The sequence below is a fragment of the Chiloscyllium punctatum genome, chromosome 9 (assembly GCF_047496795.1).
Source record: "Chiloscyllium punctatum isolate Juve2018m chromosome 9, sChiPun1.3, whole genome shotgun sequence".
Lineage (NCBI taxonomy): Eukaryota > Metazoa > Chordata > Chondrichthyes > Orectolobiformes > Hemiscylliidae > Chiloscyllium > Chiloscyllium punctatum.
In genome coordinates this window covers 125,879,496-126,023,543 of record NC_092747.1, presented here as the reverse complement: position 1 = coordinate 126,023,543, position 144,048 = coordinate 125,879,496, and the positions used below count along the sequence as shown (strand labels likewise).

At 40.1% G+C, this 144,048-nt stretch overlaps 2 protein-coding genes across 8 annotated transcripts; one reads left to right on the top strand and one right to left on the bottom strand.

Moving 5' to 3' along the window:
• Positions 1–6,697: 6,697 nt before the first annotated feature.
• Positions 6,698–27,926, top strand: LOC140481659 (protein-lysine methyltransferase METTL21C-like). 3 transcript variants are annotated; one of them, XM_072578202.1, is made up of 6 exons: positions 6,698–7,003; positions 7,121–7,177; positions 15,848–15,960; positions 19,903–20,060; positions 24,846–24,963; positions 27,341–27,926. In XM_072578202.1, the coding sequence occupies exons 3-6, from the start codon at positions 15,855–15,857 to the stop codon at positions 27,748–27,750; spliced, it is 792 nt and encodes a 263-aa protein (XP_072434303.1). In that variant the 5' UTR covers positions 6,698–7,003; positions 7,121–7,177; positions 15,848–15,854; the 3' UTR covers positions 27,751–27,926. The 3 variants fall into 3 exon arrangements, with proteins under 3 accessions (XP_072434303.1, XP_072434304.1, XP_072434305.1); XM_072578203.1 differs by lacking the exon at positions 7,121–7,177; XM_072578204.1 differs by lacking the exons at positions 6,698–7,003; positions 7,121–7,177 and adding an exon at positions 8,573–9,016.
• Positions 27,927–36,248: 8,322 nt separating this feature from the next.
• On the bottom strand, positions 36,249–138,396 carry tpp2 (tripeptidyl peptidase 2). 5 transcript variants are annotated; one of them, XM_072578197.1, is made up of 30 exons: positions 137,865–138,387; positions 127,465–127,593; positions 116,683–116,778; positions 116,467–116,571; positions 112,691–112,815; positions 112,209–112,372; positions 110,618–110,772; positions 108,199–108,275; positions 106,157–106,284; positions 104,593–104,692; positions 102,295–102,443; positions 96,413–96,528; positions 95,322–95,493; positions 92,728–92,885; positions 91,424–91,500; positions 85,882–85,988; positions 85,165–85,319; positions 84,947–85,063; positions 77,640–77,740; positions 74,352–74,448; positions 72,695–72,832; positions 71,314–71,558; positions 69,986–70,064; positions 68,849–68,887; positions 50,744–50,889; positions 47,748–47,844; positions 42,160–42,290; positions 40,802–41,009; positions 39,298–39,417; positions 36,249–37,792 (listed from the first exon to the last, which is right to left on the bottom strand). In XM_072578197.1, the coding sequence occupies exons 1-30, from the start codon at positions 138,024–138,026 to the stop codon at positions 37,703–37,705; spliced, it is 3,783 nt and encodes a 1,260-aa protein (XP_072434298.1). In that variant the 5' UTR covers positions 138,027–138,387; the 3' UTR covers positions 36,249–37,702. The 5 variants fall into 5 exon arrangements, 4 of the variants coding, with proteins under 4 accessions (XP_072434298.1, XP_072434299.1, XP_072434301.1 ...); XM_072578198.1 differs by lacking the exon at positions 68,849–68,887 and having other exon boundaries at positions 137,865–138,388; XR_011961582.1 differs by lacking the exons at positions 36,249–37,792; positions 39,298–39,417; positions 40,802–41,009 and having other exon boundaries at positions 42,227–42,290; positions 68,849–68,979; positions 137,865–138,395.
• Between the last annotated feature and the right edge of the window lie 5,652 nt (positions 138,397–144,048).

Below are 144,048 nucleotides of genomic sequence, written 5' to 3'. Positions count from 1 at the left end.
CTGGCAAGCTATTGAGAACTTGTTTAATAAAAGAAACTGGAATCCAAATAGTTATTTGGTAGTACAGAATTTGAGTATGGCTAAAAATATATTCATTTACTTGAAGGTTTTCATCCTATAATGTTCATGACAAGTAATAAGGGACAAAGAGAAACAATTTGTATTGTCTTAGAGGAGAGCTGATTGGTTGGGAAGTGAACTCTGAATAGTTAAGGCACTGCCATGAAGAATGCACCAGTTAATGATGGTTGACAGTTCATTGTCAAGCTTTGTTTAAATTTTAAACAGGCTGTTTGATTCTCAGTGGTCAAGGCACTACCTGAGAAATGAACCAGAGAGTGGCTGCCACCTATTCTGTTAAGTTGAAACAGGCAAATTGTGTATATGTATTTTTTTCTCTGTGCAAAGAATAGTTCCCTGTGCATTAATATATGTAGTTCCTATACATGAAAGTGCACTTTACTATGGGTCTGACTGACATTCTGAAATCGGTTGTCAGCAGAATTCAATATACAGTCAGTATTATGGTGCAAACCTTGTCTAATTGTGGGTGGTTGGTTACAGTCATTAAGCTGCTTCTTGTAAACAATCAAAGGGATGCACTGTTGGAAACATCTTTAAATGGGCTAAGACTAGACAACATGTTCATTGCATTAGACGTGAGAAATGGATTCTGAGCCATCCCTTTTCACCCAAAATCATACAAGGAACTTGTATTTACCTCACGGGAAAAGTGATACACATGGAATTCCCTCCCATGAGAGTTCCACACTAGTCTGGGGATGAACAAGGACCTGAACTTGCTAAACCAGCATCCTATAAAAATGTTGCCATACAGTTTGTAGGCAACTGTCTGACAGCACTTAAGACTGAAGCTAGGCCTTGCAGAGTATTGACATCATAATATTGACAAAATAACGACATCCATCATCATCAAGAGGTCAGTAATGGCACTCATCAACACCAGGCTCCCAGCTTTGCCCACCTGTCGCAAGAGGTCCATGGCAGGTGCCATTTCTTTAGCCCTACATTCATCCCTGGATCATCTGGATAACAAGGACACCTATGTCAGACTCCTATTTATTGATTTTAACTCCATCTTCAACACCGTAATTCCAAACAAACTCATCTTCAAACTCCGAGACCTCGGACTCTGTTGCCCCTCCAGAACTGGATCCTTGACTTCCTGACCCGCAGACCGCAATCAGTGAAGAGAGGTGACAGCACCTCTTCCACAATAATCCTCAACACCGTTACCCTGCAAGGCTGCATACTCAGCCCCTTACGATATTCCTTATATGCTCATGACTGTATGGCCAAATTCAGCTCTAACTCCATTTACAAATTTGCTGATGACATCACTGTAATTGGTTGGATCTCAAACAACGACAAAACAGAGTTCAGTAAAGAGTTAGAGAGCTTAGTAGCACATGTAAAGACAACAATCTCTTCCTCAATGTCAGCAAAATGAAGGAGCTGGTCATCAACTTCAGAAAGCAGAATAGAGGACACACTCCTGTCTATATCAATGGTGTTATGGTGGAGATGGTTGAGAGCTAAAGTTTCTATGAGTAAATGTCACCAACAATCTATCCTGGTCCACCCACTTTTACATGACAGTTAAGAATACATACCAAAGCTTCAACTTGCTCAGAAGGCTTTGGAAATTTGGTGTGTCCACAATGACTCTTATCAATTTTCACTGATGCTACATAGAAAGCATCTTATCCAGATGTGTCACAATTTGGTATTGCAACTGCTCTGTCCAAGACGGCATGGGATTACAGAGACTTGTGAATACAGCCCAATCCGTTACACCAATCAGTCTTCCATCCATTGACTCCATCTATACTTCACGCATCCTTGGGAAAGCAGCCAACATAATCAAAGACCCCTCCCACCCCAGTTATACTCTCTTCCATCCTCTTCCATCAGGCAGAAGATACAGAAGTCTGAAAACACTCACCAACAGATTTAAGAATAGCTTTTTCCTGGTTGTTATCAGACTTATGAATGGAGTTGATCTTTCACTGCACTTTCTCTGTAGCTGCAACACTATATCTTGGATTCAGTTCTATTACATTGATGTACTTATGTAAGGTGTGACTTGTTTGATTAGCACAAAACAATGCTTTTCACCATATCTCAATACATGTGATAATAATAAATCAAATCAAATCATATCATATCATATCATATCATATCATATCATATCATATCATATCATATCATATCATATCATATCATATCATATCATATCATATCATATCATATCATATCATATCCAAAATGTATTGGCCTGTATCTTAGGGATTGCTCTAAAGTTAATCCTAAGAAGGTATGGATGGGGTAGTAGACAGCCCAGTGCCAAGGTTATGCCCTTCTGGCAAAAGCACCAGTCAACACCAGGTTATCGAGGTGCCACTCACATTTAAATGAGAGAGGAATTTGGAAAACCTTGGGGCTCTTGTATTAAAGGTTTTTAACATTGTAATATGGGAATTTAGGTTTCAAAGTATAAGTGAACAGGTTTTTGCTTTTAATTCTGTGAAAGTGGATTATTGAGCTGTTTCAGCTGTTTAAGTGAACTGGGTTTATCTTAGAGTTCAACTCAGACAAAAATCAGTGAATTAGCTGGTGACTGTGTATCTTGGGGAAAGACAGTCACAGGGATAGTCACATCCAGTGAGTGTATAGACAGTTACAGAAAGGAAATGCTTATAATCTTGTCACTTGAATATGAAATTAATTAGTTAAGAACAGAGTGAAATTTCACTGGGATTGAGTGTCTGTAAAAGACATTTCTGGGAAAAAGATCAATTTATTTGCCATTCATGTAAATATTTTTTAAACTGTCACAATTTTCTAGTTTTGTTTTTATTTTCTTTTATGTTTTCAACTGAAGTTTTGTTAAAAGAACATTATCAGCTCAAGAATATGTTCAGTAATGGAACACAATAGGAACCAAACTACAGAATTAAAACTAATGATCTAAGGAGACAAGTTTTACTCTGATGGGCCCAGTATTACCATCAGCTGGCATCATAATTATTGCCCAAATTTTACCCTTGTCTTTACATCACTGTCCAGGCCATACAGTGTCTGCTCAGGGAGGACCCATCTCCAGAGGATCAAGAAAAAAGCATATGCAGAGATGAAATAGGCACGAATCATGAGGGGTATGGATAGGATGAATAGCCTTTTCCCCAGGGTAGGGGAGCCCAAAACAAGAGGGCATAGCTTTAAGGTAAGAGGTGGAAGATTTAAAAGGGACTTGAGGGGTAACCTTTTCACACAGAAGGTGGTGTGTGTATGGAATGAGCTGCCAGAGGAAGTGGTGGAGGCTTGTCCAATTACATCATTTAAAAGGAATCTGGATGAGTATGTGATTAGGAAGGGTTTAGAGCGATATGGGCCAAATGTTGGCAAATGGGACTGGATCAGTGTGACATGTTGGCTCAGGCCTTCTCTGATTTTGACAACATGAGGTTTGGTAAAGCACGTTGGCTTCTACAGCAGGCAGTGAAAAGCTGCATCTTATTAATTTACAGGAAGGGAGTCAGGAGCTGGTTGCTACACAGTCCAGAACAGGAGGAATACAGCACATGATGATATTCCTGATGACTGTGCCGTAAAAACACACCGCTGGAACTTATTCAGAAGAAATCAGTTTGAATCCCTGTGAGTGGAGAGAGATGCCTTAAAGAATCAGGGAAAATTCTACAAAGATACTGCGCCAGGTCTGAAGGTGCTCTTTAATGTTAACAAGGGACTGAGTGATGGCATTTCTACACAGAAAGGCTGGGAGAGGTTCGGAACTCTCTTCCACAAATGGCCAGGGATGCTGGATCCATTGTTCGTTAAATCTGGGAATAGATACATTTTTGCTAAACAAAGGTATGAAGGGATATGGGCCAAAGACAGGCATATGGAGATAGGCCACAGATCATCCACAGTATCATTGAATGGTGGAACAGGGTCGAGGGGCTGAATGGCCTCCTCCTGTGCTGATGTACCTGTTTAGGGGACACAGGTGAAATCAGGGAACTGCTCACAGACCATCCGCGGCAAATATTTAAAAAAGCAATTCTAGGTTTGGATTAGACATGACGAATCCCGTAAAGTTGAAGAGATTATTGTAAACATTTCAGGAAGTTTCTATTTTGAGAGAAAAGTGATGCATGGAAACCAGGATGAATTACCAGTTTATCCCAGAAAGCCTGTTGATCCCAACAGAATCATCATTCCAAGTCTCAATTACCTACCTCAGGGATTCACTGTGTTCTTTCATATTTAACTGGTCTTAACTGCATTTATCCATGAGCATTCTATCGGAAAAGAAGGTTACAGACACGGAGCTGTGTTTGAAGGGCTGGCGTCAGATCCAGGAATGTGGATTGCTATACATGTTACCAGTCCTTTTAAATCTTATTCAATAGGGATGCACCACAATGCAGTTTCATCATCCAGCCCAATCCACCAGATACAGACACCCTGAGGTTTCGCAGTGGTTCAGTACGCACTGTGACATTGCTGGTGCCTTTGAAATTACTGCTGGACTGGATACAAACAGAATACCAATCAAAATGAAATGTCACTGTATTCCTCCCATACATAGAATCATTCGGTGGTTTGCCTGGGGTGGATATCAGTAAAAGTGAAACAAAATCAAAAATCGCTGGAAAAGCTCAGCAGGTCTGGCATCACCTTTGGAGAGAAATCAGGGTTAATATTTTGGGTTCAATACTGCAGAAAGGTCACTGGACCTGAAATATTAACTCTGATTTCTCTCCACAGATATTACCAGATCTGCATAGTTTTCCCAGCAATTTCTGATTTTGTTTCCAATCTCCAGAACCCGCACTTCTTTAGATTTCAGTTAATTAAATTGGATTTTTTTTTGTGTATGTCAATGACACAATATTGTTAAGTAGATTGGCAATAGACTCAACAAGAGGATAATGGGGACTGCAGATGCTGGCGATCAGAGTCAAAGATTGTGGTGCTGGAAAAGCACATCCGGTCAGGCAGCACCCGAGGAGCAGGAGAATCAACATTTCGGGTTTAAGCTCTTCATCAGGAATGTGGACATTGCTGATGAAGAGCTTATGTGCAAAACATCAATTTTCCTGCTCTTCGGATGCTGCCTGACCGGATGTGCTTTTCCAGCACCACACTTTCTGACAGTAGCCTCAACAAGGAGAAAGTTTGATGTGCAGCTGTTAGGCATGAACACAAAAACTTACTTCTCGTGTTGGTCCCACGCTACTTAATTTTAGCTGCTGCTTAATTTCTGTAATTAGTTCATGATTATTATTATAGCTCACTTTGACATTGTTTTTAGTGCAGGTTATTTCTCTACACACTATCTAACTTTCATGGCTCTCTGGTTTGACTGGGTAAATAGTAGGTGGAGAGAGTTTTTTGACTTGATTTGATTTATTATTGTCACAGGTACCGAGGTACAGTGAAATACTGGCAGATCATACCATACAGAGTGCATTAGGGTAACAGACCAGAGCGAGGACTGCAATGTTACAGCTGCAGAGAACGTATACAAAGAGAGAGGTCAATATTACATTTAAAATTTGGGAGATACATTCGCAAGTTTAATAACAGTGGGGAAGACGCTGTTCTTGAATTTATCCACAAAAGATTATCCCTTTGATTCCATGAACCCCCCCCTCACAATATTAAGTCCTAAAAATAATTTCTATGATGCTGCAGTCGATTATTGCAAACATTGATCACTCCCTGAGTACAGCTTTAAAATTCTTTTAAATTGACTTCCCATCACTCATTGAAGAAATGCACCTTTTGAGAAATTTTAATCCTTTTTTTCTTGCTACTCTCTGAAATTAGATTCAGCGTTCATTCCATCTGGATTACCCTGATTTGGAGATGCTGGTGTTGGACTGGGGTGGACAAAGTTAAAAATCACACAACACCAGGTTATAGTCCAACAGGTTTAATTGGAAGCACTAGCTTTCAGAGCGCTGCTCTTTCCATTACCCAGCACATCCCTAGGTGTGAGCCCCGGGGCAGCAGCTTATCCCCTGAAATTCATTCTCCTTGTAGCGGAAATACAGACCCCATTGTGAAGCTAACCTTTAAAACCTGCCCAGTTTATAAGTGGGAATGATTTAAATTTAATGCTCCGCTTTTTCAAAACAAGGAACTGCTGTCATAAAACATTGGAATTCTTGGTTGCAGAAGTCTGTGTGCAGTTTGTTCTGAGCACAGATTAGCTTTAATCAGAGATTCCCCAGTCAGCTCTCGTTTAGATTCGGTTGGAACATCCTTCAGTGATCGCCTTGCAGCGTTTGGCATATCGTGTGACGCTCCAATTCAGGGACATTGGCGAGATGGTACAGGCTCGGGTTTCATGAGGGTTCCTCCGGGTTGGAAATGCATCCTCCGCGAAATAATCCTCTTTTTGCCATTTCTCCAAGATTTCCACTTGGTGGATAAACTGCAATTTATTTGGTTTTATTCTGGGTAATCTCTGCCAGCGCTCAGTTCCTGGTCAGCAGCTCCAGTGTGGAGATCAATTACTAACTCGCCCCTTCTGCCCTGCTCAGGCAAACCAGAGACGAATGAATTATGGCTGAGCCCATTCAGGACGGAGGAATGTGGAGTCGAATTTTTCTCTCACATGTCCCTCCCCACCCCACCCACTCTCCTGTCCTTCTGCAGGAATGGTCAGAGATCAGCACTCCAGCCTGTCCCACTGTTAGCTTGAACCCACACTTGGAGAAGGTTACAGTAAATCTGTCCAAATCCAGCGAAGAGCTCTTTATGACAGGAGCATGTGTTTGGATCCTGTGGTCATTCTATCATAGACTGTGTTGGTATTGGCTGGTGGGACTGGCTCATCGACAAATACACAAAACCATTAGGACTTTTCCCGGAGGGAAGGCGGGTCTGACAGAGCTGCCTTTAATATCTGCAAACATAATCCTCATGCTGCTGAAGGTACATCCGCTCTCAGCCTTCAAATAAGGTACATGTTTTTTATGCGCGATTTCGGGTAATTTGTTTGTTTGCTTACTCAGTTTTTGAATGGTTACGTTCACTTATCCATAACTGCTCTCTTTTTGTATCTCACTCCTGGCTCTAGGTTTGCTGAAATCTTTGCCTTCAATTTGATTTAAAATTGGTTTTGCATAAATTAAGGGTAAGTGATTGTATGGTGGCATTATCAGTAGAATTTTCCTAACCCAGAGACCGGGGTAATGTTCCAGAGACCCATGCTCGAACCCTTGGCACAGCACAGGGCCAAATTCGAATTCAATAAACATCTGAAATGAAGAGACTAATGATGATCGTGAAACCATTGTTGATTTGTGAAAAAAAAATCAATCGTGGGACATGAGCGTTGCTGACTGGGTCAACATTTATTGGCTGTCCCGAACTGCCTTTGAACTGATTATTGTAAACACTCATATCTGCTCCTCCACGTGACTCCAGACCCACAGCGATGTGGTTGACTCTGGGCAATGAGGGATAGACAATAAATGCGGGTCTGACCAGTGATGCCTACTTTCTGTTAATGAATTACAAAAAAACTGGGCAATAAGTTAGGACTCTTATGGATTTTTTGGAAACTAAGAATGAGAATTTCAAAATGGAATGACCACATTGTGCAGACCCGGAGCAGTAATTGAACGGAAACGTGTATTGTACATGACTACACTCCCAGAGAACTGCTTTCTTGTTAGCGAGAGAAGGGCTAGTGTTGAGTTTAACCTGTGTCTCAGATGAGGTTGGGAAAATCAGAGTGATCTTAGCCAGTACTGACATTGAACCCGAGCTGTTCCCATTGCAGACCAGCCATCCAACCAACTGAGCAAACCGAACCACTGAAGGTTTGGTACCCAAAGTGAACATACAGCCCTGTCTGATGTTCAGGGATGAGAATGGCTGGAGATAAAAGAGGTCTGGAAGGTTTCGTGATAATGGATTGGGCCGAAGGGTCTGTTTCCATGCTGTACATCTCTATGACTCCATGTACATATTATCCCATAAAATGGCAAAGTCATTGCAAAGTGTGACGTGGGAAAGTTGCAGAATTTTTTTATCACGTTTGTTGAAGCCTAAATATTTCTAGACGATGGAATAGGTGGAACTGTGAAAATAACCATCAGACAAACTCTCACAGCCAGCTCCCACAGGATCCAGTTATCACTGGGATGTTGAGAAGGTGAGGTATTTTTTTGCTTGTATTGAGTTTTCAGTAACAAAATGTTATATTCACGCGTGATATCATTTACTGAAAAGCTGTTCAGTCTACATTCAGAGGTTGTAAAAGTTCAAAGGGGGGAGGGTAGGAAAAAGGAAAAATATAAAAAAGATGTAATGCAACTGCAGAAAAAAATGCTCCGGTTACACCCAGCGATCAGTTTTTAAATTCAACTCCGATTCCAAATAAATGTCCTTAATGAATACCGAGAATTATAGGGAGGCATGTTTACTTATTCAACAATATACTTGGACTTGCAACATCCAAACTGTAATTATAGTGAGGGACAAAGGTTTCTAACAGAGGGCTTTTCTCACCCAACAGCAGCATTTCAGCGTGTTACCCCAGGAAGGTACAAGCTGAAGATGTGATGACACTGATGTCAGCAAACCTTGCTTTAACCAGCCCACGCACAGACACAGGTGGAGTGCAGGTTTCCAGGTCCCAAGGAACATACCGATTGCTTATTCTCCACACCATCCCAGAATTATTCAGTGGTCAGGGTAACAGCTGCCATTCACCAACTCAGGCCGTTAAACGTGATCTGTTCTCAGTCAGTGAAGGGTTTAAACTCAAGGTAAAAACAATGACTGCAGATGCTGAAAATCAAATTCTGGATTAGTGGCGCTGGAAGAGGACAGCAGTTCAGGCAGCATCCAACGAGCAGCGAAATCAACGTTTCGGGCAAAAGCCCTTCATCAGGAATAAAAGCATAAGGGTTTAAACTCACCCGAGGCTGATAACTGCCTTCCTGGCAGTGACTGGGAACCCGAGGTAATCCACCAGCGACACTGGGGCAGGGTCTATGGCTCCTCACCTTCCAGCAGCTTCGTGGTTTTTCAGACGGGGCTTTTAAAAAAAAACAAACGGATTTTTTAAATGTCTTTTTTTTTTGCGAGGTCCCAGATTTTGACAAACGGGACGACTCGGAGATGTTGGAGATCAGAGTCGAGAGTGTGGTGCTGGAAAGCACAGCAGGTCAGGCAGCATCTGAGGAGCAGAGAGTCATCATGTCTGACCAAACGTTCTTTTCCAGCACCACACGGTTGGGCCATGGGCCTGGTTTACTGAGCGGTTACCCAGGCTGGAGGTTTGGGAGGGGTCAGGGAGGCCAAGGTGTAGCATTGGAACCATCTCAGAACATGGAACAGGCTCTTCAGCCCACTATGTCTGTGCTGACCACGATGCCATTCTAGACTAATCCCATCTGACTGCACATGGAACATTTCCCTTTATTCCCTGTCTGTTCATTTGTCTGTCTAAACGCCTCGTAAATATTACTATCATCATATGGTATGCAATGGGGCATGCATATAATGTGTGTGTCTGTGCATGTGTATGTGTTTGTGCATTTGTGCATGTGTTTGTGCATGCATGTATCTGTGTCAGTGTGTGTATGTGAGTCCATGTGTATGTATACCTGTATGTGGGTGCATGTGTGCCTGTGGGTATGTGTCTGTGTATGTGTGTAGGAATGTGTGGGTGTGTGTATATGTGTCTCTGTGTGCGTGCATGTGCCTGTGTGTGTGTCAGTGTGCACGTCTGTGTGTGTATGTGTGCGTGCATGTATGTGTGTGTATGCACATGTGTGTGTGCATGTACGCATGGTGTGTACGTGTGTGCATGCGTGTCTGTGTGTGTTTCTGTGTGTCTGTGTATATGTGTGCATACGTGTGAATCTGTGTGCGTGTCTGTGTATGTCTGTATATGTGTGCGTGTGTGCATGTGTCTGGGTCAGCAGCTTGGAGAAAGGGTCTCAGCAGGAGGCAACCCCATTCAAGATGGTCAGGGAGCAGGTTCCCATCTGACCCTTCATGATCGAAGATGTTTATGGGCTCTGAGCTTCAATGCAATCCTCTATCTGTTGCAACCACAAGTCAATGTTGAAGCAGGGCAGAGACAGATCTGTCAGTGGCTGAGGGGACAGCTGCCCTAATGAATGCTGAGTAGACTGCAGCTGGAGACATTTGCAGCATCTCTCAGTTTCCCATCCACTGTTGCATAAAGTGAGGGAACGAGGTGGGAGGCGGGGGGAGCAAATAGATGGCAACAGATGAACCCTGTTCAATGGGACCCAACTGCTCTGGTCAACATGTACTTCCTCTATCTCGAGCATGCTTGTGGGTTATAAGTGGTTCTGGCAAGTTATGGTTTGCAACCCCCTCTGATGTGTAAAACAAATGAACAGCTCATTCTACTGCTCAGCCAACGACTGGTTTTGTGTCTCTGTCCACATTTTATTGGAGGATGAATAAGAGTGACAAACAGAACATGCGTTGTATATACGGTGGCTCAGTGGTTAGCACTGCTACCTCACAGCGCCAGGGACATGTGTTTGATCCCAGCCTCAGGCAACTCTGTGTGGAGCTTGGACATTCTCTGCATGGGTGTGCAGACTCTGGTTTCCTCCCACAGTCCAAATATGTGCAGGGTTATGCAGATGCGGTAGGAGGGTGGTCTTGGTGGGGTGCTCTTCAGAAGGTCAGTGTGGATTTGATGGGCGGAATGGTCTGCTTCCACACCATAGGGATTCTTTGATCCTAAGTTTAGATTGAGCTCAAAGGAGCGACTGCATTACCCACATTTGTTGGACTGGATGAGAAGGCGGTGGATATCTAGGTGTATGGCCCCTGACATCTCTGTCATAATGGATTTATTTTCCAATCAATTACACACCTCTGGAGCAGTGGGACTCAAACCCAGGTCTCCTGGCTCAGACATGGGAAACCCCTACCACTGGGCCACATAATGCAGGATGGATTGACTCTTCGCCAGTCAACTGGCAGTTACAGACGTCGGTTATAGTCACCCAAAATTATTTTTGTATCTAACTCATTCTGGGAATCTGCTACTCACCTGTTCAGCATTTTATAATGGAGAGCCCACCACTAGCAAACCCATGGGCTGACTGTTTTATTTGGGTGAGAGGTAGACCTCATCACTGTCCCCCCACAGACACCATATCCCAGGGACTGATGGAAATGGGCGCGGCTGTGAAATCTGACTACCCCCAGGCACAAGGAGCAATTGGCTGCAGACAGATGTTATGAGGGCATCACAGACTGACTGAGAGAATTATAAACTGGAAACTGTTCCATTCTGTCACAATCTCTGCAGACATAATATGGAGGAACCAGGGTTGGGCTGGAATGGACAAAGATTAAAAATCACACAACACCAGGTTAGAGCCCAACAGGTTTATTTGGAAGCACTAGCTTTTGCGACACTGTGAACCACCTGATGAAGAGGCAGCTTCTCGAAACATAGTGCTTCCAAATAAACCTGTTGGATTATAACCTGGTTTTGTGTGATTTTTAATCTTTGCAGAGTTTAGTTACATGATATACAGCAGATACAAGTGCGGGTATTCAATCAGGGACTGTCAAATGAGAAGTGGAGACAGCCAACAAGCAATTGGTCACTTCAGCAGGATATGATCAGGCCAACATTGCCATGGTTAAAAACCTGGTGCCGATCATGTCCTGTCAAGAAATGTTCATTACTCACATGACAAGGGTCAGGGATAGTTTTACAGCACGTGGTCACGTCAGTTTCATCTCCGGGCAATGGAGTCAGAGGCAGCAGGTTATATCGGGGTCACAATGCAATTCGCTCATCGCCTCATCTGAGTCAAAAATCATACAACACCAGGTTATAGTCGAACAGGTTTAATTGGAAGCACACTAGCTTTCGGAGCGACGCTCCTTCATCAGACAATCACCTGATGGAGGAGCGTCGCTCCAAAAGCTAGTGTGCTTCCAATTAAACCTGTTGGACTATAACCTGGTGTTGTGTGATTTTTAACTTTGTATACCCCAGTCCAACACCGACATCTCCAAATCATCCGAGTCAGTTTCTGACTCTGGGCAGTCTCCATTACCAACCTGCTTCCCAGTACAAAAACAAGCAACTTCACAGTGGATCAGGAAGACAGGGTCAGGGAGATCCTACACTCCTAATAACTGACTTGGAGAATCAAGAAAAAACAAACGTTAAATGAGTGGTGGCCACATCTTGGCATGTGGCCTGCATTTCATTGAACAGGCAAGTGACTATTCCCAGACTCGTTGGCAAGAGCTACCCAGTTTATCCCCCAATTATTTGTAAGAAATCAAATCTTCATATTCACAAATAACTAAAGGATTTATGTGGTCATCTACATTCCCAGAATTAACTGTCAAAGAATCTACTAAAAGTTGATTAAGTGTCCAAGCTAAGAATATTGAAGCACACCAGAGAGATGATGATGCACTTACCACGAGGAAATGGGTCCAAGAAACATGATCAGTGCAAGTCCTTCTAGATAGGTTGTAAACAAATGTGCCATGGATGTGATCAAACTGGTTAGCAAATCAGAAGTCAAACCTCGCTGCTTTGAAAGATTCGTTGGACTGGGGTGGACAAGGTCAGAAGTCTCACAACACCAGGTTATAGTCCAGCAGGTTTATTTAAGATCAGAAATTCTTGGAGCTGTCGACTATAATCTGGGATCGTGTGACTTCTGACCTCAAAACAGATAGACTATATCACAAATAAAGCGTTGTGGAAATCCCTGCTTTGAGTGAGTTTGCACCGTTGAAATCACACCCTCATGGTACAGTAAGATGTAGCTGCAGGTGGCCATTCACTCTACTTCTGATGAAAATGAAAGTGATAAAACCGAAAAGAAACAAACAGCAAAATACTGCAGATGTTGAAATAAAAATACAAAGTGCTAGAAATGCTGGTCAGGTAGAGAAGGCTTTGCACATTGAGCTGAATGTTGCCACAAGTGCTGGGACCAGTTGTGGGCTGTCAGCTGGCGTTTTTCAGTCGTGCAGCTTTTGGTTTAGTTTTGCAGCCTGGAGTTTAACCCAGTCTTCACCAACCGGCTTGGGATGATGGGTGGAATTTGGAGCTGGAGCACTAATCAGGAAACACACATGAGCGAGCCTGACAGCATATACTGTGGATGAGGTGCAAGACAGGAGCAGCAAAGATCCAGAATGATCTTCTTAATCACCAGCACTCTCAGGTTCCGTTACAATGGCAGAAATCCACTTCCATTTGACTGCTGACTTGCTGACCTTCTGATTATTATTTACATTGCACATCTCATGTAAAACTGGAGTTGCTGGGTCTTTTGGTTGTTCATGCTCCTTCTACAGGCTGAAGATTTGTGCAGACACTGAGGATCTGGTCTGCCTCTCGAAAAATTGCAATACTGCAGCAAAATGTAGTCAATCTCTGACATTAATTGTCCTTCATTCAAAAGGGAGAGAGAAAAATTACTGGCCAGTCAAAGTAATATCTCTGAGTGGGAAAATGTTTGAGTCTGTTATAGAGAATGTAAGAGCAAAACATTTAGAAAAATATAATATAACCAAGTGGAATCAGCGTGGCTTCATGAAGCAGAAATCATGCCTGGCAAATTATTAAGAGTTTTAAGACCATAAGGTGTAGCAGCAGAGTTAGGCCATTTAGCCCATCGAGATTAGAGTGGTGCTGGAAAAGCACAGCAGGTCAGGCAGGAAGGGCTCCGGCCCGAAACGTCGATTTTCCTGCTTCTCGGAACCTGCCTGACCCGCTCTGCTTTGCCAGCACCACTCTAAACTTAACTCTGACCTCCAGCCCTCACATTCACTATCTGGCCCATCGAGTCTGTTCTGCCATTTGATCGAGGCTGATGTGTTTCTCAAGCTCATTCTCCTGCCCTTTCCCTGTAGCCTTTGATCCAGTTACTAATCAAGAACCGAACTGTATCTGTCTTAAAGACAATGACTTGGCCTCAATAGCTGTCTGTGGCAATGAGTTCACAGATTAATCCGCTGTTAAACATATTAGTTCTAAAGAGTTGTCCTTCCCCTCTGAGGCTGTGCCTTCGGGTTCTGTCTCTAGTACAAGTTGAACTATCCTCCCCACACCTTCTGTATCCAGGCCTCTCAGTATTCGGTAAGTTTCAATCAACCAGATACCCCCCTCATCCTTCTAAACTCTGTCGCACACAAACGCAGAGACCTCAACTGCTCCTCATACACGTCCTTCAGCTCTGGGATCATTCTTGTGAATTTCCTCTATAGCCTCTCCAATGCCAGCACATCTTTCCTGAGATATAGGACCTAAAACTGCACAGAATATTCAATACGAAGTCTGACCAGAGCCTTACACAGCCTCAGCAGTATATCTCTTGCTCTTGTATTCTAGTCCTCTTGAAATTAATGCTAACATTGCAGCTTCCTTCCACACTGCCAACTGAACTTACATGTTAACCTTAAGAGAATCCTGAACTAAGACTCCCAAGTTCCTTTGTGCTTCAGATTTGCAAAGCCATTCCCTTTTTAGAAAATAGTCTATATCTCTGTTCTTCCTACCAATGTGCAGAACTTCACAATTCTAACAGACTTGTCAGACATGAGCTCCTCTTGAAGAAGTGGAGCTGACTCAGCCCTATTTCACTGTGCGTTTCCAAATACTCTGCAATCTTCTCCTCAGTGATGGACTACCAAAGACTGAGGTCAGGTTTATTCATGGATTATTTCCTGCCTTCTGTCTCCATCCCTTTTTAAACAGGGCTGTTACATTAACCATTCACCAGTCCTCTGGGATCCTCCCAGACTCTGGTGATCCCTGAAAGATCATGACCAATGTCCCTACAATCTCCTCAGCTATCCCATTCCAAACTCTGGGATGTAGTCCGTCTGATCTGGATGATTTATCCACCTCCAGACTTTTCAATTTCCTCAGCACCTTCTCCTTCATGGGGATTGCTCCACTCACATTTGACCCCTGCATCTCTTGAAGTTCTGGTATGTTGCTGGTGCCTTCCACTGTGAAGATTGATGTAAAGTACCTATTAGAGTAGGTTTTTAATCCTCTTACTTTTCCAGTTTACTGTTAAGCTTTAAACAGTTGGAACCCTCCAGACTCTGCAACTTTAATGGACTGCTTTGGAGGGTTCTAGGTGTAGGGGATTGGCCATCAGGGACTTGGTTAACTCCATGAAGTCAGCTGTCTTGAGTGACTGTGCATTGTCCTGACATACAATTACAGACTTAGCTACTCCACAGCTGTGACCGTTGGAATATCTGCGTCATTATTGCTTTCATGAATTGTTGGCTTCTATAAGTCATAGTCAACAGACTTGAAGTAAATTAAGCCAACATTGCGATTGAGCAAAAACACCAATACCCGGAACTGGATTACATGACATAGCAAAGAGCAAATGGAGCAAGAAGAAAAATACCAGGAACAGGGTCCTCCATGGCTGTCTTAGCCTCCATCTTTTTCACTCTCCCAAACAAAAACCAATTGAGAGACTTTTCCAAACATAGGGAAAAGGAATGTTCCTCAGTCATCCCCAACTGAAATCTTCTTCGAAGCGATTCATACAGCACAGGAATAGGCCCTTTGGCCCAACATGTCTGTGCCAACCATAATGTTATTCTAAATCCATCTGCCTGCATATAGTCCATCTCCCTCTTATTCCCTGCCTGTTCACAGGTCTGTTCTTGCTGTTGAAGTGGGGCCAACACCCTGTTTGTTATCCCTCATCCCCACTCACTAAACACCAATCAACTGGCATCTACAAGGTGTTACTCATCAGTAATCTGATTTGTAACTTTGTAGTGTTGCAATGGAGACGATCTCTACATTAGAAATATCTGCAGAGGATGAAGAGGAATGTGAAATTCAGAACCAGGAAGAACATTCAGAAACGGAATCTTCTGATGAAAATGAAGGTAGAGTAACATTTAAACAATATATTTCACTATATTTGTTGAATATCCTTGTACTGTATTTACCATTCTTTTGGAGCACAGGTGTGTGTACTGTAATGGGAGAAAAGATCTGAACATAGAAATTACCAGCAGGAATACAATTAGGTGCTCCCTGTATTTAATAAGCTCACACGTTCCCACCTCGTGCTGGTAATGTTTCACCCTTTGCTTGTCAATAATCAATTGTAAAGATTCCATTTCTACAGCCTTTTGAGGAAGAGGGTTCCAAACATTCACCACTGTCTGTGTGAAACTAGTCTCCTCAGCTTCATTTTAAATGGACAATGACCCTTTAAACAGTGACCCCCTAGTTCTAGATTCTCACACTAAGAAATATCTTTGCATCTTTACCATGTCAAGAAGCCTCCGGATCTTCTGTCACCTCTTGCTATTCCAAAACTCACTGAATACAAGGTGAACCTGTGCAGCTTTTCCTCATGAGAGACTCCCACAGCCCTCCCCAATTAGATATTACTCTGGTAAACCTTCTCTGAACTGCTTCCAATACATTTACATCCTTTCTGAAATAAGGAGACTAATTCTGTACAGACTACTTCAGATGTGATCTCACCAGTACTTTGTATAAGTAAAGCAAAATCTCCCTATGCTTGTATTCACTTCACCTGAAATGTACAACATCATTCTGTTACTGCTAAAAATGACTTGCTGTATCTGAAAACTAACTTACTGTGATTCATGCACATAGACACTCAGCTCCCTTTGAATCTCAGAGCTCTGCAGTCTCTCACCTTTTAGACAATATGCTTGAGTACAATTAATAAATATAAAGAATGTGTTTAGTTTCTAATATAAAGTATCATCAAGTTGAATCAGTGACTATAAAGTGGATGTGGGCTTTGCTGGCAAGGCCAGCATTTATTGTCCAGAGGGCAGTTAAAAGTCAACCTCATCGCTGTGGGTCTGGAGTCACATGTAGGCCACACCAGGTAAGGATGGCAGTTTCCTTCCCTGAAGGACATCAGTCAGCCAATTCCTGACAATTGACAATGGATTCATGATCATCAGTATGACTCTTCATTCCAGATTTTTATTTTCACTCAATGGTGGGATTCAGACTCAGGTCCCCAGACTATTATCTGGGTCTCTAGATTGACAGTCCAGTGATAATACCACTAGGCCATCACCTACCCTATAATCTAGAACAGACAACATTACAGCGCAGAACAGGCCATTCGGCCCTCGATGTTGTGCCAACCTGTGAAACCAATCTGAAGCCCATCTAACCTACACTATTCCATTCTTGTCCATATTCCTGTCCAATAACCATTTAAATGCCCATAAAGTTGGCAAGTCTGCAACTGTTACAGGCAGTGCATTCCAAGCCTCTCCTACTACTACTGAGTAAAGAAACTACCTCTGACATCTGTCCTATATCTATCGCCCCCTCAATTTAAAGCTATGTCCCCTCATGCTAGCCATCGCTATCTGAGGAAAAAGGCTCTCACTGTCCACCCTATCTAACCCTCTGATTATCTTATGTGTCTCAATTAAGTCACCTCAACATTATTCTCCCTAACAAAAACAGCCTCAAGTCCCTCAACCTTTCCTCGTAAGACCTTCCCTCCATACCTGGCAATATCCTAGTAAATGTCCTCTGAACCCTTTCCAAAGCTCTACATCCTTCCTATAATGCAGTGACCAGAACTGCACACAAAACTCTAGGTATGGCCGCACCAGATTTTTGGACGTCTGCAGCATGACCTCATGGCTCCAAAATTCGATCCCTCTACTAGTAAAGCTCACACACTGTATGCCTCCTTAACAATCCTATCAATCTGGGTGGCAACTTTCAGGGATCTATGTACATGGAATGATTACTTGAAGATCACTGTGCAGAACTATTATAACCAAAAACAGGCTAGATGGAAAATAGAGGAAGATGTAACAACAGTAGTAAGACAAATGTAACTAGAATTATGGCCTGGATATTTGGTAGCAATGAGGGCACTCAAGCCCATTACTCCATTGAAAGTGACAGCAATGTCAAGAGTTAGTCTATGTGCAGTTCAGCACGGAACTCCTTGCATTGCTGCTTATCCTTCTCCACTGTTCTCCATTTTTATATTCCACCACCTCCATCAGACTGTAGTATGAGTTTCTAATAACATACTAAATTCATAATTCCTGCTGAAAGATCTCTTGGTACATAAAAGTTAATTTTGTACATGCTAAATGACAAATGTAATTATTAAACAAGATTTTAAAGAAAGTTTATGATGTTTTGGATTCCAGCTTAAGCCCAGAACCATGTTCCAATGATTTATTTTGCTCTCTGTAAAATTTACATGATGTGAAGGATTTTACTTTCTGATTTGCTGACAGTGAGCAGACTTCAATTTGATTGGATGCCTACACTGATGACATAATCAATCTAGCCACCTTGGCATCCGTTCGATGGAGAGTCAGATTTAAGGAGATCTCTGCAAACAGGAAAGCAATGACATTTGATTCAGTGATCAGATTTTTTTGAGGCCATCAGCAAGTACCATAATTTTCCGTGGACAATAAAATTTGGGCCCATATTCCATTTGGAAAAGACATAGATTTATATGGTTATAATAGCTAGCTCATGATTTATGTTTCTAAAGGTATTCCTTTGCTAGATTTGTGAAAAATTTGTGAATGCAGTCTTTAACATCAACTATGGATAGCGATACATGTCATTGTCATGTACACATCATATCTGCAATTAAATTTCTCAAACCTTAGGGCTTCTATATTTATTTTAACATTTTAATAACCTGTAATTCTCCTTCATGCTGTTTATTATAAAAAAACCTCCCAGTTTCGACCTCAATTTCCTTCACGTTGTTTGAAGGAGGCAGTGATTTTTTTTTAACAAAAGTCATGTTTGAAATTTATCTTTTAGCAAACGTTTTGTTGCCTTTTTCTACAAATAGATTTTGCAAGTATATTTTAATGAGGAAGTAAATTATTTATCATGTTATGAGTGGAGTAGATTTCAGACAGCAATGGCAAGGAATCTGGGTTCAAAGATCATTAAACATTCATGACATCAAGAGTTTATGAGAATAACACAGGAAAACATCTTTGAAGGAGATAATCAGCCAAGGTCTCAAACTGTGGAGCAGACCTCAGAGACTGACTACTCCTGCTTCCTTGTTCCAAAAATTACGTATTAGCAATTTGTGTCAATAATTTTGGAACGTAGTCATTTCATATCAAAGCTGCAAGGAAGGAATTCCAGCCTCTGTACATTTCACGCTCTTATGGAGATTGTTGGCGTTACTAAGGTATTGACATATCTCCCTTTGAAAGTGAATGTTGCTTTTCCTGAATTCTGCCCTGTACAAATGATCTGCAGCAAAGAGATCAAGTGACTATCTGAACCCAGGCCTATCCCATTGCTACCCTAAAACTACTTCATCCCCAGTGTACAATTCTTGGTTAAACTATATCTTGAAGACCAACTTCCTTTTACAGTGAAAGCCAGACTTGGATGGTTTACAGATGCTGAATCTGGAAGGGATGTAGTGGGTGGAGATGGGAATTCTGGAAGATTGGGTTGAGGTAGATCAAGCTCAGGGATGAAGGGCAGCGGCAAATAAGATATCGAGTGGGAGAGATAGGGAATTCAGGCTTGGGAAAGGCCTGGAGTTATTAACAATGAGACAGAGGACTCTGCTTTCTGTACCTTGTAGCAATTTAAAATCTCCTTTAGGAGGTAATGGAGTCTGAAAATGGAAGGCAGATGTTATTAAGTGTTTTATTTTTAATTCTGAATGCATGTGCAAGAACAACAAACCGGGGCTAACATAAGAGTAATGTTCATGAATGGATGAATCATTGGTAACTTATTATCATTTTAACTCAATTGATATTTTCCTTATTAACTGTAGATTTATGGTTTCTTTCTACTAGAAATTCTCACCGATGTCAAAAGACCTTCAGATGCAGTGAATAGGATTTGGTCCCCTTCAATTTACAGTTTGGTTCCAAAGGAAAGCTACAACTTTGCAGGTTACGAAATCACCATCCACCAATCCATCGATCACTTTGGAGCTATTACCTGGCCAGCGGTACGTTTTACTTAAGCAGAAAAAACATGTGGAACTTAGACTTGGGCAGAAGGAAAATCATGGGAGACAGAATAAAACAAAATGAACAAACACATTTTCTCTGGTTCACAGGAGCTGGTATACATTTGCTACCATTTATCAATTTATAATAACTGTAACAATGGAATTTGCATAGCATCCTAGAGTTCTGAGGTGCTGACTGTGCCAATGGAGGACACATGGAGAAGAATCCACTAGTTCGTGCATCCTGTAAAGCCACGGTTGTGAATGTTTTCGGTTCAGTTGAATGACTGCAGTTCACCACAAGGCAGACTTTGTGAGACTCCACCTGGTGGGAACTCTGCCTGCACTCTGCCCTTTGGGACATAATCTAAACTCTGCCCTGACCAAACCTGGGTGACTTCACGAGTTGGGAAGGCTGCACTTGAGAGATCACAGCCTGAACTCACTCCCATCCCCTTGTGGGAAGGCTTTTAAATGGGATCACAACACAGCGTGCACTCAGCCCTCTGATAAACTCTGCCCTGACCGATGAGACCACAAGAACAGAAAAAGTGTAAATGTGTTCAACAGAGAGTTAAAATTAAAATAGGTTCCTTTTACATTATCACCATATTTTAGATTAGATAATCTAATGTAGCATCTGAAATTGTAAATGAATTCCTATGATTAGTGATGAGGTAGAATGTGCTAGATTAGTTAAGACCCTAAGACCATAAGACATAGGAGCAGAAATTAGGCCATTCAGCCCATTGAGTCTGCTCTGCCATTCAATCATAGCTAATAAGTTTCTCCCCATAACCCTTGATCCCCTTACAATCAAGAACCTATCGATCTCAGTCTTAAATATACTCAATGACCTGGCCTCCACAGCCTTCTGTGATAATGCATTCTATAAATTCACCACTCTCTGGCTGAAGGAGTTTATCCTTATTTCTGTTCTCTAAGATCTTCCCTTTACTCTAAGGCTGTGCCCTCGGGTCTCAGTCTCTCCTACCAATGGAAACATCTTCCCAACATCTACTCTGTCCGGGCCATTCAGTATTCTGTAAGTTTCAATTAGATCCCCCCTTTTCCTTCTAAACTCCATCAAGTATAGACCCAGAGTCCTCAAACATTCCTCTTATGTTAACCTTTTCATTCCTGGGGCCAAATTAACTCTATATTAAAAGTTACTCTATTCATTTTGAAATTAAACTTTTAAATAATTACAAAAACATTGGGTTTTGCCTAAACATGTTGAGTTTTTTGATTATTAGTTGGAATGTGTTGTACAGCCATTTGTGAATGGGGCTGAACTAAATGTAAAACAATACACAAAGGGAGCATTTAACATCATCTGTGTTCACAAATTTCTCTAAAAGCAGGCACTGTCAAAATCAGCAAATAGGTGCCATCAGCACTCAACATTTATATAACAATCATGGAGTAGTCAGAAGGAGGGGCAATTATTTGTAAGTAAATATAAGACCATAAGAACTAGGAGTAGGCCTTCTGGCTCTTCGAACCTGCTCCACCGTTCAATAAAATCATGGCTCTTCTTTTCATGGACTCAGCTCCACTTACCCACTCTCTCACCGTATCCCTTAATTCCTTTACTGTTTAAAAAAAACTCTTAGCTTTAAAAGCATGTACTGAGGTAGCCTTGACCACTTCACTGGGCAGGGAATCCCATAGATTCACAACCCTCTGGGTGAAGAAGTCCTTTCTCAATTCAGTCCTAAATCTGCTCCCTCTAACCTTGAGACTATTCCCTCTTGTCCTAGTTTCACCTGCCAGTGTAAACATCCTCTCTACTTCTATCTTATCTATTCCCTTCATAATCCTGTATGTTTCTATAAGATCCTCCCCTCATTCTTCTGAATTCCAATGAATATAATCCCAGTCTAATCAGTCTCTCCTCATAAGCCAACCCCCTCAACTCCAGAATCAACCCAGTGAACCTCCTCTGCACCCCCTCCAGAGCCAGGACATCCTTTCTCAAGTAAGGAGACCAAAACTGTACCCAGTACTCGAGGTGTGGCCTCACCAGCACCCTGTACAGCTACGACATAACCTCCCTGCTTTTAAACTGAACCCCTTTAGCAATGAAGGACAAAGTTCCGTTTGCCTTCCTAATTACTTGTTGCACCTGCAGACCAACCCTCTGTGATTCATGCACAAGGACACCCAGGTCCCTCTGCACAGCAGCACGCTGCAACCTTTTACCATTCAAATAATAGTCCTTTTTACTATTATTCCTACCAAAATTAAAAATCACAAAACACAGGTCATGGTTCAACAGGTTTATTTGGAAGCACTGGCTTTTGGAGCACGGTTTGTTCATCAGGTGGTTGTGAAGTATAAGATCATAGTACACATCCTAGCAAAATAGGTGACTTTGTATTTATTAACATTGTACTCCATCTGCCAGACCTTTGCCACTCATCTATGTTCATCTGCAAAGTTTCACAGTCCTCTGCACACTTTGCTCTGCCACTCATCTTAGTGTCATCTGCAAACTTTGACAAACTGCAGATGGTCTCCAACTCCAAATAATCTATATAAATTGTGAATTTATGTAGCAAAACCAATGTAGTGTACAAAATCCCATGCAAGGACTGTACAAAACACTACATAGGACAAAGAGGAAGACAGCTAACGATCCGCATCCATGAACACCAACTAGCCACGAAACGACACGACCAGCTATCCTTAGTAACCACACACGCAGATGACAAGCAACATGAATTCGACTGGGACAACACTACTATTATAGGACAAGCCAAACAGAGAACAGCCAGGGAATTCCTAGAGACATGGCACTCATCCACAGATTCAATCAATAAGCACATCGACCTGGACCCAATATACCGATCACTGCAAAGGACAGCTGGAACTGACAACCAGAAGTGGCAGATTCAAACCACTACAAATGCCAAAGGAAAGATTACAGAAGCGCTTCACAGGAGGCTCCCAAGCACTGAGGATGGCACCTAGACAGGGGACGAAACGTCTGCAACACAAATTCCCAGCTCGGCGAACAGAACCACAACGAGCACCTGAGCTACAAATCTTCTCACAAACTTTGAACTGTATATATATTTCAGATTCAATGCTGGATATTTCATTTGATTTATATATTGTCACGTACTGAAGTACAGTGAAAAGCTTTGTTTACGAGCAGTACACACAGATCATAGTAAGCAAGGATGTACAGATCAAAAATACTTAGAGGCATACAGGTTATATTGCACAGGGCGTGTGTTAGGTAAGATCAGTGTTAGCAAGATCAGCATTATGGGAGGCTGGATAGTCTTTTTATCAGTGGTGCTGGAAGAGCACAGCAGTTCAGGCAGCATCCAACGAGCAGCGAAATCAACGTTTCGGGCAAAAGCCCTTCATCAGGAATAAAGGCAGTGAGCCTGAAGCGTGGAGAGATAAGCTAGAGGAGGGTGGGGGTGGGGAGAGAGTAGCATAGAGTACAATGGGTGAGTGGGGGAGGAGTTCACAACATGGTTGAAGAGCTTCAGAGCAGAGGAAATGACCTGGGAGTTGCAGTGGGCCCACTAATCCAGTATTTGATTTTCAGCATCTGCAGTCTGCCTGAACTGCTGTGCTCTTCCAGCACCACTAATCCAGTATTTGATTTTCAGCATCTGCAGTCATTGTTTTTACCCTGTTGTTTTAACCCTACTGCGAATCCTCTTGCAAGGATGCCTGCCTTGAAGAAGTTTTCCTCCTCTCTCTACAAGAATCTCAGGGAGTCCCTCTCCCACTGCAACTCCCAGGTCATTTCCTCTGCTCTGAAGCTCTTCAACCATGTTGTGAACTCCTCCCCCACTCACCCATTGGTGGGGAATGGTGGGGGGTGTGGGAGACAAGACAAGACAAGGGACTACAGGGTGGGATAAAACTAAAGGGGAGGTCTGTGGTAGAGTGGACAGCATGCCTGACAAATGACACAATATTTCATGGTGTAAGAGCCAAAGAAAATTGTAATGTGTCTAATAAAGAAACTTCAGTCTAGACCTTTCCACCAGAGCAAAAAAGGTACGAGTGGCCTGAAGCTGAAAGCCCTGCTCAAGCATGACACCACCCAGTTGGTGCTTTGTATTTTCATGGGGATACTCAGGTCGCCAGCCTATCTATATCCTCCTGTATCCTCTGGCAATCCTCCTTACTATCTGCAGCTCTCCCAAACTTTGTGTCATCAGCTAACTTACTAAACAGGCCAACTCCACTCTCCGCCTAATCATTCATATATGTTACAAACAACAGGGGCCCCAACACCGATCCCTGCAGAACATCACTGATCCCCAGTCAGAGAAACACCCTTCCACCATTATTCTCTGTCGTCTGTGACCAAGCCAGTTTTGTATCCATCCAACTAGGTCACCACAGATCCCATGTGACGTCACTTTCCATATCAGCTTGCCATGAGGGACCTTGTCAAAGGTCTTGCTAAAGCCCATATGGACAACATTCACCACCCTTCCCTCATCAATCATCTTCGTCCCTTCCTCAAAAAACTGAATCAAGTTTGTGAGACATGACCTCCCTGTACAAAGTTATCCTGCCTATTGCTAATAAGATCATATTTTTCCAAAAGTAAGTAAATCCTGTCCCTGTACAAACTGTCCTAGTGTAGTTTAAGATTCAGGATAGGATCTTGCTCAAGTTTCCTCTGCCTCTGAATTCCAATAAATATGTTTCTTGGGGGTGAATACTTCCATTTGAGTAACCTTCATTGATATCACTGATATTTTAGATATTAATAAGGTTTATAATTGTTTCTTTTGATAGGCAGTTGAGCTGTGCCATTTTCTGGAATGCAACTGGAACAAATTCAACCTTGATGATAAGAAAATAATCGAACTGGGTGCTGGAACAGGACTGGCATCTACTTTTGCTGTCTTACTAGGTAATTACACATTTCTCCCCGTTTTCAACCTTGTAATAACAATTTGCATTGAAATAGCTTCTTAAATATTATAAGGTATCCCGAGGTGTTTCAATTAAATAATAAAAACTTGGACATTCAATTTTAGAGAGCTTGGATCCCCTGGAATTGTTGGCTGGAAGCCTAGAGCTAGAACAAACAAGGTTCTTATCTCTGATTTGTTGTCCGTGCCACGTACTAGTGAGGCAAGGAATAGGGAGAGAGAGGAGTTGATTATGTGGCTACAGGGATGGTGCAGGAGAGAGGGTTTTGGATTCCAGGATAATTGGGGCTCTTTCTGGGGTAGGTGGGACCTCTACAAGATGGTCTTCACCTGAACCAGAGGGGTACCAATAAACTGGGAGGGGGTGGCGGGGTTGAATTTGCTATTGCTCTTCAGGTAGGTTTAAACTAATACAGAAGGGGGATGGGAACCTAAGTTGTAGTTTGAGTATACGGGAGGATGAGAGCTAAGATTTCAAGATCGCAAGAAGGCACCGGCAGGCAAGAAGTTGGTTTGAAGTGTGCCTACTTCAACACCAGGAGCATCCAGAATAAGGTGGGTGAACTTGCAGCATGGGTTAGTACCTGGGACTTTGACATTGTGGCTATTTCAGAGACATGGATAGAGCAGGGACAGGAATGGTTACTGCAAGTTCCTGGATTTAGAATACTTTTTTGTCAGTATTCACACTAGAAAAAGATAATATAGTTGAAGAAAATATTGAGAATATTGATGGGATTGAGGTGTGTAAGGAGGAGCTGTTAGCAATTCTGGAAAGAGTAAAAATAGATAAATCCCCTGTGCTGGATGAGACTTATCCTAGAATTCTCTGGGAAGCCAGGGAGGAAATTGCCGAGACTTTGGCTTTGATCTTTATGTTATCATTGTCTATAGGAATAGTGCCAGAAGACTGGAGGATAGCAAATGTTCCCTTGTTCAAGAAGGGGAGTAGAGACAACCCTGGAAATTATAGACCTGTGAGCCTTACTTTGGCTGTGGGTAAAGTTGAAAAAGGTTATAAGAGATAATCATCTAGAGTGGAGTAAGTTGATTAGGGATAGTCAACATGGCTATCACAAACCTTATTGAGTTCTTTGAGAACTTTAAGGGCATTTAAATAGTCATTGGACAGACATATGGATGAGAATGGAATAGTGTAGATTAGATGGGCTCCTGATTGTTGCACCGAACTGTGGAACCATCGAGGGCTGAAGGACCTGTACTGCGCTGTAATATTCTATGTTCTAAGTACGGGTCAACATGGGCAAAGGGGAGGCGATGGTTTTGTGATATTATTGCTGGACTATTAATCCAGAGAAAGTGAGGACTGCATATGCTGGAGATCAGAGTTGAGAGTGTGGTGCTGGAAAAGCACAGGTCAGGCAGCATCCTAATGAAGGGCTTTTGCCTGAAACGTCAACTCTCCTGCTCCTTGGGTGCTGCCTGACTTGCTGTGCTTTTCCAGCACCACACTCTCGACTACTAATCCAGAGAGCCAGGTAATGTCCCAGGAAAAGATGGCAGATGATGGAATCTGAATTGAATAAAAATCTGGAATTCAGACTAATGACGACCAAAAAACCATTGTCGATTATTGGGAAAAAACCTGTCTGGTTCACTAATATCCTTCAGGGAAGGAAACTGCCATCTTTACCTGGTTTGGCCTACATCTGATGCCACAGCCACAGCAATGTGGTTGACGTGTGGACAATTAGGAATGGACAATAAATGTCAGCCTAGATAGTGACACACCCACATCCTGAGAATGAATAAAATAAAGGGTGAAGTCATATGAGCACACAATTTGGCAGCACGACAGTGGAAAAGACTCGGCAGATAGGGTCTTCAAACAAGCAGTTCTGGAAAGGCACTTACCTACTCTCCCAAACTGTACTTGCTTCTCAGTTGCCAGACTTTCCAAGGCGTGAGTAACCAGGTTCACCTTTAGTGAAATATTACAATTGCCGGTCAGTCTCCTGGAAATGGAAAAGCTGCTAATCCTTTGTTCACCTCCCTTATGTCCAAACATTGGGTTAGGACTGGCTGTCAGATTCTTTTAAAGAAATGAAACATTGATGCAACCCTAATCAATTTTTTTTTAAGCTTCGCAGTTTCTCTCCCAGATCAATTGCAAAGTAATCGGTCAGTTAATCAAGAATTTTGATGGAAATAACTCATTAAATTTTATGTTTACACAATCCCTCCATCTAATGTGAAGTCACATGCAAACTAATTTCAATCCGTCTAATTAATTTACAAATATTGAAAAATATTTTTAGTGTTTTCTGAAAATAGAAGAATAATAATGTTGACAATTTTCTGTACTTCTATATGATTATTTGTCTTTTCTCTCAGGTGCTTATGTCACTAGTACTGATCTCCCTTGTGCAATTGGAAATTTGCGTAGTAATCTTATGAGAAATACACGATGGAGAAGCAAGCATCAACCTCAAGTTAAGGAGTTGGTTTGGAATGTAGATTTAGATAAAAACTTTCCTCAATCTGTTCATCACTACGATTATATTTTGGCAGCTGATGTTGTTTATCATCATAATTGCCTGGATGATTTAATGGCCACATTTGAGTATTTCTGTCAACCAGACAGTGTGATTTTATGGGCAAACAAATTGAGATTTAATTCAGACTGTGAATTTTTGGAAAAATTCAAGGCAAAATTTGATACTGTTATGCTGGCAAATATCCCTCATGCAGAAGTTATAATAATTAAAGGGACAACAAAGTCACAATTAATGAAGAATACTTAGTGGGAAAAACATGAGTTACATTCAAAACAATGCACTTGTCAAAAAGAATGGTCACAATACATCTATTTTAAATAATTCCTGTATATTGATGCTTTAGAAATTTTAGCACTGAATATTATTCTTTTGATGAATTATTCAATAGTTTCAGAAGTCAGTTTATATCATAGACCAGCTTCTATGACAACATGAAGCACTCTGAAATATATTACAAATTCATCAATAGTTTGCACTGTTTGCTATTTATTTTAATTTTGAATTGGTAGTAAATCTGCTATATTTAAAAAATGAAGGCGATGGGGCAGGGGAAAAAATTCTGGCATCAACTGAATTTTCACTTTGGACCCAAGAGAGCAGAGTTGGGACAATTCCTGAATCTGCAAACCCTCCGCAGGAAAATGTGCCCCAGTAGTTTGGACTGCTGTCGCCGGGTTGGAGAAGGGGTGTGGGTGATTACAGCAGCTGAAGCTATCATGTTCACACCCACTGAGTTCTGAGGCTGCTGGATACAAGAGTGTGGTCTGGGCACAAGGTGAGCATTGGTGTCACTACACTTTGTCAAAGCTGTGAAGAAATGCAGAAAAAACCAGCGTTCAAACCTCATGGTCTGTTAAGCCTGAGGGAGTGAAAATCAGATTGCCATGCTTTAGGGCCTTGACCTGTCAGCTGTCACTACTATAAAAGTCAAATGACTTTGCAGTCGACATGTGACAATGCACTGTGACAAAAATGGACTCCACTCCCACAACTGTCCAGTTAGTGTGTGTGGGCCAGATACAATGAATCATGCATAACCTGAACTATCAGTATTTGAACAGAGTGACAAACCAATGGGTTAGGAGCTGAAGACAGACGAACATAAGAAACAGGAACAGAAGAACATGCTCCACCATTCAATAAGTGTATGGCTACCTCTAGTGCACCTTTCCAAATGTTCCTGGTTCAACCACTCAAAAAGAGGGTCAATACTGATGGCATGCTGCAGCCACAAGTTGGGGTACGGCTTGCATACTCTTTGATAATTCCATCAAGTGTCCAGGGACTATCTGGAGTAGTAGCACAAGTGTAAGGGTGGGATTGAGCTGGTGTTATCAGGCAATGTTCAAGACCAGCGGGGGACTGAGAACCCAGGTCTAGGGAGACCTAATGTTTTCCTTTGGATTTGGACATGTCTGACTGAGGCTTTTGATCATCCATGTCCGATCTGTGTACTTAACATTTCTCATTCACTTTGGGTGGTCTCCTTAACCTTGAAACCTATTAGAAAAATTACTATTGGCCTGATGGGAGTAGAGATTGAGGTCCATTTTAACTGTCCCCCATCTGATATCCACCTGTCAGTGGGGACCAGAATGTAGACACAATGATCTGTGGTAGCCACTAATCAATTAGATCCCAAAATGAATAATCTACAAAAGCTCTGTTTTGATAACATCGTCAGGATGATAATTATGACTCATGCACATTAAGGAGTTTCGCCTAACAGATTGCAGTTCTACAGAAGGGAAAAGCTATTAAAATTTCACTTTCTCAATCCTGGAAGATCATTGTAAATTTATAAGGTGTGAACTCTGGAGAGTACTCAAACTCCACAGAGGTACGAGACATTGGACTAGATCTTGTGACCACATGCAAGGCAACAGTGCTACCCACTGATCGTGACTGACGTTGCCTACATGGGTCTAGTCATTTCTGTGATGCTGCTTTCTCTCTTCCTGATTGCAGTTTGAACCTAGCACCTAGCCAAGGAATGTGCAGCAGCTGTAATGACAGCAAGCAGCCAATCACACTGACATATCCAGATACAGAAAACCAGCATGTTAAGAAAACTTAAAATTCTTCACTTTGAATTGAGATTTTCAGATTGAATTAATATAGAAGCTAAAATAATGGTAACTTCTCTAATTAAAAATGATGTATTTTGGAGAAGATTTACTTTTGCGACAAATGTACAATTACCCCCTTAGTGCCAGTGAAACTGTTTTGCAATGTTTATGAGGTTCATGAAGTTTTAAATAAAGCATAGTTTGTTTTTGAAAGAGGTTTAAAGCGAGATTAAGTGCATGAGCTGACATTCTGCCAGTACAATGGATTTCCATCATTTGCAGGGGAACATACAACAGTGCATCTGTCTGGGGAAGACAGAATCACTTAAAGCAGCTTGTGACTTCCATGTTATTCTGTGCGTGCGCACACTCCAGGTGTTGTTGTGAGTATCAGCAGAGAAACGAGGACAGGTATAGACAGGTCTGCCACTGCCACAGTACAAACAGTCTGCATTAACAGTTCCTATGTACACAGGGGCACTAATTTCTGTGGACACTCTGAAACTCAATGCTCATTCGTTACATTGTCCTCAACTTCATCTTCTGGTTCCACTTTAGGGTATTTTTCTGATTTAGGTTAATTGCTGTCAATTATCAAACATATTGTCAATTTAACATTGCTTAATGGCTTGCCATTTATAACAGCACTGACTCTACACAAATTATATAGTACTGAACAGTGCATTCTCATTCACATTTATTTTTATTGATCAACATTTAGTTTTCTCCAAATCGGAATATACCTAGTAGTTGCATAAAATCATGTTTCAGATAAAGACAAAGACCACATTGCTTGTGTGACCATGGCCAGACTTCACATGCATTTTGTCACCAGTATAAGCATGAAGATGACTGGATTTGACCTAGCAACCTAGGGTTGGTCAGAGTTCCATCATGCATCAACTTGAACTGTAAACTGGCATTAGCATAGAAGCTTCTTTAAAATAACCTGCCAGGTTTAAATGTGGATGGTAAATTTATTTTTGCAACGTCAAACGCGTTATACAACAGTACAAAAATACAAAAACAAATTTTCAACTCTGTGCCATCATTTTCAACTTGTTATAATTATTAATTGATGTTAGCATTTCTAATATCACAGTCTTCTTCATTAGTAATTGAAATTCTAAATTAGCACAATTAAAATAATTAGGCTTATGATAATTTATTTAATAAAGGATATATCATCATGGTAGCACAAGATAGCAGTGATCTGTAGTGGCAAAAGACCAGTCTGTAAGTATGATTTCTTAGTTTCCTTATGTTACTGTAGAGTACAGTTCCACGGAGAAAGTGAGGACTGCAGATGCTGGAGATCAGAGCTTAAAAATGTGCTGCTGGAAAAGCACAGCAGGTCAGGCAGCATCAAAGGAGCAGGAGAATCGACGTTTCAGGCATAAGCCCTTCTTCAGAATGAGGAGTGTGCCAAGCAGGTTACGATAAAAGGTAGGGAGGAGAGACTTGGGGGAGGGGCGTTGGGAATACGATAGGTGGAAGGAGGTTAAGGTGAAGGTGATAGGCCGGAGAGGGGGTGGGGGCGGAGAGGTCAGGAAGAAGATTGCAGGTCAAGAAGGCGGTGCTGAATCTGAGGGTTGGGACTGAGAAAAGGTGGGGGGAGGGGAAATGAGAAAGCTGGAGAAATCTGCATTCATCCCTTGTGGTTGGAGGGTTCCTAGGCGGAAGATGAGGCGCTCTTCCTCCAGGCATAGTGTTGCCATGGTGTGGCGATGGAGGAGGCCAAGGACCTGCATGTCCTTGACGGAGTGGGAGGGGGAGTTAAAGTGTTCAGCCATGAGGCGGTTGGGTTGGTTGGTGCGGGTGTCCCAGAGGTGTTCTCTGAAATGTTCAGCAAATAGGCGGCATGTCTCCCCAACGTATAGGAGGCCACATCGGGTGCAGCGGATGCAGAAAATGATGTGTGTGGAGGTGCAAGTGAATTTCTGACAGAAATGGAAGGATCCCTTGGGGCATTGGAGGGAAATGAGGGGGAGGTGTGGGCGCAAGTTTTGCATTTCTTGCGGTTGCAGGGGAAGGTGCTGGGAGTGGAGGTTGGGTTGGTGGGGGGGGTGTGGATCTGACGAGGGAGTTGCGGAGGGAGTGGTCTTTCCGGAATGCTGATAGGGGTGGGGAGGGAAATATATCTTTGTGGTGGGGTCTGTTTGGAGGTGGCAGAAATGGCGAAGGATGATACGATATATCTGGAGGTTGGTGGGGTGGTAGGTGAGGACCCACTTTAACTCCCCCTCCCACTCTGCCAAGGACATGCAGGTTCTTGGCCTCCTCCATCGCCAGACCATGGCAACACGATGCCTGGAGGAAGAGCGCCTCATCTTTGACCTAGGAACCCTCCAACCACAAGGGATGAATGCAGATTTCTCCAGCCTTCTCATTTCCCCTCCCCCCACCTTTTCTCAGTCCCAACCCTCAGACTCAAAACTGCCTTCTTGACCTGCAATCTTCTTCCCGATCTCTCCGCCCCCCACCCCCCTCTCCGGCCTATCACCTTCACCTTAACCTCCTTCCACCTATCGTATTCCCAACGCCCCTCCCCCAAGTCCCTCCTCCCTACCTTTTATCGTAACCTGCTTGGCATACCCTCCTCATTCCCGAAGAAGGGCTTGTGCCCGAAACGTCAATTCTCCTGCTCCTTTGATGCTGCCTGACCTGCTGCGCTTTTCCAGCAACACATTTTTAAGCACAGTTCCACGGAGGCAAGAAATCCTACATAGCACCTTAGATCAGTGATGGTTAATCATTTAAGAATCTAGGTCTTAAGGTTTAGTTAATTGATTAACCAGAGTGGAACAGAGCAGTACAGATACTTTTTTCCCCTACAGCAGCTAATAATGATCACAGAGCAGAATTAACAGAAGATTTTACAGCGGTCACTTAGAAGCTTGGGGATACACGAAAATAGATAGAAGTTACAAAATGTAAACAAGCTATTTGGCTCAATCTGTTCATGTTGGTGTTTGGTGTTTTTGTTTCGAAAACGCCACACAAAATCTATTTTAGATTGCTGTTCTTGTTAAACATTTAATATTTATTTGTTTAAATATTGTCATGTGCCTGTGACCATGATGACTTACTTACATTATATCTGTGGTACTTCACTATAAGAACTTAAAGCAACTACAATGTATATGCATGAAACAAGAAAAAAAAAATGTTTTGCTCTATAATTTGTGGCCATTAGAGTATTTATGAAAAAGGATGTCAACTAAATGTCTACATAATTGATGTGTATAAAATTATCAGCAGCATTTCTGGAAAGGCTGGCTATGGATAAGTGCACACATCTGTAAGGTTTGTATCCCAGGTTAGTAAGGGAAGTGGGGTTGCAGAAATATCAAAAGGCTTTGCCATAAGATTTCAAATTTGCTTAGATACAGGACTCACCCCTTCATTGGAAAGTTGTTTAAAAAAGCATGCTAGAATATTTCAGTAAGTAAAAGCCACTCAATCAGTTTAATGTTGGTGGTAGGTAAGCCTTTAGAAAAGGAGAAAAAAGACATCTGGTAATGTTTAAAATACTTAAGGAGAGCCAGCATAGATTAATAAAAGACAGATCTTGTTTGACTAATAAAATTGATTTCTCAAATTTAATTTACTTTTTTGATGAAGTGACAAAAAGTTGAAGAGGGAAATCTGGTGAAAGTCATCCACATTGATTTGAAGAAAGCTTCTGACAAAGTACCACATAAAGGCTGGTTGATAAAATTGAGTGCCATGGAACAGGAGAGTCTGTATCAGTTTAGACAAAACAACTGCCTCAAGGACAAAAAATAGCATGTTTTAGTACCTACTATTTTAGATTATAGTAAGATTTTCCAAGGGTCAGTGCTCGGACCACACATTCTTTGATCAACAAAAATGACATGGATAATGGAATTGAGAAATGTGGAGCTACAGCTGACAGGCTAACTCAAACTGGCTGCAGCAAAACAGATAGGGCAGTGGAATGGGTAGACATGAGGCACAGGGAATACAGAGATATGTGAGCTGATCTGTTTTAGAAAATGGAAATAGGGAGAAGATTTTTAAATTTTAAAGTTAATTTTCAAATATTAACAAATACAGCTTTCCCTTGATTTCCAGTCTTTAACTATTTTATAATCACAGCTGCAAAGTTTGGGTTGATGTTAAACACATACGCAGAGAAATTCAGGAATTGAAATCCACAATGAGCCACATTACGTGCTTGACTGAATACCTTAAGTTGGGAATTTGTGTCAAATTTCGTTTTGCATGATTGAGATTACTAATGAAACTCATTCAATGTAAAACTAATCATAATGTGATAGAATTTTAGACTGCATTTGAGAGTGAAACACAAGTCAAAAACTAGAATACTGAAATTAACTAAATGCAGTTACATATTTATGGGTATGAAGGATGAATTGGATGAGGTAGATTGGTAAGTTTGATTGAAAGAAGTAATGGTGGGCACTTATTTTTTAATTCTCAATATACTCACACCGCTTTGAAAATAAAAGCTGCACATGAAAAGGAAATCATAATGTGGCTAACTAAAGAATTTAAAGATAATATTAGGTTAAAAGAAGAGTATTATTACCAAAACATTAGGTCTGAAAGAATGTTAGATATTACCAAAAGATGACCAAAATATTGACAGTTATAAAATAGGTAAGTGTAGACTAGCCATACTGTATAAATATATTGTAAAAGAAACATTTTGTGCCCAATAAGTGTGTCCTGCTGGTAGGTGGGACTAGATTGGATTGGGATATCTGGTCGGCATGGACAAGTTGGACCAAAGGATCTGTTCCCATGCTGTACATCTCTATGACTCTAATACAGACAATTGCAAAGAGTGCACAGGGGCAGTAACATTGTCGATGACAGGACAGACTCAGAGATTAGTAAGTATTGATTAAAGCATACAGAATTTTGGGAAACATTGAGAGACAGTAAATAGAGACAGACATTCAGTAGAAAAGTCATGATGAAAGTTTATAAAACTAGAGTATTGTGTCCAGTTCCAGTCACTACACTTTTGATAGGATTGAGAGTCAGTAAGAGGTGGAAAGTAAATTTACTAGAATGGCTCCAGGACTGGAATATTTCAGCAACAAGCAGTTTCTGGTTGGAGAAGCTGGGGCCATTCTCCTTAGCACAAAGGAAGTTGAAGAGAAATTTGATAAGATATAAAGTTGAGAAGTTTTGATAAAGTAAACAAAAAAGCCACTCCCATGAGCTGATGGAGAGCTCAGGGCCACAAATGTAAGATTTTAGGGAAGAGATGCAATGAGTGATAATGGTCATGCTGCCTCCGAGCTGGGTGGAGTGGAGATGATCTCTGATTTCAAAAGGAAACTGGATAGGGTCTTGAGGAAATCAGCTTATGACGTTATGAAAATAAAGCACAGAATGAGGCTGTGTGCACTTCCTTACAGAGAGCTGCATTGTTTTAATGGGCTGAATGGCCTGCTGTGCCATAATTACTCTCCAAGTAAATAAAACATGCAGCAAATCACAAATCAGGAATCTAGTATATCCAACTGGGAAGTTGGAGAAACAAGTATTAGAACTACAACTTTTTCTTTGGTCTGTCAAATTTATAATCCACTGTTACAGCAGATAGCACCCAATGGAAATTAGTTATTTTTTAAAAGTATTGTGCATTTTTTGTATAAAATTGCACCAATAATGATGTAAAACTATACAAGCAGATGAACAAATCCTGTAAACACCATATTAACTATTTCAATATATTTTGTGCATCACAGACTAGGTTAATAACTGGATGTAAATAACTGGTGTTAAGAATGTGCTTGTTACCAGCAAATAGCTGACATACAAATTACTCAGGAATCAAAAATAAGAAGCCCAAAAACAAACTGAAAAATATTACAGATACAGAATGAAATCAATCCTCTCATTTAAATGGCTTGTTTTTGTAACTTAAGTTCCTTAAATAAATTCTAACCTACTTCCAGGGGTCATATTTCTTGATTTCACATGTAACACACAGACTTGGACAGTTATTTCTACTTAGGTCCAAAGACATTCCCCTTTCCCAGATTTGGGCACACTGAACTGAAAGCTTAAACAGAAACTTACGTATATCATATAACATTTTAACTGTGGCATACCAAAACTATTTTCTGCATGAGTTAGTAGTCTGATTTCTGTTTGTTGAGGTGAGCTAAAGGTGGGGAATTTGCAACAAAGCACCCAGGCTTGTAGTGCAAAACTTTTAGAACTGCATAAAAGTGTAAAAGACCTCTTACCAAGTGGTGAAACAATTCCACCATTGTATAAAGTTGAAGGGATTACGGTCATTCATGAATTTTGGTTGTATGGATAGCAACCAAATGCATGGTTTAGAACTGGTTATTAACAAATTGTGCAGGCCTTGCACTTCTATCATATAAAAGATTCAACTTATTTAAGTAATTGTACAAGAAATGTAGTTATGTGGCAAAGAGCAATATGTCCAAACATCATAAGGTAATGGAAAAAATCCCTGACTGTGCTACACAACATTAAAATGTTATATTTCAATGTCTTTGGGTTATAAATTGAACAATATTAACTCCAAGTACTTTCTGGCATACCAAGATTTCATTTCAAAATTGAAAATAAAAGTTTGGAAATATTATAGAAAAGATCATTAAGTATATTTAAAATAGAAACTTAGTCATACAAGTCTTTGTTTTATGCATCATGGTTTGGCATTTTAATATTGGATTTTTTTTACTTAAAAAGAACTACAATACACATGTTTATACATTAAATTGAAGTTGGGTAATCATGTTTTCATGGTCTTTGAACAATAAATGGTATACCACACATCTTAAAATGATAAAATGGTTGAACCGATTGCAAGAAGCTTTTGAACGTTTCCCCATCCACAGAAATCTTCCAACCACAGATTTATGGATACCAGTACCCATCTTCACAAGTCTCCTAACCTACCCAATGTAGCCTTTACATGCACCTTGGGTATTCAGATTCAAGACAAGAATATTGGACCTTAATTTAAAATGTAGCAATACCATGGCACTGCACCCATGCAACCTGCATTATGAACACAATTCTTCTTGTTTGGCGAAGCTTTATTCAGATTATTCCTTTAAAAGACCTTACGTATGACTTGCTTAATAAATGCATTACATTAAACCATTCCTATATCAGTCACAACTTTGCCTGTACTCTCAGGTTTAATCAAGATGAGAGTTATAAATTTTCAAAGTTTAATTTTCTGATTAACCCAATTGGAAATTAGAGTTGCTTAGCAAAATTTGTTAAATGCCACTGTACTTTACTCATTTTTGTACAGACTGGAATCATATTGTTCAAGGTAATAATAATTTTAAAGCATTGAATATCCATTTGTATCCCCTTCAATAGTATACTTGGGCCAATTGGGGGTAGGCAAAGTACAAATGCACTAAAGGTCGTTAAATATATGCATTTTTTTCATATGAAAATGTAAGGCATTGGAAAACTACCCAAGACGACAATCAAAATATCAACTGCATTAATTTCACTAAACAATTATGATAATGCATTGATAACTTGCCTGTTCCATATTGTCACAAGTTTAATTTGAGCACCACAGGCCTACTGAAATTGATGTATGATGCCAATATTTTTCAGTTTCAGTCTGGGTATTTCATTGCAGGTAAAGAAAGTGCCCAGGAATAGTTTGGTATTAGAATTAGACTCATTTCCTTATGTCTTGGGATAAAATGACAAATATTACAAACAAGTTGGGCCCAGTAGAGGGCAAAAAAGGTTGTAACTGATAAATATGCATAAATTTTAAATGTAAATAAATGAATACCAGACTATTCAATAAATAAATATCTATTTTAAAACAGTAACAATTAAACCTAAAGAACACCTAGTATCATACCTAGGAGGCCTAAGCACCTTGTTTGCTTAAGCTTCGAAAGAAAATTGAACAATGCACAATTTATTTTTAAATCAAGTATTATACCATGGCAAACAGCAGTAACTGAAATGTCATACAATTATTATATCCATTAATGAATGAAAACATACTGTATAAAAGTCCAAAATACTTAGAAAATAAGACAAAAGTATAAAAATTATTAAATTTAATTTCTTGAATCAATTTGATGCCTGTGACAATCATCCTAAAAAGGAGTATAGTCATGTGGATACATTACTGGAAGCCAGCTCTCTGTAAATGATGCACAATGGCTCCATCCAAGAGACTTCATTATCTAAGTGAAACAAACACATGAATATTACAGGAAACATCTAAGACAGAGCAACAAACCAGTAACATACATATTTTGCATGATATAGGAAGTGTGTGGTGAACAACACCATAGTTTTAATTCACTACCACACAAAGCTGGAGGCCAGGTCATTGACTATATTTAAGACGGAGATAGATAGGTTCTTGATTGTCAAAGGGATCAAGGGTTATGGGGAGAAGTGGGAAAATGGGGTTGAGAAATTGATTAACTAGGAGAAAGTGAAGACTGCAGATGCTGGAGTATCAGAGCTGAAAAATGTGTTGCTGGAAAAGTGCAGCAGGTCAGGCAGCATCAAAGGAGCAGGAGAAATTTCTGCTCATTCCTGAAGAAGGGCTTATGCCCGAAACGTTGATTCTCCTGCTCCTTTGATGCTGCCTGATCTGCTGCACTTTTCCAGCAACACATTTTTCAGCTTTGAGAAATTTATCAGCCATGATTGAATGGCAGAGCAGACACAAAGGGCTGAATGGCCTAATTTCTGCTCCTATGTCTTATGGTATAGTGACCATCTAATTTTGATGTAATTACTAATAAAACACTACCGACTAATTTAATTTTCACAACCTTGTTGTCCAATTGGAGGGAGAGATTTTGATAATCACGCTTATCAATTTCGATGACCCCCTGCCTCCATATTAAAACAATTAAAAATAGTACTATTTAGTTCTCCATTGGTGACCTCCAAAGATCTTTTTCAGGATAGTTAGTCAGGTCATGTAGCAACATAGAAACTAAGAGCAGGAGTAGGCCCTTCCAGCTTGCTCGACCATTCAATATGATCATGGCTGATCATCCAACTCAGTAACCTGTTCCTGCTTTCTCCCCATATGCTTTGATCCTTTTAGTCCCAAAAACTATAGCTAACTCCTTGAAAACATTAAAACTTTTGAATGTAATTGAATATTGTCACAATCGAAATGGAAAAGTCAAGTGGACCACTTTATGCTGGACATGACAATCACATCCTAAAGCAGCTGTTAGGACTTGATTACCATAGTCAAGCAGTCCAATAATGTTTTAGATGAATGTTCATGTCACTTCAAAGTTGTCAGTTACCAAACTGGCAATCACCACACACTGGGACAATCGGGCAAGTGAGCAAAAAGGGCTTGACTCCATCCTCTTTCTTGGTGGGACTGCTCACCATTTTCTCTTGGAATATCTTCAAACACACTGAACTGACACTGATTTTTCTTCAAGCAATGGATTCCAATTCATATTTGATAAATCACACAGTTCAGAAACATATGCCTTGCTTAATTGAGAGTAGCAAGGCTTTTCCATAACTACATTGAATTTAACTCAATTATGATCACTCCCACCAAAATGCTCTACCAAGGGAAGAATTTATACTGGATTCAATATTTACACATGCATAAATCTCTCCTCACTGCTACTGATTCTTGCTCTTTTACATGTGCATATGTTGTCATCTATTGCAACAAATTAATACAAATAAGTCTTACCTGAATGCAATTTTTCCAGTTTTCCTTACTTGGCTTATCCTCCAGAAGTTTAATTGCAAATTTGAGCGCCCGGCCATACATTTTGTTCACGAGTGCATGTTTGTATGCAAAAGTTAAAACCTATCAAGACCAACAGGAATTAAAGCATTTAGATGTATTGCAATACAGGAAACAGAATGAAACAAGAAACATTTCAGCTTGCCACAATTTTCCAATTTTAACCAACTTTTGATACAAGGATTCTCATTTTATCACTGCACTATTAATATTAATGACCTGGATGAGGGAAGTGAATGCACTGTTGACATGTTTGCTGATAATCCAAAAAAAAGGTGTGAAAGCAAGTGGTGAGGATAATACAGACTCTACAGAGAGATGCAGACAGGATAAGCGAGTGGCCAAAACCTGGTAAATGGAAAATAATGTGGGGAGAATGACAGATCTACCTTTTTGTAGGACGAATAAAAGAGCTGAAATTATTTAAATGGAGACAGACTTTTGTGCCACAGGATCTGCACATCCTCGTGCATAAATCACAAGCTAGCACACAGGTTCAGCAGGTGCTATGGAAGGCAAACAGAGTGTCAGCCCTTTTTCAAAAGGGAAAGGAGAATAAAATTAGGCAAACCTTGCTAAAACTAATTAGGCCAGACCTAAAACATCACAAAGAATTCTGTTCCTTTTATTTAAATAAAGTGGTATCGGAGACAATCTCAGCAACTTAATGAAAGGTGAAACTTAGTGAAATCCAAAATACTTAAAGCAATAAATAGAATAAATGCAAGTATGATCTTTCCTCCGATCGAGGAGTATAGATGTATGGGTAGAACTTTAAAATAAAGGGGATGGCATTTAGGACCAAAATTGTGAGAATGTTTTTTACTCAGATGGTTCAGATTTTTTGGAATTTTCTAGCCTAGAGGACTGTGGAATCTCAGTCATTGAGGATACTTAAAGGAGCAGTCATTAATCTTTTGATTATATTGCATAAACTAGTTAGTTTGGGTTTTCCTGATGTGATTCATGCCTTAATCCTTGCTCCTTAGCACTGAAGATTTGATCGATTAAAAATGGGGAGGACCACCTCTCGATCGGAGTCCTGGTTGCCACGTTTAAAGTAGATCACAGCTCAACTTAAATTTGGTCTGTTTCAGGTCAGCACTCTCTGCTGGAACTAATGTATGGTCTTAGATACAGAATCAGAGTTCTGACATCAGCATTCCAGTAGTACTTTTCTTTTGTATTAGCACAATGACAAATTGTTTTTGATGAAGGGACCAGGATATTTCAAACAGCAATAACAATCTTTATGGGTGAAAAACTAAATAATTTGAGCACTCTGAAGCATAACTGTGTTGGAAAGTGAGGGATTCGTAAAATCTTAACTTGCTGGTCCAAGTTAAAATCACTTTGGGTAACCACTAGGCAATTTTAAACATTGAATCCACAACAAGGTATATGAGTTGCACCTTCAGAAATAACAAAATGAAGAAAACAACTTTACCTTAGCATCAGTGAGTTCTGCCCATTTAATTATTTCTGAGAAAGTTTCAGTCAAGCTTTTGAAGCTGCCTTTGGTATCATCTTCTGTATTGTCTGCCTCTTCTGAGGCAGCACCATCCTGTGAATGGAGCTGCAGAAGTCTATCTGCCAGTGCACAGCCCTTTCGGCACAAAGCATCAATCAGGGAGGATTTTTGTTTCTCCATATCACTAAGCATCGAATGACAATGAAGACAATAAAACAAAACAGTTCAGCACTTTACAGATATATCTTCCTGGAAAACAACATTTGTCTAAGCAAATTAATTAGTTGAAGCTGAACAAAATCTTTAAGACCTTACTAAGAAAAATCAGAACGTAGTTTGTGTCTGTGCAATACTTAGCAAAACCTTTGATGGATGGTTTCAGAAAACAAAGGTATATTTCTTTGATGAGTGGGTGGGGCCTTTGATAATGTTAATTGCTTTTCTGAGGCAGTGGCAAGCAGAGATGGAGTCAATGCATGGGGGGCTGGTATAGATGGAGTCAATGGATGGGGGGGCTGGCATAGGTGGGGTCAATGGGTGGGGGGCTGGTTTAGGTGGAGTTAATGCGTGGGGGACTGGTATAGACGGAGTCAATGGATGGGGGGCTGATATGGATGGAGTCAATGGGTGGGGGGCTGGCATAGATGGAGTCAATGGATGGGGGGCTGGTATAGGGCTGGTATAAATGGAGACAACGGATGGGAGGCTGGTATAGATGGAGTCAATGGATGGGGGCTGATATAGATGGAGTCAATGGATGGGAGGCTGGTATAGATGGAGTCAATGGATGTGGGTCTGGTATAGGGCTGGTATAAATGGAGTCAACGGATGGGAGGCTGGTATAGATGGAGTCAATGGATGGGGGCTGATATAGATGGAGTCAATGGATGGGAGGCTGGTATAGATGGAGTCAATGGATGGGGGGCTGGTATAGATGGAGCCAATGGTTGGCAGGCTGGTTTTTACCTGGTATAGATGGAGTCAATGGGTGGGAGCCTGGTTTAGCGATGGACTGGACAATGCAATGTTTCTAACTATGGAGACATTCTGTTTCGAATTTTACTTTCTCTTTTATTTTACCATTGGATTTTCACAAAAATGAGAACGGAGTTCAAGGTTTGGAGTTATGGATCAATTTCACATCCAACATCCCAGATCAGAAAATACAATAATAAAGTTTCTTATAATTGTGAGTAATTTCTTGAGATCATGTTCAGTACTACAATGAACAGACATAAAACACTTAGGTTAACGAGACATCAATTATTAATTTCCAGAAATTTCTTCTATAAGTCAACAATGGAAATCCAAACTAAATCTTAGTTATTATGCACCTCTTGACAGCAGCAGCTTCAGGTCTGGAGTCTGTCTTCGTGGCGAGATGAACGGCTAAGGCAGTTTGATCAATATGAGATATGATATCGTCTGCTGCTTCCACAATTCCATCTATTCTTTTGATTCGGTCCTATATGACAGAAAGGTCAGAATCCTTGAATTGGTTGTATTAACAGAGAACAGGTATTTATATATTACTATAAGTGGAGAGAAGGCTACATGTTTCATTATGAGGGAGGCACTGGGGAAAGAGAGGGTAAGGTCAGTTAAAAGGAATAGAGACTGAGCCAAATTAGAGGAAATAGAGGTGGTTGTAAATTGAGTTGAAAAGATGGCTGAGGAAGTCTTTTTAAGATGGAAAAAATGTTGAGAGATTACCAGGGAGAGGAGCAAAGCCAAGTCAACTGAAGGCTCTCAAATGAAGGGCAGCAGCAGGATGCATGGGAGAACAGGGAATGATGTTAGAAGACAGGGAACCAATATTCATCACCATGGCTGAAGAAATTAGTGAGCAGGACTTGGTGAGCAAGATGTGGAGGCTGCAAGATTATCAAGGAGGATATCAGATAGAGGGGAGAAATTGGATCACCCCAAAAATGGGCATGAAGTGCATTATAATTAACTTTAGCCCATTCATTGCCTTGGTGCAGAAAATGCTCTCTATAAATGATCAGTAAAGTTCCAGCCATTACTGATGACTGGGGCTACTTAAAGGCAGCTGTTCCTCAGAAATGGGTGATATACTGGGGAGTGCACAAAGTGTGGAACACTAGACAAGTCAATGTGAGCTGTGACATATCAAGGATTGTCTATACGTACTCCACTGCATTGTATGAAAATCTTTCACAAGAGTAATCAAGGAGGAAGGACATCTTGTATCTACTGAAAGGAATTAAGACACCGACCAGACCAATGCTAAACCATGCTAAAGGAACAGTGAGAATCATTAGCAGCAGATGTCAATACCAGAAGCTTTGCTGCAAGATAATAGATGGAAAAAGCATTAAGTTCAACAATCTGCCTTGTGTCATTAAGGTGTGTCAATTCAATTTCAAATGGCAAATCCTACCAGTTCTTTCCCTACCCTCATCTACTAGTCAATCGCTACAGCTCCCTTCACTCATCCCACTCAGAGATACCAATAATTTCTGCTCATCAGTGATTAACCTTTAACTCATAGGTTTTATTCTCACACACTTAGCATTATTGCAAACCTCATCCCACAGCCTGCCACACAGTGACAGGTGTGATTCCTTCCTACAGGACAAGATGGTGCATTATAGCAAGCAACCATGAAGAATGGGGAGCAGAGCAGAGTGCCTGAATATTTAAACTTCCATGGGCAGAAACATGGCTGGCTATCATGGGAGGGGCATTACTGAAGCAGGCTGAAGGATCAATGATGAGTATATCAGCATTCTGAATCCATTTTCACTCATATCATTTCTCCCTCAATACACAACCTCAGACATACTTGCTGCAGATAACATAAGTATACACGTCTACTTTCTAGTCTCTCCTCACCACGAGCTAATCCTTGTATTTCATTTCAGCCAGCCAAAACATGCAGCCTTTTCAGTCAGCACAGGAAGAGGAAAATGACAGTGAACATAAAGAGGCAAACTCATTCTATCTCACTGCTGCAGTCACAATGCACGTTCTAGATGTTAGATACAGGAGGGGTCTGAACATGATGAAACACAAGGAACACCAATACAGGACCCCCAACCCAGGGCAGTGGGAAAGAAGAGTGAAGGTACAACTGCTCCAGCTGGCAAGGTCACACATTAATTCATTTGAAGAGAGAGTGAGATGTGGACTTTGATGGGCCAGGCTACAGAGGAAAGTTGATTGGTGCACATAATCAAATATTTGGTGCATTAGAAAACCAGGGTTCATATCAAAGAACATGGAAGCACCCAGCACCACCTTGGTGCAGGGATTTTCCCAGAGACTGGAGCCTATCCTTGCCAGCATTGAACAGGTAAACAGTTTAATAGAATAGCTGTGGAACCCAAATGCAATGTCTTACAGTGGGTAGCACAGTTTCCATAACACAACAAATTATTTGCTTCAAAGGTTGGAATGCTCTCTTAAAACCTTAGAACGCTGCTATCATAATTCTGCTCACCGCTATTCAAAGGGGTTTCCATGGCATCCCAGGAATCTGATGAAGGGCTTATGTCTGAAACAGCAAGTCTCCTGCTCCTGAGATGCCAGATCTGCTGTGCTTTTCCAGCACACTTTTTGACTCATCCCAGAAATCTGTCAATTTGATTTCAGCCAGATCAGAAGGACTTGATAAAGCACCATTTGGTGAAAGTGACAGTGGCTCTGTAAAATGGCTCTCTATCCTGTAAAAATGCTAGCAGGCTAGGTTCCAATCTCTGCCAACTAATCAGATGGCTGATACTTTAAACTGCACACCTTGTTACTGGGTATGATCTCGCAGGATTAGAGGTGCTCCAAGTTGTCTTTCACGTCCGTCTGCATTCTCTTCACTTGGAGATTAACCCCCCAGAACCAAAGACAATGATGGGCACAAAGGGGAGACTGTTTTTTTTTTCAGCATCACTTCAGGACTGAATTTACAAAATTGGATTGGAACTTTTTTGTCAGGAAGAAAATTATATTATAATCAGTATTGGAAAATAGACAGAGACATGGGACTGTCAGTAAATGGTGTGGTTGAGGTGACTGATATTGCCCCTGATTTTTTTCATCACGTTGAGTCTGAGCAAAAGAGACTATCTGCATTGTATCACATGCTTTTGAAATCCTCCTTCCCCTTATTGGCATTTGAAAGGTATGGCCAGGACATTTTCCTGATAATGTCCACTAAGTGCAGCAGGGTATGACAAATCTTGATGCCCACTCAGATGGGTATTGCAGATCTGCTCAGTCTGGAACAGCGTAGGCAGTGGAAGCATGGCCCAAGAAAACTGATCATGTATTCTCATACTGTTTCACTTGGCAGAATGCCTCTCATTGCTAACCTGCTGTACATATGGATGAGAGTTCTGGACCAGAATTTTGAACCATGTCATGAATGATAATCAAAAAAAAAATTGAAGATAAACTAGCAAGCAATTTGAAAACAGACAGCAAGAGCTTTTTCAAATATATAAAAAAATTCAAGCTCCCAACTGAACATAGGGCCATTGAAGCATTAGGGAGGAGAAATAATAATGGGGAACTAGGAAATGGTGGAAGAGTTCAATTAATATTTTGCATCTGTCTTTACAATAGAAGACACAACTATATTCCAAAAATACTAAGTAATCAAGGGGCAAAAGGGGAGCCGACTCGACGGACCAAATGGCATAATTCTGCTTCTACATCAGGGCAGGGAGTGGGATTGAAAATAAGTACAATAATTATCACTGGAGAGCAAAGTACGAGGTAAAGTAATGGGGCTAAAGCCTGGTAAGTCCCTAGACCTAATGAGTATCAACCATGTATTTTAAGAAAGTCGCTACAGAGATAGTACACTGCTTGTGATCTTCCAAGAATCCTTAGATTCTGGAAAAGAGCTGGAACCAAATTCAGAAAAGGAGGGAAACAAAAATAAGCAACTATAGGCTGGTTAGCTTAACATCTGTTATTGGAAACACGTTATGGGCCCATTATGAAGGACGCAATAGAAGAACATTTATAAATATATAACACGATCAAGCAGAGTCAGCACAATTTCATAAAAAGGACAATTATTTTTAGAATTCTTTGAAGATGATAGGTAAAGGGGAAGCAGTAGATATAATATATTTGGATTTCCAAAGATGTTCAATAAGATATTGCTTGTTGGCAACTGAATAAGATAAGAATTCAATGTGCTCAGAGCAGCACCATAGAACACCTACAGTGTGGAAACATGTCCTTCAGCCCAACAAGTCTACATCAACCCCTTCGAAGAGTAATCTACCCAGACCCATTCCCCTTCCCTATTATCCTATATTTACCCCTGACTAATGTACCTAACCTACACATCCCTAAACACTACGGGACAATTTAGTATGGCAGTTCAGCCAACCTGTACATCTTTGGATTGTGGGAGGAAACCCACACAGACACGGGGGAGAATGTGTGCACTCCACATAGACTGGGGCCCGAGGCTGGAATCAAATCCAGGTCCCTGGTGCTGTGAGGCAGCAGTGGTAACCACTAAGCCACCATGCCACCCCAGTACATTGGCATAGATGAAGGATTGACTAACTAAAAACACAACAGAGTTGGGATTGGGATAACATTTTCAAGATGGCAATCTGTAACAGGTAGACTGCCAATGGGATCAGTAGTGGAGCAGCAATTATTTATAACATATGTTAGTAACTGGGATGATGGAAGGGAATGGACTATCACTGGGTTTGTGTTAAATAGGTGGGAAGGAAAGTGATGAGGATGATACAAAGAATCTACAGAGGGATACAGACATTTAAATGAATGGACAGAAACTTCTGCAGATTGAATATAATCTGGAAAATGCGAGATTATGCACTCTCTCAGCAAGAATAAAGGAATTGAATATTATTTAAATGGTGACAGCCAAAAATACAGAATTCTTGCTTAAATTGTACATGGCTCTAATCAGACTACAGGTGGAATACTGTGAAGAGTTTTGGGTCACTTATCTAAGGAAAGGTATATTGGCACTGGAGGCAGTTCAGAGAATGTTCATCAGGCTGTTCATCAGGTTATGACTAAGAGGTGGAGCCAGATGATATCAGTATACAGTATATCATACATCTGAAATCTCTTTGCTGAGGAGAATACATGCGACCACTCTTCAGTTTCCCACATGCTAAACTTGCAAAGAAAACTACATACGACAAATAATGTCTGGAAGCAATTTGTTGCAGCACAACATTTTAAATGAACCACAAAGTCATTCAGCAACAGCCAAATCACTTCCTTTCAACTACAAGTTTTAGCCAAATATAGGACAAGTATAAAAACATGTCCATTGATAACATACTTAATCAAAGTTTGGAAAATCAAGAGGTCTGTAGCCCCCAAAATAAAGAAAAGTGCATAATCCAATGTTTCCTTCAATAGAGCAGGATGTAACAAGGATTTCAGCAGTGGTGGTGGTTAGCTTGTGCTGCAAGTTACATGGAAATAATTATTTTTGGTAATTAATAACAACATGTGGGACTGGAGTTCATCCCTGGGTCAAACAGAATGCCAAGGTTTCACTTATTATAAAGATGTAGCTAGGGAGGTAGGACCGAAAAAGCATTCTTCCATATGGCCATCTGGAGAAATGTTTGGCACATTGATGACTGTCAGGTAGTCTAAGTGCACAGACTTAATTAGAGGTCAAGGGTTATGACTAAGAGGTGGAGCCAGATGATAACAGTATACAGTATATCATACATCTGAAATTTGACCTTGTGCCTTCAGATAATGTCTTTACAAAAAGAGGGGTCAAAGACAGATCTCTGGGCAACTTCAGAGAAGCCTCGGCAGTAGTTACACAGTTTGGAGCAGCACAAGGTCACATCACTCACTGGCATTGAGGCAAGTTAAATTTTCTTCACTTTTGCATGTTTCTGTGCATTTCTAAAACAACTTTCAAATGTATTTTAACCTTTTCATTGTCCAAATGATGCAATCGTGCAACATATAGAGGAAGATGCGTAGGATAAGACTCTTTCAATTCTTCATACAGCGTATTCATGTCCAATCTAAAGAAAAACAAACAAATCTGGTGAACCATCATTGCGCTCCCTCTAAGGTAATAATATCCTTCCTAAGGCAAGGAGACCAAAACTGCACACAGTGCTCTAACTGGAATCTAACTAAGCTTTTATACAATTCAAGCATGACTTTGTTATTCCTGCCCTCAAAACCTCATGTAATAAATGCTAACATTCCATTCGCCTGTCTGATGTCTGTCTTTCTAACTTTGCTACTAGTTTCTCTGACCTATCGTTATACTGTGTGTAGGTGGAATGTAACTTTTCTTCATTTCTCTATTCTGTTACTAAGGATTGTACGCAGGTGCTCTGTACCTAAGATAATGCCATGTTGCCGACATTATTACACTGTAACTAATCTGTAACTGAAGAAACTGTACTTGGGTACCTTTGTCTCTAAGATGGCACATAAGTGGAGACTTATAAATGTTTCACTGTACTCATTTGAGAACATGCAACGATAAATCTAATTCAATTCATTAATAGTTTATGTATTTACATGTTAACCTTCAGTGACTTATTCATGAGAACACCCAGGTTCACATGCAAATCTACAGTGTCTAATCTTTTACGATTTAAAGAAACACTGCATATATGTTCTTTCTACCAAAGTGAATAATCTCTTATTTGTCTACATTATATTCCATATATTATATTCTTGCCCACTCACAAAATTTGTCTCTTTAGAGATACTCTGAAATTGCCTCACGTCGCACATTTCTAGCATTGTGTTATTGGGAAACTTAGTGTATTACCTTTAGCATTCACATTCAAATAGTTCATTTATATGATGGACAGCTGGGGCCCAAGTGTTGATCTTTGCAGTAGCCCATAGGTACAGTCTGCCAGTGCAAGAATGACCCATATTTTTTCCTGATAATCAATTCTTAATCCATGCCAAATTATTACGTCATATGCCATGTGCTTTAATTCTGCTAGCCGACTTTCTTTAAGGGACTTCATCAAAAGCCTTCTGAAAGTCCACGAACTCACCAACTCTCCTTTCTCAATTTTGATAGTAACATCCTCAAAATATTCCAGCAGACACAGTGGCTCAGTGGTTAGCACTGCTGCCTCACAGCACCAGGGTCTCAGGTTCGATTCCAACCTCAGGCAACTGTCTGTATGGAGCTTGCACATTCTCCCCGTGTCTGTATGGATTTCCTCCCACAGTCCAAAGATGTTAAATGGCCCATAGCGTTAGTTGTGTTAGTCACAGGGAAATGGGTCTGGGTGGGTTACTCTTCAGAGTGGACTTGTTGGGGTGGCACAGTGGTTAGCACTGCTGCCTCACAATGCCAGAGACCTGGGTTCAATTCCCGCCTCAGGCGACTCTGTGTGGAGTTTGCACATTCTCCCCTTGTCTTTGTGGGTTTCCTCCCAAAATCCAAAAATGTGCAGGTTAGGTGAATTGGCCATGCTAAATTGCCTGTAGTGTTAGGTGAAGGGGTAAATGTAGGGGAATGGGTCTGGGTGGGTTGCGCTTCGGTGGGTCAGTGTGGACTTGTTGGGCCGAAGGGCCTGTTTCCACATTGTAAGTAATCTAATCTAAATTCCATCCACCAATCCATGCTGACTAAGCTGAATCAGATTCATTATTTTCCAAAAGTCCATTTATTGCACCCTTTACAATATTTTAGCATTCTCCCTTCTAGTGAAAAGGCTACAGGTCTGTACTTACCAGTGTACTGTCCCTCCTTTCTTAAATAGTCAGGTAACACATATTAACTTCCAATCTTCAGGAGTCATTCCAGAATCTCTATAATTTTGGTCTACCTACAGTACATGGCCAAGCAATAAACAGTGGCCCAGCCAGTGAATCTCACACTTTGGAATGGAGAATATCACAGTCCTAGGATTTAATCTGCAATCCCATTAATTTCTCCAAACAACTTTCTTACTGATACTGATTTTCTTCAATTCCTAATTTTACCCTGTCTTCAGATCTCTAATTCAGGGAGATTTATAGTACTTTCCTCGTGAAGACAGACACAAAATAAACATTTAAGCCCTCAGTGTGGTGGCACAGTGGTTAGCACTGCTGCCTCACAGCGCCAGAGACCCGGGTTCAATTCCCGTCTCAGGCGACTGTCTGTGTGGAGTTTGCACGTTCTCCCCGTGTCTGCGTGGGTTTCCTCCGGGTGCTCCAGTTTCCTCCCACAGTCCAAAGATGTGCAGATCAGGTGAATTGGCTATGCTAAATTGCCCGTAGTGTTAGGTAAGGGGTAAATGTAGGGGTATGGGTGGGTTGCGCTTCGGCGGGGCGGTGTGGACTTGTTGGGCCGAAGGGCCTGTTTCCACACTGTAAGTAATCTAATCTAATCTAATCTATACTTCTCTGTCCCCCATTATAAATTCTCCTGACTTGTCTGCAATGGACTCACATTAACTTAGCAAAATGTTCCCTTTATATGCACTTGTGTAAACTTTTACACCAGTTTGTTACGTGTTCTTTGTTAGTTTACATTCATATTCTATTCTATTCTATTCCCCCTTACTTTGTCGTTTCTTAGTGCTCCCTTGGTATTCTCTAAAATCCTCCTGAAATTCAGACATATTACTATATCTAGCAATTTTACAGTCCACTTTTAATCTTACACAAACCTCAATTTTCTCTGTTAGTCACAGCCAACTAACCTTTTTGAGCGTTTGTGTCTTTAAAGAATGTATAGTTACTGCAAATTATGTCATAATTTTTACAAACTATTTATGATGTACCATTACATCTTAGCTAATTTGCACTTCATGCTTTCCTCTATTCAAATTTAACACACTGGTTTTACATTGAGCTACCTCAAACATACTTTCAAACATAACGTAAAATTCTATCATATTATGGCCACTCATCCCTAAAGGTAGGCGTGTTCTGGAACAAACAAATACATACTTGGCCATCCAATGTATCTTCAGGTCTCTGAGAGCATCAGCAAACTCATCTTTTGCATCTTTCTCTTTATCCACATCTTTCTCTTTGGTTCCATTCTTCTGCTTATTTGGAGACGGTATAAGATGATATTGCACAGACACCATGTCCTGTCATGTAACAGAGAGAAAAAGATTAAAAATCCAAATATTATGACTCCATTAATTTTAACAAAAAGAAATATTTATTCCCAGCATTCACACTGCTTATAACTTAATAATATTTACAAAGCTGAGGTGTTTATAAAACTTAATTGAAAAAATACATTTTTTACTTGACCCAATCTCAGCGCTTGCATCAATTTAAATGTGATGCTACTGTGCATTCACTCCCAGTTTGCCCAGTGATGGTAACCTCCAAAGATATAGACAGATAATTTTCAAGTGAAATCGATTTATTTATTGAGGAATCAAGATGTCCAATGATATTAAATAAGGAACTGTGAAGAAAAACACTAGGAGTTAAAAGCTAGGATTCAAACAAAAAAAAAGGAAGCACCAGCTGTTGTGCTGTTTGCCTTACTACTCTTTAGATTGTAAAGAATCCCTTTGCCAAATAATGTTCTCAAATTTGGAATGCTTCTCCAAGTGTTTCAATGTCTCCATGGCTTGGTGCTTTCCAATAGTGTTCAGCTCTACAAGAGTTCCTAAACTCTCCATTCCGAAGACTCTGACCTTTTGTGCGTTTCCCTCCATCACTAATCATGTTCATTCATCACCATTAAATTCGCTGTATAGTTCCCCGCTTAAATATCTGCACTAGCCTTTCTTTCTTGAACCCATACTTAAAATCTAGCCCATTGATTAAACTTTGGTCAGCTTTCCACTAGCTGCATCCTTTGCTTGGCAACGGCAAAGCTCATATGATGTACTTTTTTTTGGTTAAAGACACTTCAGAACTGCAGGTTATGATACTTGGTTATGATTTTATGATTAGGACTCCAAGTAATGCTTCCAGTACTCTTCTGATCTCCAAGGGTCAACAGATCTTTCAAGGGACACTGGACACGAAATGTTCACTCTGCTTTCTCTCCACAGATGGTGCCAGACCTACTGAGTTTTTCAGTAATTTCTGTTTCTGCTTCTGATTTCTAGCACCCGCAGTTCTTTTGGTTTTTGATAGAAATTTTGAACTCTGCAAATGGCAAGTGATACTGGGTTTATTCTTAAGTTGAAACCCAGGATTTGAACTTCTGTTAACCAATGGCACTAACAGTATATATTTGGAATCTGGTCACAGATTAGCAATGATTTCATTCAATACCAGAAGGGGCTGACTGGCCTGCTCTTGTTTCGGACTTTATTTGAGACTGGGCTTTCCTTTACATTGAGCAGGGGATTGTGGTTTGCATATGGGTTGAGAAACCATTTCACTGAAGAAGCCTGTTGGCTGGTAATGGGATAGTTTACAATGTTCTGCATCAAATTTCAACAGGCAAGACCTTCTCTATATGTAGGGGTGAAAGGATTGGCTGTTAAGTCCTTACAGTAAATGAGACTTATGTGGTGCAATTTACAGAAGGACAGCAGGAATTCATTTTATGAAGATCGATCAGCAAAGGGAAAAATGGCATGCTATTGGTACCATGAGGAAGTATTAAATTGGAGTTGTCAACAATACTGACGACTAAATGTTTTAACATTTGTTTTGGGCGGCACGGTGGCACTGCTGCCTCACAGCGCCAGAGACCCGGGTTCAATTCCCACCTTAGGCGACTGACTGTGTGGAGTTTGCACATTCTCCCCGTGTCTGCGTGGGTTTCCTCCGGGTGCTCCGGTTTCCTCCCACAGTCCAAAGATGTGCAGGTCAGGTGAATTGGCCATGTTAAATTGCCCAATGTGTTAGTAAAGGGGTAAATGTAGGGGTATGGGTGGGTTACGCTTTGGCGGGGCGGTGTGGACTTGTTGGGCCGAAGGGCCTGTTTCCACACTGTAAGTAATCTAATCTAATCTAATTACTTGTGATTTTCACATTCAAATTTTCATATTTCAATTGTAAAGGTGAAACCACCGTAACAAATATATTTTTCATTAATTCATGGATATGGGTATCTCTGGCAATCCCAGCATTCATTGTTCATACCTAATTGCTCTTCAGAAGGTCATGGTGAGCTGCCTTCTTGGACCATTACAGCCCTTGGGGTACAGGATACCCACAGTGTAGTTAAGGAGGAAGTTTGAGGGTTTTGATCCAGTGACAGCGAAGAATTCGTGATACAGTTCCAAGGCAAGATTGTGTGCGGTTTAGCAGGAAGCTGAAGGTAGTGGTATTCCCACGTATCTACTATCCTTGCCATTCTAGATGTGCATAGATCCTAGTGCTGACAAGGGAACCTTGGCCAATAGTCAGCATGTATAGAACCTCTAAGCAGCTAAGCAACTTGTAGGACACTTTGCTGCAGTCTATCTTGAACATGGTATACACTGCTCCCCAGTGAGTCATGAGTGAAGTGAGTGAATGTAGAATATGGGGGATAGGGTGAACTTCTTTGTCTTGGATAGTATCAGGCTTAAGTTTTTAATGGAGCTGCATGCATCCAGGCAACTGCAGAGTATTCTATTGCACTCCAACTTTGTCCTGTGAACAACAAGCAATGGAGAGACAGGAGGTGATTCACACATCACAGAATTCCTAGTCTTTGACCTGGTCCTGTAGCCACAGTATTGATAAGGCTGTTCAGTTCAGTTTCTGGTCAATGATAACCCACGATTTTTATCAATGTGGATTCAGTTATTGTATCGCTATTGTACGTTAATGGACGATGGTTAGATTCTCTCTTGTTTCAGACAGTAATTGCCTGGCACTGTGTAGCATGGATGGTACTTACCAATTATCAGTCCAAGCCTGGATGCCATCCAGGTCTTAGGCATTTAAACACAAGCTATTTCAATGTATGTTGAGTTGCAAATAGTGCTGAACATTTGTACAATCATCAGCGAATATCCCTACTTTAAGGATGGAGGAAATGTAATTGATAAAACAGCTGAAGATGGTTGGGCCTAGGACACTGTTTTTAGGAACTCCTGCAGAGATGTCCTAAGGTTGAGATGAATGACCTGGAACAACCACAACCATCTTCCTTTGTACCAAGTATGACCACAACCACCCAATAATGTTTGCCTCATGATTCCCCCCAGTGACACTAGTATTTTTTAAAGGGATCTTTAATGCTACATAACAATCAAGTGCTGCTTTGATATTATAACACTCACTCTGTCCCCATTAAAGAGCTTGTCAAATGGTTTTACAAACAAGCTGGTTGAGTCAATTGTTCATGTTTTTGCTCCAAATAATTCACATGGTGTGCCAGTACTCAACATCCTCAACAATGACAATCAATCAATCAATCAAGTGGTGCTTTTGGGTAGCTCTGCCAATAGATCACATAACACCAGCAGTACTACCTGCCCTGATAATGCACACAGACAAGTCAACCAGGAGTCCTGTGACACAGTGCTAGTGCTGAAAATGTGTTGCTGGAAAAGCGCAGCAGGTCAGGCAGCATCCAAGGAACAGGAGAATCGACGTTTCGGGTAGAAGCCCTTCTTCAGGCTTATGCCCGAAACATCGATTCTCCTGTTCCTTGGATACTGCCTGACCTGCTGCGCTTTTCCAGCAACACATTTTCAGCTCTGATCTCCAGCATCTGCAGTCCTCACTTTCTCTACATAGTGCTAGTGGTCTTACACCAGGTACTGTAGATCTGGCTTCAAGGCTCACCTGCCATGTAAGTGTGTGATAACTTATATTATAATTTACCTGTTCAAGTTTCACAACCATGGTAGATCTTTGAATTATCAGACCGTACTTGCTTAGTTATTATTGTTTGGGTGGTTACTATTCTTAGTTCCTCGACTGTAATCCTGTTTTGTTATCAAGCAATCCCACACAATTCCTGAAGTCAATCTTTTGGTTTTATATTGACAGTATTTAAATCTCTTGTTGAAAATGTTAAAAAAATGAGTTTAGTAATTGATAGGCAGACAATAAAGAGGCAAAGTGAAATAAAAAGGCAATGAAGATCATTGTCAGTTCAGAGAAAGACTTTCGTTGAGTTATAAAATTTACTTCCCGAGTTCTGTTTGATTAATTAAAAATTCTAATGAAAACTGGGCAAACAATTTTGGTCACTATTTGTCATAATATATTCTCTTATCATTTACACAACTGTAGCCAAGTCACACTGTATATTTGGACTTTAATAATATTTTGTAAGTCCAATGTACATCATTAGTAAACATGCATATTAAACACAAATAGATACTACATTTTTGAAAGTGGTTAGGACAAATATGCAGATTAATATCTAATGCCAATAGTGACATTATATTCAGATTAACAGACTTAAACCAAAAAAAGGAATAACTTTCCATTTACAAATTTAGGAAATTGTACACAATTCAAAATTACACAACATAAATGTTTATATTTATCTGGATCCAAGTGAACTAAATTAAAGCCAGCAAGTGCTCCGAGCACATCAGGTAATCTTTTAAGGATACAACTGGATTTCTGTGCTACAGTAACATCACAATGGTCTTTGAAGAGAAATTCCTGAAATAAAGTATAGTTTTGCGACTATTTCCAATTACTCTGACAAACCAATTTGACATTTTATGATTAAATGTAATGATCTTCAATGTTTTATGCAGCATGTTCTTATAAGCTGACATATGCTATGTGAAAGAGTGGCGGAAGCAGATCAATGCATTCAATTGAAAGGGGAAATAATTATAAGCCAGCTAAGAAAGTCGAGTAGCAGGAATGGAATTAATTTAATTCAAAAGCTGTTCCAAAGACAGCCACAGGACACGTTAGATTAAATGGCCTCCTTTGCTGTTTCCATGATACCCCATCCTGAGACAATCAAGTGAATAACCACAACTGGGCCGAAAGTAACAGTCAGTCACTGATTAATGAAGTGGACAGAAACATAGTTGGTAAAAAGAAAACAAAATCACACTGTTCTGATCATTTTCTGGACTGCAGAAGGCAATTGCTGCACCCTAAACCACCACTGGAATGGAACCCACTATCATTAATATATTTCATGTCCTGTATATTGTATAACTGGAAAATTTACAACTGTTAGTAAAATCAATCATGAGAAGAAATTGAATAATTTTATTAGTAATTCCTCATTCTCAGCAATAACCTTCAAGACTTGCCAGGGGTTCTTTGGTAGCACCTCTAAGAACAGAGAGTCAAGTGCATCAGAACACCAATTAAACAACATCCTGATTTGGAAATGTATCAGTGTTTCTTCAACATTATTGGTTCAAAATCCTGTAATAGGAATACCTTTACTTTAACAAACAGGCTGCAGCAACTTTAGGATTGGCAATAAATACTTGGCTTCTCAATCACAGCCACATCACTGGAAGAAATTAAAACCCACAAAAGTCTGCTATCAACAGTAATTAAGATATAGATTTTTTTCACAATTACAAAATGCTTGCTTGAGGATGATCACTGCTCTGTCCTTTGAGTTTTGTTCGGTCATATTTTTTATCCCTTCCTTTTTTCCTTATTCTCCTGTTCTTCCCCCATTTAAAATGTTCAGATTCCATATTTGCCTCAGTTCAAAACATCTGAGTCACTTTGTGTTGATGTTATTGAAGCAGTTTTGCTTTGGAATCAGCCTCTAGAACATCAGTCCCTATCTGCTCCCTACAAACCTTTTCGGGCTGTGAAAGTTTATAAAATTAAAGCACAGTACAAGAAAAAAAAATGCAGACCAACTGTATTTCACGATAAGTATAAAATGCAGCTAGCTTGCATAGAAGCATAAAGTTAAAACACACATAGTAGGTTCGTGAATTGTGAATGACAAGCTATTTAGGAACATAGAACATAGGACGTTACAGCACAGTCCAGGCCCTTTGGCCCACGATGTTGTGCCGACCTTCAAAATTAATCAGATGCCCATCTCACCTACTATTATTATCCGTATGTATAACCACTGCTCATTTAAATGCCCTTAACGTCAGCAAGTCTACTACTGTTGCAGGCAAGCCGTTCCACGCCCCTACTACTCTGAGTAAAGAAACTACCCCTGATATCTGTCCTAAATCTATCACCTCTCAATTTAAAGCTATGTCCCCTTGTGTTAACCATCACCATCCGAGGAAAAAGGCTCTCACTATCCATTCTATTTAATCCTCTTGATTATCTTATACGTCTCAATTAAGTCACCTGTCAACATTCTTCTCTCCAAAGAAAACAGCCTCAGTTCCCTCAGCCTCTCTCATAAGACTTTCCCTTCATACTAGGCAACATCCTAGTAAATCTCCTCTGAACCCTTTCCAATGCTTCCACATCCTTCCTATAATGCGGTGACCAGAACTGTACACAGTACTCCAGGTGCGGCCTTACAAGTGCCTTGTACAGCTGAAGCATGACCTCGTGGCTCTGAAACTCAATCCCCCTACCAATAAATGCCAACACACCATATGCCTTCTTAACAACTCTATCAACCTGGGTGGCAACTTTCAAGGATCTATGCACCTCTGGACACAGATCTCTCTGCTCACCTACACGGTCAAGAATTTTATCATTAGTCCTGTACTCTGCATTCCTGATACTTCTTCCGAAGTGAACCATCTCACACGTTTCCGCATTTCCATTTGCCATTTCTCAGCCCAGCTCTGCAGCTTATCTACATCCCCCTGTAACCCACAACATCCTTAGGCATTATCCACAACTCTGCCTACTTTAGTGTCATCTGCCAAGTTACTAACCCATCCTTCTACGCCCACTTGCAGATCATTTATAAAAACGACAAACAGCAGTGGCCAGAAAGCAGATTAGACTAGTTGAGAAGAGGATGCTAGATTAGCTAGCCCACCCACCAATGGAGCAATTGAGCTGGCTAAAGCATTAAGTGACCCAATATCATGCAGCCACAGCAGAGGACTCTTGTGGTGCAGTAGTAGTGTCTCTACATCTGAGCCAGGAGACCCAGGTTGGAGTTCCATCTGCTCCAGAGGTGTGTAACAACATCTCTGAACAGTTTGATGAGAAAATATCTACATTGCAACAGCAAGAATGCTTGGTGTTGGGGTTTATGGTGAAGTGGCAGTGTCCCTACCTCTGGGCCAGAAAGTCTGGGCTAAAGTTCCAAATGCTCCACAGCTGAGTCATAATGCGTCCGAACAGATTGATTAAAAACATCTGGAATCCTTGGTGTGGGCAATTGTTTAGTTTTAATTTCTAAAGCAGAAGATTTTACCTTTAGAGGGTACTCTCTGCTCATTTGCTCATCGGGGCCTAACAAGCCAAAATTACCCAGCGATCTTCAAAACCCTACCCTCCACTGTAATACCTTAGGTGCACAAAGCCTCCACCACAGTGAGACCTACAGTTTCACTTCTTTCCACTGACAGCAGAAGTCTCAGCCATCCACCACTCATACATTTCTGACCAACATTCATTCTGCTTCAAACAACAAGATTGATGAGCAGTACCATCAGCTAGGAACTTCATGATCAACTCCAGCATCAGGACATCCGACTGACACCCCGTGGGAGTTTACATATAACTGCTTTTTATACCTTTTATATTTTCCTGTATCAGAGGAGCACAGCCAGTCCAACCACAGAAGTGAGTACGAGGCAGTACATGGTTTCATACAAATGTATGAATTTGGAACAAATGTAGGCAATTTGAACCCTCTTGCCTGTTCTGCCTAATCTTATTAGGCATCAATAAGATCATGCCTAATGCAATTGTGACCTCAACTTCACAATTATGCCTGCTAGTCAAAAATCTTTTTACCTATGCCTTAAAATTATTCAATGACCATTCTCTGGGGAACAGAGTTCCAAAGACACTCAACCTTCTGAAGAAAAATCCACACATCTCCATCTTAAATGGCAGACCCCTCATTTGTGAATTCTGTCCTCTAATTCTAGTCTCTCGCACAAGGAATACATTCTTTTAGCATCCTGTCTGTAAAGTGCTCCCAGGACATGAAATGGTTCAGGAACCAAAAGAAAAAATGCTAGAAAATCTCAGCAGGTCTGGCAGCATCTGTAAGGAGAGAAAAAAGAGCTGACGTTTCAAGTCTAACTGACCCTTTGTCAAGTGGTTCAGGAAGATCAACCTCATTTTTCTAAAATCCAAAGAATAGAAACTCAGACTGCCCAATACCCCAGCTATAGGTTGATCTAACGAACAAAATAAATGATTACTACTATGGTATTCTAGTCAAGGTGAACTGACCAGCAGATCTTTCAAGAAAAAATTTTCACTCAGCTACCAAATGTATTTATCTTGCTGTTATAGCTGATTCTGTTCTGTTGGTAAGTATGCAATTTCACAAAGGTGTGCTGGGACATCTTTTACTGGGTTTAACTTTAATTTGAAGAATGTAGTGAATTAGAAAAATGTCTTTGGGTCTATTCTGGAAATGCATTGAAAAATTTGAATTTTGTTACAAGCACAAACAGAAGAAATGCATATAGTTCATATTGAGATGTAGAGGGAAACACAGATAACCATGTGGGCGTAAACATCACTCATAGAAATGAGTTGCATGTTTAAATTTGCATCCTCTATGTTCCCATGCTGTTCCAAAACTTGGTTCGAGATTTTCTGATCAAGTCAGATGTTTCCCGAAATGGGATGATGCCTGGATTGCAAAACTGCATTGCCTATGGCTACTGCTCCTATGTGAAAATGGTTCCTGTAGGGAATTTTACCGGCATGGTTTTGCTTACTTGGAGTTCATCCAGCAAACTGCAGTAAAACTACTCAGTCTGTATTCACCTCTGCAGTTGGTAACTGCAAATTACAGGTTGTCAGTAGAAGATGCTGAAGAATTTTGGACTGGGTAAGTGTAGTATGGAGGGCGAGAGGGAGTGGAAATAGAGAGGAAGAAAACAAAAGAGGGAGTGGGGAAAAAAAAACCAAGCCAAAAACCAAATTAAGCGGCATGTCACTACCTGCAGCTCCTAGCAGTAGTTAGAGAGCAGCAATAGAAGAGGCTTGGAGAGCAGGTCGCTTTCCCACTTTCTCAGCTGGGCAATTATGCATGCGTGGGGGACCTAAAAGAGGGGTAAAAATAATTTTTAAAATGGGGATAAAAATTAATATAAATTAAATTACTTAGCACTTGTTCTCGAATAAATATGAATAGAACGAGAAAGAGATAACAAAGTGCATCTCATGCAACTAGAAATGTGTTTGTCATCTTGAAACAAGTTCAATTTTATAATAAAAGTAAATGCATTCTAGGTACGCTGTAAATATAACAACTGTCCAGTTAGTTCATGATGGTTTTTATTTGCTATGCAAGCAGTAGTCTAATTCATTGTATCAGCCATGCTTCTTTTATTCCATCACTATTTTACTCTTTCTTAAATGTTACTAGGTTCTGGGTCTCAGTCAGTTCGGTTACGCATTTCAATTCTTCATAGTCCAGTGTACAATGTATCCTTCTGAGCCCTCTATCACCTTAAAGTTACCAATTTCCTAACTTTTGTCATGGATGGTTAATTCCTCGACAGTTCCACCCATCAACAATATAACCTGAAAACTCTCCTTTTCCTTCAATGGAAGTGTAACCAATCTCCATCCACCACATAGTTCTTCCACTTGGCTGAACTTGTTCTCACTTTGAGCAACTTGTCCTCTAACTTCCTCCAAATAAACTATACTGCGATGTGCATATGTAGGTTCTTAGTTACACTGCCTTTGTGACACTCCAGAAAATCTCAAACTATGCTTCCAATTTCCAGCCATCTCTCACCCTCACACAATTCAACTCCAACTTATATACCTCCAAGCAGCATGTCCCTTTACAATCTCAGTCAATGCTCACCACCTGAATAACAATTACATACCCTACAGTCACAGCTGTGACCGAGATCTCTTGTAGCACAGTGGTAGTATTCCTACCTCTTAGTCAGGAGACCCAGATTAGAGTCCCACATTCTCCAGAGCTATGTAACTACACCTCTGAACAGGATGCTTTGAAAATATCACAGACCAATGACCAGTGGAACTGATGAGCTCAGATGCACAGTCATGTTAACAGTACAGGTTCAATTCCTGCAACAGCTGAGGTTACCATGAAAGACTCGCAGCAGTGATGGATGGGATCATGCCCCTACCTCTGAGCCAGGATTCCTGAGTTCAAGTCTGATCTACTCCAGAGGTGTATGGTAACCTCTTTGAACAGGTTAATGAGAAAATATCACAGCAGTGACTGGAACATAACTATAAAGATCAATCAGCAAAGCTGATTAGATGTTTCCATTAAAGATGTATTTTGCTTCTTTGTCTGCATGCCTTCAATCAGACTTGAGTACCAAGGATCTTTTGAGGCTACCACAGCCTACTGCCATTAACTATCATGTTGATGAACTATATCTACCTGACAGAATTTCCACTGGCATAAATCCTGCTTGGCTTACTCAGCATTACTTTTAACTGAAGACCCAAATTCCAAGCATGTACCAGAAATTCACGTTATTCCACACAGGCTGCATCAAGATCGAAGGAGATAGTCAAATAAAAAAAAACTCAACTCATTAAATTGTGTAAAAAAAAATGCTTTAATCAAAAGGTAGCATTACAATTTCTATGTCTTATTCAATCCGTAAAGAAACTTACAGGTATCAGCCAATGAAGAAGTGATGGAGTTGTATTTTCTATCTTTTGTAAGTTAAGAAAACACAGCTGCATCTCAAATGTTCATAAGTAGATGTGAACATCTGGGAATACTTGTTAAGATGGAGCACTGCCATATTATTCATGGGATAACAGTTTAATCTGTTTACATAAGTCAATGCCTTGATGTGAGGAGGAGGCAGAAGTCACCCTCTCTTTCTGGAGAGAGCCAGAGTTGTAATATTTTTCCTCTGCCATAAAGTAAAATCTATTTATTAAAAACCTTCTCCAAACCTCTCTTCCTTCATTTGAAATACTCCTTAAAAAACTATCTCATCTCTAACAAAGCTTTAGATCATCTACCTCTCCAGTGCCTTCTGTGACTTGGTTTGAAATTGTGATTTATAATGCCATGGGACTCCCTATTACATCAGATATCAAGTGTTGTGCTCAACACCGACTGACAATATGACCTACCCCGATGAGCATTAGCAGATGAAGTAAAGAAAATAATTCTTTAGAGTAATATCCTGCAGTTTGGCCAGTAATAACTTTACTATTAATTAAACAAAATGCATAGACTGCTAGTGTAGTCAACAGCAAATGCATAACCGCATTACAGATTGCTTTCATTCCTTAACATATTTAAAAAATAAAAAAAATGATGGAGTTGTTTCAACTTATGAATATAAACACAATACTCATTCACAGGTAAGTTTTGCTTTTCTTCAGAAACAATTGACAAAGCTGCTTAACTATTACTTTCTCAGTAATGGACAAAGGTGGGTGAATTTAACCTGCTCACAAATCACCTGATGGGACTGTTCTCTTAAACTCAGAAACATAAGCTCACTGCATCTGGGGCAGAGAACTGGACAACTGACTGACATAGTTTCAATATCATCAGTGTATGGAAAACCAAGTAAAATGACCAACAATGCATTACATTCTTGTATACTTTATCAAAGCATTCCAGAAAAGGCAGTGGGATGGCAAAAAGCACTAATAGCAGGAAGTTGGAAGAGTTAGAGAAAGTATTTGCAGGCATAAAAGACTAAACTTTAGTAAATGTCTTAGAAGCTAGAGAGAGAAAAATACAAAGCAGAAGAGAATTGCTTGGGACAGAGTTTTGAGAAGATTTGTGGGTGGCACGGTGGCACAGTGGTTAGCACTGCTGCCTCACAGCGCCAGAGACCCGGGTTCAATTCCCGCCTCAGGCGACTGACTGTGTGGAGTTTGCACGTTCTCCCCGTGTCTGCGTGGGTTTCCTCCGGGTGCTCCGGTTTCCTCCCACAGTCCAAAGATGTGTGGGTCAGGTGAATTGGCCATGCTAAATTGCCCGTAGTGTTAGGTAAGGGGTAGATGTAGGGGTATGGGTGGGTTGCGCTTCGGCGGGGCAGTGTGGACTTGTTGGGCCGAAGGGCCTGTTTCCACACTGTAAGTAATCTAATCTAATCTAATTTGGGATAGAGTGTGAATGTCAGAAAGTCTCTGCCGCTGGTGATGGAATAGATACACGTAGACCAAAGTTTGAAAAAATGGTAGATTAGGCATAAGTACAGTGAAAATAAACAAAATATTGGGATGATGAGGAATCAGCGCAAGTCTATTTAGCAGAGAGGGACTTAGTACAGGATACAACATGGAAGGTACAGGTTTAAATAGGTTAGAGTTTGTGTGCTTCAGACTTCTGTGGGAGGGAGGAGAGGATTGGAATGATCAAATCCAGAAGCAATGAAGGAAGGAGGGAATATCAGCATCGGTGGGGAAGTGGCATGGATACTGAATGTAAATATTACACTGTGGAAATAGGAATCTATCACTCATTCTCTGGTCAAACAGAGATCAAGTTCAGCCAGAGCAGGTAGTTGGTAATCCAAACAGGGTTTGACTATTAAGATTCTGGTGAGAATTAACTAGATTGCTTTAATGTTGAAAGTGTTCAGCTTGGAGCAGTACTAGCGCATCTTGGTGTCAAACATTTTAAACAGATAGCACACAGGCAAAGTCAGTGCAACAACAGAGATGTAAAGCTGAGCATCATTTCATGATCTATGTGAATACATTATACAAAAGCCATCAGCTGGTCAATCGACTGCAGGAATTCCCTCAACAGCTGGGAGGAAACCAAGGCCATATGCTGTTGGCCAAGACCTTTCATCCCTCCCTTTCATCAATAAATTTACCAGTTTCAAAAAGAGTCATCACCAATTTGTTAATTCACCAATATTGAAAAGTATTCCTCAATGGCCTTCATTCCACTGAATACTTCTTGGAGCATCCATCCTCCTGCATTGGGGAATGTCACAATCAAAACACGTTTAGAAACAAAAGAACTAAATCCCACATAATGCCTGTAAGATAGACAATGGCAAATGTCTCTGAATAACCCACTTAATTAGTTTATGTTTCATATTTTGTAACAAATAACTGTCTTACATTTTTAAGTGAAGAAGGATCATGAGACGGGGTAAAATAAAATGATAGAAAATATTATCAGAGCTTACAAAGATTTTGGACCAATCCAAAATGCATCAAAGTAACATTTGTACTTTTCTCTGTCAATGCAACCTGACTGCTGACTTTAAAATACAGTCTTCTCTGAAAAGCCCAACTACAAAATATAGATATCACTCAGATCAGACTTAAATTTTTCTGATTATTGTTTATTACTTTCTGACTAATATTTTCTTCTCTTATCAATCTCCTCTTTCTAAAGGAGTAATGTCTTGTCTTGTTAAATTTACACAAGTACCTCACATGAACAGCCACTACTCACAGATGAGCATTAATTTCAAACGCTACAAAGCCATTTGACAACAATGGGCATCACATCCAAGTTGAATCCTGTTCTCACTCAATACACAACACTTTCAGTATGGATCACTGAGTAACAATGTGAAGTAAGAATCTAGAAAATCAGTCATAATAAATCAAAGCCCATATATTGTTGGAATTAAATTAAGATGAGGTAGTGTAAGAGTAAAGCACAAGCCGGACTAATTTAGACACTTTAATTTCTGGGTGAAGGAATCTTGAATTTGTTCTTTTTATACTTATATTTTCTCCATTTTTAGATTTGCTTCAACACTCATACCACATGTTTGCAGGAAAGCAATCCAGAACAGGAAGTTCCATCAGAAGTTTTACTGACTGATTTATTATAGATTATATATGAAAGATGCACCTGATGGGCCTTATGGTTTTTCCCACGTTTCATCTTTATTGTTTTCTTACTCCAAGCTAAACTTTCACTGCAGTAGGTAAATAATGCTGTGATGTTCAACAAAGATGAAACAAACTCTTTACAGGTGCTTACAGTACTCCAGTCCAACTAACCTAAATCCCACTCTTATCTGATGTCCACATGTACCTAGTTCTTGCAAGTATCAATACAGGATATTTCAGTTATTGTCCTGGTAGAAGCAAGAACATTCCAGGTGTCAATTCTGGGAATATCTAGCCTTTTGTGATTGAATGGCACACTGACTAATGCCTTTATCTAGTGGTAAGCTGAGGAAAATAAGTACAAGAGTCTAAAATAATAGAAGAAAAATTCTATCAACAGAGCAAGTCACAGCTGCCAAGAAAATTAAACAAAGCATACATTAGTGCTATTGCAAGTGAAAGATGCTAAGACCTTATTGGACAGTACAAAGAAGATATCGGTGAGAAGTTTAGAAGTTAAGAAATTATGTATCCACTTCTGACAATTTAGTTAGTTTCTATAGCAACATATAAATTTTCCCATACTTTGATTCAGTAATAAATAACGTAATGAATTAAATTGCTCTGCTTAAAAATGTTCAAATTATCAGATTCATTGAAATTAAACAACTTGGAATAAATAGCAGACTATTTATGTAATATACATTTGCCTTTCTGGAGTATCATAGCATTGTACATGCAACGCAATGGACATTTATTACGCAGCAATAATAGCCCATGTATGGAAAATAAAACCAGCAATGTAGAGAAACCATAACATCGTTCAAGGAGGAACATCAGCCAATAAGATTCATGTTCCATCCTGCAAGAACAAAGTTTGAATATTTGTGGTTGTCAGTAATATTTTCCTAAACATCAAAGTGGCAAAGTTTTTACAGGATTACAAATAATATACTGCACATTTAGCCCAACCAGTCAATGCTGGTGTGCATTCCACTTGTGCCTCTTCCTAGCTTTCCTCATGTAAATCTATCATAACCTTCAACTTGCTTCTCCCTCAAATCCTCATCAAGGTTCCACACCTTGTATCTAGAAAATACTTATAATATTTGCTGCAGCCACTCCCAGGGGTAGCAAATTCTACATTCTCACTACTCTGCCAATACAGGATTTGCTTCTGAAGACATCAATGGATTTTTTGGTGACTAAATCACATTGACAGCTTCTAGTTAACTCTTCCCCACAAGAAGACAATATTCTCCCTGCTTCCACACTGTCAAAACTTTTCATGATTGTCAAGGTCTATTAGGTTATCCTTCAGACTTCTTTTTATAATAGAAAAAGGTGTCAGTCCTATATATATGTGTGTGTACAGCACAAGTATTTCCAGTGTCACACTTGTTAATGTTTTCTCCATTCTCTTCACTGTCTCTATATTCGTCCAATAATATAGTGATCAGAATAGCATACAGTACTCTTAATTGTAGTCTAATCATAGTTTGATATAGGTTTAGCATAATTTCCCTACTTTTCAAAAGACAAATTCTGCAGATACTGGCAATCAGAAATATAAACAGAAAACACTGGAAATGTTCATCAGATCAGGCAGCATCTGTGGAAAGAAACATCACTGACATCAACATTTTTTTCTTGTTTTCTTTTATTCTTTCACGGGATATGAGTGCTGCAAACAAGGCCAGCATTTGTTATCCATCCCTAATTGCCCTTGAACTGAATGGCCTGCTCAGCCATTTCCAAAGGCAGTTAAGAATCAATGACATTGCTGGACTCTGCAGTCATACATAGGATAAACTGGGTAAGAACATCAGATTTCTTTCCCTACAGGACATTAGTGAACCAGATGGGTTTAGCGACAATGACATTTTCAATTCTAGAATTACTAATTGAAGTTAAGTGCTATTGGCTGCAGCAGTGGGGTTTGAATCATCACAGGTATATCATTAGCCTGGCTGTCTGGATTATTACTGCTGTGACTTTACTACCATATCACCATTTCCCCAAACTTGTTTCTTTACATCAATGTTGCCTAAACTGCTCAGTATTTCTCTCACTCTCAGTTTCTATTCCCTACTTTTCAATCAGATTCCTCTCAGAAGGAGGCAGAATACACGGCTTGTTTTTCTTCAAGTAATCTCCTGATTTGTGGTGCAAGCTTCAGTCATTCACCCAACCACCTACACTTTCATCTTACAAATAATATGTGACCTCCTCAGGCTTCCTACTGAAAAAGAAGCTTCTTCATATTTATCAGCCTTGAATTTTATTTTTCTATTGTTTGCCCATTCTGCAAGTCTATTAATACGCTCCTGTGATTTGTTGCAGTTCTCCTCAGTATTTACGAGCTCCTAATTTAGTGTCATTTGTATATTTGTGAAGTGTGCTTTAGATTCCAGACTCTACATCATTAAACTTTCCACTTTCTGTCACTTTAAATAATGACCCCACTCTGTGTCTTAAAATCAATTAGTTTACTGCTGTTAATCTTCTCTGACTCCATTTGTTCTCTGATTTTATTTATTAGTCTATTACGAGAAACCTCATTAAAGGTCCTGGGAAAATCCAGATAAATTGTATCTACTGCATTAATATTGTTACGACATGGGGTAAACCTCTCTGCTAATTTTAAACCAGCAACACAGAAAAGATTTATCCCGTGCAGTGATCGGTGAAAATTTGAGGGGCCAAGAACAATTTAAAGTATAAATTAACTTTATTTCTTAAAGTATAACAGAGAATAATTAACAACTACTGACAACTCCTTCCTCTAACCTCTCTTTTACTTTCCCTTCTATAATACTAGTCTGATAAAATCCCCTAGTGAGATGTACCGAAACTTCAAATTTCAACACCAACCAGCTATCGAATCTTCCCTTTGTATCCTCCTTTGTAGATTTTCTTCTTCTTAGGGATTTCTGTTTCACAGGTCATTGATAGATAAAGGTACCTTTAAGAGAGCCTTGTTTTGGGCAGTCTGTACATGCTGGTGGCTTGGCAGTTCTCCCCCAACTGTTCAATTTTCCCGAGTCTTACACCCCAAAGGATCAGATTGTTTCATTGGTTATTAATATTGTCAATATCCTAAATTCAAACTTGATTGGAGATTGGTATTTTGGGGTATAATTTAAACTGATTGGCCGAATTTGAATCTGCTTTTGTCCCCAATAAAAGAGCCATTTCTAGCCGTTCTGAACCAAACGTTACATGGTAAATTCTCCAGACTCTTTGTGCTTCTCTAAGTCCTTGGTTACTTTCAAATTTCTTAAAGGTACAATACCTCTTATACCTCCATAACAACATTGTCTATTCCCTCTGATGGAAAAAGAACAGCAGTAAAGCTGATTTTAAATGTTTTTCTATTCTCTCCTTTTCAAGGGATTATGTTACTTTTACACTGATGTTAAATTGATTAATCTATAACTTCACGGGAACGTCCTTCATAACTACTGGAATTGCATTAGCTACCCACCAGTCTTCTGGCACTATTCATATTTAATAACTTATTAGAAAAAAAAATGCCTCTTTAAGAGCTACCAGAACCATGTGAGTTTTTTTTTCTAAATGTGTTATATTGAATGAATTCTGCACCATACCAGAACAGCCTAAGACTCATCATAATGCAGTAACAGAAACTTTGTTTCTGAAACCATCTTCTGACATTGATTTTTTTTCACAAGCCAGTTATCGTATCAAAACTTAAATTTGGCTAATGCTTTCATTAAGTGTTCAGCAGCTAATTTGCCTTCTGTTAATGAAGCACAAGATTTAGATAATAATGAAATAATCTCAGATTCACAATCATGCTCAACACCAAAGGTGACGCCAAACATTAAATATAGAGCATTATTCTAAAGGCCAAGTCTCTAGAAATCTTTTTACAACTCATTAATTCTTTAACAAATGCAAGTGTTTGCAGAAGTGCCTTAGCAATGCAACTTTGCAATTGAATTATATTTGGATCAATAAATTAAATGGCCAAGTGGTAACTTCAGCCAACTTCATAATTTATTCTGAAATACCTTCCTAAACAACAATTTCATTTGGTCACGAAGGTAACTGCTTGACAATAAAAGAAAATTACATTATGCCTACAACTGTAGGTCTATTTAGTCAGAACAATAACTCATCCAACATAGCTGAAGTTAAATAGTATTATATAAATATATAAATGCTCCAATGTGCATTGAAAGAGCTGAGAAATTTCATCCAGAGTGCAAAATATTGTTAGAAATACAATAAATAGCAGAGTGACAGATGACAATGCAGTACCTTTTTAAATTTTCCTTGACGCTTTGATGCAGCCTGCCCCTGGGAGTCAGAACAACATACTGTAAGAAAACATGCAGACACTGCACAACTTGGAGTCCTTTTCTAACACATCTTGGGGTTCTGTTGGCACCCTTTTTGAGAGGAAACAAAAACTCCCAACTCAAGATCTACAGTAAGAACTACCGTACCAGTGTTTAATATATAGAATTATAAGCCAAATCCAGCAGATTTCATATAATTTCAAGCAGGTGAGAAAAGCTAGATCTTGATCTAAACAGATGTAATGAAGCATAACAAAATTTTAGATCAAGCTATACTGAACTCTCCTACGCTGAACAGTATTCTGCTCAGTAATTAAAGTCATTTTTATCTCTGACTTATATGGACAAAATATAGAACTGCCAAATATTTCAATTCAGATATTAACATTTTTAAAACTGTCACATGCACACATTTACAGTTGATAATAATTGTTATATATTAAGAAATATATGGCAAATATATTGTAGGTAAAGAAACATATGGGTAGAAATAACTAGATCTACAGAATGTAGAGAACCAAAAGCTACATAAAACATCAACCATTTTTTATTCAGTAAATATTTTCAATTATTTACTAATTTTCCATTTCAAAATTAACAGAGATTGCTCTGTATTCTGATGTGTTAACACACGTAAATTTAATAACTTGTAACTATATCCTCTTTATCCATACTATTTGAATTTGGCAATTTGTAGAAAAAGCCTGCAAGTGGTGTTTATATTCATAATGCACTCTTAATATGTCCTGTCTGTTACATTTATATGGTGTTTTTACACAAAGTCAAATATATTTTTGCATGTATGGAGGAATGAGCAGCAGCTCATAAAAAAAGAGAGAAATGTATTCTGTCCAGAAACGCCTAAATAGCATAATTCATTCATTACTACATACCAAAACCAAACAATCCCTGAATTCAACTATTCCAAGGTGCATGCACAAGCAGAAAGTAGTAAGTAGTTCTGGTATTGCTGAGTGGAAATATTAAAGAAGCAGAGAAAAAGAGATTCAGAAAGAAATAGATAAATTAGATGAAATATACTTTATTGTAGAAGAAAGATCCAAAACCGGCAGATTTGGAAAAGCTATGTACTCACAGCTTTCTTTCCTAGTTCGCTCTTTGACAGTGTTAAAGTTCCTGAGAGGTAACAACCTGGCCCCGTTCCTTTTGGAATCCTAGAATTAATCATAATAAATTAGATGACAGCACAGAAGAAAAATGAGATACCATTTTAAATGTAGACATTATCCTTTAGATATCAAATTCAGCAAATATTGTTTGGAAACTATCATAAAAAATAAAAGCATTAAGCTTTGCCTCTAAAGGAGTATATTCAATTACTGACATTAAATATTTGCAAGTTACTTGTTGGTTTTGAAAGTCAAAATTTGTATTGCTGAATTTATATAGCCCATATCCAGTGAAAATATATTTCCCTGGAAGTTTGCCGTATGTGGAAACCCATTATCCTGTAGCTTTAATTATGTATGTGGTTGACATATTGTTTGCAGATTTTAAATTGTAAGGATGTCTGGTTTTGCTTACATATACTTACCAAGGTAGGTTCCTCACACAGCTCAGGTGAGACTGTATTAACCCCTACATTTGCTGAACCATGTGAAGCTAAAGTACTCACTTTTTTCTTTGAAAATGAATTTCAGCACCCTCTGAAAAACTTTTGACCTCTAACTCTTGACACCAGATAGAGGCCATGAAGGTTACAAACGCAAAATATAAAAAGAATAGATAAGTTAGGAACAGGAGTTTGCAGGTGTGATTACTCAGTATGCCCACATAAAAACACGTGCTTTCAACTCCTGAAGCAATAAAATTTTTTACACCAAGTATCAAAAAGAGGTAGTGGTAGGTTACTGCTTAAATCCCTATCTATGCTTTGTTATTTCCTAACTAAAGTTTTACAACAGTGTCCTGGTCAATCTCTCATTACACAGCTTCCATAAACACAAGCTCGTGTAAAACTCACTCTGCTGCCCATAAAGCTTGTACTAAGTACTGTTCACTCATCACTTGAAAGTCTTTACTCACATTTTCAAATTCCCTCCATGGCCTTGTACAGTGCCCAGATCACACAACCTCTGCAACCTCCTCTGGCTCTCCAATTCTGGCCTCCACTGAACCTATTCTATCATTCCCACCATTGGCAACTATATAATCAGTTGTCTAGGCTGTAAGGTCAGAAGCTCATTCTTTAAATCACTCAATTCCTCCTTTTAAAATGCACTTTACAATCCCTTTGGTCAAGATTTTGATCACCTGTCCTAATACTCCCTCGTGTGTTAAGAAGCTCTGTTTCTCAATGTTTCTATCAGGATCTTGTGATATTCTACTCTCTTAAAAGTGATATATAAACAAATGCAGTTTTATTACTCAAATTAAGATTCTGATTTATCAATATTTACTTACTTATCATCAGGAAGAGAAGTAACAAAGAAAGGCTGTGAGGAATTTGGCTGCAGAGTTAGACTGCTGTTCTTTTTCTTGCCTAAAAGTGCATTGCTGTGATTGTCGTAAACATCTAAATTCAGAGGGTTGGGGAGTCTATGGGATACAATGATTGGAAGGTCCTTAAGGCGTTCCAGCTCACTGAGCTGTTCGTGGCGCACTTGCAACCGGATTGTGTAGTCTCCCTTTTCCAACTTCAGAGAATACTGTTGCAAAGAAAGGTATATATCAGTTTGTTCTTTAGAAACTTAAATTTCAGTTTAAAACTTAGATGAACAACTGATGCATAGTTTCATTATACACAATATTTGTTGGGGGGGGGGGCAAACTGAAGACTAAAAATGCATTTCCAAATAACTTAAGAGCAATTAGTTCTTTACTTTTACAGATTCACTGTCATGTCAAAGCTGAAGTCCACAGAATTATTAGCACTTTAGTAATGGTTTAAAAAGGATACTCAAACTATAGGGTGCATTACAGATGCATAGTGATTTGGTTATTCCAGACCACATTCTACTGTCAACGTTTTGATGACAACCATTCATTTTTATATGAACAAATAATTAAACAGACCTTTAGATCTGGACGTTTTGTCCTTTCTTCTTGGCTTTTTTTTGTATTATTGTTTTTGCTTTAGTTCTATTATAATTCTGGATTTTACATCTTAGATAGTTGTTTTGATTTTTGCATTTAAGACTTTTTTAAAAATTGTGATTTTTGTAACTAGGATGACGTTGGGAATGGTGACTCTATACACTTTTCACTGTACTCCTGTACTTGAGTACACATGACAATAAAACATAAATTTTAATTCTAACAAACACTTCAACAGGAGGTAGCTGATGATCCCTTTAAATAGTGCTAGTGTGGCAGGGAGCTGTAAGTTGGGGGAAGGGAGGGAGAGAAAGAGAGTGCGAGCGAGAGCAAGGGAGAGAGACAGAGGGAGATTAAGAGCAAGGGAGAGAAACAGAGGGAGATTAATGCTGCTTCATGCCTTTCAGCTGTGCTGGTCTAATGGGAGGAGCTTGGCTAGAGGGTGGAACCGCACTGCTGCTGTCAAATCAGTTAGCATGTTGATTGATGATTTACAGGGTAAATGATGACAGAATGTTTCTCCCTGTTGCAAACACAAATACTCATATACACAAAGTGAAAAAGACCAAACTAAGAGGGAATATAATGCCGAAACCAATCGGACATTTGATCAGATTTATAATATGGTAGTCGTATCTACCAGAAGTGTTTTATAGAAAACTCTGCCCATATCCCACAAATGAACAAAAAAACCTGTACTCTGAGCATATCCAGTGCTTTGGTATAAATTTCAGTCCGATTGCATTACCTGGTGTGGGTAGGCATCCCCTGAGCCCATCAGCTTTTTGTTTTGGTCATGCAGCATCCATAGCTGGCTATCAAATTCTGACTCGTACAGTAGCTCACACAGGAGGGGACAGCTGACAGTAATCTCTCCAGTCTTGGGCTATTGTCAGAGAGAAAAAAAAATGTGCATTATGATTATGTGAAGATAAAAATCTTCAAAAGATAGTCCATAATTTTCAAAAACTACATTTATTGTAAAATAAGCCTTTAATGAGGGGATGCTTCCCACTTTTCTCACACGGCACTTTGTTAGCAAGTTCCAAATAACATTAGGAACCAAACTCTAGAGAATATTTTAAATATCAAAGCATTGAAGGGTAAAGGCTGCTGTCTGCTCCTTCATAAACTCTGGTGATGTACTCTTATTTGTAACAGACTGATATATCTTCTTTTATTATTTTTAACAGGATTTGTCTGCTTGACTTGGAAATATCAGCACTGAAGTTCTTTTGAGGCATACATTTTATTAGGCAAGCACTGTTCATCAGCCTCATAACAATCAAACTAATGTCTAATGTAGACCTGTTTTGTTCTACGAGAAATAAGAATGCCTCCCAAATCATCCCAAAATTTGGAATGTGTGATGTGGTTATACCATTCTGTGATAAAACAAGGAACTGCAGATGCTGGAAATCTGAAACAAAAACAAAGTGCTGAACAAACTCAGCAAGTCTGACAGCATCGATGGAGAGAGAAACAAAATTAACCTTTTGAATACAGTGACCCTGCTTCAGAAGGACCTTTTCTTAAGAAGGGTCACTGGACTCGAAACATTAACTCTGTTTTTCTCACCACAAATGCTGCTAGACTTACCAAGTTTCTCCAGCACTTTCTGTTTGTGGGATATCAATTCTGTGGGAGCTTATGCTGCACAGTCAACTTGTCAATTCAACATTGAAGTAACATCAGTTCATCCGGTCAATTACAAATGCTCCGTTCATCTTTCAGCAGACTAAAGGCAGCAACGATGTTGGTCGAGGCCAGATGGTGATGAATTATTCACAGTTGCAGTGGCAGCATGGCTCCAGGCTGTGACTGGGCCTGGGTACCTGATGGTGAAGTTGGTGGTCTTCCAGCTGCGACAGCATGCAGGGACTCAGGGTACCTGAGTGCTTGCCAACTGAAGGGTGGACATTGTAGCATTGTTTTTGTGGCAGCGAGTTACCTTTTCTTTTGGCATTTTTATTAATTAATGACTCGGGTTTTAATCCTGTCTTTGAAGACTAAGATGATGCCAGAGAATGGCGACATTGCACACTTTTCACTGGACTCCTGTACTCGAGTACACGTGACAAGGTCCCTCACATCCCTTTCAAATCTTTCTGCTCTCACCTTAAACCTATGCCCTCTAGTTTTTGATTTCCCTATCCTTCATAAAATATTCAAAATAGCACCAGATAAAGGCCACAATGAAAAACCTTTTCACTGTATTTTACAGCTTTTTTCACTGGAAAATACACACAACAACAAAAAGCTTTCATTATTTTGGCTACTAACTCTTAAAGTACATGGATAAGGGAATTTCTTTGCTGTTGTCTAAATGGCAACATTTTAAAAAATCTAGACTTGTAATTTAAAGCAGCTCACAGTGACCCAATCCCTTAATTTGTAGTACTTACTTGATGAAAGTTGTACGTTAAAACAATCTCATAGAATTGGCGATTATTTGGTAAAGTATCCCTTGGGCCTAAAGGCCTCGTTTTCGAACTTACTGGTCTGAAATTTAAAATAAAAAACACAGAAATGTTGCATTAAAAAACCTAAGATTCTATGGAAAGCAATTCATTTTCTCCTGGCAACAAATTCTTTATTTTATGTGAAGGTAATTTTGATTTTTTTTTCCCCCCAATGTGTTTTAGATTAAAAACAGAAAAGTAGAATTCATTATTTCACAAGAACAAGAAAGATAAGAACCAATCTGATTAAATAAAGGATTACCATGCAAATTGTACTGAAATAGCTGAAAATGTTTTGCATCAAGTTTGCAATTTATTTAGAAACTATTATTCCATACTGAAAGTGAGTTCAGACCTATCCAGCTTCAGGATCCTCTCTCCAGAGCAGCAGATTTAAGCTTTCTATTTCACATTCATTCAGTCAGCAGGGCTGAACTGCTTATTAGTTAATTATTATATGAATTCCACCGAAGAACACTGCCTGATTACGCCATACCTCAACCTATTTACTCTTATTCATGCTGTCACCAATCGCAGGATGAAGTTTTTAAATGCCTTACTCGCTAACTTTGCGAAGATTACTCATTAATTCACACCAAAACCAATTTATTTCTCACCCATTTCTAATAACTAACTATGCCCCTTGCAAATCAACTTCCAAATACTCCTTTTCACATTCAAACTACTTCACATGACCGTGCTCTATCTTACATTGATAACATTCTCTAACCATGCATGCCTGACATCATTTTTCATTCCTAGCGTTCTAAAATACTCCGCTCCTTCTATTATTCCCCTTTCTTCTAGCCATCATAATGTTAATGAGGTTTCTAATAGGGGGTCGTCTGTTCTCTTTCTCACCATCAGAATCACAGCAGAGGGCCAAAATGATTTTGCTGGCCATAATCAAAACAGAAGTAGCTGGAAAAGCTCAGCAAGTCTGGCAGCATTTGTGGAGAGAAATCAGAGTTAATGTTTCAGGTCGAGTGACCTTTCCTCAGAACTCAATGCTGGCCATAATGCTTGGCCTGCTTGTTTTTTGCTGCCCATCTGCTTTTCCTGGGAAAAGTCCAAATCGTGAAACATAAGAAAGAAAGGGAATGAGGTTCCAGTTCAATTTGGTGGCTATGAAATGGTGGACACTGAGACATAGCTGCAAAATGCTAAGGTCAGATGGAAAGTGAGGATAATAGTTGAACAGATTGAGTAGCCATAGTCGTTAAGGTGGAAATTACTTCAATGGTAAGGAATGACAGGCAGCAAGTGGAACCTTTATGGCAGGCTTAAGAAATGGAAGAGGATTTAAGACTGCAGTGGGAGTTTTATATCAGGAGGAAATGCAAAGTCAGAGTGTGTAGAGGTGAACAGACCAGTAAAGCATGCTACTTCCATACAAATCATCAGATTCATTTCTGTTAAAAAAATGGCAAGTCAGGATAATTGTCTGCAACAATACAAGCAAGCACTGCCAATGTGACAAATCATGCTAAATAACTGACAGTCTAAAACTGTGGGAAAATTTATCAAAATGTGATCAAGTTAGACTGTGATGTTTGAAAGGAAGAAACACTACCAAGATTCTAGATTTAGGTAAGGCTGACCATAAGGTAATGTAACAGAGATTGGTGACAGTAAACTGGGCAAATCTGTTAATGAGCAAAAGGGCAGCAGGTCAGTGGGAGCTGGTTTATACGATTTAAGGGGCAAGAGCTGGATTTGTTAACAAAAAACTACAGATCACGAATAAGGAAACAAAAAATGAAAACAACAACTGAAAGAAAAATCATGCAAGCAACTCGCAAAGATCTGGTGAATGGAAGCAATAAATATATCAAAAGGATGATTCAGCCAGTAGTAAGTCAAAAAAGGAATATAAAAAGAGACATGCAAAGGATTTTCATAATGACATTACAAAAGGAAGAGGACGGCCAAATGCAATGATAACCTCTTGCAAACTGAATGTTGATACAGTAACTGACAACAAGGAAATGAAGAACATGTTAAGTAACGGATTTATATCAAACTTGTATGAATTTAGCATTGAATCAGGGGTAGGAATGTATCAAAATGGAGCTAAACAACTATTCATTGAATTTATTCACAACTGCGTATTGGAATAGAACTCTACTTGTCCAGGTTATAGGAGTTAGGACCGCATGTTGAGATCGTACAGGACATTGGTGAGGCCTCTTCTAGAAAACTGTGTACAGTTCTGGTCGCCATTTATTAGGAAGGATGTTCTTAAACTGGAGAGGGTTCGGAAAAGATTTACAAGGATGTTGTCTGGAATGGAGGGTTTGGGATATAAAAGAGACTGGATAGGCTGGAAGGTTTTACACTGGAACATAGGAGGTTGAGGGGTGACCTTGTAGAGGTTTATAAAATCATAAAGTATATAGATAAGGTAAATGACAAGAATCTTTTCCCTACAGTGGGGGAGTTCAAAACTGGGGGCATATCTTTTAAAGTGGATGAGAAAAATTTAAAAAGAACATGAGGGGCAACTTTTGTTTTTACACAGAATGGTGCACGTGTAGAATGAACTGGCAGGTGGATGTAGGTACAGTTATAACATTAAATAAACATTTGGATAAGTTCATAAATAGAAAAGGTTTGGAGGGATACAGGCCAAGCGCAGGCAGATGGGACTATTTATTTTGGGAACATGGTCAGTGTGGACTGGTTGGGCTGAAGAGTCCATTTCTGTGCTGTATGACTACGACACAAAGACTATGGTATTGTAAGTAGTATAATGGATACCTAAAATTATAAAGGAGATAACAACAAGTTAAATATGTGTAAAAAAAAACTGTGGCAAACATATTTAACTGTAGTCAAATGCCAAGTTATCCACTCTGGATCTAAGAAGGAGAGAACATTGTATTATCTCTAAAGGCATGAAGCTAGAAACAGTAGAGGCCCAAGGAGACATAAGGGTTGAGGTACATAGTTCATTGATATTTCACAAAACTCAAAGGACTTTAGAATACTGCCCTTTATACCTGAGGGCTACAATATAATGATCTGATGGATAGAAGTAAAACTTTAGCTGTAAAGATTCTTGCTCAGACAAGATCTTGTTCTCGAAGCAGTGCTGGACACTGCTATTTAAGAAGGGAACATATAGCATTCTCCCAAACATTGTCATAGAACATGTAAAAACTAAGACCAAATGAAGAATAATTAAGATCGAGCAGAATCACTTAATCCTAAATAGAAGTTGCTATTTACCTCAAAGACTGAATCCAGCTCTTTAGACTTATGGTGGGGGCGATATCCTCATACTTTAATGTAGAACTCACATCAAAACGAGTAATTCCATCTGATGCGTGCTAAATTAAAAAAAATACATGAAAAATATATCCATGATGTGGGTTGAGGGATAAATGTTGGCTAAGTTAGAGAATATTCCAGCTCTTCTTTGAACATATTCCCCTTTTATATTTTCATATGTTTGCTCAATTCCACACTCGCATAAACATCCTGCTCACGTTATGTCCTTTTCCAGTAATCATGTACCCCACACTGACCATGTTATTCCATGGATTTCCTCAAATTTAAATATCCCATTGTGTAATCTCTTAATTTCACTTCTAAAGTTCCGTAACCATGCCTCAGTTTTGCTTTAAGTGATGTATTCAAAGTTTGGGAGAAGATTTGTAGCTCGGGTGCTCATTGTTGTGGTTCTGTTCGGCGAGCTGGGAATTTGTGCGGCAGACGTTTCGCCCCCTGTCTAGGTGACATCCTCAGTGCTTGGGAGCCTCCTGTGAAGCGCTTCTGTGATGTTTCCTCCGGCATTTATAGTGATTTGAATCTGCCGCTTCCGGTTGTCAGTTCCAGCTGTCCGTTGCAGTGGTCGGTATATTGGATCCAGATCGATGTGCTTATTGATTGAATCTGTGGATGAGTGCCATGCCTCTAGGAATTCCCTGGCTGTTCTCTGTTTGGCTTGTCCTATAATAGTAGTGTTGTCCCAGTCGAATTCATGTTGCTTGTCATCTGAATGTGTGGCTACTAAGGATAGCTGGTCATGTCGTTTCGTGGCTAGTTGGTGTTCATGGATGCGGATCGTTAGCTGTCTTCCTCTTTGTCCTATGTAGTGTTTGGTGCAGTCCTTGCATGGGATTTTGTACACTACATTGGTTTTGCTCATACTGGGTATCGGGTCCTTCGTCCTGGTGAGTAGTTGTCTGAGAGTGACCGTTGGTTTGTGTGCTGTTATGAGTCCTAGTGGTCGCAGTAGTCTGGCTGTCAGTTCAGAAATGTTTTTGATGTATGGTAGTGTGGCTAGTCCTTTGGGTCGTGGCATATCCTCATTCCGTTGTCTTTCCTTTAGGCATCTGTTGATGAAATTGCGGGGGTATCCGTTTTGGGCGAATACATTGCAGAGGTGTTCTTCTTCCTCTTTTTGCAGTGCTGGTGTACTGCAGTGTGTTGTGACCCTTTTGAATAGTGTCTTGATGCAACTTCTTTTGTATGTGTTGAGGTGGTTGCTTTGTAGTTTAGGACTTGGTCTGTGTGTGTGGCTTTCCTGTATACCTTTGTGGTGAATTCTCCGTTCGGTGTTCTCTGTATCATCACGTCTAGGAATGGGAGTTGGTTGTTCTTTTCTTCCTCTCTAGTGAATCGGATTCCTGTGAGTGTGGCGTTGATGATCCAGTGTGTGTTCTCTATCTCTGTGTTTTTAATGATCACAAAGGTATCATCTACATATCTGACCCCGAGTTTGGGTTGAATTTGCAATAAGACCGTTTGTTCTAACCTTTGCATTACCGCTTCTGCTATGAGTCCAGAGATGGGTGAGCCCATGGATGTGCCATTGATTTGTTCATATATTTGGTTGTTGAATGTGAAGTGTGTTGTGAGGCACAGGTCCAGTAGTTTGAGTATGCCGTCTTTGTTGATAGGTTCACCGTCCTGTTGTCTGTTCTGTATGTCCAGCAGGTTGGCTATTGTTTCTTTGGCTAGGGTTTTGTTGATAGAGGTGAACAGTGCCGTTACATCGAATGAGACCATTGTTTCTTCCTTGTCTATGTGTATATCCTGTGCCAACTGCCGAAGCACTATATAAGAACAACTCCGGTTCCTGCACGAATGCTGAAAGAATCGAATCCTTCCACCATGTGTCAGATACAGACCTCCAGTCAACAATCCCAAGCCAGAGACACAGCCAGACAGAACGGATTCAGGATGATCCAGGTAATGATTACAGATGCACACAACAGACTACGCAAATACAGACAAGAAATTGCGCGCCAAAAATTGTTAATTTCAAAAACCATCAATCAGGAAGGGACCCAGACCATAGAACAGGCCATCACCATAGTACAGAACGGGACCACACACCGCAAAAAAACAGCACTCAAAGAAAAAATGGCCAAACTAACACACAACAGAGAGGACACCACAACACACTTCTGGGTTAGAAACCTCTCCCACAGACAGCTCACAGACACGGAAAGAACAACACTGGCCAAAGGACTCAACTACAAACACAGGGACGCCAAGACAGCAGACTTCCTAGCAGCACTAGGATGCACACTCAGGAACAATGGACTGACAGAAGAGACACAACAAACAGTGAGACAAAGTATCGTACCCCTGATAACAAGGAAAAGACAAACACATAACCTCAACACCAAGGAGAGGGAAGCAGTAAAATCACTAAGAAACGATAAGAACATAATCAGACTACCAGCAGACAAAGGCAGAATGACGGTCATCCTGGACAAAGCAGACTACATCCAAAAAGCGCAACAACTACTTGCAGATACCAACACCTACCAAAAGAGGGAGTTTGACCCCACCCCACAGCTCACCAATAGGATAAACAACACACTGAGGAAACGACAATAAAAACAGACGGATAACCAGGTTTGATCTACAGAGAATGAAACCTGAAAGCAACAACACCCCCAGATTCTATGGACTACCCAAAGTGCACAAACCAAACATCCCACTCAGACCCATAGTATCACTACCAGGGACACCATCACACAAACTGGCTAAAGAACTACAGCAGAAACTGAAATACCTGATCAGTGGATTCAGACACTCGATACAGTCAACACAGGAATTCTTGGATATCATCAGAAATATACACATAGACAAGGAAGAAACTATGGTCTCATTTGATGTAATGGCACTGTTAACCTTTAATCGACAAAGCCCTAGCCAGAGAAACAATAGCCAACTGGCTGGACATACAGAACAGACAACAAGACAGGGAACCTATCAACAAAGACGGCATACTCAAACTACTGGATCTGTGCCTCACAACACACTTCACATTCAACAACCAAATAGATGAACAAATCAACGGCACACCCATGGGCTCACCCATCTCTGGACTCATAGCAGAAGCGGTAATGCAAAGGTTAGAACAAACAGTCTTACCGCAAATTCAACCCAAACTCGGGGTCAGATATGTGGATGATACCTTTGTAATCATTAAAAACACAGAGATAGAGAACACACACCAGATCATCAACGCCACACTCACAGGAATCCAATTCAAGAGAGAGGAAGAAAAGGACAACCAACTCCCATTCCTAGACGTGATGATACAGAGAACACCGAACGGAGAATTCACCACAAAGGTATACAGGAAAGCCACACACACAGACCAAGTCCTAAACTACGAAAGCAACCACCTCAACCACACACAAAAGAAGTTGCATCAAGACACTGTTCAAAAGGGCCACAACACACTGCAGTTCACCAGAACTGCAAAAAGAGGAAGAAGAACACCTCTGCAATGTATTCGCCAAAAACGGATACCCCTGCAATTTCATCAACAGATGCCTAAGGGAAAGACAACGGAATGAGGATATACCACGACCCAAAGGACTAGCCACACTACCATACATCAAAAACATTTCTGAACTGACAGCCAGACTACTGCGACCACTAGGACTCATAACAGCACACAAACTAACAGCCACTCTCAGACAACAACTCACCAGGACGAAGGACCCGATACCCAGCATGAGCAAAACCAATGTAGTGTACAAAATCCCATGCAAGGACTGCACCAAACACTACATAGGACAAACAGGAAGACAGCTAACGATCCACATCCATAAACACCAACTAGCCACGAAACGACACAACCAGCTATCCTTAGTAGCCACACACTCAGATGATAAGCAACATGAGTTCAACTGGGACAACACTACTATTATAGGACAAGCCAAACAGAGAACAGCCAGGGAATTCCTAGAGACATGGCACTCATCCACTGATTCAATCAACAAGCACATCGACCTGGACCCAATATACCGACCACTGCAGCGGACAGCTGGAACTGACAACCGGAAGCGGGAGATACAAATCACGATAAATGCCGGAGGAAACATCACAGAAGCACTTCACAGGAGGCTCCCAAGCACTGAGGATGTCACCTAGACAGGGGGCGAAACTTAAGTGATGCATATTTTTGTGGATGTTACTTTTCTATTTAACTGATTTATTTAAAAAAGGCCTCTGAACCCAACTAATACCATTTGACCTCCTTAAAATATTGAAAAGGTTTCTATTTTCAATTCAAGCAGAGAATAAAGTTTTAAGAACTTTAGCACATTTCAAAAAAGCACAACTGTTCCAATTTATTTTGCAATTACAGTTTCCATTCAAAAATATTTAAACTACTTAAGGAAAACACATTGTTGAAAAATATAGATGTTCCTTCAATCTAACACAACATGTTTAGTATGATCCTGTATCAAACACATTTGTTCCCCTGGAGGACCAGAGAAGAAAAAAGGGGGGCAAAGGCAAAATAAAATAGTGGAATAAAGAGGAAACCCAAAAGAATGTTAAACGTATCAATGGTAGAAAAGTAGCTAGAGGAAGGAGAACCAATGAGGTGATCTTTTCATGGAGGCAGAGGCAAAACTAAATGACTAAGTTTTTACTTTGCATCTGTCTTCACTGAAGAGGATGTTTGCAATGTTGCAGTAAGGGAGGAATGGCAGAGAAATTAGATATTATACAAGCAAATACAGCAGGTACTTAAAATGCTCAAAGTATAAAATCATCCTGACTGGGTGAGATGTATCCAATGTTACTGAGGAAAGTAAATGTGGAAACAGTGAAAGTATAAGCCATAAGTTGCCAATTGCCCTTAGATAAGGGAGTGAGGCCTGAGTTCAGAAGGTTGTTTCATCCCAATGCAAAAATGGAACAAGGTTTAAACCCCGTGACTAGACTGAGTCAACTTAATGTCAATGATCAGAGTTGATACTATAGAACAAATTTATCAGCTTTTGGAAAAGCATAGGTTAATAAAGAAAAGTCAGCATAGCCTTGTAAAATAAAAAATCGTGTTTGACAAAGTTAATTAAGTTCTTTAATGAAATAATGGGGAGACACGATGAGGTACAAGTAATGTGTCTATGGAACTTCAAAAGGTATTAATGGCACATCATAAATTGGTTGGCAAAAGTGAAACCCAGGGGATTAAAAAGACATTAGCATCGTGGATATGAAATTAGCTAAGGGCCAGGAAGCAGAGAAGTAGTGAATCATTTTATTTATGACTGGAAGAGTGCATACGATATAGTGTTTCTTGGAGGTTATATAATAGGACTGTTGATTCTTTTTGATCTGCAATCACCATCTGAACTCGGCTGCACAATTTTAAAGGACTGTTAGTGATGCAAAACTAGATGTAGTAGTCCAGGAGGAAGACAGTAAGAGATTTCAGGAGGACACTCAGAAAGATTGGTGAAATGGCTGATTAAAACAAAACTCAACATTAAAAAAAAGTGTGATATATTTTGATAGGAAGAATGAGGGAAGTGAATATAAATAAATAGGACAATTTCAAAGAGAATGAATGTTCAAATTCTGTGAAGGTTGTGGAAAAAGTTGAGCAAGCTGATTAAAAAGACATGCAGGATCCTGATTTTATAAACAGAGGCACATTGTCGTAAAACAATAAGGTTACGCTAAGCCTTATAAATCAGTGATGGGGCCTTAGCTTGAGAACTAGTTTTTGGAAGAATGTCAAGACCTCAGTGAGGACACAGAGCAGGTTTACTGAATTAATTCCAGGATGCTAGACTTCAGTTACTAGGAGAAACTACAGGGTGCTCTGCCTTCCTCACAACAAAGTTAAAAATCACGCAACTGCACAACATTTGTCAGACAGAGATGTTCCCTCCCAGTCAGGAAACATTTCAGTGGTCAGGGACATTCGGCCTAGGATCTTTGGGTGATCCAAGGCAGACTTCAGGATACATAACAACTCACTGTCACCAAGCAGAGGCTGAAAGCCAAGTTCAGTGCCCATGAGGATGGCCTCAACTGGGATGTTTGGTTCACATCACACTACAGGTGACCCCACTACCCTACAGTTTCTCTCTCTCTCTCTCACACGTAAACACACTCACATAGACCCTCTCTCTTACACATGCTCTCTCTCAGACAGCCACACCTACCCACACTCATTCACGCACCTTCTCACAGGCAGATACTCCACTGCACCTGCACACACACTATCAGGTGTAAACTCTCATGCACACATTCATAAACAACATACACCACCCACACATACACACACAAGTGTATGGGGTGACTTTGTATTTGCAGATTTGTATTTGCTGATAGATCCTATTTTGTTCTGTAGGCAGTCAGTCCATGTATAAATTCCTACTTTGGAAGTAGAACCAATCTGACTTAAGATTGGGATACAGACAGACTCTAACCTCACACCTTTAATGCATTGTCGGAGCTGAGATGTTACTTTTTTTTAATAAAGCCTCAAGTTGTCTTGGGAATGTGACTTGAAAAAAGTTCTAGGATTTACATATTAATCAATCGAAACCTACAACCCATTCTATGTGGGTGTGTTCAATAAATCTCATCAGTTGTATGACACTGTGATCTTTTACTATAAATTCTGCGTCCTACGATCCTGCCCCACTAGCTATCTGACAAAGGAGCAGCATTCTAAAAGTTTGTAGATCCAAATAAACCTGTTGGACTATAAGCTGATGTTGCTTGATTTTTAACTGTGTCCACCCCAGTCCAACACTGGCACCTCCACATCATTCCTCAGAGCAGAGTCAGTTAAAGTGCAACTCGCTAACTGTTTTTAAAACGATGGAGAAAGTTTATTTTTATTCATTCATTCTACTTAAACCCAATTACAATGGCAGAAATGTCAGTCATCAGAGGGCACCGATTTAAGGAAAATAGAAAGTAAAAAGGAGGTAAGATGACGACAAATAGGTTTACAATGGAGTTGTTGTGTTCTGAAAGGATTAAAGCAAATTGAATTGTAATGTTCCAAAAGAAACTGGTAAATAATTGAAAGGAGACTTGTGCAGGATACAGGTTAGGATTAGTTGGATAGCAAGTAGTGACATCATGGGCTGAATAGTCTCCTTGAAAATTAAAATCTATATTGTATTCTGCAACAAATCTCAACTACCTACAACATTACCAAAAACTGTTCTCCAGACAAGATTTCACATTTGATTTGAAGAAGTGTACTTGTTTACTCAACATCAAAATACAAGGTAACAACTTACAATGTGCAACTGGGAGGGGCTACACAGAAGGCCACGAAATGAAATTTTGTAGTTGACACTGACATCACCAAGACTGGCCCACCAACGGGCAACACAGAGCTCCAATGTTTTGCCATTCTAGAAATGATAAAACAAAACAGATATTTCAAAAGCTAAATTTGGAGAGTCAATATATCAAAAATCATAAGCTTTTACTATGTTGTCACATTTATGCTCACCAAAACTGGAAATGCCTCAGAAGATGATCCTTTCTCCAGAAGTGACATGAATTTATAAAACTCGTTTGTGCGATAGGCCTTCTGTTTTTCAAGCTGAACTGCATGGAGGACAAACTTCGAGGAAACATCAGGTGAAAGAGAAGATATGACGACCTCTGTTTAAAAGAAACTGAATTCTTAAAGCCATCAGAAATAGACACAAGCACTTTTCCCGTTCCTGGAATGTATCAAAGAAAGCTGCACATGGTTTTGGTATTGAATGACAAATTTCCTTTGATATGACAGTACACTGTTTTTGCAGCTCAGCTGGAGAAGCGTGCGCGTCAAGTACTGGGCAGAGGAAACCGGGGCTGTTTGTTGACAAAGCAGCAGTTCACCCTTTGGGTAAGAGGAACCCTCAAGAAACAATAAAGTAATTGTAGCTGGGCCTCTGCTGGTTCAACTTTAAACTATCCACTCGCCCGTCTAATGTGAAGCAGGCCAAGTTAAAATTATTCTTCCAGTCCTTCATTACTTGTAATGTTACTTCCAGAAGACATTTTAGTGAGAATGCTGTTCTGTCACTTACATTGGGTGACCATTTTGCTGGATTCAAAGGGACATAAATTTTCGATACAACGATAAATTTTCCCTAATCCCAACTGTAAATGTTAAACAAGAAACATTTGAAAAAGTTTTTAAAAATTTACACTTCCTTATAAAGTATCTTATCCTTACCAGCCCAAGTTGCGCCCCAAGGTACTTCAATGAAGTGTCGCTTAATTTGGCCAGGCTTGAAGTGAACATTGTCATAGCTAAGCTCATAACCAGAGGTTTCATGTAATCTGTAACCAAAAAACGGCACTAGTTACAAAGCAATTCATAGTGTGAATCTGCATCTAAATTATCTAAAAAGAAAATTACATGCATATTGTGGGTATTGTCTGCAGGATGGAAGGGAGATGAAAGAACTGGAGCAGAGTAATCTGAAAGGTAGGGTAGTAAGCCAGACTGGAAAAATGGGACAAGTATGAGCTGTTTTAGGAGGTTCTGATAAATGGCACTTCTTTAAAAAAAGGTGAGAGGGTGCTAAAACAACGAGGGCCAATAACCCTCAGAGCCAGGTATGCCAGCAGAGTGTTCAAGAATTGGGTAAGGGTGGATCAAAAGTGCAAGAGATAACTTCATAGAACAGAACAGCTCAGGGAGAGTAGGAAGTTTGGAGAAAATGCAGAATGACGGCAGTTAGGGGATGAGATCATAGTTATTGGAACAGACAAATTGGGTTAGGGTTTGACAGGAGGTTAGTGGACAAATGTAACTTACTGTCAGCAGAGGAGAAAGGGGGAGAAACAGAGAAAAGAATCATGGGCTTTTTGTAGTTGGGGTATTGGAAGATAGATAGAGAATCCAGGAAAGGTGGAATAGCAAATGCAACTCGAATCACAGTTTTCACTACCAAGATGCTGCCGATAGTTCAATTGAGTAACATCATGTGTTAATTTCAGAGCCTGTGTGGTGCCAGGTATATATGCCTTAGGGCCCAGAAACTGACCAAATAAATCAAACAAGACATTCCTTCGGTCGTTTACAATAGGAACAGTACAGATCATACTCCACAAGGCTGGATTTGCAAAGTCCAAATCTAAATGTCTACTGCTACATGTGATTCCACCACTGAGCAGTACATGCTGAACAATCCCAAGTGCGCCAACAACTACATCAACACCTAATTTAAGACAATTGCTCAAGTTTATAACAAGGCTGATTTATGTTTACTAGAAGTGACACATCTTCATAGATAGGGACCTATTCTTTTGAATAATTGCAGTTTAATAATGAAGGTCTTGCCTTATTTGAAATTCAGGGAACTGAAGCTCCTCACTGGTTTCTCTTTTGCAATGCCTTAACTAATTAGCAATCCTTTTTTCCCTTTGTGAATATTTTTGAGATCATTTGAAATTTGTCATTCTTGCATTTCTCCTGATGACAGCATAATGAAAGGGCTAATTAATAACCTTGTTGAAAAATAATCTTTCAGGAATAATGACCACAGTATGATTGAATTTCATACAAAGACTGAAAAAGATATAGGCCCGAGACGAAGATCTTAGATTTAAACAGGGAAAACCATGAAGGGAGGTGGTGGAAGCTGGCTATGGCAGACTGGAAAAATACATTAAATTGTCAGAGATAGGAAATGGCTAGAGTTTGAAGAACTAATGCTTGGTTTTCAAAAAAAAAGCAAACAGATTCCTTGAAGACAAAAAAAACCTAACTTAAAAAGCAAGAGAGCTGTCACTAACGAAGGGCCTGTTCCTGTATTGTACTGTTCGAAGGGAAGTTAAAGACACCATTAGGTCAAAAGAAGATTTATAAAGGAGCCAACAAAATGTTATAAATCTCAGAATTTTAGAATTCAGCAAAAGGAAGAACAAAAATTGAAAGGGAAAGTGAGAATAGAATAGGAATCTTAAAAAAAAAAGTCAGAAACATAAAAGACAGCTTCTAGTGGTATGAAAAATGGAAAAGATGATAAATATGGGGCCATGACAGGCAGAGACAAAAGAATTTCTAATAGGAAAAGACAGACATGGCAGATCATAAGGCTACAGATACAACCCCAGTGTTTATGAGAGGAAGGAGAGAGAAAATAGGACTACAGATCTGTTAGCCTAATGCTTACGGTAGGGAAAACAATTTAGAAAATAATTATCCGATTGGACATAGAATTATGAAGGAGAAATCATGCTTAACAAACCTGATACAGCTTTCATTGAGGATGGTACTAGCAGAATCGATGATGGGGAGTCAGCAGGTATGGTGTATTTGGATTTTGAGAATGCCTTTGGTAAAATATCATACAGGAAACTAATAAAGGAAATTAAAGTGCATGACATTGGATGTAACATTCGAGCAGAGACTAGGGATAAATGGATCATTTGCAGGTTGGCAAACTGTGCCTAGTGGGGAACTGTGAGGATTAGGGCCTTGGCTATTCCTAACATAAATCAATGGCTTGAACAGGGGAGCCAATCGTACTGTCCCCAAGTGTGAAAATGATACAAACTTTGATGGGAATGTGAATTTTCAGAAGGATTACACAGGGCATTGGTAAGGCTACACCTAGGATATTGTGAGAAGTTTTGATCTCCTTATCTAAGGAAGGATGTTCTTGCTACAGACGGAGTGCAGTGAAAGTTTGCCAAATTAATTCCTGATTCAGTCAGCTAGGATGGTATTCACTGGAGATTAGAGGAATGGGGAGTGCGGTGGTGGTGGAGGAATCTCAGAAACCTATAACATTCTAATAGAACCAGGCACATTAATTGCAGGAAGGATGCTGCTGTTGGTGAGGGATTCCAGACCCAGAGGTTATAGTTTAAGGATAAGAGGTAAACCTTTTACGACTGAATGTGGAGAAATTTATTCACCCAGAGAGTGGTTAGCCTGTGGTATTCACTACCACAGAAAGTGGTTGAGGGCAATCATTGTGTGTTTTCGAGGTAGATACAGCTCTTGCGTCTAAAGGGATCAAGGAATATTGAGGGGTGGGTGTAAGATAAGAGTATGGAGCTCAATGATCAGCTATAATCATATTGAGCAGTGGAGCAGGCTCAAGGGTTGAACAGCCTCCTCCTATCTCATATCTATGATGCAAAGAGGCTATGAGGGGATTTAGACTGGCTGAGTGATTAAGCAAGAGCATGGCAGATAATATGGATACACTAGAAGTAATCATCTTTGGTCAGAAGAACTGTGACACACAGCATAACTTCAATGGTGAGAGACTGGAAAGTACTGATGCTCAAAGAGACTTAGGTGCCCTTGTTGATAAGTCACTGAAAGCAAAAGGAGATGAGCATGGTACCAAAGAGGTCTTGCTTTATTTGTATAGGACACTGGTGAGACTATATCAGGAACTGCATTGAGAGGGGTTCTGGTCCCTTTCTTTGAGGGACATAGCTGCATAGAGGGAGCATAGCATAGTTTCACCAGATTGATTCCTGGGCTGATGGGTCTATTCTGTGAGGGAAAACTGCAAGTGTTGTAATCTCCCAAATTAAGAAGAATGAAGGGCACATCACAGAAAGTTATAAAGTTCTGAAAGGGACAGGCAGAGAGTCGATAAAGAAGGATGCTTTTGTTGGCTGTGGGATAGAAAACCACGGGACACAGTCTCAGAACAAAAGACAAGCCATTAAGGACTGAGGTGAGGAGGAACCACTTGACTCGGAGGATGGTAAATCTTTGGAATTCTCCAGCCCACAAGGCTGTGGATGCTCAGTCATTAAATATGTTTCAGCCAGAGCCTGATAGATTTCTAGTTACAAATGACATTATGGGATATGGAGCTAGCGTGGGAATTTGCTCAAAGGTAGATGATCAGCCATGGCCTAGAATGGTGGAGCAAGATCAAAGAGCTAAATAGCCTACTTCTACTCCCAGCTTCTTATGAAAAGTTTTGGCAATGTACCTTTCTTTTCAGCAATATTCAAGTTTGATACCATCAAACAGAGAGACAATGGTCCTTTTAGTTGCTGAGTGCCGCGGAATCCTGCAAACATTTGTCTAAGCTCATTCCTTGCCTGAGAAAGCTTGCAAGGCAGCCATTTGTTGAGAACAAAAACAGAAATTGCTGGAAAAGCTCAGCAGGTCTGGCAGCATTTGTGAAGAGGAATCAGAGTTACATTTCAGGTCCAGTGACCCTTCCTGAGAAGTTCTGAAATGTTACAAAGAAAAGAACAAAGAAAATTACAGCACTGGAACAGGCCCTTCTACCCTCCAAGCCTGTACCGATCCCAATCCTCTATCTAAACCTGTTGCCTATTTTTTAAGGATTTGTATCCCTCTGCCACTACCTATTCATGTAACTGTCTGGATAAATCTTAAATGACTCTATCGTGCCCACCTCTACCACCTCCGCTGGCAACGCATTCCAGGCACCCATCATCATCTATGTAAAGAAATTTCCACGCATACCTCCTTTAAACTTTTCCTCCCTCACTTTTGTTATGGACTAGGCCAGGCCACTTTAAAACATTCTTAAGCATGCAGCCCAGACCATAACTTTGCAATTTGTTTCAGTAAGAGTACAGTGAAAATTACCTGGAGTAAGTTAGTGAGGTTGACTACCAGGTTTTAAAATAGACAAAAACTTACTATCGCTGACATCAGGTTCACCGGTCAAATTACCTGGATGATCCCGGTTCTCTTAAACAAGGGGACAACATTAGCAATCCTCCAGTCATCTGGGACCTCACCCTTGTTCAAGGATGCTGTTAATACCCCAGCTACTTCCTCTCTCACTTCCTTCAGTAACCTGGGATAGATCCCAAAAGACCTGGGGACCTGTCCACCTTAACGCCTTTTAGAATACCCAACACTTCCTCCGTCCTTATACCGACTCGACCTAGAGTAAACAAACTTCTATCACTAACCACAACATCCGACATGTCCATCTCCTCGGTGAATACCAATACTAAGGACTCATTAAGAATCTCACCCATTTTCTCTGACTCCACACATAACTTTCCTCCTTTATCCTGGAGTGTGCCAACCTTTTCTCTAGTTATCCTCTTGCTCCATATATAAGAATAAAAGGCTTTGGGATGTTCCTTAATCCTGTTTGTTAAATTCAGATATTTCTTCACTGACCTGCTGAGCTTTTTCAGCAACTTCTGTTTTTGTTTCGGATTTACAGCATCTGCAGTTCTTATGGTTTCCATTTGTTGGGAAGCTACTTTCCTTCATTTGCTCAATTTTCATTGTCTCCTCTCCTCTAGCATCTCAATCAAACCCTCATCTATCTCATACACTCTACTTGCTTGTTCTAACTGCCCTGTCTTTCGAACTGAATCCTATTCTAACACATTTGATCTGGCTTCCCATATTCAAAACCCTGGCAGATAGATGTTAATGTAAATCTCTCACACAAACTGGATTACACATACTAGCAGAATAGCTGGAGCAGAATAATACAGATTGCATGATGCAGGACTCAATCAGAAAAGGTATTTAAAGCCGCCCATCAATTCATGACAGGTACCACTGGTTTGACTGGCAGGGAACATTTCAGATGAGAACGTATTCATCAGTTTCTGGTTGCAGCTTAGAAACCAAGCATTAAATTAATCCCGTCTCTGTGCGAGCTGTAATTTACAAGCAATATTCTCTCCAAGTCAGAAGCTCATGAGTTCAATCCCATTTCAAGAAGAGAGTGGAAACTATTTCAAGATCATAGTGAAAAATAAATCAAGAGCTAATCAGGCTGACTAACCTTATTGGTACCGTGATTGTTACTGGAAGTCTAAATAAAGGGCCTGCATTTGGAGCTGTGATATCATATCCACAAATCTGCAATAAATGAATAAAGTAATCACTTCTTCAAAATAACCAAATTATGCCTGATCCAATAACAGAGCATTATACCACTGCTTTTACGTTTTCAATGTTAGACATAAGCAATGTTGAAGCTAATTAGAATATAGAGTATGCATTTCACATGAGGAGCACAGTATATATACAGTAACAAATGTTTTCAACATGCATTGTGGAAACAGGATTTCTCATTCTTTATTTATCTGCATGATGAATCATTTCTAATTTTATTTGGAATTACATAACTGTACAGTGCAAAATTTATTGTACTTTTCTGGCTGACATATTAAACAAAACTAGATAAAACTGCATAAAGCAAAATTAAGGTCTTGATGATCCAATAAAGTGGCACTCGCAAAAGACTAAATGCATTTATAACTGCTTTGTAGCAAAGCTTTTAACAATAATTTCTTGCATGAAAACAATGTTGCAACTGTGATACAAAAATAGACATTGCTGGAAAAGCTCTCTGTGGAGAGAAATCAGAATTAACATTACGACTCCTTGGGGTGGGTGAGTCCAGAACTAGAGGTTTAGAATGGGAGGGGAAAGATTTATAAGGTACCTAAGGGGCACCTTTATCACACAGAGGGTGGTGCCTGCACAGAATGAACTGCCAGAGAAATTGCTGGAGGCTGGTACAACTACAACATTTAAACGACATCTGGATGGGTATATGAATAGGAAGGGTTTGGAGGGATACAGGCTAGGTGCTGGCAAATGAGACTAAGTTAGGTGAGGATATCTGGTCAGCATGGACGTGTTGGAACGAAGGGTCTGTTTCCGTGCTGTACATCTCTATGACTCGAAATGTTAACCCTGATTTCTCTCCATAGGTGCTGCCAGATCTGCTAAGCTTTTCCAGCAATTTCCATTTTTGTTTCTGATTTACAGCATCCCAGAGTTCTTTTCGTTTTTAATTGCAACCTTGACTTTTGGCAAGAGTGTAAAATGTGTTGCACAGATCTGCTGTATGTTCGGATTTTCTTCTCTCCTAACACTGATAACGGTGTATACGATAGGTAGATAATCCAATTCTCTCTGTTTGTGACAGGAAGCCAGCCCGTCTACCCTTGTGCATTGCTGAGCTCCAACTTCTCAAAGACTATTCCTCTTTTGGAAATGCCAAGCAGAAACAGGCTTTTGAACAAAGGTATACTCTGTATATTTACGAAATAAAAAGGATGATTTAGTCTAAGATACCTCAGTAAAATGTACGCCCTCACGAAGGCCACGTGGATCCACTCGTACGGTTATATGTCTACATTGATTCATCAATTCCAAGTGACTGGGGCACTGAATCCATGAAGCACTGCATGTTAATGCTAAGTGAAGCTGCAGAGATATTCGTTCAGAGTTTTCTACCAAAAAATGAAGATTTGAAAAAGTCAAAAAATTAAATCAAACACTGTGCTGCAATTTCCACGTAACTACAAGTTTGTTAAAAAATGCATATTGCTGCATTTGTTTGCAACTTGTGTTTTTATTATCATAGAGTGAGAGATGTACAGTACGGAAACAGACCCTTCGGTCCAACTCATCCATGCCAACCAGATATCCCAAACAAACCTAGTTTCACCTGTCAGCACCCAGTCCATATCCCTCCAAACCCTTCCTTTTAATATACCCATCCAGGTGCCTTTTAAAATGTTGCAATTGTACCAGTCTCCACCATTTCCTCTGGCAGCTCATTCCATACACACATGACTCTGTGAAAAAGTTGCCCCTTAGATCTCATCTTTGCCCTCTCACTCTAAACCGATGCCCTCTAGTTCTGGATTCCCCCACCCCAGAGAAAAATACTTTGTCCATTTATTCTATCCATGCCCCTCACGATTTTATAAATCTCTATAAAACACCCCTCAGCCTGCGATGCTCCAGGGAAAACAGAATCAGCCTATTCAACCTCTTCCTACCGCTCAAACACTCCAACCCAGGCGACATCCTTGTAAATCTTTTCTGAACCCTTTCAGGTTTCACAAAATCTTTCCGATAGGGAGAAGACCAGAATTGCATGCAATATTCCAACAGTGGCCTAACCAATGTCTCGTACAGCCACAACTTGACCTCCTAATTCCTGCACTCAATACTCTGACCAATAAAGGAAAGCATATCAAACACCTTTTTCACTATCCTATCTATCTGTGACTCCACTTTCAAGGAGTTATAAACTTGTAACTCAAACATCTGAAGTGTGATAGGTCTGATGTACGCTAGAGTGCTTCTGCACACACTACTGAATCTCCAGTGGTAACGCACAAGCTAATGTACAATCCTACAATACCCTGCTTTTAAGAACTCGTTCTAGCAAGCAAGATATTATTCTGCTGTTGATGTGAAGTCGTGTCTCATCAGTATAAAGTGTAATAGTTAAATAAACAGATGATGCTAGTGTTCATTATGCAGGATGTATCAATTGACAATTTTGCTTTTATATGCAGTAAATGCAAATCTGACACAAAAATTGATATGACACCTGCAATATTATAAAGAAATCATGCTAAAATCACTTTTTATAATATTTTACAAAGTTTTCAATGTAATTATTCAAAGAAGATTATATATTCTTTGTAAAGACTTGAACATTACAGAGGAGTAAGATTGAGCCCCTTATAAGTTAGTAACATTTCAACTGAGTCAGAAGGCTGTTAATACATTAATGCATCAATGAGGTTGCAATATCAGAGGTGCTGTCTCTTTGGAGGCGTTTAACCTGAGTACGGCTGGGGATTTTGTCTGGTCTGGTAAATTCAAAGCCCTTTTCATTTTTCTTGAAATGACAACCTTCAATTGTGGTTTGCATCATCAAGTTTACAATATCATCTGCCCTCTATTAACCTCCCCATCCTACACCCCCAAAATTATACTACTAATTTCACCATTTGCTTTAAAGTTTTTTTTGTTATGTTTGTTTTGGCTTCCTAGCTAAGCACTGAATCTATTACTACCTCAACAAGACTAGAATATCTCAAGGGAATAATAGTCTCTCAAAATGCAGGAAACTGAATTCCTCTTTTTAAATTCTACCCAGCTACTGTACAATTACAGTTGTCTACAAACTCTTCTGAGAAAGACTTAAAATCTATTTAAATTCAGATGGATAATGTGTTTTTCTATAATCTCCATGAACTGAATTCTATAAAGACATAGATATCTTTTCTTCAAATAAAGATCCATTCTCCTATCCATGACCAGATTGCCCACAAAGGATTATTTATGGTCATCCCTAAACACAGTCACAGGAACATTATTTGATATTCAGAATTTCTTAACTGGAGTAATAAATTATAATCAATTTTTAATCCATGTAGGTTTCATTATGCGATTACAGTAGTTTTTCCTCAGTATCAAAATGTTTTGAAGCTTTCATTATTTTCATTTTTTTACACATTATTTTTCCACCTTTTCTGCACCATATTGATCTCATGTCATTTCACGTCACTTTCTCATTCACTGCTTAGTTCTTTTTGTGTCTTTGCAATGACGATTTTTTTGCTATTCTTGAAATTCTCCCTCCCTAGTATTTTCAAAATAGCAGTCTGAACATTCAGTGCAGCCTTCTAAAGAGAAGCGCACTTGATCTAAAGCCAAACTTTCTTCATGCACATGCAATTCGAAATATCCTCAAACGTTGGGTAAATCACTTTAATCAATACATGTTCAGTAACTGCAAAATCCCACTGTTATCTCATAGTTCAGGATGCACATCGACATTCCTGTGGAAGCTTTCAGATGATACCATTAGTACAAACTGAATACCAACATACACAAAATTATGCACAATTGGAGACTCTTACCTGCATTTTCTGGAAAGAGAGGTTCTATGCCAACTCCATGATCAGAAGGTGAAACCAGATGGGCAGGATCACGGAGGTAGATCCCACGTTGGTTCCCAACAGCAATGCTGAATCCCAAATTACTGCTACTCACGGATGAATTTTGAATGAGGTATTCATAAGCTTTATCAATCTAACAAGGAAGTAAGTTTCCTATATTAGGCTGGGTACTTTATTAAACTAGTCTGATGTTAGGTAATCTTACCAACAATACTTTGAACAGCAATGGCACAATTCTGCGATTTGGAAGAAATGGGAATGCGAGCAGGGCCTCCCATACCAGATTAAAGGTCTTGCAAAATTTTGAAGGGCCAGGCCCAAACTTTCAGGAACTACACACAATTTTATTCTGTATTATAATGATGTATGGTTATAATATTGCAAAGGTGTTTCATCTAAGATAGACTATGGTAAAACGTACCAAACATCAAATTGATGAATGATCACAAACTTGAAGACACAGAAACCATCTGAGTAACTGCAGCCTTCATGGTCAAAACAAAACACTGGAAACAAACCGACCCATTGTGCCTGCCAAGGAAATAATAGCCAGTCCTTCCACTGAACCAAGATTCCATATCAACAATGAATGTTATATTGGATTTTGAAGATTCAGAAAGATGAATTTAGGGATTATAGAAATAGAGTGGACAAAAGTGCTTAGAAGTATTTTCTCACATAGAACATAAATGTCAGTACAGACTAGCTGGATCAAAATTACTTGTTTTTTTATTTGATCTCTATTAGCGAGTTTTGAGCTCCCAATATCCAAGAGAAAAAAATTAAGCTAGATAATACAGTTGATGAAATGATTTAAAATAGGGAATTGTAATGGAATTAAAATGAGTCATAGAAACAGATGGTTAAATTGTGGAATGGTACAATTCTGTCAAAAAGGACACAAAATATTATGTTGCACTAAACTGTGCTTCATCAAGTCTGTGAGGTTTTAGAAAGAACTTAAAGTGGTTAATATCCTTTTGACAGGTAATTTAACCTTCTCCATATTATCCCAAAGCATTAAGCCAATTTAAAGAATGTTTAAAACTGACCTGAATTACACCATGCCCTTGTGCAAATACTTCAATATCATCAACCTTCAGGGCTGTGTTTTCAAGAGCCCGTCGAATGAAATGAACTGTGTAATGAACACCATTAATCTTAAGACCTAAGCAAAAAAGTAAAACATATTACTTGCCAGGAGGCCAGACGATGAAGGGGGTGAAGCAGTACACAGATCTTTACACACTTTCTTAAGCATCTATTTGCAGACATATGCAATACCAACAGCTATCACCTTAAACTTTAAGACCAACTCCAGTCTGCTGCTATTTATAGCAGGCCAAGTGATTCCCTTTTTAATGTTCAACACTTGGATCCAATTATACTGTATTAATCTGTAACTACGCAAACATAAGCAAAGTATGGATTGTACATTATAAAAGGAAAGTAGTAAATATGAGAAATAATGAATTAAAAGCAATATGCTGTGGATGCCTGAAATCAGAAACAATTTCCCTCTCCACAGGTGCCACATTTTTTTTTCAATTTCTTTGGGAAGACTGACAGCTTGCCCCTCCAAATGCCCTGAGCTACTGACTTCATTTCTTTCCTTGGCAACTATCTGAGAGAACTGTAGGTTGTCACAACTTTGATCCCAAGCTGAGCTTCACAACACATATTCATGCCATCATAAAGAATGTCTAGAGCCACCTCCACAAAATGGCCTGATTTCACCACCATCACAGCTCAGTTCCAGCTGAAACCCTCACTTTGTCTTTGTTGCCTCTAAATTTGACTATTCCAATGCCCTGCAGGCTGGTATCTCACAATGTACTCTCCGTTAACTTGAAGTGATGCAAACTCTGCTGCCCAAATCTTTATTTGCACTAAATCCTATTCACTTATCACCTCTGACATCAGTGAGTTGTGCTGGTCCCCACTAAAGCAACTTGTTGATTTTTTAAAAATCCTTATCCTTGCTCCATGTCTCACCCTGGCTCTGCCATCGCCCCCGACCCTACAATCTTAAGTACCTTCCATTTTAATTGCTCTACCATTTCTGGGTTTACCTTGGTTCTGAGCTCTGGAATTCTCTTTCTAAACCTCTCTCTCTATCCAAGATGTTTCCTGAAGTCCACTGGTGTGACCAAGCTATTGGTCATGCGTTCCAATAGTGCCTTTTGTAGCGATTTGTCTAAATTTTGCTTCATAAGTCTCCTGTGAATCATTTTGGGAGGTTTTATCACGTTAATTTCACTACATCAGTACACATTGTTGATTTTTGCAAATAGAAAGTTAAATCATAAGGGGACAGTAATGTACAGGTGAAGAGAGGCCATGCTATAGTCAGATCACAGAGTATTGTTGGTGAGATACAAGGAAATCATCAAGCATTAGAGCAATTCAGTAAAAACACATGATCTGACCAGCAATATATTTTGCAAATAACTCATTCAGTGTCCTATGGGCAGATGGATTTGGATGAATGGAATTACTCAGCTAAATTTACTTTGTGAGCACATTGCGTTCTAAAGGTGATGCTTCCACTTTTGAAATATGGCTCAAAATATTTGTCTTCTATTTATATCAAAGTTGACCAGTCAACATTACATGGTGAATTATGATAAATATCATGTTAAATAAAACTAAATTATCCAATACTAAAAATAAATTTGAAGTGTTCTATGGATTTCAAAAAATGAGTTACTACACCTTTTATACTCCATCTACACTTCTCCTGCCATGGAAAGGCTGCCAACATCACGAAAGACCCCTCCCAATCCCAGTAATACTCTCTTCCAACCTCTTTGGTTAGGCAAATGATGCAGAGGCTCGAACACATGCACCAACACATTCAAGAACAGCTTCTTCCCTGCCGTTATTAGACTGCTAAAGGGACCTCTCTAATTTCAAATCTAATGTTGATCTTGCTTTGTACGCCTCCTGTGCAACCATAACCTTGTATGTCTCGCTCTGTCTAGGCACCCAATGCTCTGTATGTCTTGGTTTGCTATGATCTGCCTGTAATGCTCACAAAACAGAGCTTTTCACTGTACTTACATGTGACAACAATAAATCAAATCAAATTACACCTCTGAAATCTCAGCTTAACTCCAGATCTAGTCCACACAACATGACACTGAACACAAAACCCCAGTATATCTTCTATTTGTATAGGACCATTAACATGAATACAATTTCAAAGCTCTTCAGAGAAGGCATTTGGAAAATAACAAGCTACTCAGGGAAAGTAATGAGATGGGGTACTCAAAGGCTTCATTTAAGAGATGAGTTCTGTGGATGGAAAAAGGGAGAGCAAAACTGAGAGGGGCACAAGGAGACATTTCCAAAAATTAGGTAAAGCAAGATGTCATCAGTACACGGGAAAGCAAATCCCATATCAGCAGAGATGTTCACATTACATTTAGAGATGCAGCCATGGAAATATACAAGGTTAAGCTCACAGATGAAGCAGGATGGCCTGGCTGACTGTAAGTGGTTGCAGGGAACAAGAAGAAATAACACACTACAAAACTGAAAATGTAGATCATGACTCATTGAATTATTTTCATTGTATGTAAAAGACAAAAACGACAGACAGGAGGTGCTTGAAAAAGAGAGACTGAAAACAGAAATAATAGCAAAATGAAGTATGTTAGAAACAAAACAGAGTTTGGGAAAAATATAGCAGTTAGTGAAAATGGAATGATCGTGAGTGATTAGCTTGACTTGCAGTGACTGATACTGAAGATTATTGCACAGTATTCCATTCCTAGCATAATCATGTACAACTTAACAAGGTGACTATTATACATTCAAAAAGAATATCCAAATTGTACTTCAGTAAATAAATTAAAACTCTGCTCAGTAAAAAAAAACAAAAGGAATTTCAGAATTCCCAAGATAAAACACTTGGGCAGGTGGCTCATAAAAAACTTTCCATAGGCCTTTCCATTCAGCAGTTCATTTTGGAATGCGATATTTGGAAATGCACCAAACAATAAGTGCACTTTGTGAATGCTGAATGTAATATTTTTAACACCATAAAAACTGAGAATTGAAAATATTTGAGGGGATGTGATGAAAGCAAAGGCATTTTGAAACAAATGCAGAAATTGCTGGAGAAACTCAGCAGATCTGGCAACGTCAGTGCAGGGAAAAGAGTTAATGTTTTGAGTCCGATATGACTCTAAACAGTCTGATTTCTTCAGAGTCCAAACTGGACTCAAAACATTAACGCTGTTTCTCTCACAAGAGATGTTGCCAGACCTGCTGAGTTTCTCCAGGAATTTATGTGTTTGTGAGATCTTCGAGAAGATTTACCCTGCAAGGACTGCAAAAAACATTACATTAGACAAACCGGCAGGAAACTAGCCACTAGGAAACGTGAGCACTAACTAGTTACCAAAAAAGACATGATCAATTATCTCTAGTATCCATACACAGCCGAAGAGGGACACCAGTTTGACTGGGACAATGCATCCAACTTGAGCCAAGCCAAACAAAGACACACATAGGAATTTCTAAAGGTTTGGCATTTAAACCGGAACTCCATTAGCAAACATATTGATTTGGACCCCATTTACCAACCTCTCAGAAACAGAACTGGAAATGATATCACCCACCACCACAAACCAAGATACATAAATAGCAAATGGGACAGAACACCAACACTTCACTGGAAGCCCACTGATGTTACCTAGCAGGGTGATGAAATGTCTGAAAACAAACCCACCAGCTCAGCAAGCAAACCAATAAGCCCATGTGTTTATTTCAAATTTCCAGCATCAACAGCATTTTGCTATAATTAAAGGAAATGGAAATTCAACACAAAGTGCAAAATATTCTATCCTTTTGCAACACTGATAGGAATATTAGTGTTGCGGTTCCAACACGTCCTTGTATGCTGCAAAATACAGCAGCTGAAACCAATGATCAAAAAGGTTCTTTATGATTGACATAATGATGTCATATATGAGAGGCACTGTGACAACATGCCAAGCTCCTTCAAAAGCACCTTTCAACCCTGTCAAATAAAACAAAGAACTGCGGGTGCTGGAAATCTGACGCAACCAAGAACTAGAATTGGAGATACTCCGCAGAATTGGCAGCATCAGTGAAGAGAGAAACAGAGTTAACGTTTTGAGTCCAGTGACCCTTCTTCCAAACTGATAGTTGCTTGGAAAGGTAGCATTTATGCTGCAGACAGAACTGTAGAAAAACAGAGAAAGAAAGAGAGAGAGCCTGAGCAAGCGAGAGACAGACAGAGACATACACAGACAGAAAGAATGCACCAGAAGGTGTGCGAGAGGAGGGACAGAAATGAATGGGTAAGTAGAGATGGAGTCCAGAGAGAGAAAGAATAAAAGACAGGTTGACAAAGTGACTGCTGAAAGTAAACCAACGTTGAAGAGAAGCTAGTTAGGTGATATTGGGGGCTACAGGTAGTTGAAAATGGATTGGCTGCGCAGAAGGTGACACATTTCATGACAGGCCTGGGTGACAATTAATAGACAGGAAGGAGATGGTCATGCTCTAAAATTGTTAAACTCGATGTTGAATCCTGAAGACTGTAAGGTCCCAAAGTGGAAGATGAGGTGTTGTTCTACCAGTTTGTGGTGAGATGTTGCCCAGGAAACATGCAGATGTGTCAAAACTGGAAGCTCATGATCATTTTTACAAAATGTAAGTGCTTTGCAAAATGTTCAACCAGTCTGTTTTGTCTTCCGATGTAGAGACCACACTGTAAACAGAGAATACAGTACACTAAATTGAATGCATTGCAGATAAATCATTAGCTGGAAGGTGCATCTGGAACCTTGGATAGTGAGGTGGCAGGAGGTAAACAGACAGGTGTTACAGCTTCTGCAATTGCATGGGAAGGTGCCATGGGATGTGTGTGGTGGTGGGGTTCTGTTAAGAACGGAGAGAACGGTCTTCGCAGAAAGCTGACGAGGGAGGGGAAGGAATTGCGTGCCTGGTGGTGGTATCCTGCTACAGGTGACAGAAATGGCTGCTAACGATCCTCTGGATGTGGATGCCAGTTGAGTGATGGGTGAGGAGATGGTTGAAGTAGAGGTGAGAGTTGAAGTGCAGGAGATAGGCATCAAATACTGACCGTACACATTTAACCTGAATATGATTTGAATCACTTCAGAGAATGGGTCATCATCATTATAACCTTCTTCGAACTGCTCTCAGTTCTGAGGAGAGGTCACCAGACTTGTAACATTAACTCTGCTTTTTCTCTCCATAGATGCTGCCAGACCTGCTGACGTTCCCTAGTATTTTCTGTTTTTGTTTGTTTCCAAGCTGTAGTCTCTATGAATTAGATGGGGCAAATGCAGACAGATTCATGAGAGCACCACAATGGGGAAATTCCCTTCTGCCACACACCATTCTAACTTGGCTGCCATCCACAATTGGCGCATCAACACTCTGGAAATCCCTCCTAAACAGCAATGGAACCATACCAACGCCGATGGGACTGGGACTGCAACTGTTCAAGTCTGTGGCACATCACTGCCTTCTCAAGGCTATTTATGGATGGACATCAAATAGTGGGCTTGCCAGCAAGGCTCATGTTAATGTGAGTGAAGTATGACCAACACCTTAACAGGAACTAAAGGACAGATCTTCTGCATTTAAATGAGCTTTGTTATTAATATGGCGACTAGTATACTAATTCAGACTAATAATGGATTTTAATCCTTTAATGTACAGATTTAACAAACTTCATTAAACAAGCAACCAGGTTATGGCAGCAACTGTGCAGTGAAACAGAGTTAGTGTTTCAGATTGATGATCATTCAGTGGAACTGTTTGTCCCATATTTCTGGTAAACAGATTTAATAAGATGAATCTTGTTGAGACAGAAAGACATTCCATCTCTGCACATCATTCAGCCATTTATTGCAAAGCTATCTGTTACCTGATAGGAGCAGAGCAATGCCTCCACAAGCATTTGGAGAAGACATCGAGGTTCCATTCATTAACTGTGTTCCACGTAGTGTCCAGTTTGGGACAGAAGCTATTGCACCACCTGGCGCACTGATACTCACTCCCAGAGCTCCATCCGCGCTGAAAGAATACATTAAACAAGTCTAGTAACCTACACTTTAAAGACTAAGAACAAGCAGGAAAATTGAGTCATGTCACTTAAGAATTTCCACTTATACAGGATGCTCTCAGTAGCCCTAATGCAGCCAATGTTCATTGCTTTAAACACTCCCTCCCCTACAGTGTCAGTGGTAATGTACCAGCTACAGGATAACCTGCAATAACTCTCAAAGACTTCTTTCAGCAGTCAGCTTGATTTATGAAAGCTAAGTCCTATAAGACACAATGAATTCCCCTTCACATGCAAGTTCCCTTCGAAATCTCACACCTCCATCATTGTTTTCTTCAAACATTACTGGTCAAAATCCTAGAGATCTCTGCCGAACAGTGATGTCAGAGTGTCTTCACTGCAAGGGCGATAGCAACTCAGTACAGTGAGTTTTCAAGACCAAATACAGACTGGTGATAAATGCTGGATTTGACACTGATGCCCATGATCCATGAGCAAATACAAAACATTGCACAGAACAGAAAAACTCACTTTCAGGCCACTTAAGACTTGAAATCTGACCCTTAATTAGTGGCACACTTTCACCTGCCAATTTGGTAGCATCAGAAGTTCACCAGATAAATTATAACCATAAAATTTAACCACAATGTTTTCAGAATAATTTCAGAGCAGTGCTGACACAGAAAGTTCTCAAGGTACCATGTCATTTATTAATACAAAATTTCATTTTGAAAGTTTTCTGTTGAGTATCCAGTCTTGTAATATCAGAGCATGAAGCCTTTATTTTGAGCTGAAATTTATTGCAGACTGCTTTTGCCCTAAAAGTAATATTCTTTTACTTTCTATGATCTAGCTAATCCAGAAGAGGTAGTCTATTTTGAAAATCCTAATGCTAAAGTCGCAGTGTAACCTTGAATGAAGTGGTATAGGATCCTCTGGAGGAGGCAATAACACATTTCTAAAATTTAGCATTGAATGGAGTATAATTTCACCTTGGTGTAAGACTCCTGTAGTGCAGTGGTAACATCCTTACCTCTGGACCAGGTGGCTTGGGTTCAATAACACGTCTGAACTGGTTGATTGGAAAATATCTAACTTCACCTTGGCCCTCCTCTGCACATTCTAAAGTTACCAGAGTGAAAGCAAATTCTGATTGCATTCCATAAACAAACACATTTTAACATGGGGGAGGCAGTAACATATTGGTAATGTCACTGGAGTGGCAATCCAGACAGGGCCTGTTAGCTCAGCTGGCTGTTTGTGATACAGAGTGACACCAACAGCATGGGTTCAATTCTCACACCAACTGAAGTCACCATGAAGGTCCTGCCTGCTGAACTTTGCCCCTTGCTTGAGGTTTTATGACCTCATCCACTACCAGTCACCTCACTCTAATAAGAGAGCAGCCTCATGGTCTGTTGAGACTTTGGCGACTTTACTAAATCCAGAAGCCCAAGCAAGTTATCCTGGATATGGGTCTGAATGGTGAAACTTTAATTCAATTTAAAGCAAAACTAGAATAAATGCTGGTCTGGCTAGCCACACCCATCTCATGATCAAAGCAACAAAAAAGCTCTCCCAGTGCAGATTAATTTCAATTGGATCATTAACAGAGGTGCTCAATAGAACACATACTTTAATCTTTAATAGAAAATTCTTAACAGCATGGTTTTATGTTACACTTTAAAACAGCAGATATTTGAAGAACACTCCTAAACACACAAAACTTAAGTTTGAACTGACATCAGCCCTTGAGAACTTATTTCTTCTCAGAAAGAAAATTAGAATTACTTTATCCTATATTTAGAATTACTTCCTTTGACTGAACACAAATGGCTTTTAAGTATAAACAAATACAAAACTTTTAAATACAGCCTTAAAATGACGCTATTTAAAATGATGAGTTAATGTCTCAATTAAAGCTGAACAAAGGAATTTCATAAAAATAGGTTAATGTATTTATTACTAATAGTACACAACACAAGCTCAAGGTAAATAAGACTAAAAAGAGTCAGGTGGAGAAATGAAAAATAAAAAGATCTTTTTAAATTAATTTACACTATTCTTATGATTACTCAAGAATTAAGAGCTACTGATATGCTATTCACCATAAAAGTTTGTTTAAAAGCCAAAAGATTGACTAACACAGACATTACTTACCAAGGTCCTCTTGAAGACCAGGTATATTGGTTGGCAGGCAACTTCTCTCGCAAGGAGTATTCAGCAACCATCATGTCAGGTGAGACATATGCACCAACCCCTGTAGTTAAATATGATTATCGAGTCATCGAGGTAGACAGCATGGAAACACCTCGTTGATAAAAATTAATTTCCTAAACTGAGCTAGTACCCTTTGGCTGTGTTTGGTCTATATCACTCTATATTAACTGTCCAAATGTCTTTTAAATATTGTAACTTTAACAGTCTCTACCACTGCCTCTGGCAACTTGTAATTTGAAAATTATGTTATGCAATGGTGGAACAACTCTTACCAAACTTATAGTTTTGTGGAACATTAACTACTTGAGATTACATTACATTACACTACAGTGTGGAAACAGGCCCTTCGGCCCAACAAGTCCACACCAACCCGCCGAAGCGTAACCCACCCATACCCCTACATTTACCCCTTCACTTAATACTACAGGCAATTTAGCATGGCCAATTCACCTGACCTGCACATCTTTTGGACTGTGGGAGGAAACCTGAGCACCTGGAGGAAACCCACGCAGACACGGGGAGAACGTGCAAACTCCACATAGTCATAGTCACCTGAGGCAGGAATTGAACCCAGGTCTCTGGCACTGTGAGGCAGCAGTGCTAACCACTGTGCCACCGTGCCGCCCACAAAGTCATTGGCACAAATTGGGAGAATTAATTAAATTATATAATCATATTGTTTCTAAATTAATAGTAATCCTTTAATGTAGGTTTGCCTTGATATTACATCAAAAAAAATGTGATAGTGGAAAAACGGTAATACAATAAAAAAAAACTCACAGCTAAATAGACCAATCAAACCTACTGATACATGCAAGTAAAAGTGATTCCCATAGTATGCCACATCCAATATATGTTCTCTCAATCTGCAGAATTAAATGGTTCAGGTCAAGGAAGACTTCAGAATAATGCTGAAGATTGTATCTATTATCTTTTTAAATATTCATTGAGGAATCAGATTAATAACTGACTTACCCTTTAACAACAATTGTATAGATTAAACAAATTGACAACAGACAAGTGTGTCAGTCATACTAGAATATAAATGAATAAACATTAAGTTATGCAATCCAACATTGCACAATGCCTTATTTCTCATAATCAATGCTAGTTGGATAACCAAAGAAATTTTATTTTTGAGCAGACTTTTTACATGATTTTTCTTAGCCTTGTGACTAACACTGCTGATTCATAAATCAAACAATATTCATCTACGCAACGCTGACAAGATATATACATATTGGGATACAATGACCATACATGAAAGGTCTAAAATTCAGTCGAATGGAACTCTGGATGCAAAGCATGGATATGCAAATGAATACAAAAAGTAGGTGGTCAGTAGTTTTCGGTTCAAACCAACTGAGGTACAGAAAGCACCTGGTAACGGCTGTGGAACTTCAGGGATTGGCCTTTTTGGAAAGGGGAGAAAATTGGTGGAAGGGTTTTTTAAAAAATACCTTTGGGTATAGTCATAAAGAAGTTAAGTAAAACCAGTTCTTACCAATGACACTGGATGTAGTTCCACCTGGACACCCTACAGTGGAAAGGCAAGGTCCATTATTGCCTGCACTTGATACATAAATAATGTTGTGCTTCAATACTGCTTCATTGATTACTTCACAAATGCATCTGAAAGAGCCAATTGAATAAAACAAAGTTCAGGAGAATCATTTTCAGCTCTGGGACTGACCACTCTAACAATTAAACTTCTAAGTCTCTCTTCAAAACCCTCAAGTCTTCCTTTTGTTTAAAGTATAATATACAAGCATTTTTCAGGACAAATCCAGTTGCAAAGTTTGTTGAACTTTATCACAGAATTAACTTTAAATTCTCTTCAACTAGACAATCCCCTCTGTTTTGTCTCTCTCATTAACTCCTCCTCAGTTATTGACAGTCACCAAAACTTCACAATCACAAGCACTCTGGTCTTTATTTCACTGAATAATCCAAATTAAGCTCTGGTTCCAAATCCAATTGTGTGCCTGTTGGAACTATGGTGACAAGATCTCAATTTTGTACTTTCAGAGGGTTGTGAAGGTTTTTTTTTAAAACACAAGAAGTCCTTCTTGATTCAATCACAGTAATTTCTTATTTTCTGCTCGTTCACTCCACTTTTGCAGTCCACAGATCCTGATCACATTCTGATCACAGTCAGTAAGTCATACAACATGGAACCAGATCCTTCAGTCCAACTAGTCCACACCGACCATGTTCCCAAACCAAACTAGTCCCATTTGCCAGCATTCAGTACATATCCCTCCAAACCTTGCGTATTCATGAACTTATCCAAATGTCTTTTAAATGTTGCAACTGTAGCTGCCTCCCCACTTCCCCTGGCAGTTCATTCCACATACGAACCACTCTGTGTAAAAAAGATGCTCATTTTTTTAACACTTTTCTTCTTTCACCATAAAAAATATGCCCTATAGAAATGAACTCTCCTACCCTAAGGAAAAGAGTCTTGCTATTCATTTTATCTATGCCCCTCATGATTTTATAAACATCTATAAAGGTCACCCCTTAACCTCCTACCATAGACTGTTGTGGAATATATGTCAGCCAAGTACCTACCAATTGACCTGCACATATTTTAATTCTCAATAACTCATATTACCGTCATCATCCATGGATCTATCACAACCAACTCCTCATTAGATTCATCACAAAACACAGCACTGAAATACAAGGTTTCTAGTTTACTTCTAGTAGCTGTGTATGATTCAAGATTTCCTAAATACTTATGTGTCAATGGATTAAACCTTAATATTCTGATTGTCATGTTTGACAAGTATAATGTATCATCACAAGCGATTTATGGGCGGCATGGTGTCTCAATAGTGAGCACTGCTGCCTCATAGTGCCAGGGATTTGGGTTCAATTCCAGCCTCGGGCGAATGTGTGTGGAGTTTGCACATTCTCCCAGTGTCTGTGTGGGTTTCCTCCAGGTGCTCTGGTCTCGTCCCACAATCCAAGGTCTGCAGGTTAGATGAATTGGCCATGTTAAGTTGCCCATCATGTTCAGGGATGTGTAGGTTAGGTGCATTAATCAGGAGAAATGTAAAGTAATAAGGTTGGAGAATGGGTCTGGGTGGGAATACTCTTCAGAGGGGTGGATTTGTTGGGCCAAATGGCCTATTTCCACAGTGTAGGGATTCCATGATTCTACTCTACAGGAGTATTTCCAGCATTTTCAGTTTTTGTTTCAAATCCCACGAACCACCCCATAGTTTTTTTTTTGTTGCTGATCCTGAAATAAATGTTCATGAAGATGTCTAGTGGTTGGTGCTGTTTGATTGATGTAAATCAATGTCCATTCTAAGTAATGGAGGACCACCTTGTAACATCTAGCATTCTACCATCACTGGTTCAAATAAATCTCATGGCATCACCTTAATGGTAATTTGTTTTCATTTTCCAGGAACGATCCAAACCCATTGTCTGTCAAATTTGATTCCACAGTAAGGACATGCATGTCATTGCACTGATTTATGTTTCGATATATTCGATTCTGGTATTAGCAAAACACTGATCAATGGTACTCACCCTGAATTGGGCCAATGGGTAGCTTCACCATAGCTGTAGTTTACAAGATCACATTTATATTTTATTGCTTCAATCATCTGGAAGACATGAGAAGACAGGGTAGATAAAAATAAACTATTTCTACTGGTTGGGGATTCTACAACCAGGGGGCATAGTCTGAGAATTAAGGCCAGGCGGTTCAGGAGAGATGTTAGGAAGCACTTCTACACACAAAGGGTGTGAGAGGTTTGGATGCTGGATCAGTTGTTAATTTTAAATCTGAGAGAGATAATTTGTTTTTGTTAAGCAAAGGTAGTAAGGGAGATGGGCCAAAAGCAGGTAAATGGAGTTCGGCCACAAGTCAGCCATGATCTCACTGAATGGTGGAACAGGCTTGAGGGGCTGAATGGCCTACTCGTCTTCCTATGTTCCTATCTATTGGCAGGATAGGTAGAAGGCTTAATAGTTTTATATAAGGCAATCAGGTGTTGTGAAAAAAGATCACAGGAATGTTATGTAGAACTTTCTTTCTTGTGTATTTTCCAAAACAAGAATGAATGAATGAATTGTGAACTTGCAAGTGACTTTCCTGAAAGAATATCAACCTAACTCCACTTAATTTATAAAGATTTTTACTTTTATAATTTTAAATAATATAACAAGCTCATGAAATTCATTCTGAGACATTGGTAGCGTCTTGAATGTAATTTGGTTGGATATTTCAGCACAGAACTTTGAAAATGTTGAACTGCTAGAGTTGCTGTCCATTGAATGAGATGCTAAATCTTAATGCTGCTCTGGAGAAATGTGGAAAGATACATGGCACATCATGGCCATGCTGGTTGAAAAGGTGCTATCCAGCATAATCCCACATATCACCTCTTGATCCACAGTGTTGTAAGCTACAGCACTTCCAAATCCATATCTCAGTTTTCTTTAATGTGATGAAGTTTCCTGCCTCCACCACACTTTAAGACATTGAGATCAAGAGCCCCATTACCCCTGGAAGGGAAAAAGAAAATCCTCCTTCACAATCCTCCGATTCCTCTACCCATTACTTTAAATCGACGCCTAGTTACAGACATCTCTGTGAAACAGAAATTACTGAACGTTCCTCCTACCCATTCCACACTTCAATCCATCGAAGAATGGCTGGATGGCAGAAAACAGAGCATGCAGAAAAGGATTTCCGATTAACAGGATGTGACCAGTGGAGTTAGGCCCTTAGCATTTTTACAATTAAGATTAATTACTTAGACAAGGGAAGGTCTAACAAGAAGAGTCTCTGGCACAATGATAATATTCCAGCTCTGGATCAGTAGACCAAGGATCAAATCCCACCTGTTTCAAATGTGTATGATAAAATCTCCTAACAGGCTGATTAAAAATTTCTAGACGAAAACAGACATGACAGGGAGGTGCTGGTATTGGACTGAGGTGGACAAAGTCAGAAGTCATACGACACCTGATTATAGTCCAACAGGTTTATTTGAAATCACAAGTGTTTGGAGCACTGGTCCTTCATCAGGTGAAGACTTAACGAAGGAACAGCACTCTGAAAGTTGGTGATTTCAAATAAACCTGTTGGGCTATAACCTGGTGTCGTGCGAATTCCAACTTAGACAAGGGGGGGGTTAGCTCTTATGGCACAATGGTACTGTCCCTACCTCTGAGCCAGGGGACCCAGTTTCAAGAACAACAGGCTCAAGAGGTGTACAATAATAACATATCTGAACAGAATTTTTAAAAAAAAGAGTAAACAAGGGAAGTGAAGGCATGTTAGCTAAATTTGTAGAAAGCACAAGGGTAAGTAGGAAAGTACATTGTAAAGAAGGCATAAGCAGTTTGCAGAAGGATACATAGGTTCAGAGATTGGGAGAAAATCTGGCAGATGGAGCATAATATGGAACAATGTCAAGTTGCTCACTTTGGCAGGAAAAACAAAAAGCAAAGTATTGTTTAGTTTGGATTTTGCCATGGATACATCAGTGGTCAGTTGGCCAGTTTTCTCACTGACTTTTTAAGGACAAGGACATATCGGGAAAATGAACAAATAATTAACTGTTTTGCCTGCTGTCTCATTGGGCATCCTATGTACTGACTTGAACGGTTCTCCTGAATAGATTTTGAGAATTCTGTATCACCTTTGACTTTTAACAAAATAATTTCTCCCAATTTATATCAATGCAGTTGAAATCTAGTAGTGCTCTTTGCTTCTGCATATTCCAGCAACTTGCTGACATATTTGCTCTTCCAACTCCTTATGGCTGATTAGGTACCTATAGTACACTTTCAGAGTAACAGTGCTCCTTTTCTGGCCTTCAGTTTAACCAAAATAGAAAATCAAAGTCAAAATGTAGGAAATAGCCTATCATTAATAGTTTGAATCATCAAAGGTTAATACTGCTGAATTGAAAGTGGGTGCTAAGTAAGTGCTTACAGCTCTGATCAAGCCTGTTCCAGTTTCCATTGTGCTAAGTCGAGTATCACCAATCTTCACTGCCAGAATCTGAGCTCCAGGTGCTATGCCGTTTCGTTCGGGATCATTTGGAAAGAAGCCTGCAGCTATACTAGCTACATGTGTCCCGTGGGCTCCTGTCAACAACACAAGCTGTCAGAAAGGCATATCAACTTCTACTGGCAAGAAGTCAGCGAACAGTGCAGTTCACCCAGTGGTTTGCTTAACAGACAATATTTACACAATTATCAGGTATATGTAACATGTAAGTGTCTACAATTTCATAAAATTGCTTTAATGTTAGAAATGTATGAGAAGTGCACACCCAAATGTGTGTCTACAGGTACACAAGTTCCAAATGATCAAAGACAAATTGAGAACTATCAAGAGGGTCTTCTTGAGGTAAACAGTGATCAACATTTCAAACGGAATTCCATTACAACAGTGAAAGTCCTGGTAGCACTGATGATGCTATATTGTATTCTTGAACTGATGGAAAAGGATGGGCCAAAGTCCATTTCCTACTCACTTTTCAATTCTGTTGCTGGGCATCCCAATAGGAGTGAGTACATATATTTCATAAATTATGGTTCTTTAATTTAGATTGCCTACATCATTATAGTATGGCAAATAATCAAGTATTAGTTTAGATTTAGATTTTATTGTCACAGACTGTACAGGACATTGGTGAGGCCACTTTTGGAATACTGCATCTAATTACAGTCTCCCTGCTATAGGAAGGGTGTTGTTAAAGTTGAAAGAATTCAGAAGATTGACATGGATGTTTCCAGGGTTGGAGGGTTTGAGCTATACGGAGAGGCTGAATAGGCTGGAGCTGTTTTCTGGGAGGCACAGAGGCTGTGGGGGTGAACTTATAGAGATTTATAAAATCATGAAGAGCGTGGATAAGGTGAATAGCCAAGGTCTTTTCCCCACGGTAGGGGAGTCCAAAACTACAGGGCAGACGTTTCAGTTGAAAGATTTAAAAAGGGACCTAAGGGGCAACTTTGTCACACAGAAGGTGGTGCATGCATGGAATGAGCTGCCAGAGCAGATGGTGGAGGCTGGTACAATTACAACATTTAAAAAACTAAGAAATCCACACAGAGCTTCTGCTTGCTCCAAAGTACATACACTTTCCTCTGTACTTACACATTCTATTTATTGAAATTTCTACCTTTTACCTGTCCTTTCATGGGATGTGGGCAACAATGGCAGGGTCAGTACTTGTTGCCCATTCATGACTGCCCTTGAATGTAATGGCTTAATTTGTCACTTCAGAGGGAAGAATTAACCACATTGCTGTGGGTCTGGAGTCACGTGTGGGCCAAGCAAAGATAGCACACTTCTTCCCTGAAGAACATTAGTGACCCAGATGGGCTTTTACAACAATTGATGATAGTTTTATAGTCACTGGACATGCAGTTGCAGATTTATCAATTAACCGAATTGAAATTCCACCAGCTGCTATGGTGGGATCTGAAAACACATCCCAAGAATTAGTTCCAACCTCTGAATTACAACTAGTCCAGTGAAATTACCATTATGCTAGAGTCAGGAAATAAAATCTTACCTCCACTGGTCACAATACAGAGTGTATTGCCTTCATCATAAATATTGATAGAGTAGTTGAGCATCTCAGATATCCCCAATGAGGCAAACTCCTGTGCTTCACTGTAATTCCTCAGTACAGTACAGCTACAGAGATCCCCACATTCACTTGTGTCCACACAGGCTCTAAAAACAAATGGTTATAATCCATGGGAAATATTTATAAACTACAATAACACCATTTGAATAAAATTCAATTATGGATAATGAAACTTGTTAAATCAGTTCTGTTATTCTCACAAAAACGTTTAAGTTACATTCAACAACAAATTATTAACCTAAAGTTACAAATGACTCGAGAAGAGGTATGCAGCATCAAACACAAAGATTACTTATTATTTCATAGCATTAAGTCATGACTCTTAATATCTGGGATGCTTTAGCAATAGCAAGAGGCTATTCCATCGTGTTATTCAGAGTTTTCAGGATCATTTCAGTGGTTACCTCCATGTTTCACCATCATGCCACACTAGGCAGTCAAACGCAGGACCCAGGTCACTGTATTTTTTCTCCATGGAATTCAGCAATTCCACCTGCGTTTGAAGCTCTTCTCGCTGCATCTTTTCTGCCTTCACAAAGTAATAATGTGGTATTAAACATGGTGGTTTAGTCAGCTAATGGTTTATCGATATTTTCAAATAGGGTTGGCCAGTTAAACAATATTTGTTTGGTTGTCATTTGAACATTAAGCACATAGAACAACAATCAACTGGGCCATTATCTGCAACAAGGTGAAGACAGTTTGATCTCAAAGGTTTATGGCCTCAACTATGGAGATCTAAGTACCTCCTGGCAGGGTGAGGTGGGGGGAGGTGGCAAATACCTTGTTTACCTACCCCTTAGAAATTTCTCTGTGTGTCTGGGCTCTGTCTCCATCCATCCACTCACTTCTTCCCATTACCCCCACCCCGCCAACCCCCCCACTTTGGTTTCAGCACCAGTACTACAATTTCCTAGCCTCCACCACCATGCACTTCCATCTGGCCAAACTTATCCTCACTTGGAACAACCTGTTTAACTCCTCCCACTCTTTTCAGATCAAAGACGCAGCCATGGATCCACGCATGAGCCCCAGTAATGCCTGTCTTTGTGGGGTGTGTGGAACATTCCTTGTTTCAGTCCTACTGTGGCCCCTACCCACAATTCTTTCTCTGGTATATCAATAGCATGGTGAGTGATGCTTCCCTCTCTTGTTCACATTTGGAGAGGTTTATTAATTTTGCTTCCAATTTCTTAATCATTCTGATGAAGCTTCACTGGACCCAAAATGTTAACTTTGCTTTCTTCCCACAAGACCTGCAGAGTTTCTCCAGCAATAGGTTTTTATTTCAGTTCTCAGCATCCACAGTTCTTTTGTTTTATTTTAGTGTTTAACTCACTGCCACATCTCTTCCAAGTACGTCCAGCTTGATACTCCTCTGACAGGATTGCCATTTTAACCTTACTTCTTGTTCTCTGTTGTTACTTTCATTTTCTCTCCTAGCATTTGACAAATGGTTTGCCAAAACATGCGCCCACAGACACATCACATTCCTCAGTGATTGCCTCCGAGTTCAGATTCACCCCAGGGGGATTCTGACTGAAGTGACAGCCTTCATGTTTTGAATCCACCCAGGATGGCAGGAATCCCCATGATGTTCAATGTTCATCAGGCAGCTGCTCTCACCGCATAGTGAAATCCTCACCTAGTGCCACCAGTTACCACATGCACACTTTCAATCTCTATCTTTATCAGCACCGTCTCACGCGAGCTCGGAGCTGTCCTGTCCCCATTTTCACTTCACTATCTGGCTCATTGCAATGAGAAACATTTTCTCTTTAGTTTTAGGCATTAAGGAACTCAAGCTGGAACAACGCAAATACCCACAATCCTCTGGAACACTGTTCCCTTCCCCTCCCCTCGGTTTCCATCTTTTCTCCTGATCCACCACTTGTTGGGATTTACTATTCCTTCTGACCTTCTGCTCCCTGATGCTGGATGTACGGTACTCAGCAAAGATCTCAGTTTTAGCCTTTTGCATCCCCGCCTCAATAAATTTCAGGTAAGTAGTGACACTGAACTCTTCTCTCTTTGGACAGCAATCCTCTTCCCATCCCATAGACCCCTTCACCCACCACCAACACACACTATCCACCATGATCCTTCCCTCTGGCCTTTTACCTGCACTCAACATGTTCATTGAGAATTGTTGACATGACACTGACTGCTTTAATTTTTCTCTTTTTAATTAGAGCAAAACAACCAATTTTTTAAAAAGAATATTATTGGTTGCTCTATTTACAAAGTTGCAGATTGTCATAGCTGCTGTTTTTTTTCACAATTTTTCACAATTATTAAAACATTGTTGGATATGAAGCTCCAGGTGAGAAGAAAACACTTAAGAAAACTAATTGTTTTTGCAGCTTTGTAGTGACAAAGATGCAGCCAGACAGGGAAAAGCTTCAAGACAAAGTTCCATATGTTAAGAAAGCATAGCGATGTATGCAGTCTGCTAACGGTCTTTTTGCTTCTCCTGCATGCCTGTAAAGAACATATGTTTACTTTTGCTAATCTCTTCCTTTTTTGATACATCTATAAGCATTTACAGTCTGTTTTCATGTCTCCTGATAGAAGAAGAATAGAATGAGTATAAACTATAAATTTCTTGGTCATTCTTTCAGAATTATGAAATCCTCAGGCTTATCACTTATTTTTGCTAGATGATGAGCCTTTTTATATTAATTTTATATTATATTTTAATCACTGTTTAAATGTAATTGGACCACATTTCTGTTGGATTTTTGTTCTTTAAGGAAATGCCTAATTGTTGTAAATTGCAGATTAATTGTTTAAACATTTACCATTGCTGTAATTACCTTCATATCTTAAAATATAGTTTAACAATCTATCTGCACCAACTAACAAAATCAGTTTCAATATTAATTCATGTGTAGAATTTAATCTAGCCAGGAAACATGGTGACTAGCCACAACCTAGCACACAATTTGAGAATTTGTCTCTTGTATATTTATGTTCATTAATGTTCTAGTTGCTTCATTTGATATCACCTAAGTGGCCTCGGACTGATTTTGTCTCTTTAGATTAGATTAGATTAGATTACTTACAGTGTGGAAACAGGCCCTTCGGCCCAACAAGTCCACACCGCCCCGCCGAAGCGCAACCCACCCATACCACTACATCTACCCCTTACCTACACTACGGGCAATTTAGGATAGCCAATTCACCTGACCTGCACATCTTTGGACTGTGGGAGGAAACCGGAGCACCCGGAGGAAATCCACGCAGACACGGGGAGAATGTGCAAACTCCACACAGTCAGTCGCCTGAGGCGGGAATTGAACCCGGGTCTCTGGCGCTGTGAGGCAGCAGTGCTAACCACTGTGCCACCGTGCCGCCCACTGATGTGGAGAGAAAAGTTTCTTATATTTTGATGTTCCAGAGAAATCCAGAAAAGCACAAAACTCCAGACAGATCACAGCAAACGTCTAATCCAGTCAGACCTTTATAAAAGGCTGGAGACCCAATCACAAACACAGGGTCTTTTAGTTGAGGAAAATTAACTTACACAATGTAATAAATTTACAAAAGGTAAGAGTAAGATGTTGATATATAACTCTGTTTCTGCAATAAGCACAATGGCAATCTTATGGGCCTTCTCAGCAGTTTCTTGAGAAGGTATCAAGCTAGGCTAGGAAAAATAAAGAATTTAGAATGAAATATATATCTTATGTATGTGCAGCAAGATCAAATTTCAATTACAGAACTGCGTCTTTTAGGTGCTTTTAACAAAGTTCTTATGAGATATGTTTATTGGGTGCTTTATCCTAAATATAAATAGTTTTCCTATGTTCAAATTGTTGATATCTTTAAAAATAAAAGTACGTGGAAATCCAATTTAAACATTTAATCATAAGCATCTTCTAAAGTTTCAGAAAAAACTGTTCATAATAACTAAGCTCTGATCTATTACAATTAACGGACTGAATATAGGGGGAGAAATACATTTCACCTTTTGGGAAACAGTAACAGATTAGAAGACACTGCAGCTACTGAACTGTAAATTATTATTAGAGGGGATCATTTCATAAAGTCTGACACACATTTACAATTAATTACCATTTCTATCATTTAGCTCAATGTCCGGATTTAACAAATTCATTTAATAATTACTTATCTGTTCCCAGGTTGCACTGTAAATTTGCTCATACAAAATACTAACTTGTGTCAAATTTGTATGAGTGCTGTCAAACTCATCCAGTTTTCTGCAAGCTTCTGCCAAAGAAACACGATGAACCGGATCCCAGAGTTTTTCCCGCTTTTCTTTCTGTAAAGGAAAATCACAGGACTTTCTTTCCTTCATCTTTTGACTAAAGATGGCTTATTATCAAATGAAAATGCAAAGCATGTTTTTAAACAATATATATTATGGCCTTACCTGTATCCTTTCCTTTAACACTTTAGGGTAAAGTTCATACATATTTTTGAGACCAATGTTATATTTTCCAGATGGGTTTATCCAATTTTCAGGAATCTTTAAAAGCAAAACAACAGAGTTGTGTATTGAGTTATGAATTTATCATTGTGGCAAAATCTGATATTGCCAAATATTAAAATAAACTTTTCAGGACCAATGGACTGTAATTTTAACTCTAATGATCAATTAGGGTCATTAGCAACACAATTGTAGTTCATTAACAAAGGGTAATCTTCTCAATGAGTTTTACAGAAAGGTTAGTGTGAGAAAGTCTATAGCCTTAAAACTTGTCTTAAACAATTAGACTAAAATGTAATTCTGAATTATAGAACACATTTACTACACTAGAAAATAGACAGTCAGGAAGGCTCAGAAAAAGCGGCGGGAACTCAAGGAATGCAGAAGATAGGGACATCTGTGCTCACCAGGATGCTGTAAGGCACCTTAGCATCAGTGAATCTGTGAATAGGACACCAAGTGATAACATTCACAGCCATTCCCTTGTGAAATTAATGTTTGATTCTGACCCTGAAATGAAACTCAGTACTATCAAAAGCTTTGCAATTAACGGTCAGATGCTGTCAATTATAACGGATTCTTATTACCCCTTGCAAGCGGGGCAGACACAGAGAAAAAAAACTTTGCAGTTCCAAGACCTGACTTGAGTGTTCAAAAGGACACGAGAGAGAGACCATTTTAGTGCTAATGGAGCCAGTAGAATATTAACTGTTAGTGCTTGCCTGCTATGGATTGAATTTAATTTCATTTTGGGACTTTGATGATATTGAGTAGCCATTACCGGTTATTAAATACAAACTCTGTACATGGTAATATTAGTGAAGCTTTAACTTACTTGCTGTCCTTGCAAACCACTCTACAGACCTTACAGACTGTCCCACAGTCAATTCTAACTAATCAGATCTTATGTCTTATTTAAATTTGAATCACAACTCTGAAAAGAAAGCATGTTAATTCAAAGACTAATGAGTCAGTTTAAATGCAACCTTAAGGTAACATTTCAGCCTCAGGTACAGAATGATTTGGTGCTTAAAAAGCCGGGACGCTAAATGTCTTCAAGGCCGAGATTGATAGGTTCTTGTTGTCTAGAGGAATTAAGGGCTACGGGGAGAACGCTGGCAAGTGGAGCTGAAATGCGCATCAGCCATGATTGAATGGCGGAGTGGACTCGATGGGCCGAATGGCCTTACTTCCACTCCTATGTCTTATGGTCTTATTATTCTAAGGAGAAAGTGAGGACTGCAGATGCTGGAGATCAGAGCTGAAAATGTGTTGCTGGAAAAGCGCAGCAGGTCAGGCAGCATCCAAGGAGCAGGAGAATCGACGTTTCGGGCACGAGCCTGAAGAAGGGCTCATGCCCGAAACGTCGATTCTCCTGCTCCTTGGATGCTGCCTGACCTGCTGCGCTTTTCCAGCAACACATTTTCAGCTAGAAATTATTCTAAGCCTAACATTGAAGAGATTCTGTCGCAATGTGTCAGGAAGCCATTTTATGATCAAAAGTTTGCCCTCCTTGCTAAGAAGCCATTTTGTAAAACAATTGTATCTGACATGTCGGCTGTGCAAGGTTAACTTATGAACTCTCCAATTAGCTCAGACTGATACCTCTTTACGATAGAGTTTATCTCACTAGCAGGCACCTAACTGGGCTGGGTATTTTTCTCACCTGATGAATGGCCTGTAGGAGTGATTAGTCAAGCGTACACAGACCTGTCAATTAACTTTTCTTCCTTACAAATTATTATTTTTCACTGTTTTCTGTCTAATTAAGAATATGCAATGTTTTAAAAAACTTTTGTATAAAAGGAAACCGCTTTGTATCAGTACATCAGAGTAGCCTGTTGGACCACTTGGAAGAGCTGGTACTCTCCTAGGTTATTAGAACAGAGTTAGTTTAGCTTACAGGTATCAGTGTTATGTTGTAACAGTGATGCTATTGGTAAATAAAGGGGATGACTGAAATTAAACTAATCTGTCTCTGTAAGAGGGGGTTTTATTCCAGACTTTCAAAGAGTACGATCTCCAGGACTAACCGAGAGAAAAGCTTACAGGTCAGAGTTCATAAGGGATTCCCTGGGGCGTCTCAAATCTCCACTTTAACAAGTAGCATGAAAGTGAAAATCTTTGTCAATTAACTGACTACGGGGAAACAAAACCATCCATGATGGAGGAGTACAGAATAATTGAAAGCAATTTCTGTATGTCCGCATTATTCCACAAGAGCAGATTCTCAGAGCTGGTGTCAGCTTCATTGGACTAACTAGAGTGAATGGAGACTCTTTCACCATTTTTGCTACTGGAAAATGTGACATAGACAATTAGATTGAGAAAATAATTTGCCTTTCTGGTTTTGTCTTCCATTACTCCTTTCACACATAGGACATTCAAGAGTGCTTCAAAACTGGCAAAGTAGCCTTGAAGTTAGCCTTAATCAGGAGTGTAATGTCAAGAAGTATGGCAGTGAATGTGCATGGAGCAAAACCTGGTAACAACAAAGTTCATGACAAGGCAAAGTCATGACTTCTGTTAGGAAATAAATATTGGCAACCAAACAAATACTGCCATGGGATCTTCCATGTCCATCCAATATGGCAAATGTGGCCTCCATGTAACACCTCATTTGAGATGCGACATCTCTGACAATTGTAGATGATCTTCCACTTTCTGAATGGATAAAACTGAACCTCAGAACCCTGCAGTGATCCTGACCAGTATACCAGTGGGTATGTCCAGAATTGTTCAACTTCCAATGGGGAATTCCCTGTTGTCTGGGACCCTGAATGATTCTGACTTTCTTGCAAGGTCACTGGTCTAGAGTGGGAGACTTGGCAGATCCAGTTTATCTTGATAATTACCTCAAAATACCTAGAAATTGGGGAGGTCTCCCAATCACCCTCCAGTCTGAATGCCGTGTTATAAGATCCAACCCAATGACTGCCCAAACCCTCCCCCCATCAAACCAGGTATCCCCACTATAGTCATCCTGTGACCACCTCACCTACCAGTGAGCTCCCCAGATCCACCAGCCATCACCTCATTATCAATCCGACCATCTCACCCCCACTGTCCTGTCAGTACGAGCCCTCAACTATCCCCTCCCAATCTGCCCCAACTGCCTCCTAACAAATGCCCGAACTATACCTCTCTGATCTGACTGTTCCTTTTCTTGTGACCCAACTTACCCTCACTGACCAATCCCAGCTATCTCTATGACCATACCCAACTATGACACTGACAACCCACTTCATCAGCACAGACATCCATTCACTAACCCACACTCAAAACTGGGCCTTTCATTTTATCTAAATAAAACAGCGTGTTTTATAAAAAGGCGTGTTCTCTCTTTCCCCAACTCTTTCTTGCTCTGTTGGAGTTTCCCAGAAGATGCTGCATTTCTCATACAGACAGGGTCTAAAAACACTGGAAGAAGTGTGCAGTGGTATTGGATCTTCACAGCTGATAAAGCATGATGCTGGAAAAACATAGCAGGTCAGGCAGCATCAGTGGAGCAAGACAGTCGACGTTTCGGGCATAACCCCTCTTCAGGACTCTGTCAACAGTTTTATTGGATTTTCACATACAGCAATGATGTACACACAGCATTGCTGCTGGCTGGAAGGTTCACTGCAGCACATTTTCAGTACTGTCTTGACATGCTCATGCCTTTGGTATTGCCTTGAATCCCACTTTTTAATTCAGAGATCAGAATGTGAAAGGAGGTCATCTAATTTGTACCTTTAGATCTTGCATCCATTTATTCTGTCTCCATGTGCCAGAGTTATAATATTTCTCACAGGTATAAGAGATTGGAATTACTGACTAATATCCTGATCCCAGCTGGTGATAATACAGGACAAATCACACCCGAGGAAAACCTGGCTTCATAGATAATATGTTTTAATTTTGCAATTGGCTATCATGGTGGTTAGTCACTGAAACACACACAAAGTTGAACAAGAGAACATAGATTTATTACAAAATAAAATAAAAGCTCCTAATATTTATATCCAAGACAGTTAGAAAGATCTTAACCAAAAATCAAAACAAAATGTCTACTTATTTTCCAACAGTACCTTTTTAATGGAAATTCATAGAAATTTCACTCTGATCTTGAACTTTCCACTCAACGACTCCTCCCAGTTTCTTTTCAAGGACTGTGGGGGCGTTTATGATTCTTTCCTCAATCAGCTGGCATAAATCTTTCACAATTCTGATGGCCCAAACTTTTTCAATTCTAACCACTTGGAGATTTTTATCAAAGTTCTCCTGGTTTACAAGCTCAATAAACTATACTTTGGCTGGCGTGACTGGTTCCTCTCAAATAAAAGCTTGATTCTTCCATTGGGAGGAGTTGCTCATCCATCTGATTAGAACTCCTGGTTCTTCCAAACTAAGAAATTTAAACCTCTGTTCTGAACTCAAATCTAAACAAATGGCTCGCTTTTCTGCGGAATGAACAATCTATCCATAAACTCAACAGGGGTTCACCCAGACACATGGCTGCAGTCACATGCTTTCCTAGAATTGATGCGAGGTCACGGTTCCAAATGACATTCTGACCTCAGAACCAACCCATATGCAGCTGCCTCGATTTTAAAATTCTAATCCCAAATTAATATATCACACACCTTTAGTCACAAATACAATTAAATAACTCAGCTGGTACATTTTTGATAATCGAAGTAACGTTAAACAAAGAAAAATTTGCTACAAATTAAGTATTGCTACTGAGCAAAGAAAAAAAAAAGAGATGAGGGGAGGTGCAGTACTTGTACTTGTTAAGGATAATGTAATAGAACGAATACATATTTGATGATCAACATGAACATGGTGGACCATAGGGCCTCTTCCTATTACTCTGTGACGCTATAGTGATAGCACAGAAAATGGACATGGCAATCAACAAGATGAAACTAGAATCCATTTGGACAAAGATAAAACACAAATAGAAAGACAATTTAATAAATATGTGATAGTGAAATATAAAACTGCTGATTTTAGTGATATTTAACTGCTGATTAAAGTGAAGTTTAAACAGGAGTAAGTTTAGCTATTGAACAAAATGCCATGGAATTTCATTTTCAGAAAATAAGTTGAAGTATCGGAATGATACATTGCCCAAAATTGTGCAATTACAACAGTAATATATTTTCACTATAAAGCAAACAGCTGTATTTCTGACAGACTCAAACATACTTATCACAGAAGAGCCTAGAGTAGTAACAGGTATGTAAAATATATTTTCAATTAAATGTGCAAACCAAATTAAAATTTAGCATATTATTATTAGTTGATTGCAAAAGCATTTCAAATGGTAAGTTCATGAGTAATATCACTCTCTTAAAGGCCTGACATGAATTGTTTTTTTGCTTCATCTCTCTTCATGCCTGTTTTGCTTTTCTACCATTACATTTTGGCTCTTGTATCACTAGTCTCTTCTATGTTGTTTCTCACCAGCTTTTATTAAAAGTGGTCTAACAGTGAAAGGAACCAATGATCCCAGGTTGTATTTAGGTTGAGAATCGTGGAAAAAATTCAGTGGTTCCCTTCCCATCACATTTCATATATTTTCATTCTCCTCCTGCATTTGATTTGTTCACTCAATCCTCACACACTGACCAGTTTTCTCCTTTTCCTCTCTCTCCATTTCAAAATTAAAAACAAACGATCCAGAGACAATTAGAATAAATTTCTATTTACTTATTAAATAATGATTTTGCTTTATTAATTAGAATCTTTGGTCAGAATTTTGTCAGTGGCTTACTATTCCCACCAGTTGAATCTAAACAAAGAACTTCTCCCGTTCTTTTTATTTCGCATCCAATTAGGATCGGAATATAAGGTGCTGGAGTGCGCACAAGAGACACTTGTGAACACAACATGAGGGAAGTTATTCTGTGATAAAAGGTGCCATTCTCTGACAATGCTGCAGATACAGTGAGCCACATGCACGTACATACACACACACACACACTCTCACAGATCCTCTCTCGGACATACGCTCTCTCTCTCTCTCACACACACACACCCAAGTACACAGCCTCTCACAGGCTTATACTCCATCACACTCATGCACACACTCTACCAAGCATGCACACACACTGCCACTCATTCTCTTCTCTCTTACTCTCTCTCCCCCCTCTCCCTCACACACACGCGCACACATATATAAGTCTATGGGGTGAATTTGCATTTGCAGATACATTCTATTTGGCACAAAAAGCACACAATATGCAGGCTGTCAGTGCAGGCAGTCAATCCTTTGTAATATTTTACAAAGTGCTCCTTTGGTAACAGAACCAATCTGACTCACGGTTGGGATACAGACAGACACTAACTTCACATCTTTAATACATTGTCTGAACTGAGATGTCATTTTTTTAATAAAACCTTAAGTTATCTCGAGAATGTGACTTAAGAAAAGTTCTAGGATTTACATATTAATGAACCGAAACCTGCAATCCATTCGAAAGGGTGAAACACTAATAGCAATGTAGGTTTGTTTAATATATTGTTTCAGTTATCTGACATTGTGATCTTTTGCTATAAAGTCTGTGTCTTATGATCCTGCTCCACAGCTACCTGATGAAGGAGCAGTGGTCTGAAAGCTAGTGTTTCCAAATAAACCTGTTGGACAATAACCTGATGTGGTGTGATTTTTAATATCGCTCACCCCAGTCCAACACAGGCACCTCCCCATCATGGCTACCACTATATTCTAGGAGAGTTTCTTCCCTGCTGCTATTAGATTTCTGAATGGTCCTCTAAATTTTAAATTTAATGTTGATGTTGCTCTCTGTGCACCTTCACTGCAGCCATAACATTATATTGCTCATTCTGTTCTATTGCCCTAATGCACTTTGTACGGTATGATCTACCTATATTGTATATAAAACAAAACTTTTCACTGTAACTCAGTACATGTGACAATCATAAATTAAATAAAATCATTCAACACATACATTAAGATAACTGAATGCAGCAGAAAACAGATATGCTACATTAGACTGCAAAATTCAAAGTCAAATCACAGAGTCTCAGTTCCAGGGAGGAAACAAACTCCAGGATGAAGCTAAGGACTTCATCATTAGATTCGCGCACTGAACGGTCTCTTGATGTAGAGTGAAATACATAACTATCTAAAAAGCTCAAAAGTTGATTGATATTCATTGCAAACTGTGTAAGTTTTCCTCAAGCTATTAACGGTCTTGCTACGGGCCCCCTGCAGGACTAAATTAACAGGTACAAGTCTGTGTTTGTTGTACAGTTGCAGCATTTTCATTTCTAGGTTAGAAGATTATTGGTGTGTCCCCCTTTCGAGATTCGAGCACAGATTAAGGCTGCAGGGCTGCATGCAGTCCTGTCTTTTCATTGAGTTGCAAAATGTTTAGCTGCGTGAAAGAACACAAAGCACTCTTAGGAGGACTGCAGTGAGGTTCTCCACACTATATCCTGAATTACAGCTCAAATCACTTAAAACAGATTATCTGGACAATTATCTTTCATCTGTTGTAGGGTCTTACTGTGCACAAAATGGCTGCTATATTTCTAATCAGTATTTCAGAGCAGTACTAAAAACTTCGAGTCATGGAAAGAAAAGGAAATCCAAATAGAGATTACTATGAATAAAAACATTATTGCTCTGTGGTTATGCAAGGAATTACAAAAGTATATACTCAATCTTATGAAGAGTTTTCATTCAGACAAATATCCCATGTATTGAAAGTCAGTAGAACAGATAGGTAATGGAGTCTGTCAACACAGAAACAGGACCTTTGGTCCAACCAGTCCATGCCAAACATAATTCTAAATTAAATTAGTCCCACCTGCCTGCTCTTGGCCCATATCCCTCCAAACCTTTCCGATCACGTACTTATCTAAGTGTCTTTTAAACGTTGTAACCGTACCCGCATCCAGCACTTACTCAGGAAGTTCATTCCAAATACAAATCTGTAATTGTAACTTTTAGTAGAAAATTAGTCATTTAATTTGTGCTGGATATGCATGCAGGCACGCACAGTGACTATGTACAGCAGTTTGAAATTTATTACAAAATAAAACCGAATCAATGAGATGGGGAGTGGCTAGTTAGTTCTGTTAGGTAAAAACGATGACTGCAGATGCTGGAAACCAGATTCTGGATTAGTGATGCTGGAAAAGCACAGCAGTTCAGGCAGCATCCGAGAAGCAGTAAAATTGACGTTTCGGGCAAAAGCCCATCATCAGGAATACAGACAGACTGCCTGAAGGGTGGAGAGATAAATAAGAGGAGGGTGGGGGTGGGGATAAAGTAGCATAGAGTACAATAGGTGAGTGGGGGAAGGGGATGAACGTGATAGGTCAGGGAGGAGGGTGGAGTGGATAGGTGGAAAAGAAGATAAGCAGGTAGGACAAATCATAGGGACAGTGCTGAGCTGGAAGTTTGGAACTGGGGTGAGACGGGGGAAGGGGAAATGAGGAAACTGTTGAAGTCCACATTGATGCCCTGGGGTTAAAGTGTTCTGAGGCGGAAGATGAGGCGTTCTCCCTCCAGGCGTCAGGTGGTTAGGGAGCGGCGGTGAAAGAGGCCCAGGACCTCTATCCCCTCGGTGGGGATGAGGGAGTTGAAATGTTGGGCCACAGGGCAGTGTGGTTGATTGGTTTGGGTGTCCCAGAGATGTTGCCTAAAGCGCTCTGCTAGGAGGCGTCCAGTCTCCCCAATGTAGAGGAGACCGCATCGGGAGCAACAGATACAATAAATGATATTGGTGGATGTGCAGATAAAACTTTGATGGATGTGGAAGGCTCCTTTAGGGCCCTGGATGGAGATGAGGGAGGAGGTGTGGGCACAGGTTTTGCAATTCCTGCAGTGGCAGGGGAAGGTGCCAGGATGGGAGTGTGGGTTGTAGGGTGACGTGGACCTGACCAGGTAGTCGAGGGAACGGTCTTTGCGGAAGGCAGAAAGGGGTGGGGAGGGAAATATATCCCTGGTGGTGGGGTCTGTTTGGAGGTGGCAGAAATGGTGGCGGATGATTTGGTTGATGCGAAAGTTGGTAGGATGGAAGGTGAGCACCAGGGGCGTTCTGTCCTTGTTATGGTTGAAGGGGTGGGGTCTGAGGGCGGAGGTGCGGGATGTGGACGAGATGCGTTGGATGGCATCTTTAACCACGTGGGAAGGGAAATTGCAGTCTCTAAAGAAGGAGGCCATCTGGTGTGTTCTGTGTTGGAAGTGGTGCTCCTGGGAGCAGATACAGCAGAGGCGGAGGAATTGGGAATACGGGATGGCATTTTTGCAGGAGGTAGGGTGGGAAGAGGTGTAATCCAGGTAGCTGTGGGAGTCGGTGGGTTTGTAAAAAATGTCGGTGTCAAGTCGGTCGTCATTAATGGAGATGGAGAGGTCCAGGAAGGGGAGGGAGGTGTCAGAGATGGTCCAGGTAAATTTAAGGTCAGGGTGGAATGTGTTGGTGAAGTTGATGAATTGCTCAATCTCCTCGCGAGAGCACGAGGTGGCGCCAATGCAGTCATCAATGTAGCGGAGGAAGAGGTGGGGAGTGGCGCCGGTGTAATTACAGAAGATGGACTGTTCTACGTAGCCAACAAAGAGACAGGCATAGCTGGGGACCATACGGGTGCCTGTGGCTACCCCTTTGGTCTGGAGGAAGTGGGAGGATTCGAAGGAGAAATTGTTAAGGGTGAGGACCAGTTTGGCCAAACGAATAAGTGTGTGGATGGAAGGGTACTGTTGGGGACGTCGGGAGAGGAAGAAACAGAGGGCTTGGAGGCCCTGGTCATGGCGGATGGAGGTGTAGAGGGACTGGAATTCCATGGTTAGTTCTGTTGGCTGGATGGCTAGCATCCTATTTAGTAAAATGCAACAGTTTTTTTTTTAAAAAAGAGTTTGAATTTCAAACTAGTGGCATATGAGTATTGGTCTATTTTTGTGAAGTGGTTTAAAATTTAACTAGATCAGTGTTCCCAGAACAATGACTTCAGACCAGTTTGTATCAGACAGCAGGTAAGTGCAAGGCCTCCTGGAGTGTTCATGGAAGCTTGTTTGTACTGAGGGGGTTTACAACAGGAGACACAAAACATTAAGCTTTTAGATGTAGCAGAATCTAGGATGAAGAAGTTTTGTTTTAATTTGGTTCAAAGGTTTTTGAGTTCAGTTCAAAGAAGGTCTGACTGGTGTCAGAAGTAGGTATAGTCTCTCCGCCGCTCCTAGGAAAGGAAATTGTTCACAGCAGGTATGGGAATAAGTTATTTCAGTGAAAGAATGTGGGTTGCCAAAATTCCAGACCACAGTATTTGGTTAGAATGGCTCAGATGATTTAAAAAAAAAGAGACATTCTAAGTTCTCAGTTGGTTGAACACTCCAGGAAAAAGACTTCATGGCTCACAGTTCAGGCACTGAGAAGTAGTTAAATTATACACAACCTGGACATGGAAGAAATATATCAATGGATTTTGATTAACTATAAAGATTTTGTTTTGCCGATTATGTTGAAATCTATTATGTTTAAATAGCTTGGTTCAGTTTTCCTTTTTGCGCAATACATGTTAGTTTGATTGTTATAATCAGCTCTTCAGCCTTGTTAGCCTATGTTTTAGCGAAAGACTGCCACGTTAAAAAAAATATGATCTATCATCTGACTTCCTTAGTTGTGATAGCAGATGGTATAATAACTGCATAAAAATGACAATCTTTTAGAAATGTACCATTATTACCTTAAAGTACGCCATTATTACCTTAAGCGTCCTTCCTGAAAGGCCAATAATTTTCTCATCTTTTGGCTCCACTACTGTGGATGTGTTCACATCCCCACTCCCTGTGGTATCTATGATGTCAATAATTTTGGGTTTTCCATCACTCGTGATCTGCAAATAAATTATTTTTAGTTAGATACCATCAGTTGTGGTACTGTAGCATAACAATAATTACTCTCAGCAAACAGTCACGTAACAGTCTGCAGTAACTATTCTGAGCCATAATGTGATTTTTTTGTAAGTACTGAACATGTGAAGCACTTTGAAAAGACTTGCAGCTGTTTTTACTGGGTTTTAAATCATACTGAAAGAATCTGCTAAAATATCAAACTGAAATTCGAGTGTGGTTTCATCAACAGTGAGTGAATGGCATGTGACTTTTTGGAAGGAAATCTAATTTTCTTCCACATTCTCAACTTGTGCCATTTTCCTCTGACCTTTTTCTGGGACAGAAATGCCTGGTTTTCAAATCACACACAGCCACCAGGTTGGGGGTCAGGTTCCCCATTTTAAATGTGGAATGAGAATCAGGTTTCCACATATTCACTTTTAATCTGATGGTGTGATAGTTTGGAAGCAGATTACAAGCACATCAGGTCATTGAGTTTGTAAAGAAAATGGTAAATCTGCTCAGGAGTTGGGAACATTCTGTGTCGAAGTCTAGCAAGCACAAATGTTTTGACATTTGCAAATGTCAGTACTGTATCAGGTCCTCTTTGGTAATGTAGAATTTCTTAAAGCAGGAATTCATAATGGGGAGTTACTCTATGAAGGTAAGTTGACCCAAGTTGGCTAGCATTGTTTAACTGTTCACGTTACAGTAAATTTTCCAATGCAGAAAGTACCATTCATCATGTATTAAACAATACAAAAAAGTCTTCTTTCTCTGTGCAGTTTTCATACCCTGATTTCATTATGCTGGCAAATTTGGCTATTTAAGATAAGCTGCTAAAGTCTGTACCTGCTTTCCCATGCACTGCTTGACAGGCAATGTACTGTGAAATGAAATCAATACCTGTTGTCAGTGGAGCGCGATGCTTTTGTTATGACAGTTGTTCTATTATAAACACTTGATTTCACAAGCTTCAGCTCAGGTGGTCTTGCTATTCCAAAACCAACTGCAACACCTTCAAGCCTTTCGTGGAACAATATATAATATGATGCAGCATCTTGTTTACAAATCTACATGGCACTTCAAAATTCTTATCAACTTTTTTATCGTTCGCAATGTTTGTTCAGCATCAATGAATTGAAGGGTTTTTAAAAAACATTAAAGGGTTAATGGTTTTCCAATGATTTCAAAATAATTCCCATTATTTCGATACCTGAGAAATGTACATTCTGTATACCGGGTAGGTGACTATGGAGGAGAGATATAGAGGCAGCACGCAGATGTCATGGGAAGGCATGGGGAACCTGAAGTCGCATGGGGAATCTGAGGTGCATATGGCTGGGTTGGGTGGGGAATAGAAATGGCATGGGAAAGGTTAGGTTGTATTTGAGGATAGATGTGACATGTGAGGTGACAGTTGAGATTAAAGGGTCTTTAAATGAGGTTGAGAGATGGTCTGCTGTGTGAAGACCATGGGCCTCCTAGCTGGCCCATATCCACAATGGTGCCCCATTGCACTTGAAAAATGCACTGTGAACCTGACTCCCCCTTGTGAGAAACCATAAAAATGCCCGTAAACACACGTGCAAATGAGCAGGAGTAGGCTAACCTACTGCCCCAACATTCAATAAGATCATAGCTGATCGGATTGTAGCCTCAATTCCATATCCCTACTTACCACAAGAAATACTAATTCCCTTCTTAGTCAGGAATTTAACTACCTATATCTTATTCAATGAAGCCAGATCTATCATTGTCCAGAATCATAATGCTGAAAGAAAACAAATTCTTCCTCATAAACAAAAACAGAAATTGCTGCAAATGCTCAGCAGGTTTGAGAGCATCTGTGAAGAAAACATAGAACATACCAAACCCTTCAATGTTGCACCGACCTGTGAAACCAAACTGAAGCCCATCTAACCTACACTATTCCATTTCCATCCATAGGCTTATCCAACGACACTTAAATGCCCTTAAAGTTGGTGAGTCTATTACTGCTGCAGGCAGGGTGTTCCACGCCCCTACTACTCTCTGAGTAAAGAAATTATCCCGGATATCTGTCCTATATTTATAACCCCTCAATTTAAAGCTATGTTCACTTGTGCCAGCCATCACCATCTGAGGAAGAAGGCTCTCACTGTCCACCCTATCTAACCATCTGATGATCTTATATGTCTCAATTAAGTAACCTCTCAACCTTCTCTCTCACAAAAACAGCCGCAAGTCCCTCATAAGACCTTCCCTCCCTACCAGGCAACATCCCAGTAAATCTCCTCTGAACCTTTTCTAAATCTTCCACATCCTTCCTATAATACAGTGACCAGAACTGTACACACACAATACTGTGGCTGCACCAGAGTTTTGTAAGGCTGCAGCATGACCTCATGGCTCCAAAACGCAATCCCTCAACCAATAAAAGCCAATTACATTGTGTGCTTTCTTAACAACCCCATCAACCTGGGTGGCAAATTTCAGGGATCTATGTACATGGTCACCAATACCTCTCTGCTCTACTACACTACCAAGAATCTCACCATTAGCCCAGAACTCTTCATTCCTGTTATTCCTTCCAAAGTGAATCACCTCACACTTTTCCGCATTAAACTCCATTTGCCACCTCTCAGTCCAGCTCTGCAGCTTATCTATGTCCCTCTGTAACCTACAACATCCTTCATCACTATCCACAACTCCACCGACCTTAGTGTCATCCACAAATTTACTAACCCACCCTTCTACCCCCTCATCCAAGTCATTTATAAAAATGACAAACAACAGTGGATACAAAACAAATCTGGTAAATGAATTCCAGGATGAACATTTCCCATCAACCGCCACCTTGTTATCTTTCAGCTAGTCACTTTCTGATCCAAACCGCTAAATCACCCTCAATCCCATGCCTCCGTATTTTATGTAACAGCCTACCATGGGGAACCTTATCAAACTCCTTACTGAAATCCATATACACCACATCAACCGTGTTACCCTTGTCCACCTCTTTGGTCAACTTCACATCGCCGACACAATAAGGTTTATGAGGCACAGCCAACCCTTCATAAAACCGTGTTGACTATACTTAATCAACTTATTCCTTTCTAGATGATTATAAACCCTATCTCTTATAACCTTTTCCAACACTTTACCCACAGCCGAAGTAAGGCTCACTGGTCTATAATTACCAGTGTTGTCTCTACTCCCCTTCTTGAACAAGGGAACAACATTTGCTATCTTCCAGTCTACCGGCACTATTCCCGGAGACAATGATGACATAAAGATCGAAGCCAAAGGCTCTGCAATCTCCTCCCTGTCTTCCCAGGGAATCTGAGGATAAATGCCATCCAGCTCAGGGGACTTATTTATTTTCACACTTTCCAGAATTGCTAACACGTCTTCCTTGTGAACTTCAATCCTTTCTAATCTAGTAGCCTGTATCTCAGTATTTTCCTCAACAACATGGTCTTTTTTCCAGTGTGAACACTGATGAAAAATATTCATTTAGCACTTCTCCATCTCCTCTGACTCCACGTACAACTTCTCACTACTATCCTTGATTGGCCCTAATCTTTCTCTTATCATTCTTTTATTCCTGATATACCTATAGAAAGCCTTAGAGTTTTCCTTGATCCTATCCACCAATGACTTCTCATGTTCCCTTCTGGCTCTTCTTAGCTCTCTCTTTAGGTCTTTCCTGGCTAACTTGTAACTCGCAAACGCCCTAACTAATCCTTCATGTCTTGTCCGAACATAAGCCTTCATCTTCCTCTTGACAAGAGCTTCAATGTGTTTAGTAAACCATGGCTCCCTCGCCCAACAACCTCCTCCCTGCCTGACAGGTACATACTTCTTATTCTATGTTCAAGTTGACTTTGAGCTATAGGACAGGCTGAACAGACTGGGGCTGTTTTCCCTAGAGCGTCAGAGGTGTGATCTTATAGAGGTTTACAAAATCATGAGGGGCATGGATAGGATAAATAGAAAATTTTGTTTTCCTGGGATGGGCAAGTCCAGAACTAGAGAGCATAGATTGAGGGCGAGAGGGGAAAGATATAAAAGAGACCTAAGGGGCAACTTTTTCATACAGAGGGTGGTACGTGTATGGAATGAGCTGCCAGAGGATGTGGTGGAGGCTGGTACAATTGCAACATTTAAGAGGCATTTGGATGGGTATATGAACAGGAAGGGTTTGGAGGGATATGGGCTGGGTGCTGGTTGGTGGGACTAGATTGGGTTGGGATATCTGGTCGGCATGGACAGAAGGGTCTGTTTCCATGCTGTACATCTCTATGACTCGATGACTGTCAAACCTCTTGTTTGTCACATACAGATTAAGTTATATCTCTATTTGATTTGATACTTATTAAAGGAGACAAGAAAGCCAGATGAGGACATTAGAGAGAAAGAAATAGATGGTTATGATGACAGATGAGTAAAGGAGGAGAATCATGTAGAAGATAAAAATTAGCAAGGATTAGTTGTCTCAATGGCTAGTTTCTGTGCCATTGATCCTATGTAATTGTACATAACCTGTGATTTGCAAAGGTTTAACGAAGCTCCTTACATTTGAACACCAAGCCTCTACTTACAAAGCCCAGGTAGGTTTGCCAAATTTAGTTGGAGGCATTCCTGTAGGATTGGTCTTGTGATTTCTAGGAATCAATTACAACAGCTGGGTGCCACATAGTTGAGTATTTTTGCCTTTGGCTTTGCATTATTTGTTATTGGAAACAAGTTGCAAGAATCAGGAGCCAATTGTGAGAGGGAGCAAGCGGTTAGAACAAGAGCACGGGAAGAAGGGGTTAGCAGAAGTGGAGAAGTGATTTGCAGTGGGGAAATCAAAGGTGGGGGGGGGGGGGGGGGGGGGGGGGGGAGTCTTTCATAACATAATTACACCTAACGTATGGATAACAAACAATGTAGCAATGCTCAGATAACCTTCATAATTAGCAGTAACACAACAACTTACTAATAGTTATTGACTTAATACTCAATGACTCACATTTATATTATAACTTTCATGCAAAACATCCCAAGCTATTTCATGTCAAAACAGAATACTGACTCTTATAAGGAGACACTAGGGTAGATGATTTGTAAAAGACCAGTCGAGAAAGTACGTTATAAGGATTTTCTTAAAATGAGGAAAGAGATACATGGAGATTCAAAGGGGAAATCACAGTGGAAGTTGCTTTCTTTTAAAATATTTATCTCATTGTCTTTGAATTTATGCTTTCTCCTCTATGCCCCAGCCACAGTTAGAACATAATAACCCTCAATTCAAGAACCTGTTTTCCCTCGTTTCTGTATCCTCGTTCACTACCTGGATACCAGTGAAAGAAACTTTCATTATTGACTCATATTAAATTCTCAGGTGTCACTTACCACTTTACCAGCAGCTCCTTTCTCAGTTCTTTTTCACACTGTTGCAGCTCAAAATCTTCTCTGAATGACCCCTTCCCATCCCCACTGTCCAGGTTCATTACCCCCTTAATCTTCCATTCCAGTCTCCCCCTCACTCCATTCCCCAAATCATTCTCACCTTAAGTTCACAGACCTTTCTCACCTCCCAAATTCTGGACACAACCAGGATTTGAAGTTTCCCACTATTAAATTTCCCACTTGGAAGTCAGATGATGCTCGGATGGTGATCAATATCAAAATCTCCATTTACAGTGGGAAACTGAAATTACTGATCTCCCACTGCCACTAAATTACTATTATTCTGACAGCTTTAGATGATCAAGCTAAAGGGCATAATTTACCTCCTTTTCCTACAACAGAAATTATGAAACTTCCACACTCAAGAACATATCACAGATTTGCATAACAAGCATCACTAAAAACAACAGGTTTTATGTGCTCAGTATCTCTATATGATGGAAACTTCAAAACATTATGCTCCAATTTTACTTCTTCCAATGCTTTGCTTGCTCAAATAATATATTTTTCTTTGGAATTTTTCAAACCATACTTGACTGTAGTACTTTGAAACTGGCATCTGGCCTTGTTTGCGTGCCCAATTGAGCTTTGTAATGTGTCCATCTCAGTTTTGGAAGTTGCTGTCTCTTTCTGCGAAGTTTGAATATGACTAGTGGCAATGGGCTAGCTTTTCCCAAATAACTGCAGGGGCATTAGAATAACCAGAAGAGAGTCCTCATGTTGGACTCGAAAAATTAAAACTAATTAAAAACCAAAAGAACTGTGGATGCTGTCAATCAGAAACAAAAACAGAAATTGCTGGAAAAACTCAGCATGTCTGCCGGCATCTGTGAAGAGAAACATCAGTTCTGAGGAAGGGTCACTGGACTTGAAACATTAACTCTGATTTCTCTCTACAGATGCTGCCAGACCTGCTGAGTTTCTCCAGTATTTCCTATGCTACTGAATTCTCCATGATGTTGTATACTCTTCTACAGTACCATCCTCAACTTTTCTAAATTTGTTAAACTCTGACCACAACCATAAGCAGTCAACAAATCACCTTTCTGATAAACTTAATCCACCATAAGTTAACAATCTGTCCAATTTATCAGTGGTCAAATGATCCCGCTCTAATTCTGCAAAAGAAAAAAACTTTCCTTCTTTTCTTGCATCTGTATTGCAATGAAACGTTAAGGCCACACTTTGCTTCCACTTTGGCAAAGTAGTAATCAAGGTCCACACTGTAGCTTCATTCTTCTATTTGTCATTCGGCTCATTTTCAGAAAAGGAGCAGGTAATGAAATCCTAAGTTCATTTTAACCCAATCACCTCTTGTTACCAATATTGCAAACCGTAGTGAAACACACAGGTCTCTGAAGGTAACAGGGCAGCAGATATGATGGTCAAGGCCAGGATATCAAAGCAGGAACGTTATAGTCAAACTGCATTAACTGCTAGTAATATCAGTTCTGTGTATATTCGGCAGCAACCAGGGAACAGGCAATAAGTAACTGGCAAAAGCATTAGACGGGAACTGAAGTCTATCTTTTCCAACCAAAAGGAGTTCAGAACTCAAGGCCTGAATGCATGTAGGGAAAGAAACCTTAACCACATTTAAAAAACACCTAGATATTTATTGAGACCACACATGGAATAGTGTGTGCGGTTCTAGTCTCCTTTCTCGATGAAGGATGTTCTGGCTATGAAGGCAGTGCAACAAATTAGATTAGATTACTAAGAGTGTTGAAACAGGCCCTTCGGCCCAACAAGTCCACACCACCCCACCCATACCCCTACATGTACTCCTTACCTAACACTGCGGGCAATTTAGCATGGTCAATTCACCTGACCTGCACATCTTTGTGACTGTGGGAGGAAACCGGAGCACCCGGAGGAAACCCACGCAGACACTGAGGGAACATGCAAACTCCACACAGTCAGTCACCTGAGGGAATTGAACCTGGGTCTCTGGCGCTGTGAGGCAGCAGTGCTAACCACTGTGCCACCGTGCCGCCCCAAATATTTACTAAACCAATTCATGAGATGGCTGATGCATGAAGAGAGATTGAATTGGTTTGGACTATACCCACTGGCTTTTAGAAGAATGAGGGGGAGCTCACAGAAACCTGTCAGGACAAGACAGGGTAAATGAAGGGAGGATATTCCTGATGACCAGGTATCTAAACCAGGGGTCACAGTTTAAGAAACATGGAGTAGGTTTCGTAGGACTGAATGAGGAGAAATTTCCAAATCACCAGAGTGGTGAGCCTGTGGAATTCTTTACCTCAGAAAGCAGCTGAGATCAAAACATTGAATATTTTCAAGAAGGAGTTGGATAAGATTGTTAGAGGTGAAAGGATCAAAGGGTATGGAGAGAAAGTGGGAGCACTTGGTCTTAAATGGCAACCGTAAACACACTCTATCCCAGTCAGTCACCCTGTGCCACACTCTATTCCAGTCAGTCACCCTTTGCCATGATGATCAGCCATGATCCTATTGAATAGCTGAGCAGGCTCAAAGGGCCAACCTGCCTTATTTCTGCTCCTGTTTTTCATCTTTCTAAAGTGCCTTAACTCTGAGGACCCCAGGCAGGAGCTGGAAAGTTGAATTCGACCGTATGACTCGTTCAACCAGCATGAACAATAATGGCTGAGTGGGCTCCTTCTGTGCCACAAATCAATCCACATTTCTGATCAGTCATCATGATTAGTATCAGTTACATAACATCAGCTTGAATAACCAAACATAATTGAGTATGAGGCATTATTTCCAGTTGAGTGTTCATATACGCACTTAAAAATAGATTTTGGCCTTCTCATTGCAATTAAAATTATTATAACATATGCAAAATGAAAAATGTATATTAAACATCTAAAATGACCTCACAAAAGACTTACTGCAATACTCTTATCAAAACTTAAACTAATTTTAAAATGGTTGCTCAACTGGTTTTACACTTTAAATAATAATTTGTAATCTTCTTATACAAGCAGGGATATTAGCACGGCACCACAAAACCCTTGTTTCACACCTTTAGCTTTTTTTTAAAATCAACCCATGCAGACACGTTGTGACACACCTCCACGGCAGGCAGGCCCTGAATCTGGACCTTCTGCCCAGAGGCAGGGATACAACCACTGTAGTACAAGACCCTCTGGTCACACTTTGTAATAAAATATTTTGAGTCAACCTATTCAGATATGTTCTGAGACACTTCTGAGGCAGGAGGGATTTGAAGCAAAACTTTATGACCCAGGAGTACACACCTTGCATTTTATAAGATCCTCATTAGCACTAAATCCTAAATTAGGCTATCCCTAACTTGTAAGACAGGTACCAATTTCCACCTCATTTTCTAACTTGGCAAGATGCAGGAAAGCTTGTCTCATTCTATTATGGGAGGTAGGAATCTGAGATACTGGGGAAAGCACAGTTTACCTTGAGTCACATTGAAAGGCACATGGTCTGTTTTACATTTAAAAACTGTACATGAACATACTATTTTCATACCTTGCTAAGAAATGAAATAGTGACTGAAAAATAATTATATTGCAAACTGACACTTCAAATCAACCATTAAACTGGGCTTGTTCGTTGTCAACACACCATCAGTCCCAGAGGAAAATCCTGGAAAATGTCAAATCAGTTTGGGAGGGGGGGGGGAATAAAAAAAACAATCCACATCTAACCCCGACCCCGCCAAAACACTTCACAAACAAATACAACATGGTATTCCCTTATAGTGTGCAACTTTGATTGGAAATTTACCACAGTACATGGGTCAATAACAAAAACAGAAATTGCTGAAGAAACTCAGCAGGGCTACCAGCACCTGTGCACTCTCTCCACAGATACTAGCCATGATGTGGAGGTGCTGGTGTTGGACTATGGTGGATAAAGTTAAAAAACCACACAACACCAGGTTTACAGGTTTATTTGGAAGTACTAGCTTTCAGACTGCTGCTCCTCGTCAGGTAACTAGTGGGGCAGGATCAAAAGACACTGAACTTATAGCAAAAGATCAGTGCCGTGCAATTAAAATGATATATTGAACAGCAATCTAGGTTTGTTCAATATATAGTTTTAAATGCATTACAATGTGACCTTCCGTTATAAATTCTGTGTCTTATGATCCTGTCCTAACAGTTACATGTTGAGGGATCGACGCTCTGAAAGCTAGTATTTCTAAATAAGTCTATTGGAGCATAACCTGTGTGATTTTTAACACTGTCCACAGATACTGGCAGAGTTCATCCAGAAAATTCAGTTTGTTTCAGATCTCCAGTATGGATAGTTCTTTGCTTTCTTTTGGATGTCCAGCCATAAGACATGGGTCAGCCCCAGTAATGAGCAGCACTTTGGTGAAGCAATGTCAGATGCCTCTGCAACAACCTTTCATTCAATGCCAACAAATTCAAATTTGCACTTGGTCTTAAATGGCAACCGTAAACACACTCTATCCCAGTCAGTCACCCTGTGCCATGTTCACTGAACAATGTCAGAGTGAGTGAGTAATAACGCAGGGATTATTAATCCAGTTAAAAACCGCGGGTGCTGTAAATCAGAAACAAAAATAGAAATTGCGGGTGTACTGAGCTTTTCCAGCAATCCCTATTTTTGTTAATAATCCTGTGAAGTTAGTGGTGGGGGAGAAAATGTCAAATCAGTTTGGGAGGGGGGGGGGGGGGGGGGAGTAAAAAAAACAATCCACATCTAACCCCGACCCCGCCAAAACACTTCACAAACAAATACAACATGGTATTCCCGAGCAGTTTACGGTCATTCCCACCGGGGGCGGGGGCGGACGCGCCGACTACGCGAGGCCGAGGCTCCGCGGGGCCTACAGTGGTTTTACCTGCAGTCCGTGCGCGCCCGGGTCCACCCCGGTGTCCAGGACGGCGATCAGAACCCCCCGGCCGTCATACTCCGGGTAACGGCACAGGAAAGACGCGGCGCCCGTCTCCTTCTTGGGCAGGAGGCCCTGGTAAGGGAAGGAGTCGTCCGGGTGGAGAGCCATGTCTGCCCCTGGTCCCGGTCCCTGTCCCTGTCCCGCCGCCAGCCTCCTCCTCCCCACCCCCGCCGCCGGCGGCCGCCTGGAGCTGCGGCTCCCTCTGACCGAGCGCGGGAGAGAGACAGAGAGAGAGAGCTCGTGCCCCGTGCCCCAGCGCCGGCTCGTGCTGGGCTCACTCACCCCTCACCCCCTCACCCACAGGGTCAGCCAGCCCAGGGCATGCACAACTCTCCAATTATCCCCCAGCAACACTGACTCGCCTCAAATAGAAACCTGCAATCATCTCATTGCAACAAAAGCATCATTGCCAAACGTGAAACAGGAGGGGTGGGGTCGATGTCTGGCACTGAGATTGTTTGGGGGGGGGGTAAAAATAAAGCTCAGCTGCTCTTCCTCAGAACTGCAAATTATTGGCATTATTTGGAAGCCCTAATTCCTGATGAAGGGCTCCTGCCCGAAACGTTGATTTTCCTGCTCCTCAGATGCTGCCTGACCTGCTGTGCTTTTCCAGCACCACTCTAATCTAGACTCTGGTTTCCAGCATCTGCACTCCTATTATCTGGAAGTAGTCGAAAGTGAGGACTAGAGATGCTGTGTCTCTCACCTGCACACACACACACATGGGTGCTGGGGAAGAAATAAGCACTACTGCAGTTGGGCAATAATGTAGGGGAAAGAAAAATCAGGGCGGTCAGGGGCTCTGCACAGAGAGAGCTGGCTCTGAGCTGGATCTGTGTCAAGGACTCTCCATGTATAAATACAGGATGATTTGATGATAGGATAACAGTCTTCATGGATAAAGTTAAAAATCACACAACACCAAGTTGTAGTCCAGCAGGTTTAATTGGAAGCACACTAGCTTTCGGAGTGATGCTCCTTCATTAGGTGGTAGTGGAGGGCCCAATCCTAACAGAATTTATAGCAAAAATTTATAGTGTGATGTAACTGAAATTATACATTGAAAAATTGATTGTTTGTTAAGCCTTTCATCTGTTAGAATACAGTGATAGTTTCACTTCTTTTATGTTAAATCACAAACTTTTTTTTAAAAAGTTGCATTCTCGGGTTAGCTGTTAACAGTGGTGATAGCTAGACAATATGTTGAAGGTAAAAACAATGACTGCAGATGTTGGAAACCAGATTCTGGATTAGTGGTGCACATCAGTTCAGGCAGCATCCAAGTAGCTTCGAAATCGACGTTTCGGGCAAAAGAGCTTTTGCCCAAAACGTCGATTTCGAAGCTACTTGGATGCTGCCTGAACTGCTGTGCTCTTCCAGCACCACTAATCCAGAATATGTTGAAGGTGTTGGCCCCTGGGTTCTCTGTTTATGCCATGATGTTTAGATTGATTCTAATCTAAAAAGTAAGATAACGGAGTTTTACATAAATTCATGCAGTTTTTGAGCTCAGAGTTCTACATGAATGCATGGTGTTGTGTGATTTTTAACTTTGTACACCCCAATCCAACACCGGCATCTCCAAATCTAGACTTCATGGAATTATTTCAAACACGATCATCATCTCAGCCTCAGTTCCACTTGCCTGCCCACTCTCCATAACCCTTGAACACATTACTCATAAAAAGAAAAACAAAAGGACTGCAGATGCTGGAGACAAGAGTTAAGATTAGAGTGGTGCTGGAAAAGCACAGCAGGTCAGGCAGTATCCCAGGAGCAGGAGAATCGACATTTCGGGCAGGAGCCCTTCATCAGGAATTATCTGGAAGTGTTTGGCACAAGAGGCTGGTAATTCCATTTGTTCTGAATAAGGGTCACTGGAGTCATAGAAACATACAGTACAGAGTTTAAAATCTCACAACACCAGGTTACAGTCCAACAGGTTTATTTGGAAGGAAAGCTAACAAAGCGCTGCCACTTCATCAGGTAGCTAGTGGGGCAGGATGATCTTTCACTATAAATTCTGTGTCCTGCTCCACCAGCTACCTGACAAAGCAGCAGCACTCTAAAAGCTTGTACTTGCAAATAAACCTGTTAGACTATAAACTGGTGTTGTATGATTTTTAACTTTGTCCACACATGTCCAACACCAAAACTGCCACATGCAACAAGGAAACAGACTCTTCAGTCCAACCAGTCCATGTTGAACATAATCCCAAACTAAACTAGTCCCACCTGCCTGCTCCTGGCTCAGGACCCTTTAAACCTTTACTATTTCTGATTAGATTCCCTACAGTATGTAAACAGGCCCTCTGGCCCAACAAGTCCACACCAATCTTCCAAAGAGTAACCCACTCCAAGCCTATATTTAGCCCTGCCTAATGCACCTAACACTATGGACAATTTAGCATGGCTAATTCACCTGATGTACACATCTTTTGTGATTGTTGGTGAAACTGGAGTACCCAGAGGAAACCCATGCAGACACGGGAAGAATGTGCAAACTCCACACAGACAGCTACCTGAGCCTGGAATCGAACCCTGGTCCCTGGTGCTCTGAGGCAGCAGTGCTAACCATTGAGCCACCATGCCGTCCCAAAGTCTTTCAAATATTGTAATTGTACCCACATCTATTTCCTCAGGAAGTTTATTTCACATGTGAACCACCCTCTGTGTAAAAGATTTGCCCCTCATTTTTTTTTAATCTTTCTCCTCCCACACTAGTCTTAAAACCCCCATCTTAAGGAAAATACAACTACCATTAATGCTATCTATACTCCTCATTACTTTATAAACTTTTGTAAGGTCGCCTTTCAACCTCCTATGCTCCAGTGAGAAAAAGTCCCAGCCTATCCAGCCTTTCTTTGTAACTCAAATCTTCCATAATGTTGACTCTGCTTTCTCTCTCCACAGATGCTGCCAGACCTGCTGAGTTTCTCCAGCAATGACCTTGTAAAGATTGAGTCCACCATTATTTAGGTTTACACATCAACTGTCAATTTAAAAGCCAAAAGAACTGCGGATGCTGTAAATCAGAAACAAAAACAGAAACTACTGGAAAAGCTCAGCAGACCTGGCAGCATCTGTGGAGAGAAAGCAAAGTCAATCATTTTGGAGACCAGTGACCCTTCTTCAGAAGTGATTTTCACTAGGGAAATGTGGTATGAAGACTGACAGGGGGTAAAGGAGTAAATCATAGATGGAAACTGAAATGACTGCATATGCTGTGTATCAGAAACGAAAATAAAAATTTCTGGAAAAACTCTGCAGGTCTGGTAGCATCTGTGGAGTGAAATCAGAGTTAATGTTTCTAGTTGAGTGACCCTTCCTCAGAACTGCAAATATTTGGTGTTAACTGGCAATATTTGGCATAGAGAGGTTGGTAATTCTATTTGTTCTGAGGAAGGGTCACAGGACTTGACATGTTAACCCTGCTTTCTCTCTCCACAGATGCTCCTGATCTGCTAAGTTTCTCCAGCAGTGACCTATTGAAGATTGAGTACACTGATAGTCGGGTTTAGAAATCAACTGTCAATTTATATTAAGTTTTATTTGGAGAAAGTAGTCACACATGATTTTTCTGTTTTTGATGGCAATTCCTTGTCTGGAAATGCCTATGTCTGCAGGTCCCAATGAGAATTTTGCTGCAGATGTGTGGGATCAATAGTTTCACTGTTATTTTGTTATTTTATTCTAAAGAGAAATAGGAATTATATTAGGAGAAAGTGAGGACTGCAGATTCTGGAGATCAGAGTCGAAAAGTGTGGTGCTGGAAAAACACAGCTGATCAGGCAGCATCTGCGGAGCAGGAGAATTGTCGTTTCAAGCATAACCCCTTCATCAGAAATGAGATAAATTGAGGGGGGGGTGGGCGAAGGGTAGTTGGGAATGCGAATAGGACATGAAGGTGTGGGGGAGGTGATGGTGATAGGTCAGAGAGGAGGGTGGAACTGTTCAAGAGGGCAATGCCAAGTTGGAGAGTTGGATCTGGGATAAGGTGGGGGGAGGGGAAATGAGGAAACTGGTGAATCCACATTGGTCCCATGTGGTTGGAGGGTCCCAAGTGGAAGATGATTCTTCCTCCAGGAGTCGGGTGGCGGAGAAGGCCCAGGACTTGCATGTCCTTGATGGAGTGGGAGGGGGAGTTAAAGTGTTCAGCCACGGGACAGTGAGGTTTTAGGTGTGGGTGTCCCACAGATGTTCTCTGAAACATTCTGCAAGTAGGTGTCCTGTTTCTCCAGTACAGAGGAGACTACATTGAAAGCATTGTTTCAGAGAACATCTCTGGGACACATGCACTAAGAATCCCCAACACCTCGTGGCCGAACACTTTAACTCCTCCTCCCACTCTGCCAAGGACATGCAAGTCCTATGCCTCCTCCACCACCAAACTCTAGCCCAACCAACGCCTGGAGGAAAAATGCCTCATCTTCCGCCTTGGGACCTTCCAACCACACGGGATCAATGTGGATTTCGCCAGTTTCGTCATTTCCCCTCCCCCACATTATCCCAGACCCAATTCTCCAACTTGATACCTCCCTCTTGAACTGTCCTACCTGTATATCTTCCTTCCCGCTTATCTACTCCACCCTCCTCTCCAACCTATCACCTTCACCCCCACCTTCATCTACCTATTGCACTCCCAGCTACCTTTCCTCTAGGCCCTCCCCCCCCCCATTTATCTCTCATGGGCCTCCCCTTCATTCCTGAAGATTTCATGCTCGAATCATGGACTCTCCTGCTCTTTGAATGCTGCCTGAACCGGCTGTGCTTTTCCACTACCGCACTTTTCGACTTAGAAATCATATTGTCATGCACATTAAAGAATGCCACATCATTCCCAATGGCAACTATCAGGCAAGACAACCATTATACATGACACACATTCAACCACAATGACAGATAACATACTCTAAAGATTATTTTTGACATGCATCATTGTACATATTTTTACTATTTTTCAAAGGGCAAGTTGATATGTTGTACTATTGCACAGATTAGATTACTTACAGTGTGGAAACAGGCCCTTCGGCCCAACAAGTCCACACCGCACCCACTGAAGCGCAACCCACCCATACCCCTACATCTACACCTTACCTAACACTACGGGCAATTTAGCATGGCCAATTCACCTGACCTGCACATCTTTGGAGTGTGGGAGGAAACCGGAGCACCCGGAGGAAACCCACGCAGACAAGGGGAGAACGTGCAAACTCCATACAGAGAGTTGCCTGAGGCGGGAATTGAACCCGGATCTCTGGCGCTGTGAGGCAGCAGTGCTAACCACTGTGCCACCGTGCTGCCCAGAAAGATCTCAGAAAGACACTGTACCTTCAAAGTGATATCACAACCTATGGTACAGTCTGTGTACCAAAGAAACAATGTGTTGTTCTGCAGCAAATAGTGAGATGTGGGAATGAAAACTCCAGTATTTGTGTGAAATAGATGGAGTCATGGAGGCCACTGAAATAACACAAAAAAAGAGAAACTCATGAAAATCCAAGCAATTTCTTGTAAAAACATGAGTGACTACTTTCTCCAAATATAAACAAATACAAATAGGCAGTTGATTTATTGACCTGACAACAGTGTTCAATCTTCAATTGGTCACTGGCAATAACAAAACTACAGGTGCAATTTTAGTGGCAGTTACATGGAGAACCACTGGATGCTATTCTAAGATAATCAGACCTGACCAACAGTGGGGCACCCATTGAATTTAGTCACCAATGGGGTAGAGATTGTATTCCCCAAGACCAGGAGGTCTGAATTATTAGCAGCATCACCAGAAGTGGTTTATGGTTTTGTGTGTGTTAGCATTTAATATTGACACAAAGAGAGGGAATTGTAATAAGTCAAATCCCTGAAAGTTCATTAACAATTAACTCATATGATATCTTAGACTTACATATGCAGTCTTGATTATACATACATTATTTATATATATTATACTATATACATAATTGGCTGATGATCAAATGAACACAGAGAAAAGAAAAGAGAAATAAAAAGTAAGAGAAGTTGTGATGTCACCTTGAAGGTACAGTGTCTTTCTAAGATCTGTGCAATAGTACAACATGTCAACTTTCCCTTTGAGATTTGGGGAACTTGTACTGATAAATATATATGA

Bases quoted from the DNA above. Each gene is read 5' to 3' on its own strand.
- LOC140481659 (XM_072578203.1), top strand. From the start codon at position 15,855: ATGGAGACGATCTCTACATTAGAAATATCTGCAGAGGATGAAGAGGAA. The intron at 15,961-19,902 runs GTAGAGTAACAT...TCTTTCTACTAG, and splicing joins ATCTTCTGATGAAAATGAAG to AAATTCTCACCGATGTCAAA. The intron at 24,964-27,340 runs GTAATTACACAT...CTTTTCTCTCAG, and splicing joins TACTTTTGCTGTCTTACTAG to GTGCTTATGTCACTAGTACT.
- tpp2 (XM_072578197.1), bottom strand. From the start codon at position 138,026: ATGGCTCTCCACCCGGACGACTCCTTCCCTTACCAGGGCCTCCTGCCC. The intron at 110,773-112,208 runs GTAAGATTTTAT...TGTTGTTGACAG, and splicing joins CTGTATTGTGACCAGTGGAG to GAGCCCACGGGACACATGTA. The intron at 102,444-104,592 runs GTAAGTAATGTC...GTATTCTTTCAG, and splicing joins TGGTCTTCAAGAGGACCTTG to CGCGGATGGAGCTCTGGGAG.